We start from the raw sequence: 124,400 nt of genomic DNA on the forward strand, positions 1-124,400 counted from the left end.
TCATTATTGACTACTAGTAGTTAATAATGTCCACATTATTAACCACTTTGAACAATTGCTGAGAAAGCCTACTTTACAAATGGAAAAAAGGTTAATAATCATGTCTTCAGACGCTAGTAGTGAAAAAAAAGTATTACTTATTTTCAAAATGTTTATAGCGATTGTACCATTAAAACTGCTTATGCATATGTCCTAATTTTGCTTATGGGGAGAAATGATAGCGCATAGCGGGATGATATGGTGCTGTATACTTGTGGTAATTCCATTTGCTCATTTCGAACTCCGTTGACTTCAATTAACTGTGATTACCAGACACAAATATTTCTCGACGAAGGGGTTTAATTGTGTTAACTGAGACATTCCTTCGACTCATATAACGAGATACCCATGTGTTCATGAATGGTCCCAAATAATGGATTTGAATTCTTTGCCATGAAAATTGTGCATACTCTGAAGGATGGTACCTTCTATTAATGATAACATTTTCTACTGATAGCTTCAATATCACATTGTTTTGATCACACCATTACATATTCATTACCAGCAATGTATGTAACAATTTTAAAGAAATATTTTGTAGGAATCCGACTAGATTCGTCAACATGTCCGAGATAGTTAATATACTTCTTGAAAAACTCGCATTTATTTTATTTTTTTAAATTTTTGGACTTTATTTTTAAGTCGGCGGGGCTTTTCAACCAAGGGCTGCTCTAACAACCCAACTCACTATACATTTACAAATAAAATATCTCGTAAAATATCTATCCCCGAATCCGGATTCTAACCAGGAACCCTTAGTCCGCACTCGAGCTTCCACGCCACTGTGCCACACAGGCCAGCTATTTAAACGTACTACCAATACACAATGGTACTACTAATCTATTAGCATGCAGTCTATTTCCTCGTAAGTAGAACCTTTTATGTGATGAATATCATCTAAAACACATGTAAAGGTACGGTTTCGCTGGAGCCGTCGACGGCCGCCAATGAAACCACGTTTGTTATATACACCTTCGGGCCTAGATAATTTAAAAATATTTGCAGTTTCTTCTTCACCTTGTCTGACTCACAACAAAATTTATATCCGCCCACTATTAGGAGAATTTTTCGAAAGAAAAAATTTACCCTTATGTGATGGTTTTGTCCGCCTGTTCCTCATCTAATCGAGAACGAAAAGAGGCAGCGATGTCAAACCTTCGCCAATCGATTTCTACGAGTTCAAGGATCAGTGGTATTGAATGTGAGTCGGATCAAAAGGCTGGTTTCCGAATACGAGCGAAGTGGCAAAAAATTCCCCTACTGAAAATTGTATGAGATTCTTCGTATCTTATTAATGGGGTCATCCCGCCTTCATTTTTTATTTCTGGTCCACAAAGTACATTAAAAATAAAAAAACCCGTGTGTCCTCAATTTTTATTTGCGAGTCAAATAAACCCAAAATAAATTATTGAAAAGCTGTGTTTTTAGTCCGAATTTGAAACGCTTCAGACTAAATGCGTCACAAACCTACAACCAATCACGTAGAAGTGAGCTGGCAACCTTACTCGAGGGTCTGACGTTTGTCACATTTGACGTTTTGAGAGGGATGTTTAACTGCATCTAGCACGAAAGTGACAAGTGCCTGTGACGGATGACGCAAGTTATAAATGCCATTCTCCTGCAATATTGCCAAGTCGTTATGTCATCTGAATGGTTCTAGGAGCTGATTGGTCGGGCTTATTACGTCACAGAGCCCGCCACAATCATATCGTTTTGAATAAACCTTTAAAACCGCACATGTTCATTATTTTTTTGCTAATCAGCCTCTATTTTTAAATAAACTTTTATTTCATACTGTCCGGTAGATGTTCGATTACACTATCATTTTGAGTCCGGTAGGTGAGTTATTACAGCATCAGAGCCGGTAAGTGTCGCTAAGCAACACTTACCGGACTGTTATTTGTATACATCAAATTTGACATCTTCACACAATTAATTAAAAACCCCAACATAAATTTGGCTGTAATTCTTTATTTCAAATATTAACATTGATTGTAATGAAACAATTTGTATTGCCCTCAAGACTACGCCTGGGTTATTACTGGATGTCGAGTTAGTAATGTTTGATTCCTTCTGCTGTAGAACTCCAATGACATTTTCGCCGCCTTGTATCAGTTGTATCATACGGGCAATCTTAACTTTTCCTTCTACCGAGCCTTCGATGTATTTTTCTGCCGTCGATGAGCTTTTCCATGCTCCATGACGCTTTAACACCGAAACCCAGGCAAAAAAATCTCAATTCAAAAACTTACTGCGTCCAAAAAGTATGCCAACATGACTTTTTCCTCTACTTGTTTCGCCCCATGTTCGTTCCTCAATTGGCAAAACACTTAGTACTCTTTTTCATACCTTGCGGCCGACTTCTTAGGAACCAACTTTTCGGTTGCTTCATGAGATTTCGACAGGATTGTATCGGGAACAGTGGAACATCCCACAACGTTTATAACGTCAATTTTTCAGTGAAAAAAATTCAATTGTCAACAAACTACAAACTATAGCAACGGCCGTTGCCACAGAAACAAGGTAATGCGATTTTTACAATATGATGAAATTTTGTAATCTTTGAAATGAAATAATGATACAAAACAGACTTACAGTATGAAATAAAATACGTTACGATATACGTCCGGTAGTACTTGTAACAGTACTCGTTTAAGACATTCTTGACTCGGCTCCTGACGTCGCCTCGTCCATAATGTCTAACTCGTACTGTTACAAGTAACCTACCGGACTTATAACGTAAATAACTATTACTGTCCAAAAAAATGTTTTATGGTTTCAGGTACACGCTTATTAAATTAGAACTGCGGAATTCAACTCACTGTAAACCCCCATTTATTTATTAACACGTTTTCTAACTGTCGCCGTGATTACCTACACTAACTTTTTACATTTTAAAAACCTTTTTTACTTGGATTCCTCCGCAATCAAAACTAGCCAAAAAGCAATGCTCGACTCGGCTCCACTGATTTTCACGCTAACAGCCCGATGGAAATTTTCGTGACGCCAAACGTAGCGGATGACCTATACCACGGATAGGGAGACAATATTCAGTCCGGCCCGCGGTTAATACCAATCATCTATATTCCCAAAAAGAAACTGAACAGGATGACTGTGGAACAGCTTGAGACCGTTTTGCGAATTTCTTCCACTAATTGGAGCCAAATTTCGACGCTATAAGTCGAGCTATAAGTAATGAACAGTGAAAATTTCATTTGTCACACTAATCCGGGACATCGAAACAATAATTTTTCTCCAGCTGATTTATTGTTATTTATAATAAATCCTCTTTGGTCCGCTTAAATGCTGTAGTTATTATATGTGGCCCTCTTCCTAACCTATACCCTATGGCCTACAGTGACTGCTTAGTATCCCTCTACGTTTTTTTTTGTTCCTCGCTATTTATGTTGCTCAGCAGAACCACAACGCAAACTGGCGGTTCGTAGTCACCCGCAGGAGACCTTTGATTTTGATTTGACAGCTTCCGTATCACTTTTCCACCAATTCTGAACTTCTACTTTTATCCTACCTGTAGCCTGTACGATACGATACGAGCGGTGCATATGCAAATTTACACATTTATAAACTATTATACAAACGTCGCTATGGCAGTTGCGAACATGGAAGTGGAGAAAAACTGTAAATCTCGCTGTAAATGTTCCATACTTGGGAGTACGGTTTTTATTCTAAGAAAATTCGTATGGAAGGATTTCTGATTACTTCTTTTATTCTTTATTTATGCAATTCTTCATATATTGTACTATACCCTTGGATATTCTAATGTAGCAAGTCAAATTGTGGTCAGTTACTTCATCAAGTTGAAGAGCATATGATTATATCCAAGAGGTACCGGACAGAATAAGTTGCTCTGTTGTGGTATGTGGTTAGTGGTTTTTACTCGGTTTAGAGCGCTTTATAGCACTGAATACTCTACCTACGAGAAGTGACGTCATCTCTAGAAACTCACGTTTTAACAATTGTAAAAATCAATTTGACTAAATGGGCCAATTCCTTATAAGACGATATAAGCTCTGTTATGTAATTATTAACATCAAATCACGCATGAGCACTAAAATTGTGTCGAATAATTAACTCAAAATTGTTTCAGGTGAAGAATTTGGGTACAGAAACTCAAGTGGGACGCAAGAAGCTATAATACACACTCTCGCAAGGTATAGACGCCAATCTACACAATGCAAGTACGTATTTATTGAACGATGTGCAAGAACATATCCGCTATAAGCGTTTTGGTGAACTTTGTTAATTGTGGTCATCGGGTTGTAATAAAATAATGAAAAGACATCCACAACGTACCTACGTAGGGAAAAGTGATTAGAGACCGTTGGGGGAAAATTGGGATATTCGACGATTATTATTATTATTATTGTTTATTAGTTTTGTATTGTTGTCTATCCGTCCGTCCGTTCGTCCGTGTGCGCTATAATTTTCAGAAAGCTGGCTCAACATCAGGCACACAAGTTTCGATAAATAATTCCCTATGACTCTTAGATGTGTAACAATTCAATATAACTCTTCTCTGTGGTCTAGGTCAAAAGTTTTAGATCAAAATGTACCCAAACTTATTCTTTTCGCGTGAATTTGAAGTACAAGCTTTCAAATTCATTAACCGCAGCATATGCACATTTGATAACCGCGTGTGTTTAATTCAAAGATATTAAATTCTTTTTCTGGGGCCACATGTATTTCTATCAAAAACATATCAAAATCATTATTCTTGCACTGAGATCGTTGGGAAAAAGACCAAACGCGTTATCTTAAGGCCCAAGACATGAATATTAGATGCACTTTTGGCGACCACATGTATTTTGATCAAAACAGGTCAAAATGGTTAGTCTTGTACCAAGATCGTTGGGAAATATACCAAGAGCATTATTTCAATGTCCAAGACATGAATTTGTTGCATTTTTGGCCGACCACATGTACTTTGATCAAAGCTTGTCAAAATCGTTATTCTTGCACCAAGATCGTTGGGAAGAAGACTGGGAGCATTATCTCAACGCCCAAAACATGAATTTGACGCATTTTTGTTGACCATATGTATTTTGAGCAAAACATGCGAAAACCGTTATTTAATGCATCAAGATCGTTGCGAAATAGAGCAAGAGCATTATTGCGAAGCCCAAGACATTTGATGTTTCGACAGAATACCACCAATGGATGGTCGGTTCGAGCTTGCTCGCGACGGGGTTCTGCTCGCGGTTCAGTTCAAAACTGAAGTTATGAGGTCATTAAAAGGGGGATATTTTCATTGTCTTAGTCCTAGAACTGGTAGACATTTTTGGAGGTATTTGAGGCACGCTGAAAACTTGTCCAATACTTCTTCAATAATACCCAAACAAACCTTTCAATCAATTCATAAACTAAATGTCTTTATATTGCACCAAACAGGGATATACAGCTAATTATGTCCTCAGGCACTTCAAAATTCAACATTTTAAACAAATAAACTATAACTTCCACAAAAATAAACCCATAAAGAGCGTTTAAGAAAGCGGCAGAGCACCTCGGTGGCTTGTTACATGTGGTATATACCTTAACTGATGTGCAAAGTTTGAACCGAATAAGTTCAAGCGTTTGGCAGAGACAGAGAGACGTGACCCCAAGGGGTCATTGGATTTGACCCATTTTCAATAGGCTTATTACTTGTGGCATATAGGTCAACTGTGGAAAGTTTGAACCAAATCGGTCCACGCGTTTGACAGTTATCGTGTTCACGGGCAGACGGACACCATCGACTCCCCTATAAAGCTTGCATCGCATTGCACACCCGCGCGACTACAAGCAATGGTGACCGTCCATTTATGTATTCTGGATTACGTCTCTACCGCTTCCGCCCACATAGTTACCAGGTAACCTTTCAAATAAAATAACCTTGGTTTTAGCGTATGTGTACATATGTCCATGATCATATGTCTGAAATTGTTTCACCAATCAATGACGCAGGGCCACAGACTCCTGATTTTTAGCGTAGGTACATTCTTTTTTTCAAACTTTGAAGGCGCCTGGCAAAGTGTTAGCCCCGCTACGCTACTCCCCAGTTCCCAGCCAGGTCTGCAATTCTGCGTTTGGGTATTCTTGGAGAAGTATTAGACAAGTTTTCAGCGTGCGTCAAATGCCTACCCAAAAATGTTTACCAGCTCTCCTACTATACCGGGTTGTGCCTAGAGCGACGCAGCATACTTAGGGATTTCAATGGTAATTTCTTTATAGCCAATTACTAACTCCCCTAATTATTTTAGAGCAAAAGTCTAAATACGTTTTTTTAGAGAAAAAGATACTGTATCTGTTCATACTATTAGTTATAATTATCCGTTTTTCAAAACCATAGAAATCCACAAAATAAAAAATCACATTTTTAAAAATCAGTGATGCTTTGGAATCTTTTAACAAACTGCAAGCGCATCGCATCGTTATCCTTGTTTGACATCGAACAATTTTCATATTTAATTCTGTTTCAACTAACCGACGCAATAAAATGCGTCTATGGGGTAATGTTTTTTTAGAGAATGAAATGCTGCATCTGCATCAGATACTATTTGTTTATCATTTTCCGGAACCAGAGTACTAAATCGAAGAAAAAGAAATTGATTTGAGGAAGAATTGTTCTTAAACTTATATTCGGATTATGTCGGGTTTCCTGATGATTTTGACGGACATTTTGAACGTTATTGCACCATTGAATTTATAACTATTATTGCATTTGCAGTATGTGCCTGTTCTTTCAAACTTGCTCACAATTCTGTCTTTGTTGTCCAGCTTGGAATCGGCCGATTGGGGTACCTACTGGCTACTTCACACTAAATAAAGACGTTACTTGGCGGGTTAAAACAACTTTAACATTCCCTTTTTCTCTTTAGTTAAATACGAGGTTAAATACATGATAAACAATTTTATGATTAACTAATTTATAAACAAGTATAAATTTCGAGATAAATTTAATATGCGTCAAAGGTAAATAATGAAACGTTGTCGCTGTTTTTTAGGTAATTCCAAGGCATATCTGATTTATTGTAAAATGTATCTTTTTATTTTGTCCATTTCCACGGTTTTGAAAGACGGAAAATTATGAGTAAGTAATACTATGAAGAGATGCAATATTTTTTTCTCTGTAAAGTAATTAGGGGAGCTAGTAATTGACTGTAAAGAAATTACCATTGAAATCCCTATGCTGCGTCGCGCTAGGCACCACCCTGTATAATAGTTAGATACATTCAATAACTTTTTCTGATATAGTTGTTTGTTTGATTTTGTTGCGTTACATACACGAACTTATCTTAATTTATAAATTCGTGGTTACATATGAAACAGATAGATAGACGACCGGACAAAACGGGGAAATAAGAGCAATTTTTTTCCTTTTCAAAAATTCATTTAAAAATGTTGTTACACAATTTGCTTCTACACATAACTACCACATAACACAAAATTCGCCCGATTTTCTATAACGTGCGGTGGTGCCGCGTGTTGTAATACGAAAAATTGAGAGATTTCTATGACCCAGAAGCTTGTAATTGTTGATGGGAATCTGGAACGTCAAAAATCCACTACTCCCGCGGTGCGCAAATTTTTTCTTCATGCTTGTGTTGTAACTATTTCCTCATACCGAATTTATGGTAGGTACGTTGTGCGATTCCTTTAATACGTGCCCCACCAGATAACCAAGAAAAGACCTTGTTTATAGAGACAGTGAAATTACCTGTAGTTCTGGAGGGTGCGTTTCAGAAGAAAGTGAGTGCGATGGAAAGCCAGACTGCCAAGATGGTTCTGACGAAGGCAACTGTGCAAATTTTCAGTAAGTGATATCAATTTCTATGACAGTAAAATTAATTTGTGGCAAATAGATGCACATCCAATTTATTCAGATGTGCTTATGGCGCTTGTATAAAGAGGAGTGCAATGTGTGATGGAAAGAAGGACTGTATGGATAATTCTGATGAAACGTCGTCATTATGCATTCGTGCTACAACTAAAGCATCAGTCTGTGGGTATGTTGAATTTACTATGATTAAAAAGTAGGTATAGTATAACTATGCAACGTTACCTACTTATTAAGGTGTGTTGAATGGCGTGTTCCATAAACTCATTTTTTAGGAGTGGCCAATTTCAGTGTGACTCAAACGACTGTATAAGTGAAGAAAAGTTGTGTGATGGCAAAGCTGATTGCCCAGACAGTTCTGATGAGACACCGAAAGCATGTTCAGAATTGCCATGTAATCCGCGCATATTTTTCCGGTGTGATTATGGAGCCTGTTTGGCCAAAAGTGTAAAGTGCAACAAGGTTAAGGATTGCTTTGACGGATCCGATGAAAGAAACTGCCCAATAACAGTAGTGACTCCACCAACAATTGTAACTCCAACGCCAATTACAAAGAAGCCAACACCATCGCTTAAACCAACAGAACCACCACCACCGTAAGTATCACAACATCGTACCCTCAACAATGCTCACAAGGCTCAATGGTAGAGCGTTGAGTTATAAATCCGGAGGTCGGGTGTTCGAACCTGGGTTTAGGTGAATTTTTCATCTGTGGCAGAGATGGAAATTACCTTAGACCAGTTTCGAGCATTCTGCCGGCTACTCCGAATTAGGTTTTCCTGCAGTTTTCCTAATTTGTAAGGTAAATACCGGAGTAGTATAGAACAACTTAAGACCTTCTGCAGAGGCACCTCTAAAAAGCATTATGCGGGTCACTGTAATTGGGCGCAAGTCTGTTGAGGACCCAGAACAAGAGAGGGATAAAATAAATAGGTGATTTATCGTTAATTTTGCAGAGGTGCTTGTTTAATCCCTAATCATCCGAACAATGGAGAGTATAGACTTGGTCTAGAAAAGGCAACGCCTGGAGAATATGCCCCAATGTACAAAGCTTTAGTCTTGAAATGTAAAGAACCTCAATATAAGCCCTATCCTCCTACGCTTGGTATAAGAGCAGTTCTACCATATTGCATAGATGGAAAATGGTTTCCAACCCCACCTACTTGTGCACGTATGGTAGTATACAAAATTAAATTCCTATCAACTTGCAATCCTATTTCAGTTGCATGCAGCCCATTACTGTCCACAACAACAACAAAAGTTACATGTAAACATGGTGACAAAATTTTGGATAATTGTGATAATCCTGTCCAGAATACTGTTGCGGTCGCAGAATGTGAATCGTTTCATGAAATGCCAGAAGTCTCTCTTAATCCAGATATTGTTTGCAAAGATGGAAGTTGGGATTATCCTGTTCCACAATGCCTTCCAGGTTAGTGGTTAGTTCCGAAAAGGAGAGCTGATAGAATTTGGGGTTGTGAAGATTGGGGGGGGGGGGGGGAGAGAATAAGAAGTTCGAGCTCCTCGAATTTATGTGAGCACTGGGGAAGATGCAAAGTTGATCATTGATATGCATTTTTCAATTGTCTTGGTACAGCTAAATAACCTTTCGTTGTGTTTTTACTGAATGCACTAGTTATATTCGAAGTACCACAGCTCGACTCATTGGGCGATAACTCAAAATTGATGGAGCGATGGTTTCACAACAAACTTTTGAAAATATTTTTATTTTCTAAAAAATTACCTAATCTTTCTTTTTTATTCTTGTAGTGTGTGGTGACAAACGCGCCAAGGGCGTAGCAAATATAATTGGAGGCACAATTACAAAAAAATCAGATTATCCATGGCATGTGGGTGTATACAACGCTACCAATGATAACATATGTGGAGGTTCAATAATTAGCCGACGAGTAGTGCTCTCAGGTCTTTAATACGAGAAAATTAACCTTTAACATTAACGATTTGTATTCTAGCTGCCCATTGCTTTGCCGATCAACGTGGAAGATTATTTCCTGTTGAAGATTATAAGATAGTTGCAGGCAAGTACTATCGTATCTACGGGGACCCTAGAGATCCAGGAGCTCAAGAATCTGCTGTAAGAAGGTTAAACATTTAACATCTTCAACGTTATAAAAATGCCTTTAGATAGACCACATTTACATTCCTGAAAGATTTAAAGCGACCGAAAACAATTACGAGGCGGATCTTGCCATCATTGTTTTAAAAGAGAAATTAAACGCTTCTAGTGACGTTCAAGCTGTGTGTGTTGATTGGAGGAACCAATTTGAACAGCAGCAACTCGTAGAAAATAATGTAGGAGTGGTAAGTATAAAGTACATATCCATTTATCACTTGAACGTAATAATTCTTGTTTCGATTCTAATAAAGAAAAATGCATCGAATTTTACGATTACCTACGCTCGAAGACGAGATTTGCCGCCGCAAGTCGCTGGGTACAAAAAACGGCGTATTCCTGACGGATCTCTCAACCAGACGATAAAACCGTGCTACTAGAGGGTGAATTCACTTAGCACCACAATTTTAAATTTCCGGCAAAAGAAAGATTGCGCTAACATCCGTAGATGAGTATACAGAACTTCTACTATCTAAAGAAGACAAGCCACTGGATTTAAAGAAATCTTCATAAAAACGTCTATTAAATTGCTCAACAACTAATAGTAGGGGAGCTAGCACGAAATCCACTGAACGAGAATGATCAAAATTTTAACCGATGGAGTTCCATTTTGCCCTATCAGAGTATGCTAAAATCGATCGTCTGCCGCCTCAGGTCATACGACTTAAGGCGCTGCGGGTACTTCTTGCGGTACCAATTCTGAAAGGTTGTTTTTCGAGAAAATAAGTTATACACCAAATGAAAACGTTGATAATAGCTCTTAAAAAAATATTTAAAAAAATCGCGCGCATTTGATAACTCCGTAAAAAAACAATTCTTAGTCGGTTTTTCACGAACTTTCTACGGATATAACTAGGTTACGGTTGGACGAATGAAGCTGATTTTTTTTACAGACTGATGATAGGTACTACTAATGACTTAACGGTGTTTCGTTTTTAAATTTTTTCTCTAATTATAAGATTGTCTTATTATCTTAACATTATAAGATATCTTATAATTAGAGAAAAAACTTAAAAAAGAAACACTGTCATAATCATTGGCTGTACCTATCATTAGTCTGTAAAAAAAATTAGCTTCATTCATCCAACGGTAACCTAGTTATATCCGTAGAAAGTTCGTGAAAAACCGACTAAGAATTGTTCTTTTACGGAGTTATCAAATGTTCGCGATTTTTTTAAATATTTTTTTAAGAGCTATTATCAACGTTTTCATTAGGTGTATAACTTATTTTTTCGAAAAACAACCTTTTAGAATTGGTACCACAAGAAGTACCCGCAGCGCCTTAAGTCGTATGACCTGAGGCGGCAGACGATCGATTTTAGCATACTCTGATAGGGCAAAATGGAACTCCATCGGTTAAAATTTTGATCATTCTCGTTCAGTGGATTTCGTGCTAGCTCCCCTACTATAAGGACGTTGTCTATTGCGCATTCGCAGTACGATTTTTGGGAGGTTCATATTGTTTGCTTTTATTTGAGTTTTTGCCCGCGACTTCGAACGCGCATAAACCTCTGTCTTCATTCTCTTTTCCGCGCAACCTGTAGGTACTCAGATTTCTATGGCACTCAGACACATCTCTTGCATTCGACCTACTAGCTTACATTAAACAATTTAAAAACGTGGTTATACTCGCGACCGACGAAAGCGCATTTTCCCCGCACAGAATCAGTACCTAATAACTGAAGAAGGAAGTGACCAATCCAAATAAGCTATCGTTGTTCTGGTCTCTGGGCTGTACTACACCGTATCCTTTTGGAAAATGCGCTAAAAAGAACAAATTGAAATATTATTTTAGTGAAAATTGTAAAACCGGCTTTGGCATTCTGGCTACATTTTTTGCGAAAAGTTTCTGATTCTCTTAAGTAAATTATCACTCGCTATATGTCGCAATGATGATGTAAATATTGTTAGCATGGCTTTATTTCTTGCTATGAATTAGATTTATTTACTAAAATGAGATGGTGCAGATGGCAAGAAAATCAGGGTTGATTTTTTCTCTATAATTACCATAAGATAATGTATTATTTGATATTTGCTTACCTTATTGTGGTTATTGATCGCAACCGATTATAAAGTAATTTATTGTATTGCAGGTTGTCGGCTGGGGTCAAACAGTCCTTGGTAGTGAGCCATCTCTGGAATTAAAAGAATTGCAAGTACCCTACAAGCCGTACTCGGATTGTTGGGAGCAAGTTCCTCCCGAGTTTAGGAAATTTCTAACTTTCGACAAAATATGTGCCGGTTATTTATCTCAAAGTAAGAACACTTATCTCATTGGTACAAATGCGCCCAAAACTTAACTTTTTTAGAACAATCAATTTGCCAAGGTGACAGCGGAGGTGGATTGACTTTTCAAAGGAATCAAAATCGATTTTATATTAGAGGCATTGTAAGCACATCTCCATCATCAAAAGAAACTGGAACTGTAACCTGTGATCAAAATCAATATGCTACATACACTATGATATCTAAGTACATAGATCTTATAAGAAGAATTGAAAATCAAAATAGATCATGAATTTGCATGCTTCAATTTTGTATTTTTATAATTAAAAAGGGAACCAAGCAAAACATATTCTGTTTCACTTCTAAACTGTTTAAGAATTATACCAATGTTTGTTTAGGTGTACCTACTATATGCAGGGTGTATACTAAGTCGTTACACCCGAAAATGGCTGTTAGAATTAATTAAAACCAAAGAGTATACAACGAATACTCTTTGTTAAAACAAACAACATTTGTAGGTTCCAATTTCGAATGCCCCGGTTTGAAGTTATTGGTTTTCATTTGTTTTTCGAAAAATCGTCATAACTCCATTACTTTAAGCAAAGCTTTAAGGACTATTGAACAAAAAACAATTTTCAAAACTATCTTTCAGCTCACTAAATAAAAAGTTTGTATTTTCAGTTATTTTTATTTATTCAAATAGCAAATAGCGATTTGATCAAAAATTTCAAAAACATTTTTTGATAACCACTCCATCGATTTTTGAATCCTTACACCTACTACAACATTTGTCGTAAAAATTTTTCAAATTTTTTTCAACTTCGATATGTAGTAGATAGTGTAAGGATTTTATAAATGTTTCACTTTCAAACATCGATGAGGTGATTATCAAAAAATGTTTTTTTGATTGATCGCAATTTTGTTATTTGAAAAAATAAAAATACCTAATTGCAAATACAAATGTTTTAGAGATTTGAAAGATAGTTTTGAAAATGTTCTTCGCGCGTTTGACAATTAATAGTTCGCGCGCCGCAAATGTTAGCGGCATCTATATATCCATGACATAACAAGTTCATTGGATTGGAACGTTTATCCAATTTTCAGTTGTTTCAGGGGGCTAGGGATAGAGGATAGGCAACACACAATGATCACTGAAATTTGAAATAAAAGTCGAAACTTTTGAGTAATTTTTTAAGCCCAAATATTAATTCTAACTACTCTAGAGGTCTTATCGGAAATTGATAGAGATATAAAAAGTTATTAAATGTAGCGATTTTTTTTGATAAAATTATTTAAGTCATAATCTTGAATTTACTAAGAACGCGAATACTGGCCTTAGTAAAAAAAAATATTTAAAAGTAAATCCGCACAATTTATTTAGTAACTCATGGATTAAAAACATATATTACGGACTGCTTCAAATTATGAAATGAAGGAAACGTAATTTTTACTCAAAAGTTTATAGAAAGTATAACGACGAAAGAAATGCAGTACCTCTTCCATACAATGACGATAGGCAACTCACATAGCACTTAACCTAGCCAATATCATAGAGTAAGCTTTAGCGCCGACGTCTATTCTAGTTTTGTCACTCAGCTCTTGTAGAAAAATTAGCGAAGAACTTCATAATCCTCGACGACAGCTTGAAGGGACTTAATTCGGACACACCATCTTGTGGGACAGAAGGACTTCAGCGCACTGAGGTTGTGTGTTCCTTCTGTAATTTCATTATAGTCATGTGTGTATATCTGCAAACCTTCGAACCAAGCTTGACGTTTTGGTGACTTTCTTAGGCGCTTTCTTTCGGTGATCCAAACGCGTTTGGATTGTCAAATCACGTTCTTTCGAAGTGTGATCTTATAATCATGATTGCCAAAATCGTGAACAAACTGAACATAAAAGTTTTATGATCACGAATTCCTAACCTATAAATGCAAGGATATTTTTGCTCAAATGTTAGGTTAGTCCATATTTGTAACTGAAGAGGAGCATAATCGCGCAAGTACTTCTACTTAAATTTAAATTATTTTCATAATCCAAACAAAAAATACGTAATTCGAATGCAAATGTGTACTACGTAAACTTAACCATATTTTGATTTAAATTCGCGCGTTCTTTCGTAAAACGTGATCCTACGAATCACGATTTTGAAATCATGATTGCGAAGTAGCCGAAAGAAAGCGCCTCTTATCAACGTTATCGTGGCGACAACATGGTATCTCGTTTTTGATTGGTCGTTGGCTCCGGTCGCCATATTGGAGCAAAATTCCTAACTGTGTGATACTTTTTATCCCGGAAGGAGAAACACGCGACGAGGAACACGAAGTGACAGAATAACACACTGAAATGTCAAACACAATTTAATGATTACATTTTGGATATTGCACCATTGCCCATAATTGTTGAATTTTATTTAATTTTAGTCATAGTTGTATGTACTTATGTAAAGTTTTACATGTGGGTAAAGATTCTATTGCGTATTTATTAAAATTGCTTAACAGGTACTTAATAAGGGGATATTATCAAAGTAGAATTTAATTGAATAAGATAAGCGATGGCACAGGTGTGAAGTTTAGAGATAATAGGAATTGCATTGTAAACAAGTGCTCGCTTTTCGTCGCTAGATGAAAGTTTGTTTTCATTGTTCACTGAAAATTTCTCTTGTGTCGGGTTGTTTCTAGTTCAAGTCAAAATTTATAGGTCTATTTAATTTGAACTACGGATGCCCGAACCTTCAACTTTTGGTTAAGTCAGAGTCTCAGAGCCCAGCTGGACCCTGAGATTAAGATTTTTCTTTAGTTAAAACAAATATAAGTGCATAGGAAGATTTTGTTACAATAATTAAATTTGTGTAAAGTTGAGCTAGCTATAGGTGTACGATATTTCAGTCTTATAATGAATTCATGCCACTGCACACAGCATTAAATTTTCCACGCCCAACGTGAGGCACATTTATTTTTGTGAGTTCAAATAAAAGTGACACAGTTAATATTTCCTGCAATCATCCAGAATGTTCAAATTTTGATTTTGTCTGCGCCGTCTATACTTGGGTATGACTCATCGATGTATATCGTAATAATTAACTTACTGTTCACGCTGTCTCTTACAGTCTGACACATACTGCAGCTTATTAGAAAAGGATGACAATTCGCAACATGAGTCTGCTGTGCAATTCATATTGCCTGTCTAAAACGTACGTCTTGTATTGTACCTATTTGCATTGCATTAATTAATAATTTTTTTGCGCGATCGGTCATTTCTGACTATTTACCATGGGTGTTTCCATGACAGTACGTAGAATTTACCAGTTGCTATGATTACGACGACGCCAAAATTACTTACCGATCTAAAAACAGAACAGCAAAAATACTTACCGACGCCTTTTTAAAAATCAACAGTCTTACATTACATTTAATCTTTAATTATTGTTAGGTACATTAAACGTACAATTTGTGCTGTTGTTTCCTATAGCAAGACGCTCATAAAGTCATAAAGGAAGTGTAAAGCTAGTAAACTACATCAGACACATGCACATTTTTATGAAATTATTAATTTCAATTTTGACAAATAAACTTGTTACCTAGTGATGTACACCATACCACTTCGATCATTTCGATTTATTCTGCTCGTTAATTTCTTAGTGCATATTTATATTGGTTGCATAATTTTAATTTCGATCGCGCAAAAAATGTTATAAGCACGTCGAACGTTAAGGGTTACCGTTCTCAGACAATATGGAGTCGTCGCTTCGCTCCTCCTCCAAACAATTATTGTCTTCGAACGGTAAAATAAAAAATCCCTTACCGTTCTCCATACTTAATATCGTCGGGTTACTGCAAAAACCGTTTAAGTCACAAATATGAAGTTTAGAGAAAAAGTGATATCAAGTTTATAATATGTTGCAAAAATCATACAAGAAATTAAGATTTTATTGAACAAAAGAAGTTATACAATCTAAACTTACCGAATACAATGCAATAATAATGTTCCAAAAAATAAACCAAAATTCTAAGTAATTTCAAAACAGATTGTTAAGATTAATTCAAGTAAAAAGAAAAAAGGATTTATTTGCAAATTGCTTAAGTACAACTTATAACGTTCTTATCAAAACGTGAACTACTATTAAAAAGAAAGCATGCGCAAAACGCAATTGAACGTTTAAACTTTGTCCAGGTCCGTACTCAGTACACGATTTTGTCTCTTCAACACTTCCTCTCAAAATCGGCTGCTCTGAATAGAAAAACAACTCCTAAATTTGACCTATGCTTTTCAAATTTTTCGCGACTTAACGGTTTCGTTAGTACGTCTGCAACTTGATCGCTTCCAGGCACGTGCCGTATTTGAATGGCACCTTCGTTGTATTTTTCCCGGATGAAATGAAAACGCACGTCAATGTGTTTTGACCGTTTGTGAAACTCAGGATTTTTACACAATTTGATGGCACTCGCGTTGTCCACAAATAAAGTGGGAATATGATTTTCCTTGGTGGTTTCACCGATGAGTACGTTGACCCATATTGCTTCTTTAGTGGCCTCGCAGGCTGCTACGTATTCCGCTTCTGTTGTCGAGAGGACGACGCTGCGTTGCTTTTGGCTTTTCCATGTCACGGCGCCGTCACCATAGATGCATACGATCCCGGTTCTCGACCTTCTGGTGGACTCATCGCCGGCATAATCAGCGTCGCTGTATATCCGAAGTAAATCGCCTTCTCCTTTGTTTTTATATAACAAACCCATCTCCATAGTTCCCTTCAGGTAACGCAGAATCCTCTTTACAGCCGTCCAGTGCCCCTCGCACGGATTTTCAACAGCTTCGGCTGCTGTACTTACCGCGTAAGCAATATCTGGCCTACTTCCTGTTGATAAATATAAAAGGGCCCCAATTGCTTCTCGATATGGAATGGATAACGCGCATTTATTACCGAGATCGCTCGTTCCCACAAGCTCCGCGGGTGTCTTTACCGGATTTGCATTTAGCATATTAAATCGTTCCAACACCTTTTTAATATAAGCGCACTGGTTTACAAAAATAGCACCGTCCTCTTTTCGTGTTATTTGCAAACCTAAAAAGCATCCCACATTCTCGTTCACGGTAATCCGAAACTCATTTTCTAATTTAGAAATAAATAAGCAAAGGTCAGTGTAATTCGTCCCTATTACCAAACCATCGTCAACATAAATTACCACGAACATATATTGATTATTTACTTCGCACCAAAACAAACACGGGTCCGCTGCACTTTGGTTAAACGAATGTTTGTTTAAAAAACTGACTAATCGTTTATTCCAACAACGCGGTGCCTGTTTTAGGCCATATAAACTACGATATAGTTTACACACACGTCCGGTTTCGTCATCGTAGCCCTCCGGCTGTTTCATGTAAACCTCTTCCTCTAAATGTCCGTATAAGAAGGCCGTTTTTACATCGAACTGCATCATATGCATACTTTTAAGCGCGGCCGTGCACAATAAAATTCTAACGGTATCGAAACGCGCCACCGGGCTAAATGTTTCTTCATAATCAACCCCGAATCTTTGTGAACACCCCTGTATAATTTTTTGATAAATTCAAAACACAAAATATATGGAAAAAATATAAATATACTTACAATTCAGTCGGTGCTGGGCGACCACTACAATGCACGGGGGGGAATAAGGAGATCAAGGGGTGACAATAAGGAAGGGTTGAATTCGTCCAGCACTATCGAGTTTACAAAAAAAAAAACAAGAAAAAAATGGATTGATTTTCAAACTTGGAAAGTATATTGCTTCAAAACAAACACGATTCGATGCAGCTTTTCGAATGTGGGAAATTTTTCTCTTTTGCCCCCACTCATCACATTCAAATTGCATTAACATTAATAAAGCCACACTTACTCCATCTAGTTTATATATTATATATTATAAAATATAATAATACGGCGTTAACATTCCCCCCGGGATGAAGTACGGTTTCGAACTTCAGGATGACAAAGAGAACACAAAAATTAATTGTTATTTTTCTATCTACCAATATTTAACTAACAAACCTGAACAAAAAATAATTGTTGCTATTTATTTAACAACGTTTAATTAACAAATCAAATTCTAAGAGAAAGATCAACTAAAAGTAATTTTATTAAAAAAAAAACTGACAAAGATTTATTGCGTGGGTAAAGGACATACCTTAATTACTGGCCGGCGGTAAATACCAGTTTTGGTTCGAACATCGAGAACTCTGACCACTTGGTCAGTTCCTGGGTAAGTTTTTTCTATAATGCCTAAAGGCCAAGATAATGGAGGAACATTTGGCTGATTTAATAGGACAACAGTCCCTATTTCAATAGGATTCGTTTCAGTATTCCAGCGATATCGAGTTTGCATTTCAGTAAGGCATTCTAAACGCCACCTCTTCCAAAAGTCTTGTATCATACGATCAAGTAATTGAAATCTGTTTAAGCGATTAATATTATGATTAGTATAATCGACGGTGGGGAAGTGGTTTATCGGGCCCATGGTTAAGAAATGAGCAGGCGTCAAACAGAGTGGATCAGCAGGATCTGAACTTAGCACACAGAGAGGCCGTGAATTTAGTACGCACTCAATTTGTATTAATAAAGTATTAAACTCTTCGTAAGTTAATAATTGGTCGCGTAAGATTTTGTATAGATGACTTTTGACAGATCGCACGCCCGCTTCCCACAACCCTCCCATGTGAGGAGCTCCAGGAGCTATTAGTTTCCATTGTATTCCACGGTTAGCTAATTCATTTCCTATGGATTTGTTATATTCAGGAGAATATATGACTTTATACAATTCATCTAAGGATGTCCTTGCACCAATGAAATTGGTACCGTTGTCGGAGTTAATTTCTGAAACTACTCCTCGCCTACTAATAAATCGCTTGAAGGCTTGCAAAAAGTTTTCCGTGGATAAGCTACTAACTAATTCTAAATGGACCGCTTTAGTCGTCAGACATACAAACAAGCAAATATAGGCTTTGATTGAACGCACTCCTCGTTTCCGATATGGAATAATCGATACAGGGCCCGCGTAATCACAACCAGTCTGGAAAAAGGCTTTAGGGGATTGCATTCGGCTTATTGGTAGGTTTCCCATAACCGGAAATTGTGGTTTGGGTTTCATCCGAAAGCAAATGTTACATTTCTGCACTCTAAATCTTATAACGCTACGTGCTGCGAGTATCCAATACCGTTGCCTAATCAAGGTTAAAACTAAATGTGGTCCTGTATGTAGGTTGGATCTGTGATAGTGATCGATAAGTAAATCTACGAATCGGTCTTTCTTCGGTAATAAAATAGGATGTTTTACATCAAAAGAACAGTCGGCGTTACGAAGCCTACCACCTACTCTAATAATATTTCCATCTAAAAAAGGGGTAAGGTATCTAAAAGATTTGGGTTGAATTCCTTTTTTTAGTAAAGAAAGTTCAACTGAAAAATACTTACATTGAATCAAACGAATAAGTCTCATCTTCGCAGTCATTAAGTCGGAGGCGGAAATGATGACATTGTAGGGTAACCGTCTAAGAAATCTAAGCACATAAACAACACTACGCACTAATTTGATCCATTTGGAACAACGCTCTATTAAGGAAAAAAATGGATTTTCTTCTTTTGCAGGAATCAGTAAGGCGATAGTTTCCTCCGATTCCTTATCTTCAGTGCGCACAATTCGAATTGGCCATTCCAAAAAGTCTAATCTCATCCAATCAGGACCGTTTTTCCAAGAAACGTGGCTGATAAATTGCAAGGGAGTTAGACCTCTAGATAAGCAATCGCTTATATTGTTTTTACCATCAATGTGATACCAAGATAAAGGATCGATTAAGGAGTTAATTTGAGTCACCCGATTTGCAACAAACATGGGCAATTTGGTTGGGCATGTAGCGATCCAGTTGAGAGTAACTGTAGAATCTGAGAAAGCATACACTTTGGCAATGTTCAAACGAGATTGATAACAATTGATTACAAAATGCAGGAGTCTGGCGAGTAAATGAGCCGCACAAAGTTCCAGCCGTGGAATAGTGACTAGTTTTATGGGCGAGACCTTTGTTTTCGCACAAAGAAGGTGAATTTGATTTTTATTAGCAATACTTTGCAAGTACACCACCGCACCATAGGATGTTAGACATGCATCTGCGAATCCTACCAATGCTACGCTCTGATTGTTCGTAACTCCAATATGCCGAGGTACTTCAAATTCTAAAAGATGAGAAAGTTGGGTGTTAATTAGCTGCCATCTTTGTGCTATACTGTTAGGGCATGGTTCGTCCCAATCTAGTTGGAGCACCCAACATTCTTTGATTAAGAGTTTCAAGTTCAAAATCACAGGAGCCAGAAATCCTAAAGGGTCATAGCACCGTGCAACGGTGGAGAGTATAGTGCGTTTGGTGCAAGGTCTATTGGTAATGTCGAAAGAGAATGACAAGAAATCAGTCTTGGGATTCCACTGCAAACCTAAAACTTTAAAGTTGGAGCTGTCAAAATCAATAGGATTAGTAATGCAATCATCTTCAGGGATGTTTTCTATTAGTGTTGGAGAATTTGTTGCCCATTTCACTAACTGAAAACCACCTCTACCAAATAATTCCTTTAATTGCGAATAGGCGGTCATGGCTAAACTCGTGGTTGGAATGCTGGTGACGAGGTCATCAACATACATATCTCTTTTCACTATTTCAGCAGCTATGGGGAAAGTTGACTCTTCATCCTCTGCTAGTTGACGAACAATCCTAAGGGCTAAAAAAGGGGACGCTCTGACACCAAACGATACTGTGTTTAGTTGATAGGTTTCTATTGATTCTTGGCTCGAAAATCTCCAAAGTATTTTTTGATATTTGCGATCGTTCTCGCAAAGGTTAATTTGCCTATACATTTGGCGAATGTCCGCGGAAAGAGCTATTGCAAATAGTCTAAAATTCAACAACATCGTACAAACATCCGCTTGTAGCTTAGGACCGACAAATAAAAGGTCGTTTAAAGAATAAAGAGAGGTAGTTTTGCACGAAGCATCGAAAACAATTCGAACCGGAGTAGTACTAGAATTAGGTTTAAAGATTGCGTGATGAGGAATAAAATAATGCGGTTCCGAGCAAATGTGGTTCGTAACCTTTGACATATGACCTTGGGCTAGGTAGTCTCGAATAATATTTGCATAATGTATTTTAAGATCTCCATCTCTATCTAGTTTTTGTTCTAAGGCCAAAAATCTACGAAGTGCTACCGCATAGGAATCCCCTAACAAAGAACTATTGAGTTGAAAAGGCAAGGCCACGGTATATCTTCCATCACTTCCTCTTTTGTAAGTAGATCGAAAATGGTGTTCACACTTGACGTCCTCCGGACTTACTAAATTTAAAGAGGGCACATCCTCTACTTCCCAAAATCGTTGTACCAGTGTCTCCAACGGAGGTTCCAAAGCGATAAAGAAACTATGTGTGCAAGGAGATATGGTGGGTGCAACTCCCATTAAAACAAATCCAAGCTGAGTTTCTATAGCTAAGGGTGTATTTGGAGGGCCTGAAATCCGCTCTCGGCCCAACAATTGTGCAAATAAACTGGCTCCAATTATTCCATCTACCTTTCGAGGAATATGAAATTCAGTATCAGCTAAGGGAATTGAAACTAAGTAATTAAAACGACTTATATCGACGGAAATTGGAGGCATTTGATTGGTAATTTGATCTACTACTAATACATCTAAACAATATCTTTTATGCGTATTAATTTTGGAAATTATAACTGCGCTCGCACTTCCGTGTACTCTGCTACTAGTCGAACCAATTCCAAGAACTGTAGTGTCACATTTGGCAAGGGGTAATTTCAAGCGACGACTAAAGTCTAAAGAGAGAAAGTTAGCGTGACTTCCACTGTCTAATAAAAAACGAGCTTCATGAGTATTGCCGAACACGTCCAAAACATCGACCTTTGCTGTGGAGAGTAGGACTGTATTATTAGAGCCATTAGTATTTGACGTAATTGTGCAACAATTGATTGAGGAAGAATTCGACTCACCATGAGCGTTATCTGGACTGCTACTACTATTCCTATTTGAAGTTGAAGAGCTGTTATCAATAGGGGTGCCTGAAGTGGAACGGTCTGATTTACTACGAGAGTTAGTTTTGAAATGTAACAAGGTGTGATGCTTAAGATGACAACTTCTACAAGTATAATTACTTTGACAATTCATTATTTTATGAGACCCTAAGCAGTTTAAACATAAACTGTTTGCGCGCACGATTTGGTACCGTTCTTCAGGCGTAATCTCCAAAAACTGCGGGCAAGCGGAAATGTAATGAGTACCTTTACAACATGCACATTTAGCCGGTGTAGGCTTCTGCGCAAGAAACACATGGGTAGATTTTGATTTGCTATTACTGTTACTACTTTGAACGGGATAACCTTTTGAACTACTACTACTACTTGCCAATTTATTTACTACGGTGCTAGTGCGTGCACAAATTTTGGCTTGTTCTTTTATGAAAGTAATGATGTCCTTATAGGAAGGCATATCCGTTTTTCTCCTAGTGTTTTCGAATAGACGTTGAGTCTCGGGATTTAGTTTTTGAAAAGCTAAGTATGCTAAAATGTAGTCGGCTAAATCTGGTATATCTAATTTTCGCAAAGCTGTAACGGCAGGATCGAATTTATCTACGAACGCGTTTAACGTATGAACATTTTCAGTAGGACTTTGTTTAAACATAAACAATTGTTCTAATAAGGAATTAGCTATGGCACGTTTGTCCTCATATTTGTCAACAAGCGCAGCAAGAATGATTCTGTAATTGTCTCCTGTAGGAGCTATTCCAGAACATACCGATAGTGCAGTATCACTTAAACAGCCGAGTAAATAATGCGCCCGATTAACGTCGTTTAATTCAGGGTTGTTGTGAATTAGGCTATTGAAGCATTCAATAAATAAAGGCCACTCTTTTAAATCTCCACTGAATTTTGGGAGTGGAATATCGGGTAGTTTGCGAATTCTGTTAGTCCGCTCTTCACTTCTTGTAGAGGGGGCACTACTAGTAGAACTACTATGAATTTTAATCTTTTGAGCAACATGTTCAATGTAACATACTATTTCCTCAATCGTCTCAATGATTTTAAAACTTGGAACAAAGTGTTCGTCTAATTCGCACTCTAATAAGTTTATATCTTCTATTGTTTCTAACAATTTAACTTTGGTTGCCTCGTAATTAGTGTACCTCATCTTAAAATAACTCAATTTCTCTGGGGTTGAAACATCCCTACTAAAATCATATACCCGTTGAATGTTAGCAAAATATTGTTCTTTTTTTGCCTTTAAAATCTTAAGACGATGTTCCGCTTTTTTGTCCATCGTTCAGAACCGCTAAATATCGCGCTAAATTGACAATAATGGAATATGTGTGGCGGTTTTATCAAAGTTTTGATATCTACAACTTGAATTCTATACTATAAAAGCGCTTATCAACCTGCACCGAAACGTGTTATCTATAACTCTACTATTTATGTACTATAACAAACGTGCAAATCCGGCTTGATTTGGACCAATGTATAATTTTTTGATAAATTCAAAACACAAAATATATGGAAAAAATATAAATATACTTACAATTCAGTCGGTGCTGGGCGACCACTACAATGCACGGGGGGGAATAAGGAGATCAAGGGGTGACAATAAGGAAGGGTTGAATTCGTCCAGCACTATCGAGTTTACAAAAAAAAACAAGAAAAAAATGGATTGATTTTCAAACTTGGAAAGTATATTGCTTCAAAACAAACACGATTCGATGCAGCTTTTCGAATGTGGGAAATTTTTCTCTTTTGCCCCCACTCATCGCATTCAAATTGCATTAACATTAATAAAGCCACACTTACTCCATCTAGTTTATATATTATATATTATAAAATATAATAATACGGCGTTAACAACCCCTTTATAACCAAACGCGCTTTATATCGTTCGAGATCACCTTCCGAATTTGTCTTTACGCGAAACACCCAACGGTTATTTAGAATTTTCTTACCTTGAGGTGGTTCAACGAGTTTCCACGTCTCGTTTTCCTTTAGCGAAGCTATTTCTTCATTCATGGCATTGCGCCACTCTTCGGATTTTTCAGAAGCAATCGCTGCCTGCACCGTTGTTGGTATATCACACGCCGCAAAATAAACATAATCTTCCAAGTACTTGGGTGGCCTGATTATTCTTCTTTGCGACTTTTCAGTTTCTTGCGAAACATCGTCCGTGATGCCCTCGTTGTTATCCGAATCCGAATTTTCCTCAGATTCTTCGGAATTTTTCTGTGTCAAGGTCATTGTTATTTGAGTCTTCTCAGACACAATCTTCTCCTTCCCGAAAATGACATCGCGACTTCGGAGAACTTTGTTACTTTCCGGGATCCACACTCGAAAGCCATCTTTCTCGCCACAGTATCCGACGAAAATGCCTTCCGTACTCTTTTTGTCCCATTTTTTTCTTGTTTGTTTTGGTACGTGCACAAAACATTGTGTCCCAAAAATACGCAGATGTTCAAAATTATGTACACTCACAGTTTGACTGCCTTTCCACAATTCCATTGGTGACTTATCCTTCACTTGCGTCGGTCCGGTCCTGTTCAGTACATACACCGCTGTGTTGACGGCTTCCGCCCACAATTTAATCGGAAAATTTCCTGCATGGATCATCGTTCTCGCACTTTCTACCAAGGTCCTATTTTCACGTTCTGCTGACCCATTCTGTTCGGGTGTGTACGGCATTGTTATTCTGAGTGTGATACCTTTCGACTCTTAAACATTTTCGCACTTCCAAATTGTCAAATTCCTTGCCACCATCACATAGAAATTGTTCAATTTTAACACCAATCGCGGTCGCCTCGTTTACGAATATTTTTAAACACTCGGGTACCTCACTTTTTGCTTTCATAAAGAACACTCGACGAAATTTCGAAAAATCGTCTTTGAAGCAAACAAAATATCTGGCCCCTCCTAACGATTCCTCCTGCATCGGTCCACAAACGTCCGCGTGTATTATTTTTCCTGGAACCGTAGGTCTGTTTTTTCGAGAATGGAAACTGGCGCGACTGTGTTTACCAAACACGCATCCTGCACAAAACTCTTCATGTGCCTCCACCTCGATGCCCTTTTCTTTAAGAAAATGTGTTACATGCGACTTACTTTGATGTGCGAAACGCTCATGCCATAATTGCAACGTTTCCTTTGTTGATGCAACATGCACTTCTGCTGCCGCTTCCGGTTTTCGAACTCGAATATTTAGGGCATACAACCCGTTCGACAATTTCTTGCCTGATAATCGAACACTACCGTCCTTCTTAAAGTAACATCCCCCGTAGTTAGCTTCAAAATGATATCCATTACTTATAGTTTGTCCTATTGAAAGTAAATTTCGTTCGATATCCGGAACTAACCACACGTTATTTAAATGATTCCTGCGCCACTCGCCATTAACAAACATTTCAACGTTTATTTGACCCTGACCATACGCGAAAATTTTCTCGCTGTTCCCGACTTGCACCGTTTTTGGAAGTGAGAACGGTTCAAAGTTTATAAAATAACTTTTATGCCTGGTCATGTGCGCACTAGCTCCTGAATCCGCTAACCACAATTCTGCATTCGCGTCCTTGTTAGATTTTTCCGCACCTACGAAAGCATCACCGTCGGCTCTTGAATCAAACCCGGATGACCTCCTGCCGCGTGATTCGGACGAATTTCCCGCGGAATTTCCGCTCCCTTTCTTGGGGCATTTTTTTGCAAAATGTCCTGCTTGATGACACCGATAACATTTCGGTTCCGACTTGGGATAGTTATTCGCCTGCTTTTTATCACCACCCTTGGCCACGAAAGCGCCCACGTTTTTAGATTTCGCCGGTAAACGCATTTCAATTAAGCGAAGTCTTTCGGTTAATTTATTTAAGGTGCGATCTTCCACTGGGACAGATTCCCACACGCTCTTGAATTCAAAATATTCAGAAGGTAGCGTCGACATGATCCTACTCATTAGCACTAGGTCCGGGAGTTCTGATTTCACCAACCGCCTGAGTTCATCATTCATTTCTTGGAAATCTCTCTGCAGCTTTGCGATATGTGTAGCAATGTCTTCCTCTGGAGTCCTATCGTTGCTGAAAAACTGCTCCATCAGCCGATCTACGCGTTGCCCTGAACTTTGCTCATACACAGACAACAGCTTTTCCCACGTTTGATTAGCAGTTTCACAAGTAGCAACCAAATTTAAATTTGTCTTGTTCATGCTACTTACTAGAATCAGCTGTGCTAAAGCATCATCTTTGTTGAACGTTTTCAAATCCGCTTGATACTTTGAAATAACCGCTTGATCCGCATTCGCTGAAGGTCCCGCTGGTGATGCTCGCGTCCCGATGGCCAGATCCAAAACATCCTGATGTTTTAACAAAAGTTCAACCTGTTTTCGCCATTGACTCCAATTCGAAGCACCCTCCAACTTTTCTATGTGAGCCTTGAAGTTAAAGTCCGACATTTTGTGACGATACCGCGCGCGAAACAAACTACCGATACTTAGCACTGTTTACAACTAAACCTTACAAAGTTACGACTTCTTATTTACTTTTCGCACCTTTTAGCGCATCTGGGCACATAACCTGTTAAGATTAATTCAAGTAAAAAGAAAAAAGGATTTATTTGCAAATTGCTTAAGTACAACTTATAACGTTCTTATCAAAACGTGAACTACTATTAAAAAGAAAGCATGCGCAAAACGCAATTGAACGTTTAAACTTTGTCCAGGTCCGTACTCAGTACACGATTTTGTCTCTTCAACACAGATTTTTGAAAATGGACTTAACCGTTTCTGGCTGCCACAATATAATCTTTTTACACACTAGTTATTTCATCATCTGGTAGTAAGCTGTTACCTTCTATTTCGGATTCGTCCGAATCATCGTAGTCACTACCTGCTACTGCAGGTTCTGGAACAGTATCTTTGACTGTTTTTGCAGTAGGTAAAGATTGGTACCATTTGTGAAATTCGACTGGTATAGTTTCTTGTTTACACAAAGTTAGTAAATTTTGCTTCTTTAAAACACTTATTGGTCTCAGTTTGGTGTAAGCGTTTTTTAACTGTAACGACTTTAGGTTTACGGGACGTCCTTTACCAAAAATATAAATTTCCTTATATTCCGAGATATGATCGTACCTGTATTCCAGTATACCTGCTGGTTTGATTTCTGGTATCTGAAGCATTTTATTTTCAACCAATTTACCTTTTCCCCTTCTGTATTTTTGTTTTTGTTCTTTAGAATAAGTTTGGCTAGTTTGCCAAGGTCTTTAATATCAGAGTATTTCAGTTCGCGTACATTGCAGGGTGCGCTTTTTTTGTTTCGCACCCATTTAGATCTAGCCAACCGAAAGATGTTTAGCCAGTCTTGAATAGTATAAATTGGAATGTATTTTTTTTGAGATTCTATTGCACTGTGCATAGAATCTACTTCCATATATAACTATGGCCGCTCTCTAAAAATTTATGTTCAATTACATTCAGGTGATTATTTTGAACTAGGTACAAGAACAGACTTGAAATATTTTGGTTCCTATTCTGCCCACCGCAGGTGTCAGAAAAAAATGAAATTTCAGTAATACTGGCAGGTAACTGTAAAATGTAATTATAAAGGCATGTGCCGATCTCTGAACTTCCGCGTTTCCCATTTCATTCTGTCCAAGCAAAGCAAAAGGCATCGTTCGGGATTGGTAATTCGTAAATTGTAAGGTTGTAGGTACAAATTTTGCGGCTATAATACATAGGGCTGACTTCACTACAATACAATAATAATAATACAATGAATAATATTATTGTTTGACATAATAACAGCTGTTGTAGTAGTAACGCCACCTACTGGTTTTACCAGCAAAGTTGACAGGAAAAAACGGTTAAGTGCACTTAGCTGGTTTTTGCTGTTCAAATGTGCTAGATTAGGACTTAACTGAAAATCGCACGGCCTGTAACTATTAAACCATGCTAACTTTGACAGCCGGTTCTTGCAGAACAATCTTGGACAAATATTGGACTTAACCAGTCAAATATCTACAATTCACAAAAACTTGGACTTAACCGGTTTTTGCAGTAACCCGACGATATACTAGCTATTGTCTGTCATTTGACATTTCGCGTATACCTGGTTATTCCCTATTTTTACGATAAATACATCAAGAAACGGTTTCTTTAAAAACTTCTGGTCATTTGCGGAACGTTTAATTGGTAATATACAATTGTTGTGAAATTAAAAATGTGTTTTTTATACATGTACTGATATACACTTGCTTAAAATATTCTCATTTTTACATACGCATATAATTATAGGACATTGGGTTAAATAAAATGTCACTACACTGTTTTTTCCTGTTTTAAAGCTTCAAATTCAATACGTATCTGAGATTAACACGAATTGCCGGTATCCCATCTGAAATATAATGTAATAATTAATACCGGTTAGGATATCTTGTTTACTTACGCAAGGCGTAGGTTATGTTACAATCAGCGCGCAGACGTAGGTAATTATAACATTGCTTCTACTTTGATAATTCACCACCACAAGTCAAATTATTACTCTTCATAAATGAAAATAATTGCCTTTACTTATGAAACGGACGCGGCGTATTACGATTCCACATTCACCATTTGACAGATTACAGTGGAGACATCTATCGGTGCGCATTATAACAACACGCCGATTACCCGTCGACTGAATATTAAACCACTTGATTTTAAAAATAAGCCATACCCAAGTACACGTGGTTCAGACTATATACCCTAAAACAATTTGGACCAAAACCACTCACGGTTTTCATATTGTCTTATAATTCAATTACTTACACTAGCAAATAGAGTGTCGTCAGCATCTTCTAACCACCTACAGCACATAAAAAAAACGTTTGATGCGATTGGTTGATTTCTTTATTTTTAGGTAATAAACAAATTGCGAGAACATTTCATTATATGATAAAACATTACAAATTTTATCTACTGACCTCTATTTACAGCATCTATTATGAAAATTAAAAATGGTAAATTTGCTCGTTTAATAAAAAAAATGATAAAGAACGCAATATACAATATAATGAATTAAAATTATTCGTAAAAAAATACTATAGAATCCGAAATACAGTGCATTCCTTTATGTTATGATGAGTTTAAAAACAAACTTCATGTAGAACAAGCAACTTTGCTATTACACATACAGTTATAAAAAAAATAGGGCATAAGTCAACAATAGGATTCTATTTCGCGATACATTATACATTACACGCCAGTTCTAAAATTACAAACTCCACTCACTATGAGGTCATCATATCACTGACTGTTGATGTATTTACATTAGGTCCCTTCAGAGAGTCATTTATGTCTCTTCGGAACATAGAAAGGTTTTGTGTAAACCTAAAAATAAAAATACTATTAACATTCCTCAGAAACATTAAAACAACTGCTAGGTACCTAAGAAAATAGTAGAAATTTTGTGGGAGGATTTTAGAAGTTTAACAAAAACTTAGGTCTTAATTGAATTAATTTATGTACCTACTAATGATTTGGTTTACTGAGCAAAGGCTCTTAATAAAATAATTCCCCTCTAATTAGAAACTTACCTATCCCTATTTTTGGCAAGCAAATTTCTCTCTATTCCATCCATTAAATTTTCAAACCATTGGGCCATAGCTACCTGCTTATCAGGAGGTTGACTACGAATTATATTTTCTCTTAGTTGATTAAAGTAGTCTTCATTCAATAAGATTAGTCCTAAAAGCGGTCGAGACATTGACCATTGGTTTCGACAGTCTTCAAACATAATCACATTTAAAACAGTACTAAGGATTTGTTGCAAAATTTCCGGATGAACTTCGAGTACTTTTAGGAACATATCACTAGACGGAACGATACCAACCCGAGTTTTTTTACCAGGAAATACTAAAATGATCATTGAATATGTGTAAGTCATAGCACCATCCTCACCTTTTTGAGTCAATTGCTTAAATAAATACGTAACTATATGATCCAGTGTGGCACAACATCCTGTACATACCATAGTATCTGAAATGCATTAATTACAGGATCAATTTAAATTTGATATTTTTTAGCTGCAGCACAGAGTTAATCAGTACAATACAACCAGCATAAAGATAAAATTTTGATCAAACGAAAATAAACATGCACAATCGAATAAAACCAAAATAATTTTGGTAGGTACTTTGTATTAATAATGCATGCAGCTAAACTATATTTTAGTGTTTGTACATTCAGAGACATGATCAGCTGCGGACCAAAAAAAAATAAAATAAATACACCTAATCTACACTAGGTGTTACAAAAAAAACCTGAGTCCAAAACAGATTTTAACAAATGGTTGTACTTGAAATATTAAGAACTGACAAAATTTTATATGCTGCGTGTCCCTGAACCGTACAGACCTGTATAATGATTGAGTTGCCCACCTAAGGCAGTCAAACCCTCCGATATAGAGGATAAAATATATAAAAATACACGTGGTTCTAATGTGGACAGAAAACTCATGTGATCCTGAGCCAGACACTCTAAAAGCACGTAGTAGGTCTGCGAAAGCTTTGGATAATCCTACAAAAAAATTATGCAGCCTCCCTATTCATTTTACGTTGTAGATACATACCAGTAAATCTGATTGAGGAATAGAAAGAAGTAACTTAACAAAAATGTTTAAGGCATTATCTAAAGCCTCATCGCCATACAATCTAAATACACCAAAATTCACATAACTTCCACACAGCGCTGCTTTCAACATCGAAAAACATATAGATATTCCTTTTAGTTTCAACGGGTACGTTTGTTCTTTAGACACCTCGACATTCAAAATTCGACTACCTAGAAAGTTATAACGTCAGTACAGAATTATTGTATTTAACAGCATTGAATTATAGCATTTTCAACTTCATCTTTGTGAAATCATTAACTATTGTGTGCCGTTAAAGGATAAATTAATAGATCTGCTGCAAATTTTTAATGCAAAGTTGGCCATTCTAAACAACTTAATTATATTGATTTGAATTTGGCTTGAACAATATAGCTAAGAAATGGGAATTGGTAACTGCAGCTGAAAGTACTATACAAGTATTATGAGATGTTCATTCTAAAATTCTAAATTTTGTACTTACCATAAGTGCAAATGATTTTACTTGCTTCTCGAAACAATAGTATTCCATTTGGTGAAGATACGTCGAACAGTAATCTTTGAGATCTATTTTGAACTAATTCCGCAAAAAGTTTTAATACAGGTGTAGTTACTTGCGGGTCATGGTACCATAATTCTATAGCTCGTAACAGAACAGGTGTGTAACTAGGATATCTATTTACAGATAAGGAATCACAAATTACTCACAAATGACCTCATTAAATAATCGACAATTTTTCATTGTTAAGAGTGGAACAGACTGTGCATGTCGTCTGTAAGCAGAATGTGTCAGACTGTTAGCCTCTACCTGATTATAACTCTCAGATGTAAGATAGCAAAAAAGTTACAACTGCCACTTTCATTATTTCATTTTGTACTCTATTCTTCTAGCTCCACCTAAAACTACTGACTCACATTTTAGGATATACAGTGGAGTCCCGGTAATTCGGGTTGGATTGGACTGAAGGTACCTGGAACTGTGACGAATAATACTGAACTTTAAAAGAAAAATGTGAGGTAAGGGGTTATGCATTAGGAAAACTACAGTATGTATTGTTTAGAAGTAACCTAAAAGCATTAACATTTAACAAATTCAATGTTCAAAATAAAAAGGACTTACACAACTTATTTTTTGAATAAGTCTATAATAGTCTTTTGTCTTTTTTAGCGCGAAAATTGTAGGCAGGTGTAAATTTTGTGTAAGTAGTTAGCTCATGGGAATTTTTCCACGTGTAGTATTTTAAAACTCGTAGGACGGTGACTTTGAAGTTCAATTATTAGCTTGTGCAATGAGACATCCGATTTTGATTGTTTTATGTGGGCGCGTAATGTATTTGTACTTGTATTGCGATAATCTTTTATTAACTAGTAATTGATGATGCATTTGTCGAAAGATAGCACGATTGCTTTTCGAGCCCAAATAAAGGGGGGGAAAACTCTAAAGCCTCTTTAGTATGATGCTAGACCGATTTCAGAACGAACAATGTATGTGAATAAGAATTATTTCCCCTGATTCGGTAGGAAGCGATTTACTAAGTTTCTTGAATGTGATTTTCTCAGACCCCTCTGTTCGAAAATGTTGGATAGTTGAAAGTGAGTCCCACACGGAGTTTCAAATCGTCTTGATTGAGGTCCATAGAATTATCCCTTCTAGATAAGAAGTTATAATCAAATTACGAGTATAAATAAATTTGCGGAGTTTTATTACATATGCTAATTGTGTAAATTGTGTATTGTATTATTCGTTTAATGTTGGTTTAGTTTTAAATGTATACTAGTGTCTCCCACATTATTGAAGAGTAGCATTCATTTTTTAAAACAGGATGTTAGGTGGCGAGGTCCTACAACACACCTTCTGCTCTGCATGCATTGCAGGAGATAGTAATATACAGGGTGTTCTTAAATATGGTGTAAATACGAAAGGGGTTGTTCTTTGGCTTATTTTATGACTAAAAGTTCATAGAATCATCGGTCCGCAAACCCTTCGTTACCAATATACATGGTGTCATATTTCTACCAGCTTCTAATTTATAAACATATGAAAACAAGAGCCAACTGGCAAAACTAATAAAAGCAAGATATTATCTAGATAAAGCCAGGGCCTACTGAACCAGTTTTAAAATTACAATTTCAACATTTCTGTTATTAGTAGCAATAGACATGACTTGTTGTTTTATGAATTGCTACTAATAACAGAAATGTTGAAATTTATTTTTAAATTTGCGGGTATACCGAAAGCTTAATAAAACATGTAAAAACAGTTTTGTATGCACCTTTTAATTCTGAAGAACTCTACAGTTTTTTCTGTAAACAGGAAAGGAGGGCAGGAATTGCATAAAACTAATTTCCCATGTTAAATCCCTATGTTCCTAGTTACCGTGCACCACCCGGTATGTCTACCGCGAGTGAGGCTCTCGCATGTCTCCTGGAAACACACTTTCTCTCTGTGGACTACGTAACTATGGACCGACTAAAAGCAGCTACCCGGGTCAGTATGAAACCAATGGATTGGAAAGCAGCTGCCAGGGTGGCACCCGAGGCATCTCTGAGATGGGTGGGCAAGACATTCAGTCCATTTAAGTATATGCACAGAGAAAGGGCGTGTTCGAGGAAGGGGAGGGAAGACCTGGGAGTGTTTCTAGATATCGAGGGTGCGTTTAAGAACACCATGTTTGATTCAATAACTGATACTGCTGAAGGACCTGGCATTGATGGGGCAATCGTAAGATCGGTTATTACAACATATCCACAGGGCATAGTGTTGTATCCACTGTTGTAGTGCCTGGTCCTAGATATGCTCCTCCACAAGCTGAACGAGGATGGAGCGTATGCACAGGGATACGCGGCCGACCTCGCGATCGTCATAACTGAAAAGGTTTCAAACACTGTGAAAGAGTTGATACAGGGGGCTCTTGAACAGGTGAATCCTGTTAACTCGGAGAAGACAGAGGTTCCATTATGAATACTTTGAGTGAGTGAGCCCACTCTTCAAGGACGTCAACTGGCTCTGACCAGGTCAGAGAAATATTTGGGAGCCATCATAGACTCCCGCCTGATCTGGAATGGGCACATTGAGTGAATAAGCACACAAGGCCATGTAGTATATAGAAGAGCTTTTGGCTGTACATGGGGCTTGAATCCCGACTGGTATATTGGCCCGTATGAATAAAAGTAAGCAAATGCTTATACTTGAAAAATTCAAAGTAACTACTCGTAAGTGCTCCTTCGCACTGGGCGACTTAGCAGCGCTTCTAAGCAGAAGGACAGGACGCAGTGCAGCGCTGCTAAACCATGCTAAACAGACCAGTATGAAGGGGCAGTTACGAGTATTTACTTTGAATTTTGCAAGTATAAGCATTTGCTTACTTTTATTCATACGGGCCGTTGTCTTTACACTGTAGTGGTAAGGCTAATCAAACTGCAAGGTGCACTTTTATGATGGCTTGCCACGCACAGGGCAACCTACAGGACGGGGCTAAAAAGGTAGGTACACAAACTCGCCTGTGTGGGAGTCACTGGAGCCATAAACACTGCGCCAACTTTACCCATGGAACCACTTGTGGGACCAGAGCCTTTATACTTACTTGTGGAGGGAAAAGCTTGGAAAGATTTGATACGGCTAAATGATTGGGATGAGTGAAGGCATCGGAAGCAGCCTTAGATACGGGCGGGTCTGGGAGGAAGCCTTCAGATCTGACCCACTCCTCACAAGAAAGGATGTGATCCGGGCTGTCTTATTAAGACTGAAGACTTATAAGATCACTCTCCCGAACAGGGAACTCAGGTTGCCCATTTCTACCTGAGGGACTCTTGTGGTTTAGACAGATTTCCAATGGAAAGGGGAATGGGCATAGGTATATATGGTTTCTCCTTTGGTCAGCATGGCACCATGTTTCAGGCAGAGATGTTAGCCATCATGACCTGTGCACAGGAGAACCTCTCTTGAGGTTACTGTAATAAGCATACATACCTCAGAGTAAGAAATAAAGATAGAGATGCCTTGATGCTTATCTATGCGTGCCATCATCTCGTTTGTTTACTAACATTGCAGGAGGCTAAGTTGTCACATTTCACGAGATAGTTTTCAAGGGAATAATAATAACATATGCATCTGGAGTAATCTAAATGGATTTTTAGATGCTTATAAGAGTTCAGTAACCCAAACAATTTTAACTTACAATTAAACGGCGTAACAAGAAAAGTTATGGTGATTAGTGCACCACATCGGCAACGCTGTAAATTTGTTTTCCGTTGAGAGGTATTTTGTTTATTTCGTTAAAACGTGATTCCTTAATTTTTAGGCGTTTTTATAGTGCAAGACTTATTCGATTTATGGTGTATTAATTTATGGGGGCGCTTTGAAATGGGGAAAAGCTGTATTATTTGTGGAATTATTGAATTACCTAACATAACCTTTCATCGGTATTTGTTTTGATGTCATAGACGTGCATACGGGAATGTTCGCATTTTAATGTGTTTAGATTTCCTTCTAAGTTCCCACTTTGAAGTATCACCATACCTTATCATAGATCAATAGGGACCTTTCAAACACATACAGCTTTTCATCATAAATATTTAGTGATACGTTATTACGTTTGCACATGTAAACAAAACATAAACTTTGTTGCCCATAAAGATAAATAAACCCTACGCCACTGACTAATGTTTATTTTCGTCCTCACACCGGTGAGATGTTGGTTCAAAACAAACGTTCACGTTGTTATAGCGTACGCGTACTCTATCTTTATTTCTTACTCTGAGATACATACATACATACATAACCTGCAACCTGCACAACATTGGACTTGTAGGACAGCTCACGTGCAGGTTCTGTGGCGAGGCCGATGAAACTACCGAGCATGTGGTCTGTCACTGTGGAGACGCCTTGATCAGAGACATACATCAGCTCCTTGGTGACAGTTATCTGGAACCGGGGAGATAGAAGCAACTTAGGCAACCCTACTCCAAGCACTACACCTCAGATAAATATTACAAATTGCCATGTTGTTCTTTTGATTCATAAGAGTTAAGTCCTAGATAAAACTTGTGTGTTTTGTATATATTTAGCTTTAGGTTCTGACATTGTTACTGTATGGTGGCTATTACCCATATGCACAGATATATCCCGACAACTGATTGATAGTATAAACCCAAATATGTAAGAACTGGGTACTATATTTTTTGAGTTTAACCATTGCTAACACACACAGAAAAAAAGGATACATCCAATCAAATAACATCATATATGATGTTTTGGTATTAAAGGCAAACGCAAGTCCTCGTAAATCTCTTGCGAGGCCTATTAACACTTTTTTAGCGTCGTCAGCAGGAAACACTGCATTTTCAGCTGCGCCCAACATTGTACCAATATTACTAAACGAGCCTAAAAGAATTGATAAACACAAACAGTCAAGTACAATCCCTGCTTTTAAAACCTGTTAAAGGTAACATAAATGTATGAAATCTATCCTCATCTTCACCTAAATCGACCATAAGCAATCTTCCAAGTGATGTATAGAACATAGATCTACATCTCATTTCTGTAACTGCTACGGCATTACCCAAAAATGGAAAATGCTCGCTTGTGTGATTGTTTAACATAAACTGCACTTCTTCTAGCTTGACTAATTTCCTGACGCAGCTGTATCCCACCGACAAATCATTAAGCAATTGTAGCGTCTTACTTATGATTTGTTCACTATGTCCCCAATACTTTAAATTGGTTATTCTGAAAAGTAGCATTTGTAATATGGATTACATTTCTTTCACAAAGTTTTACATTTTTCTAATAAATACACTTAAAACCGTTGCCTCATCATTTAAACCAAGCACCTCAGATAACCGTCGATACACCTTGGAATTCTTCTGAACCTGGTCACCTACGTATATTTTTCGAAACTGCTCAAAAAAACTAAGCATCGCAAGTTCCAACTTCTCACAACCACCCTGAGTAAGTCGAGAATCGGTTAAATTCATTAGCTGAAGGACGCGACACACAAGTTCACCGTCCATCGCGTCATGTTCTTCGAAACTATTAAACGAAACTCTACCACCAATTGCAGACCCAATTATATACACCAACCATGTCAGTCGACCTACGGTTAAACATTAAACGAGTAAATTAGCATTTGAACAGTTACCCTCTTGTATTGTAATTTCAATTTGTTGCGTGGGTGTTGCTAATAATTCCTGATAGGATCTTGCGGATTGATCAAACAACTGAACTAGCAATGCGCACGTTTTCTGATATTCGCAACGGCCAATAACGGATAACTGCTCAAGTTGCTGTTGCACCATGCCTAGATCTTCGATTGGGTCCTCTAGTCCTTCTCGGACCACAACTGCAACAGATTCTAGTCTCGACGTAATATACGCGCTAGTAACCTCAGGTGTGTAGGTTTCCAATAAATGTGGTTCGGTAGCTTTCACATATGGCACGGATGCCACCATTCTTTGCCATAAACTTAATAAATAATGTACACTATTTGGTGCAAATTGCCACATCTGAAATAAATGGAGTTTAAAATCACTAAATGTGTGTTTTCTTAACCTAATACAGTTTACAGAGTTTAATCCCTGTCCGAAGGTTTTCCAAGAAACAGATGAAAGGGTACAATGTTTTCCCGTAGTGTCAATAATTTTGAAATACTAGAAGTTAACCCCAACTTAGTCATTCATGTACTGTTGGTGCAGAAAGTATGTACCCCAGTTTGACCTAATTACAAAATAACTGCTTGACGGAGTTGAATGGGCTTGATACCAAATAAAAGGCTGTTTTAACCTACAGTGGTCGCTATATTTTTTGGGACACAAGTAGTCGCTGCGGACTCATGCTTCACAGAGGTTAAATATGACCCTACAGGTTTAATTGGGAGAGCAGACTTCAGCAAATGCTGTAGTACTGAACTTCGCCCTTCACTTGAATGTTTTGGAATACATCTTTTTCTTTTTTTGAATAATAATTATAATTTTATATATATATAAAAATAATTATTATTATCACTGTACAAAAATTTACAAAAAAAATAGTAAGAAAACGCTTTCTACATTTTTGAAAGTCTATAATAATGTACATACCAAAAATAAATAAATTAACTCTTAATAACAGTTTAAAATAACATAAAAAATGAGTTTATTTTCATTTACCAAGAGGCCCTTTGGATACATTCAACACTTATGGAGCCGACAGTTAGCACTGATTCATAAGGGTATTTATTATCAGAAGGTAACAAGAGCATGACAGCAGTGGGGGTCTAAATAGTCGCGTAATTACAAAAAAATCAATGGTGCGGAGCGAGAGTCCACAAACGACTGCTGTAGAGTTAATCAAGATGAAAACCAAGGATGGACTGGATCACTGAGTCAACTGGGTCATTGCAATCTTCTAAATCGCTAACCCAGTCACCCAGTTTGACTCAGTGACCACCGAGTTTCGAACAGTAATATGCTTCATTTTGTTACACTGACTGTACTTTGGAGATTTTAGAAAAGCCATAATTGCAACTAAATTAATAAAACGCCTAAACTAAATGAGTCTTATTTTCTAAGAATCGCCAAGTCGAATATGCATTTAAATATAATAGAGCAAGATCCCAGGGCCCCCAAACCTTACTTATTTTTTTATAGGCAAAAAATTAGTGCATACAACGTATACATACCCAGTAGCTTAGGCCGACGGCCAATTCTCAGGTACATAGAAATTGTACCCACTGTACCTACAGTCTGAGGAGTGATTCTTACGTATGTTGTGGGGAATATTGTTAACAATAATTAGAAATGAATACTGCCAGATACCTACTATCGGCAGTATCTATTGCCAGACAATATCGAAAGCTTGCTATACGTACGTATAGCTATCTCGCTCACACTAAAGCGCACATATTTGTAACACCTGGGACCTGAGAATTGGCCGTCCACCCAAGCTAACGGGATGTGTACGCTCACTGTACACACTGATACTACTCTATTGTACATATTTTCTGAAAATAAGTAAGGTCTGGGAGCCCTGGGATTTTGGACTATAACATATTAGATAATCATTTATTAAATTAAAATGTTTATTTGACAGACGTGGACTGAAGGAAATGATCGAAATAACCATCTACATGAAAGTCTACACTACATCATTTGATACCACATTTCCTTATACCTAGCATCAAAGGTTTTCAGGTTATTCAAGATTTTTTGAATTTGTGATGTGAGCTCTGTACCTATGACTCGGTTGACTTGATGCTGCATGAGAAAGATTAAAATTTTGATGGCAGTGTGTTTTAAAATACATGGTCAATAATAACTTCAAACCTAAAAAAGTTGATCGTTCAAATACAACCTCCTTTATTTTTTTACATTCTCAAATATTGAAAAAAATTCTACATCGATCAATTCCCTACACCTATCTGTTATGCTTTCAGTTTTATTTTAGATTTTCTAAAATTGTGACTGTTGACTGTGAATTATTGTGCGTATAACTTTTGTTTGAACAGTGATTAAAAAAAATTTGCTGTTGCTAACACAGATCCACCTGCGCATCGACTTTCAGCCCAAAAGAATTTCAGTGGGCCTTTTCGTGGTAGGCATTTTGAAAAATTGTTTGCAAAATAGGAATTTAAATCTGGGTTAACCCCAAATGATCAACACATTGGCCCTGTTCAACTCTACTGAAAACAGCATATGAGATATGTAATGCGATTGGTCCTGTAATGGTTGTTATGGCGACTGTGGACATGCCAAACTTAGGAGGTACCGTATGCAATATGTACACTACAAGTTTGAACGGGTCATGTGACTGTCCATAATCTTTTTTTTTGTAAAATCAGTTTTGTAAATCGTTGTAACAGAAAAAGGAAACGTAAGCAGAGTTATGAAGATGGTACCCAGGTGTTTTGATGGCTTAAGCCATTTTCAGAAGGAGATGCAGGACAAAGCACACAGCGGGCACTGCAAGAAATTATGAAAATTGAAGAGAAAGTCCTGTACGAAAATGGTTTCATTAACTCTTTCAGAAGAGCAAAATGTCATGAGAAAAAAACACTGTCTTGATTGAAAATGACTCCCAATTTCTTGGAAAGTGTCATTGCTGATGACAAAAATTGAGTATTTGAATAAAACCCAGAAACCAAATGTGGAGCATGAAATTGGGCACTTTGTCCAGATATCAAGGTCAAATGGAATTTTTGGCAAGTAAACAAATTTCTTTTGCTCAATGCCCTTACTCCGACTTGAGTCTGAGATTTTTTTCTTTCTGAGATTGCAAACTCAAAAAATGTTAATTTCTCCAATGGAAGACATTCAAAGAGCGGTAACTGATCAGCTGACGATTATTCTAAAATGCGAGTTCCGGCATTGCTATCAGGAGTGGAAAAATCGTCTCCGACGCTGTCGCTTCCCAAAGGAAGCTTTGGAAGTGAAAGATGTTTAAATCACCAGTCTCATTACTTAACAATTTACATACCTCTTATACCTTGTAGACTAGTGGAAAACCCCTGAACCGATTTGGACGAAATTTGGGGTACATATAGAGTGGTATGGAGAATCGAAAACGTCCTATTTTGGATTTGATCCGTAATTACACTAAAAGTACCCCCTTTCAGCTCGTTTCCTTTTATGCCAGACCAACTAATCATTAAACAGTCAATATAGCAAAGTTACATCAAGTTTAGGATCAGCTCTTCGCACTTGCGCTAATGGAGTGTTCGGATGTTTACCTACGAAAATCACGATCGCGCGCATTTAATTGAAAATGCAGGTAAAACAGAGATACAAAGAAATTTATCAAATTGTAGAGAACTAAATTTTCCATAAAAAAACACGAAACACCATATGTCCATAAACCAATTAGGAGTAATAAAAGTTTTAAATGCGTGCATCATTTCCGAGTAGTTCTTCACAATACCTTTCAATACTTATTATTCCTAAACAGCTTGAAATAGACATATGCAATGTCGGAGTCTTTTTTGTAGGAAATTACACAGTATATTATTTGCACAAAAAATGATCATAACACTCCATTGGAGTAAGTACGATAGACTGAGTCTAAACTTGACCTCTCTCTTACATTGCATAGACCATAAACTGCTTGCTCAATGTCTTTTGGATTCCAACTGAACCCTTGTTACGATCGATTTTTGCACCAACAACCTGTCATTATATTGAAAATGAGACTGAAAACCTTATGAATACTTGAAAATCCATTGATATCTTCTAGTTTATTCAGATTTGACACATAGCAAGGAAAACCAGAGACTTTGAACTAGGGAAAATAGTCTTACTATCTAAAAGAATATGAAATAAATACAAACCTGTAAACTTTGAACAGTAAATTTTGCTATTAACTGAATTGCTTCAGGGTAATTATCGACCATAACCAACTCTCCTAATTGGTAATTAGACTTCAATCTTGCTAACAGTCGACAGAATTCGTGATAATTGGCGGCGTCGCTCAACCCCTGCGGATTTTGTAAAATATGTTTCACTCCATTTACCAAGTTGGTAAGGAATTTCGCTCTTTCGGTATTGCTAAACAGTGATCGTCTCACCGATGCGATTTGTACTAAACAAGACAACGCCAATGACGACAATGTACAAGGTAACGAATGATATAAATCGAAAAATAGTTTAAGTGTGGTAAAATCTAAAAAGGCGGGTCTCCAGCTCGTCGGTATTTGTACTGTACATAAGTCGTCCGACGATTCATCTGTTGATGTTCCAATAAAATCGAAAGTTAAGCAATTTTGAGATAGGCGTAGGAGTTGTGTTACCAATCCGTGTTGATTTTCATCGTTAAAATTAAAATTTTTACAATTTTCTCTAGCTGTGCCCAGTAAGGTACAAGATAATCTAAAAATTTCATATAGTTGACTATCTCGAAATGAAGATGCTATCTTCCGTTGCTTAGTTAAAGATCTATTTGCCTCTACTTCAGAAATTTGATTCATTTCACATGTTAGCTGAGATAATAACTGTACACCAATCATACAATGTTCCACTGATCTCTGAAAAAAAAAATACTTTAAAATAGGAAGGAATAGAAAGAAAACAGGTTCATTAATTTTTCGTTTTTGCTGTACAGGGTGGCCCATTTTCGACACTTTTATCAGGCATCTCCATAATTGTTAGTGCTATATTTAGGCGTCATCTGCTTTTTTTTGGATCACACTTAAAATTTTTCATTCAAATTTGAAAATGGACAATTTCAGAATGAATATTTTGTTAGTTAAAAGAGATACAGAGAAGTGTTTATTGGAAAAGATTGTTTCATAATCTGCCGTTTTGAAAATGAGTATAAGGGGTTAGATAAAAAAGTTATCGAAACTAACCCCATTTTTTTTACATATAACACTGCATATTTTATTCCAAAAAGATAGTATAATAAATACTCTTTTCAAACATATAACACTAAAAAAATTCAATATTGGTTCAAAAGCTTTTAGTTAAAAAATTTCAAAATTCAGAAACATTTTTGAAATCCTTGATTTCTTGAATCATTTGAACCTTTTTTAAATTTTTTTAAATCTGTTTTGAATTTTTTTTAATCGTTTGAATCTTTTTTTCATATCATCAAATTTACACATATACCGCTTCATATTAAACGTGAACGAAACTATGTCTGGAGATAATAGCAATAAAAATGCGCATTGTGAATAAATCGCATACTGTGTTAGGTAGGGGTCGAGAGTTTGGATGTCTATGTATAAAAAACAGAGAACTCAACGACTTGATAAGTTTTGGATTGTGTAGCGGACGAAATACAAATAGCCAATGAAACAAAAGAGGTGGCATTCGCAGTTTTGCTTCGAGAGCGAGCACATACAATTTTGATGTATTAAAATTAATTCGCGTAATTGCGAAGATAAATAAAAAAAATGTGTAAACTGTTTGGCAAACCTTCACAGTATAAGGCTTGCACATTACAAACAATTGGAGGACTTTGAGAAATCCTTTATGATTAGTTCAAAACTGCAAAAGTGAATCGAAGAGACCACAAAACCATAACATTTATTTAAAAATATAAAATACTGTCAAAGGATCCCAACGTTCTTGATAAATTTAATCACGATTAGAATCTTATCTGTTAATTACAGAGTAAATTATCTGCAGTACTACAACACTTGTAAATTACATTTAATTAATGTACATAATTAATTCCTGTAATTGAACCCTTGTTACAACACGCTGCTGTGAAAGCCTTCATGACATTTGATGTGTATTTTAAGGTTAAGTTTTTGCAGGTCTACAATCGTATGTTTTTCATATCAAACCAAACAGTTTGTATAATGGATCTTTGATGGGCAACAAAAGCCGATTGGTATGAAATAAAATCAATGCAGACATGCATCAAGTTATAAATCAATCCTGGATTGTACGCTAGCGACTAATATCTCGGATAATACACAATCAAAGATCCATTATATCAACTGTACAATTGTGGACCGGCATCAGGTGTTCTGTGATCGGCTCGGTGATCGGCCTTTCTCCTGGAGAGCAAATCTTCTGATACAGCCATAGCATGTCTTGGCACGAAAATTTCAGATATTGCATCAAAATTTTGAGCCTTAACATTTTTTTTGATAACTACCTTGGATACATGTAACACATGACGTATATGATGGCATGTATATTTTTTGATGCCTTGAGTTATGGATATTGTAGCATGTATTGGCATATGACAACAAAGTTGAAATTGTTCCACAGCATGATGAATGTATTACATTTGCATAGTGACAGTGAGGTGAGTAATTGTTTATCATAACAATGGAAGAAGTATAAGTGGGATTTATGCTTATACTTATATAAAATATTTAAAATACATTCTGCTGTTCACATGCAATTCAATAGCAAGTAAATGGGGACAGTCCAACATACCGAACTTTTATTTTACCCAAAACACTGACACTGACATTTCACAAGTAACATAAACAAACAACTTACCTGTAAGAATTTGCTAATATCATTAACGACGTCTCTAAATACAAATTCGTCTTTGTGAGTATCAAACCAGCCTAGTTTGGTAATCCTCGCAAATAAAGTGACTAACGCCTGTACAACAAAGTTTGGTAACTTGGGCCTTGTTGCTAAATAGTTTAGAACATAATTTCTAATATCCACTCTTTGTTGTAAACTTAATCCCTGCGCACTCCGTGAAACTAACTTTGTTAGGGTGGTCGCAGCGAGGAGCTGGGCATAACAGGAATCTCCGCGATCTAATAGTACTTGACATTTTGTTAAGGCCTCCGGTCCGTCCTGAAAGACCACCAGAGCTTTCTCTGCGTCCGCTCGAATTGTACCATCTTGGGATTCATACAGTTGTTTGCAAAGCAATTCCAACTGACGAATTTCCTGCAAATATTTTCGAGATTTGAGCACAATAAAATGAATGCATACCATTTAAGTAATTATTCAATTAAGAACGTGTCCATACATAATATGATTGCCTTTCACGAAATAGAATTTTGAATGGAAAGATATAAAAACAAAAACAAAAGTAATTTCATGTGGACGTGATTGTTACTTTATGTGGAGGCTATGTGTATGTATTGTGTCAAAAGTTCATGCACATCCCGCAATTATTTTAAATTCTTCACACCCTCGAATTTCGACAATACGGTCGATTTAAAGTCCTTAATACAAACCTGCTCGTCAGCCATTTTCAATATCATTCATTTGTCGAAATTACGTTTTTCTTGGGATAATAAATTTACACCGAGAAGCTACACTATTTAGCATGGTTGAACTGTCGGCGCTACTGTTTTTGCGCTGCTTAAAAGGGATAATTTGTTTCTCGGCTCCTATTGGTTTAAATAAGCGCGATATTCAAACATCAGGGTCAAATGCGTTTACTAAACCATAACCACACATTTGAAGGAAAATGAGCATGTAATCCTTTTTGTTATGCCATCAGCCCATCGGCCATTGAATAATAAGTTCAGATTCTTTATTCAATGGTGTTATACTAACATTGCTAACTAATTTGCTCCTACTTAGAACCGAATGATATAAGATATAACTACGAGGGTTGTCCAGAAAGTAGCAGACGTTTTGAAATAAAAAATGTTAAACTTTAAAAGAAAATCTATTATTATATACATTTGGGGGCTACACTCTTGGGCTATTTATCAACACAAGCGCCATTCAAATTGAGGCACTTATCATAGCGTGGCACAAGTGTTTTGATTCCAACATTTTGACATTACTATTAATTATGGTAAAAAGTATATAATCAATGACATAACGTAGTAAAACAATAAGTTTTTTTTTCTCCTACGGGAGAATATTAAAAAGTATATCGCTTAAGTACTGACGAGTGACGGGATACCTGCACATCAGGCGAGTGGGTTATGCGCAGATTTAAATTTTCCATTATATTTTAATAAACAATAAGGCTTACTCGCATTTATTTACCTTTATTTAAACAACAACAATACTTACCTAATTATCGTGAATGAAATTAAACTGGACACTTTTTCTTACATCGCATCAATAACTCCTCTATACAGTGATATTTATTTAGAAGTAGACTTAGGGATTTATGTACTTTGTTTTTCCCTATGTCTACTTTCAAAAGACAAAATCTTTTCTGAAGGGCGCCTAATTTTATGCATCCAAAATAACTTTTTAAAACAAATAAGCATCTGACTGTCATATTAATTATATAGTTTGAATATTGTTGCTTTGACTTCACAGAAAATAAATTTCTTAAACTTAACCTGTTACCGGTATTATACTAATTGCAATATCAACTTTTTCTTAAGTTGAATACATCGCACACGAACGAAAATAAAAATACGGAAACCAAAGCAACAATATTGAAATTAATTAATGTGATAGCCAGGGCATCGATTCCCGAAGTTAGTCGATATGCTCCGTGATGTTCAAGTTTAGCTGCATTCCCGAATCGTGGACAAACTTTATGCGCTAACCAATCACAGACAAGAATTGAACTGTCATTTGTCAGTTTTGTATTTTGTTTTGTTTTTGCATTATGGATACTGCTATTAATAACCAGAAAATCCTCGAACAATTCCATGTTTTATTTCACAGAAAATATGTGAATTTATAGGTTAGGGCACTGAATAACCTCTATAGCAAAACAGCTGCAAGATCCGTCCTGTAGCTGCAACTGCGCATGACTTTCACGCAACGAGTGGTCTAGACCAGTGCGTTCGATCAACTTTTCGCTCGATGTGGTAGGTTCGAGAATGCAGTCACATTCACGTTCACATCAAGATCAGCCGATGTGAACAAAACACATCTTCGGGAATCGACGCTCTGATCTTTATTTTTTTTAGTTATTTTGGTTGCATAAAATTAGGCGCCCTTGATTTTGTCATTTAAAAGTAGACATAGGAAAAAAGAATACACATAAATCCCTATGTCTACTTCTTAATAAATAGCACTGCTCGCCATAAGTACCAACACCCAATGTACCTTTGATCAATTTTGATGAAATAAGAAACAAGGAAAACATGATACAATCACAACAAATTCGAACAACGCTAATAATGTGTAGATCATTCCATCGATTCTTGCGCATTCAGCTAATGGACTGGGCATACTGAAAATGTGTGGATCGATCATAGCCTGTGATATACATATAGTCCTATACTGTTTACAGATGGTTGAAAAGCATTTAGCCTCCGGCCCATCATAATCCACATGTGTTAGATCCAGCGCAGGGGAATACCATGGAAGTGTTATACTTACACTTAAATACTTTATTAAAACAAACCATGAAAAACATTACATATTTAAAAGACGATGTCAGTCTTCATAACATTTAGAGTGTTGTCACTTTTATATAAAATGATACAAAAGCGCTGTTGCCAACATAACTAATGGCCGTTTGCACCGACAAATTTAAGCGGGCTTAGCTTAAAATCCATGCCCATCATTATCTCAATAATCGTTGCCATGGATTTTAGCTAGACTCTACTTCAATTTGTCGGTGCAAACGGCCATTAGAGAAGCATTATTATTAGTGTTACTTTAATTTGTATAATGTTCAAATTTTCATTGTTTCTTATTTCGAAACAAATGCAACTGACCTGAAAATTTCATCAAAATTGTTCAAAATACACTGGGTGTACAGTTACTTATGGCGGGCAGTATATAAGCTAACTAAGTATATACAGTGTGTCCTAGGTAATAACGCACCATACGGAAACGGAAATGTATTTTTTCGCGAGGGATCCAAGAGGCCTTTGAAATTAGCGTTCAACGTATTAGGTACTTCAATCCCTTTCTAGTATCAGGCTTCAAATATACATATCAAAGGCCTCTAGATGTTTATATATGTTACCGGCAAACTGTGAAATTCGGCATTTTGCAAAATCCCTAGGCATTTTGCGAAATGGCCAATGCAGCAGGCAAAGTGATAAATGAAACTCGAGTTCGCACTTCTCCTGCCTCTCTTTAGGGATTTCGCAAAATGCCTAAACGTTCAGGCAAAGTGAGAATGCACGGATATTTTCCACAGATTGCGCGTACGGGGGTGCCAAACGTAAAACCGTCGCGTTAGTACTTTCCCCCATCTGATATATTCTCCACAGTAAATCCAAACCTTGACTCAACAGAAAACTTATAGATGAAATGCAGTCTAAACGTGAGCGCAATATTTAGCGAGTACTTAAATAAAATCGCAATCGTCGCGTCGTTTACCATCCAATGGCAACGCTGTATGCGCAATCTGTGGGAAATGACGAAGCCTTCGCACTTTGCCTGCATGTTTAGGCAATTCGCGAAATCCCTAAAGAGAGGCAGGCGAAGTGCGAACTGCAGCTCCGTTTCTCACTTGGCCTGTTGCATTCGTCATTTCGCGAAATGCCTAGGCATTTTGCAAAATGCCGGATTTCTCAGTTTGCCGGTAATTAGTCACGTAGAAATAGGAAGGAGAGGGGGGGTGAAAAATTCCGCTGCCTACAGGCGGCAGATACCTAAATACGTCCCTACCAACAGCCAGCGCTCTTGCGTCTGAAACTGTAGCATGTCTCCATTGTCGTTCACTTGATTCTCCAAAGATTGCGTGATCTATCACTCTTCTTCCAATAGATTCTGCTTTCACCTGTTAATATAATATAAATAATACACTTTTCTATTTTTAGTATAGTGATATTCCTGTCGAAGTAGACATAGAGATTTCCTATGTCTTCTTTCAGTCTTCTGAAACACGCCTAATGTTATGCAACCAAAATAACTTCTTGAAACAAAAAGATCTGGCAATCACATTAATTTGAATATTGTTGCCATAATATAACACAATACTATGTTGTTGCTTTGGCTTCACCGAAAATAAACTTAACCTCCTTTAACTGTTATCGGCAGTATACCAATTGGAAATGATCAACTTTTTCTTTAGTTGAATACACACGAACGAAAATTAGAATTAGAAACCTTTTTATCATGTAAAAGTACATAGGAAATTCCTATAAAAAAATCCTTCTGTCTACTTCTACGCTTTGAATATATAGTTCTACATGAATATCACTGTATATAGAGATCTGTTTAATTCCAGATGACAGTTAACCCTAGTTGTAAGCCAAAGGCGACTTTTTATAGAAATTAAACATGATGATGAAAAAGCCTACCCACATGTTTGAAGGCAGAACTTTCCTTTGTACAAAAAACCATACTACCTACAATAGTTTATTTGTATTAATTTATACCTTAATATTCTCATTTTTTGTTTTCTATAAATCTTTCATTAGGATTTTTATATTTAATATTTATTTGCCAACCTTCATAACCTTTGAAATCATTATATTACTTCTTCACTTATCTTTTACATGCAACAGAAAAGTACAGAATGGGCGAAACACGTATTTAGAGAAAGTATATTTACACACAAAAACTATCAATTTTTGCACCAAAAATACAACAAAATGATATACAACTATTACATACTACATTTATACAGAAAAAAAATTTATTTAGAACTTAATGTACAATGGACCTCAAATCTACTTAAGCAATTTAAACTTTGCGTAACTGTAGCACTTAGCATTACAATAAAATAGGTACACGATATTATACAAAAATTTGAAATATAATTAGTATAAATGTATCACAAAAGCTGTTATATTAACGTTTTTTTCAAAAATCTGAAAAATTGAACTACACAAAGCATTTCCTCACCTCCCACTAGTACCTGTGTCCGTAAAATAAATCTAGGTAATTTATGAAAAATCGAATCTGGACAAAGTTGTGTTTCACTTCTCGCTTTTAGAATGTTTGACTGGAAGAATGAATATTTATTTATTATTCCTCTCTTGTTCTGGGTCCTCAACAGGCTTGCACCCAATTACAGCGACCCGCATAATGCTTTTTAGAGGTGCCTCTGAAGATAATGAAACATTTTCCCAAACTCCAGTTAACTTGCTTAAGCAAAATAATCTTCAAATGTCTGTCTGCATCTAATCCTTTAATACTTACTAGGTTTATTAGAAATAAAATCGCCAATTCATTCCGAAGTTACATTAATTATCCAGGACTAATGGTTTTAGATTTTCAATATAACCGTTTTTTTCGATTTCAAATTTGATTGTGCATGGTGCAAATGCAGACACCACTTTTAATGTTCTTCATCTAAACTATACTACACTAAAATTGAAAACAAACGTCAACTGCTATATAATTACTACAAATTCCAATCATCCATTTAAATTGTGAAATGATAACACAGTATCGCAATCGGAAATCCTCATTCAATTGATATTGATGGTTTATTTGTCCAGTAAAATTGATTTTTGCAACATATAAATATTGTACATACAAATTAATGTTTATTATATTTAAAGCTAATTCAAAATGTAAGGCAATACTTGCAGCAACAAAAAAACCATTGTAGCTTTAAAATGTCAACACTTTGTAAAATGGGTTATTATTCTATATTGAAATGAAGTGGATAATACCAAAGCATCGGTATTCCACTGAGTTTGAGTTTCCATTTGGGTTAATTGGAAATAGTCATAGTAAATCTGAGAAGGCAACAATATGTAAAGACATCTCCATTAATCCATAAAAAAGTTGAAAAATGGCATTTACTCTTAGTTTGTGCCGTAAGTCTAATATGCCAATATTGCCACTAAAAATTGATCACAGAAGTTGACTCGGGAGTAAATTATTCTTGTAAAAAATGCCTTGTTTAAAGTATGAGGTATGCCTTGTGCTTTTACTAGTAAAGCATTTACTAACTTTTTTATTAACAAACTTCAATTAATAATCATCTCTACACTCTACATTCAAACTTATTCTTAAAATATAAAAATATTGTTTTATACATAATAAATAAAGTAAATATCAGTAAATAATTTTATCACATATTAACGAAGGAATAATTAAATATTTGTTGCCAACACAACAACAATCAGATTTATTATACTCCTAAACAGAACATAAACAATTGTAAATGACACAAAATTACAAACAAATAAATAAATTATTTGTGTCAAATTAACAAATAGTTATTGAATGGTAATATTCTTCAGTCAAATTTTCTTGTATGCCCCCCCAATTAAATGCAATTAGTGACTCTAATGATAAATTAGATACAAACTAGAACAAAGAAAAATTAATTTCAATTAGAAATTAACGAAGTAAGTATAACATCGGTTAAAACTTTATATAAGTGTAACAGTCTACTAACTAAACCTAATAAGAATTTTTTAGTTTAATTTGTAATATCCTAAAATCAAATTTTTGATACATTTCAGTAAGAGATAAATAATATATTTAGGCATTAATTACAACAGTCCATCCACAGGATGCAAATAGGTTTAAAAACACTACTTTCCTTAAATTAGACGATCGAAGTAATTTTGACAGACAGTTCGGACCACTGACGACATTCAGTGATTTACCACATCACTCAAATGCTGTAAGATGTAAATAACGAATTAGTTCTTTAATGCCCGTTTGCACCGACAAATTTAAGCGGAGCTTAGCTTAAGCGTCCCTTAAAATCCATGGCAACCATTGTCTCAATAATCGTTGCCATGGAGTTTAAGGGACGCTTAAGCTAAGCTCCGCTTAAATTTGTCGGTGCAAACGGGCATAAGTGACAATTTTTATACTACTTTTAACCCTTAAAGAATGAACCTGTATGTTTGAAACTTGTGCATTTGATGAGTTTGAATTATTGTATACAGGGTGTTTGGTAAACATGCGGCAAAAATGAAAGAGGTTATTCCTTGGACTATTCTAATGTTATTTTATCCTTTGATGATTTTTGAAAAAACGCTTCGTTGCGAAGATACATGTGTAATTTCTGCCCTTATTACTTAAACGGTTGTTTGTGAAATCCTCTATCATGGCTCATTATTCGAATGCGTTTTTTCAAAAATCATCAAAGGATAAAATATCATTAGAATAGTCCAAGGAATAACCTCTTTCATTTTTGCCGCATGTTTACCAAACACCCTGTATATCTAATCGGATTAAAATTAAATTAGATATTCAGAAATCCATTCTTTGCTGGGAAGTAGCTGTACAAATGCAAAATAATAAACTCCTTTTTATGGTACATATGTCAAGACAACTGATTGTAAATGAATGAGACACTTACGTGATGGGGAACGTGTTGCCATTTTACTTGGTGTTGAATCTACTGATGAATTTAAAAAATCCCATATAAGAATAGTGTCATCGTGAGAACTGCTAACTATTTGAAACTCGTCAAACTGCAGTCTAAACACTCGTCCAGTGTGTTCCTAAATAAAATATGATAATAAATATGTTTCTACTTTGATTACTATAATAAATCCTCAAATTACTGTAACTTGGATTGTTATTGTTAAATAATAATCTGGTTTATTCCACATAAGTTTGGTTGTATGTTATTAATTACAGTAATTGTAGCTTTGTTTTAGTCGCAACTGTCGTGGAGATGTGTCCTTGGTAGGTACAAAATGAAAAATTGTAATCAGCAAATAAATCGCTAAACGATATAAAATTACAATGCAATTAATTCCATTGCTATTTATAAATTAGTAAACAGAACAGCCAACAATTTCCGCCCTCGTTTTGTCACTTGTTATTTACCACCGTGCATCTTGTTTACAAATGACCTTACCTAAATCACCCTATATAACTCAAGACAAAGATATTGCAGTATAACCTTTGCTCAAGATTAGATTTAAGATTGTACTATGGTGACTGAGTCAGTGATAACGTACAACAGAACTTATACAGGCTAAACCGCAGTATACTAACCACTAAAGTTTTAAGACACAAAGAACTTGCAGGCACCCTAGGATCCAATGCGGCTAGAAGATCCCATACTTTAATTTTCCCATCGTAGGCTCCACTCACTATTCGCTTAGAATCAAATCGAATACATCTAACCAATTCTTCATGACCCTCTAAAACCCGTATGCACGTACCACATTCAATATCCCATAATCTGAAAACATAAGTGACTTTAAACGCACTAAAGTTTAGGCGCCCTCTATGGAGAAGCGATAGGTGTTACCATTATGACAATCGAATCCGTTGACTGAAATCTCAGGAAAAATATCGATTTTTAGCGACATTAGCGTCGCGCTTGGCAAAATTTGGCAACTTGTTTTAAAGGCCCCTCTTAAGGGGGTATTCCACTTAAATTTGACTTCTATCTGACGTATGATGGGTTGCATAATACTTAATTGTAAAGAAATGGTTATGAATAGAGGAAGATTGAGGAATTTACCTGCCCAACCATTGTACAAAGTAAACAAGTAATTACGCTAATTTACCCAGGTCATTAGTCATTGTGAATTTGTGATAAATATGCATATACAATTAAACATCGATAACAAAACGAAAATCATTGTAACAATGGCTAATCTTCAATAATTTCACTTTTCCCAATTTTTCATAAGACGTATATATTTATTTAAACACAAAAATTACTCCATGAATTGTATTGACCCTATCTGGAAAATAACGCATGTAAGCGAATAAGTACCTATAATTAGATATCTTTAAAAAATGCACATCTAAATTCCAAACATTTATTAGGTCCAACTTGAAACCCTAACCTTTTTGACGTTATGTAAGTTTATTTCAAAACCAAAAGCCCCTAATTCTTCGTTTGATGGCTGAAGCCAGTCATGGTAGAAGTTATTGCCTAAATTTACAATTTACAATTATAATCTCGGTATCATTGTGAACGTATGTACGTCTCCTTTATGTACAGGTGCAATTAGGCAATAATTGTACCTATATTATTAGACCAGGGAAATTAGAACGATTTTGACCGAAATGCAGTTTTCAGCAGTGTCCAGAAAAGTCGGAAGAAAAATGTTGTACTGTACTGCTTGAGCCATTTTATAAAAATTCTGTAAGGGGTGCAAAAAATATTCATATACATTCATCATCATCACTATATTCGCAAAATTAGGGGTGTTTTAAAATTTCGTCTAATTCAGGAACAACAGAAAATACATGAGAACTAACGCTTTTTCCGATAAACGCAATAATGCGCCGCTAATGAAGTCAGACCCGCCGTATGATGTGTTGCCTATGGTACATTTATAAATGGTAAATGACTTCACAAAATCCTAAAAGTTTTCGTAAAAAATTTCGAATGAATATTTCGTCTAAAATTTTAATTTATTTGAAAATTTGGTCTATGGCTCTATGGTTTGCTAATGTTTTTTCTGCGTATGCTAGAAGGAGATTTTTGAAATAATTTGTGTTGACACCATTTTACCTATAAAAGTTCGCTTTTTTGGCAGTGCTCTAAAAAATTGTTTTTTCTTAAATATTAAAATTTTGTTCTGTAGCATACTTTTTAAATGTATAAATTACTCGAAAAAAATTAGCCCCCTTTCATCTCATGTTTTACGGAATTGAGACGAAATATAAATGGCCCTATTTTTGCATAAATGTTGTACTACTGGAATACACCCTTAAGTAAAAACATCTACTGCTGCAGTAGTAGGATACATAGCATTCAACAATTACTTACACCTACACAAACTCCTTTTAAAATCACTAAATTTTTCCTTAAAAAAATGGTTCCAATACTTTTTCTTTAACAAAGAGATGATTACACAATCGCTTCATAAACTGTTCTAGAATCCCGGTCTAGTTTGGCATAAATTAAATGTGTACGTATATTGATCTCTAATACATACAAATCCTGAGCCATTATCTTTTAGTTTTCGAATATTAACATACTTTGTGTTTTGATCAGCTTTGACTCTATGTGAACGAGATGTTAAATTTGCATAAACAACACACTTGTTTCTTTTGCCTGCTTGATGTAACACAATAAAATGATACATTACGGATACATAAAGTAAACAATATGCAATTTGCCAATATTCTTATACTAGGAGCGTGATGTAGACACTAAAAAGACTCACTTACCTTATTGTATTGTCGGAACTACCACTAACCACTAATCTATCCCTATATTGCAGACAGGCAATGCCTCTTTTATGTCCATTTAAAGTACGCACAAATTCACAAGTAGAAGTGTTCCACACTTTTATAGTCCGATCTCCGGATGCAGACACAATATATTTTTCATCAAAGTCCACCACATTTACAGCTGCCCGATGCCCCACTAGCACCCTCCTCAACGTGATTTCGCTCTGCGTTGTCATATCCCATACGGCAATCGAACGATCCTATAAAATCAGTTTCTTTAGTACACAAAATTAAATTGCTATGGCCACAGCCAAATTTAACTTTGAGGCTGTGATCTAATAATTTTATTCACCAAATAAATTCCTTAGTTACGCATGTACTAACAATGGTATCCAAGGATTTTATATGCCAAACAGTCATTAGAATAGATATACTCGAGGGTATACTCTTCATTTTAGGAATGTAGCGGTAGAAAGAATAGGGAAGATTTGACCTTCCTGTGATTGGTTAAAACATGAGTTTTACGCTGAAAAATAAAACGAGTGAGCTGGTATTTTTTGTTGCCAACTAAACTGTCGAACTGTCATTAGCTAATAATGTCAAAGATCCAAGTGTGAAATTGTTGGATTTATTTCTGTTCGCAATACTGGATATTTCTACTTTACAATAATTTGGTACCGTTTTATATTTTTCCTGTGTGTGCTTATCTTCAAACACAGCGCCATCTGCTACCTTGTTGTAATGAATGCAGTATAGTGATTAAATTTCACTTTTAGTAAATGTCCCTCGAAATGTCCCATTCTCGTCAAAAACGGAACGTGACACAAATTCTACTCGAGATTCTACTGTGAAGGTAGTTGGAGTCTCTCAAAAATAAATCCAAAAAAATGTTAGATTACAATATTTTTATTGTAATAATTTGACCAGAGACGGTTAGCCAATCAGAAAACGAATATTTTATTTGTAAAACAGTCAATTTCTTATTGTTCATGGATGGATGAAAAAGTCCAAATCACTATTTCTAGCTTTAACTTCTAAGATAATTAGGCATCTATGTAACTTTTGATTATAGGTAACTGAAAACGCATACATAAATTTCAGTTACATTCTTTTTCGATAAAGTTATGTAGACTATTCATTTGTTTAGCTTTAGTATGTAGGTACTTATCTAATTTGATAAGAATTCTTTATAAATTACAAATGTATTCTCATTGTTTAACCAGCTATATCTATCATGTGTGAATCATTTGTTTCCATGAATCCTTTCAGACAATGAATAAGCAAGTATTTTATTGATAGTTAATAATTTATTATCTTTGTGATTGTTTGAAATGGTAATATCTGTCGTAATTTAATTATCATATTTTTTGCTATTTCAATTTCTATTGTATAAGCCCATTTTACTTTAGAACATATGTAAGATTAGTTTTTGTAAAATAGCGAAAAATAAATGATTTTTTTGGTTATATGTGTTTTTGTTTCTTGTTATAACATCACAAAATGTATTCAAGAAAGAACCAAACATCCGCAAAGTATAAAAATTATCTCAGGATGTTCAAAAGTGAGTACCATCATAGACAGCGAACCTAAAATGGTATAAAACAGAAAATCACAACTGTAAATTATGAACATTAAACATTTTAGACACAGTTCATCGAGGGTTTTGAAGGAAGTAGACGCATGGAATTCTTAAAACACTTTCACATTTGATGTTCGGACTCCACCAGCAAAGACGCCCACTTTCGCACACTCCATTCTCGATATATAATTATAATCAAAACAAACAGGAGACTAGAGATGCTGAGTTGATCTTTTAAATTAATAAAATTTAGAGCTAACATTAGGATTCGTCGTCGTGCGCGTTTCATGTTACAGGTAGGAACGTTAAACGCGTCGTTGTCAATTAATTGATTGTGTGTTTAATCGAACCCAAAGTACAACCCGATCGAGTTTGCATGTAATTTTTTTTATTCGTGCCCAAGAATTATATCAGGTGTTAATTAAAATTTGTTTAGTTAATTCTTTGGAATTGTCAGGAGTTGATCTTTTAATTAAATTAATAAAATTTAGAGCCAACATTAGAATTTTTCGTTACAGTGAATCCGGCACTTGTACAGGGTGGCTCAAATTCGTGGCATTGGGATCTACGTAACGGTCAGAGATACAGTGTAGATTAAATGGGAACAAAGTTGCCCCTTTTTGTGACTAAAAAAAAGCATTTGAAATGTTTGAAGAATGATTGAAAATAACTGAGATATTATAGAAAAACTAAAAATGTCAAATTTCGTTTTCATTTTCCTATTAGCAGTTAGCACCTTCTATGGACACTTTTTTTCATAGAATCTGAATCTGTTATCAGAATTTCCATAAAACGCTAGATGTAGAAGCGACAGGCTACTACTTTCTTATTGGATATTGGATTTTTACAGAATGAGGTAAAGGACAAAAAAAGAAATTCATTTGAATGCATCGCCATCATAGCCATATTCGAGGCCATATTAATTCAGCAAAATATAGTTCTCCATGAATGTAAAATATTTTATTTTGAAATTTGTAAATTGTAAATTTATGTATTTAGTATGACGGCATTATTTTGCTTTCTTTTGTCCTTTTTCATACCATGCGCTATGGCGTCCATAAGAAATAAAAAAGTAGTAGTCTGTAGCTTCTACTCCCAGCATGTTATTGAAATTCTATTAACAGATTCAGATTTTCCAAAAAAAAGTGCTCATAGAAGGTGCTAACAGAAATCGTCCATTTTCGACCGTTAAAGTTACGGAAAATGAAAACGATACTTCACTTTTTCAGTTTTTGATGATATTTTCAAACGTTTCAAATGGGTATGTTCAGTCACAAAAAGGGGCAATTTAAATAGATACACTGTATCTCTCACCGGAGATCCCAATGGTGAGCCACAAAATGGAACCACCCTCTACAGGTCCGCCAAATCACTATAACGAAAAATCCTAATGTTAGCTATAAATTTATTAATTTGATTTGATTTTGATTTGATTTAAAAGATCAACTCCTGACAATTCCAAAGAATTAACTAAACAAATTTTAATTAACACCTGATATAAGTCTTAGGCACGAATAAAAAAACTTGACATGAAAACTCTATCTGGGTTGAACTTTGGGTTCGATTAAACACACAGTTAATTAATTGACAAAGACGCGTCTAACGTTCCTACCTGTAACATGAAACGCGCACGACGACGAATCCTAATGTTAGCTCTAAATTTTATTAATTTAAAAGAACAACTCAGCATCTCTAGTCTCCTGTTTGACTTGATTATAATTATATCTCGAGAATAGAGTGTGCGAAAGCAGGCGTTTTTGCTGGTAGAGTCATAATTTACAGTTGTGATTTTCTGTTTTATATCATTTTAGGTTCACTGTCTATGATGGTACTCACTTTTGAACATCCTGAGATAATTTTTATTAGAAGACAGTAAATTATCGTTACGACGAAAAAGTTACTTGAAATTGAACATTTACGTTTCCGTTCGTTTTTAACAACAATGAGGTTATGTTTGTTTACATTAAAGGCCGATTCACATTATCCGTCAGGTCACAATCTGGTCACAGTGCTGTCAATTATTGTAGCGTGTATTTCTTAGGAACAAGTTCTGACCGATAATGTGAATCAGCCACAAAGAATACACGCTGTAATATTTGACCGTACCGTTACCTGACCATGACGTGACTGATAATGTGAATAAGCCTTTGCAGCGTCCTCTCATTCGTTCAGAACCGGAAAAAAGCATAGTGTGACACCACACTTAGCAGGAGCGGTAACAACGCATGGTGTGACACCCACGAACTTATAAATTAAGATGGACTGCTAATGCTGAATTAACAAATGACACCTACATGGGGGCCGCCATGATGTGCACTCACATGGCGCGAAATTCAAATCGACTAATAAACAAGCATTAACCCAACATTAACCTCACGTTTTCTAAATAAATTACTGTGACACATGTCATTTTCCAAGATTGCAATAGTCTCAAAACTTGAGCACTAGGAAAATTCCCCTAGAAAATAACTAAAATGTTCACATCATGGCGGCGCCCATGCTAGGGCCATTTCTACCTCTATGCAACTGTTTGATCAGCAGTCCATCTTAATTTATAAGTTCGTGGTGACACCACACTAAGATAGTGACGCGTATTTAAAGCTTCCTGTACTACACGTTTGCTATAGAAGCTCTTTACGCGATCCGAATACACCGTAAATCATGCTTTGCATACAAGTCATTATCGATACCGCTGGTAAAAAAATTCAGTCGACTTCAACCAGACGCTTCTTCGTGAAGTCACACCAAAAACATTCGATAACCAAACTTTAACAATAAAACTTCGTATCGCAAACGACCACATAAAACCTTTTATAAATCACGCAAAATTCTACCAGATATGGCGTCTTACTTCTAGCACCTCATCTAAATTAAACAATTTAGAAAAGTGATACGATAAAACGAAAATTACGCATCTACACAAATTTCTAAAAAGGAAAAACAAAACAAACACTGAAATACAAATTCAATTGAAACGGCCACACTTTGTGTTTATTCATAAAAACCCATCAGATTTATATTTAAAAAATGGAAATTATTTCACATACAGGGTGACCCAACATGATTGATGGTGTTGAAGTCAAAATAACTTCTACATGACGACTACACAACAATAGAGATGCCGCTTTATTCATCAGAGAAGCTTGAAACTTTTAACTGCAAATAATAGATGAGCGACTTCTTTCAGCCATTTTGTTCCAATATGGCGGAATTACCTGATTCACGAACTTCATCGAGATATTTATGAGTTATCAACCCTTAAAGTTTGGTCGAAATTGATTCATAATTACGAAAGTTAGTGTTTCTTGGAAGTGATATATAAAAACCTATAAACATACTGGTACCATTACAATAGGTAGATAGAAATCTACCTAAAACACAACCTCTACGTACAACTTTAATTGATAGTTGAAAGTTGCATTTGAGAAAAATGCGCAAAGATTGTTTTATTTAACCGAGGTTTTAACATAATCTCCCAAAAATTTGGGTCATAAAAAATCACCCCCAAGTCTTCAGTCCAAAGCAGTTATGGCCTTGATTTATATGTGGACAAACCACAAATACACTAGCTTCTTGGAGAAGTAAATGAACTATGCCTACTTAAAATATTCACCACTGTCTGCAAGCCTTGTACGTCATGAATTCATTCCAGCAAAGTGTTTAAATGTGCAGAGAGCAAAGCAAATGTCAAACATTATGCTGATTAAATGGAAAGGATTTAAAACTGCAGAGTTCAGGCAACCCTAAGCGGCATGTGATGTGAAAAGTGGACTTGAATTAAAATTCTCTTCCAACACTATACTGTTGTTTTGTTATACCAGTGCCTCATGTAAATTTATTCCTATGCTAAATTTGTTTCCATTCTGGCAACAATATTCAAATCCATCAAGAACACTGATACGCATTATACATTATCTGAACTATTTTAATCGCACATGACCTTAGCCTTAACACGTAAAACCTAAATAAAATCATTTCCAAAATTTACTTTCCCTTAATCAAAGGTTGTGGATTTATGAAAGACAAATGATTAATAAAATAAACATACCTTCGAACATGTTACCATCATCCCATTATTAAATCTAAGATGTAGGACGGCTTCACAATGATGTATAAGTGTATTAACCATTTCGCCCGTTAGAACATTCCAAACGCGTACCGTCGAGTCACTAGAACCGCTAATAATCACTTTATCATCGTACTGTAAACACAACACTGAACCCGTGTGTCCCGTCAACACTTTCGTTGACTGTAACGAATTCCTATCCCACACTTTTATAGTATTATCCCTAAGACCAGAAACGATTTTTTGATCGTCATATTGCAGACAATACACGCCTTTACTATTTTCAGATCTACAGTTGATTCGTTGAAGTATATGCCTACCCATCCTCCAATTGTTTTCTATGCTATCAATATCCTGAATTATCTTCGGATAAAGTTGCCGGTAGAATGAATGAGATCGATGATTTTCTCCCGGTTTCGGTTTAAATAGATACTGTATCCTGAAAAAATTTCAGTATTAGTTATTATACGCAGAAGTAAAATAGCATACCATTGCCGTCTTTCGGCTAACCCCCGCCAAAGAGAATCCGTCCTGACTTTACGCTCTATGAGTTTCTTCCAAAGCATTCCTTCCGATATAACTCGTAGCCATTCCTTACAAACTAATTCTGCTGCACAAAGACTCTCCGCATCCAAGTATGACAAAATATTTTCGGCTACATGATCCAGCCCTTTTTCTGAATGAAGAAAGTCGTAAGTCGAAATTGGACAAGACGAAACACGGCGTTATACTTACTTGGTAATAATGATATAAAATCCCTTTGTAACATTGGTTTTAAATAAGAATCTATGTGACCGTGTTGGTAATGACACATTCTTGCCAAAAGATTTTCTACAAATTCCACCTGATCTGTTTCGTTCCATTTTTCAAAATACTTTATACACGCCTCACGTTCGACATTAAATGTAGAAGATGGTTCTTTTTTTCTTGTGGGATCATATAGTATTGTCATTGGATACTGTAACAAATACATATTTAGCATACCTATTTTATATACAGGGTGTCCAATGAGAAACTAATGCAAAATAGATTTTAAACAACTATTGTGATTATTCCACCTAAAACATTTTTAGTTGTTCATGATTTCCGGTTTTACTATAGTCCGCCTCACCTTGAGTTTACAGTGCAAGCTCTTCTGGTCAACAACGATGCCAAATAACATTAGAATATGATTTGTACAAAACGGGCGGCCCAGGATCGATTCCCAGTCGATGCAGAATTTTTTAAATTTTATATATTATTTAGCATTTCTACATTTCGCCAAACTAATGACGAGCGTTGGATATAAGATGTCATACAAGCACACAGGCCCCTCTATTTCTATATAGTTTGTAGGCTATACAGATAAAAATTAATGTCTGTCTGTCTGTATGTCTTGTGCCATCTGATTGCAATGAAACTTTGGGGAATGGTTGGACGTATGGCCGCGAAGGTTTCTGTGTTAATAAACACTTAGTAAAATTCCCACGGGAACGGGGAAAAACGGAATTTTACGTTCTACAGTAGAAACTGCGACAGATATAGACTTAGCATTTAGAACGTGGGCTTCTTTGAAGGCAATGCTCATCTTTTTTAACATCTTTGAAAAAGCAATCAATTTGCTGTACGGTTTAACCGGAAGGGATTCCAAAAATTTCAATATGCCATCGGATAGATCCCGCATACAAAGTTATATTTGACCATTTTTTGAATCTCGCCAAATAAAAAATATTTTGATGGGACCCTATTATCTCGAACACACTGTATAACATACCAGTAATTCATTTATCTTGAGACGATTTAATAACTTGATGGAATCATCTTTTTTGGAAAGTTTCATACAAAGGTTCTACAATTCTAAGGAGGAGAACAGGTGGTAACCTCGAGGATGACTTTGACCTCGACCTTCACGGTGACCTCTTAATTTTGAACAGACAGTTTCTTATTCATCCATCGCTTTTGTGGTAGTACATATGGTAGCTGATACGCATCACACCACACCACAATTAGCAGTAGAATCAACACGGCGCACGGTGGAACGACACTGTGTTAAATGTTGCACATTTAGCAAAAAATAAAATTCATATAGTGATACATTCGCAAATAATTGCTCCGTTTTCAAAAAAAGTGGCTGTGATCATAGTAAAAAAAATGACTCTGGGTCCACATGTGAATGTTGTCAGCGCCTCACTTGAGCTCAGACTTTATTTTTCACATTCTGAGGCACTTTATCTTCATCCCTAAAGTTGTTACACATTAACAATTTTGAGTGTACAGACAGATACTCCTTGTCCATATGTTCCATTTGTGAGTACCCTCTTCCAACACTTAGTTTTAGATATATTCGCATTTGAAGTTTTCACGTTCCGACCCTCCACAAAAATGGTTTATTCCATGGGAAGCGCTTGCAAGAGATTAAAATGAAATTAAAATACCCTGCAGCACGTAAAAAAAAAGAATGAATCTTGAAAATAGTTCAAAATGACAATACAGTTTTTAATTGGTTTCATTTTTAATGGCATCAGAGAACCTGATTGTGTCTAGTTCGATAAAAAAAAGTCATAATTACACTAAAAGAATTGATTTTTCCACACTTTGTAACTGTGGCTCGAACTGTGGTAATCTGAATAGAATGTCACACAAAAATAAGTCTCCGAGATATAAATAAGTAGTCTAACCACTAGTGCTGCCAAGTTGGAAATAATTTAATATTATCTGAAAATTTGAAGTTGATGGCTGGTGCCTCATACAGGTCATACTTGGGTAGCTGACCATTCTCACGAATTATGCAGCAGTGTGAACAATTTTAACATTATTTAATGTTTTATGAAGTCACCAACATCCTACAAATATGTATTTTGTTCTACAATGTGTCCAAAATAAGGATGTCTATCATGGAGATCTCGGAAACCATAGAAGATATGACGATGGTTAAATTAGAGTAAACTTGGGTAATTAAACAGTTATTATCATGCTGTAAAGGAAACCAAAAAATTCCGACTACTTTCGAAGATATGCCAGAAAAACCGAAATTAGCCAATTTCGATTTTATTTTTTTCTGGCGTTATTTGAGCAGATACAGAAAATTAAAAAACACGTTCTCATTGCCACTTTTTGAGCTTTACAAGACAGCGTTAAGAGATTGTCAATAAAACGTTTTGTTTTGGAGAAATCATCAACTTTATTTTTTATATGGCCCATCAAGAAAGTACATACTCTATTAGCAGCATTTTTTAGTACGAATACAATGATGCATAGCAAAAAAAAAACAATAAGTTGGAAACTCTGTTGCTTACAACAGGATGGTGCGCCCCCGCACAACGCCCTAATGGTGCAAGGCAAGAATACCTCTCAAACAAATTCCCTGGAATATTTCTCTGAAATAATGTGATAGATATCATTTGTTTACTTAAGAAGTAGGATTACAGAGAAAAAAATGCCCACTTCAATGGGAAAGATCGAGCGAGGGAAAGATAGTCTATTGCTTTCTAGAAAAAATTGATGGTTATGCTTATGAATCTTGGAACGTCCTTGCCATAGCTATTTGTAGTGATAACCGAGGTGATAACTGCGCTTCTGCTAAATGATACATTGGTAGTAAACAAATTCAATCTACCTACGTCACATTTTCAAAAATCCACGCATTCACGCATAATCAGCATCTTCGTGAAATCACCTTCAATACACGATGCGATTAGTATTGAATAATTTCTTCTTAAGCTACCACAACCAGACTATAAGTTTTGCAGATTTTTCCATTCCCACCATACACCAAGTATTTAAGTTGCCGAGGATGCCACCATAAACAAAAATCTAGTAGCTATCAGGTGATTTCGGTGGCCACGTTACTGGACTGACCGTTCCAATTCATCAATTTGGGAGAGTAACGTTTAGGTTATCTATGAAGGTACAGTGGAAGTGTGGAGGTGTTGATTATTATTACGCTGTCTATGCTGTTATATTGGAAACATAAAATACTTACTTAGAAGATCTACCTATAATTTCATTTTTGGAAAGGGTTTTACTTGAAAGCCTTGTAGCTCATGACAGTGTGCAATGTAGTTACCTTAATAAGAATCAAATGACCCATAATTTCATTTTTTCAAACCAAGAACCCAAAATGTCCCAAATTTTGTGCCATTCCTTAAATATTGTAAAAATATGTTCAATGTGTGCTGATATGCAATTTTACCGTATTACATGGTCGGTTGAAATGTAACATGGATCTTTGTGATTTTTGTGACGACAGTAGACTGTGCATTAAGCCCAGGTTGGACTGGTAAACAGCACACTATACCGGCACCACCCTAAATACATAATTATAAACTTACATAAAACCAAAAAGTAGTTTTATGACTAAAATTTACGTAGTTCAAAATTTCGTATTATAGTGAAGTACCTAAGTACAACCATCAAACCATCACTGCAGTTATTGGATAATGAAAATGTATTGCTCACTGAGAATGAGAATTACAATATCAAATCTGTGCATAAGTGCATATAGTTTTTGCATGATAATTTCGGTTTAATGCTAAAGTACAAGATGTAGGGAAGTTCATGTAACAATGCTTTGTTTAGAAAAGTCACTGACCTACTTAATTGTTCATTTCAACATTTCTTGCAGGTTTCTATTGTGTCATTTTGATCATGAAAATATGGTAATGGTTTAATAAATCATGCTGTCCACATCTCATTCATAGAAAATAAAATCATTGAAACTTAGAATTGGAAATTATGAGTCACATTGAGAGGTAAAATTTTATTGATTTGATATTAATAAATGCGATCCATATTTCATTATAAATATTGAAGGAATCATTCAAGGATAGGAAACAAATGTGATATCCTCACGAGCATATCATCTGTCGAATACTAATAATTAGTGAAAGTTAATTATCGATTAATACTATTACATTTGCCATCATTTTGATTGTACCTACCTACATTTTGGGATTAAAACCGATAGTCATCACTCATTTTTCTTTACTCTCAACTACTAATTACCATATTAATATTAATTATAATTTGTGCTACTTTAAATCTTTTAATTTCAAAGGAATAAAGCACTTAAAGTAGTAGCAGTGTGACCATCCTTTGTTTGAATGGGTCAGAAAGTTTGAACATGTACGTTAGCAATAAATAATCGCAAATTTCTATTGCATTAAACAAATTCGTAGGTTGTTGTACTACAATTTTGACAGTTGACGGAGGTTTACTGTTAGCTTATTGGGACAACTCCAATTTTATGCAGAATAAATTGGCCCGGAAATCTCTGTGTACCATTTTCACATTTTCCAAAACTACTCAAATTTACGCATTACATACGTACCTGAGAATTACTATTTGGATCTCCTATAACTTTATCTGGTTCCACAGTCTCCATGTTTAGCATTGTAAAATTGGCTATTTAAGAACTAATTGGCAGTAGACAGATTAGTAGTATTACACCGTACTCTAATGGCGAACACAATACACTACACGAGATCTTAAAAATCTAAAAAAGGAGATCTAAATTTTGTTACTCATTTGTGAGCAGAATGATCGCGACAGTTTTGATCACGATTTTGACAATTAGCAACCTGTACAGTGTTGCCAATACAATGGGCGAGGGAGTAAGTAAACTTATATGGCATATCTATACAGGGTGCGTCGGCACCACAGTGAAACAATTTGTTTAACTAATCAAGTTGGTAGTTTGACGTTTGTCATTTTGACTTTCATCGTAAAGCGAATTCCTGTTTTTCAAAAATGGACACAGATAATGATAATGGAAAGAAAAATGTTATTGCTGCTCCTTCTGAAATAACGCAAGCGGCAACAAAATTTTCGTAGAAAAAGTATAGTAGGTATAACGCGTTTTATAAACCTCTCTAGGCACTCGTTATAAACTCGTGTCTAACTAAAGTGTCGTTTATAAAACGTGATCCATAATATACTATTATCATTGAATTTATAGATAGTTATAAATAATATAAATTCAATGCTAATATCTGTGAAACATTTAGTTTGCGGACCTATGTTTATTGTTTATTAAGACTTATTGGCTTCTTTCCATGAGTACTATACGTGGATAAAATATCGAACCTTTTTTTTAAACACTGTGGAACAGAATATACATATGTGCTACAAACAAGCACATTTGTTTATGAATAAACAATGCAAGCACTTGTATGTGATTTGTGGCAAGCACGGTGCACGATCCGTATATTTCTGTGGCACGACCGCGAACCGGGACACCATCTATGATCTAGTCAAGGCAGTGGGCATTTATCTTTTTCTGTAGTTCTCTAGGCCACAAAAACTGTTAACCTCAATCTACGTATACAAAACAAACCCAAGGGGACCCACGATCCACGGTATTTTATTTGAAATCCCCCAAAAAATGATTCTTTATATAAGAAACAAATTTGTAAATGAAGTAACACTGAGGCTTATTTTATGGGTTTTATTTATGTAAATTATTCAACTAATTCATTAAGTTATTACTAGGAATTTGTAGCTATTTGGATTACTTGGAACCTTTCTCAAGAGAAATACAACCCGAAGAAGTATGGAAGTACAAATATCCCTTAAAAGAGAGCTATGTATCTTCCAGAAATTTATGGATGATTATTCTTACATTCCCTACCATTCTTATAGTGAAGGAATATTTACAGAATAAAGACAAGATTGAATTGTACTATACTCTTCTAAGTTTATCGTTAAATTATGGACTAGTTGGCTTTTGGACTCAGTTCTTGAAATTAATCGTAGGCCGACCCCGGCCTAATTTTTTTTACAAATGTTTTCCAGACGGGGAAGGAAGTGATTTTAATCATTGTACTGGTTTCCATCGATCTTATCTAGATGGGAGGAAGAGCTTTCCTAGTGGACATTCGTCATTTGCATTTTCTAGCATGTTTTTTATCACATTGTACTTAGCGGGGAAATTGAAAGTATTTATTGAAGGTGGACGAGGAAATACGTGGCGTTTATGTATTTGTTGTTTACCTCTGGTTTTGGCCACCTCAATAGCTGTGAGCCGAACTTGTGACTATCATCATCATTATGAAGGTATAGTTCATTAGATGTGCGATTTAACTGAGCCATTGAATTGCAGATGTTGTCTGCGGCAGCCTCCTAGGCATAGTAATTGCATATGTAAGTTACAGACAGTATTTTCCTAGTATATATTCATCTAGTACGGGTGTACCATATGCAGCACAAAGTTTAGGGATTGAATCATAAAGATTGTGTTTACATTGATACGTTACAATTCATACTTGTTTTCAAATTACTCTGTATGTACCTAATGGTGAATGTGTGTTCTTTTAAGTATGTGTCAGCTCAGATGTAGTATTTATTTTATTCTTTGAAAATGGATCATAATTTAAATATGGCAAAATAGTATTGTGCTAGTATTATATGTAGTACCTAAAGCCTCTGAATACTAGTCGTAATTAATTTTTAAATTAATGTATTTAAGAACTGGTGATAGTAACTGAAGGTTGTCCAAGTGTGCCTATAGTAAGAATGTAGTTGGTTATTTACACATGCATTAATTGCCTCCATACGAGTTTGTAAGCCTTTATGTTGACCATAACTGGAGATGTTTAGATGATGTGCATCAGACATTTTAATTGTATGATACTGTAGGTATAGGCCTAGAGGTTGTAGGTAGTAGAACTTCTGCAAACTAACATTTGAATTCAATTAATTTAAAGACTGATCCGAGGACTGATCGAAGAATTAATCATATCAATTATTGGATTTTTCATCGGCCAAATGGTGATCCCCTGGATGCCGTTCATTGCTATACTTAATTGGTGTGTAACAAAACTTATTCAGTATTTTATTATTACTATTTCCTGTCATGTTTATTTAGTATTATTGGTTTGTTTTATTAAAAATAAACGTTCATCTAAAAGTTTGTAAATAGCTATTTATGTAACAAGTTGTAACTGTCTTTGGTGCACTAGATGTGTATTTGTCCAATGCGCGCACACAAAGACAAAATTTGCAACGTGTTGCGTACAAGGTTTTTTGAATTTCCGTATTCGGCGCCTCGTATGTAAAACTTCCGACTTGTCAGCGAAAACTCACTTCTCGTCCTTGGTAAACAATATACTATCTATTGTAATGCTACCCCAGAAAATTTCACCATACTAAACAATGTCAATGATATTTCTTATAAGGGATAAAGCCAACATGAGAATCTACTACGAACCCTATGTTAGTTATGCTCATTTCGTACCCAAGGGACAAAACAGCTGTAGTGCAGGATTGAGGAAGTCCTTAGAGTGCGATAGAATGCAGAAGGGATTTGAAGGATATTTCATTAGGTATATAGGGTACTATCATTGAATGAAGAGATTTATTATTCAATGGTACTATGAACTGCTCCTCCTAAATAATACTACAAACTAGTAATAAAACGAAATTGTGGCATGTTTATGAGGTTGTGCAGTGCAACCTCCAACTTATTACAAAGAAATGCAACCTTTCCCAAAAGGAAGTGAAATATCTTTGTCATCTGGTATCGGATTATTTAATTATGTTTACCACCCAAATTTTTTCAGTACATATTACCATTGTATTTATAAACGAATAAATACAATGATATTATACCCTATACACAGGCTGTTTCACGCAAACCGTTACCTAAAAGTATTCAGACTCACATTAATAATTGAAATCTGAAAACTTGCATACTAACATAGTTTTTCATGATCCATTGAAAGTAAAAAAATTATCTTGATTGTTTCACTTCTGGTTTTACCGCATGCGGATAGCTTATTTATTTTAAATAGAACATCCTATATTTTATTGTATTTTCGGAATCTACCTCAAGATCTAGTCGTTTGATACACATTTCCCTATACCCAGCATCAAAGATTTTCAAGTTATTCAAGATTTTTGACGTTTGACTGTTTCTCTTTAGCGCCCTGTACCTATGGCTCAGTCGACTTGAATATCAAAAAGCCTTCCACAATCAGTACGTGTTGCTACCATATATGAACGATTTAAATTTTGATCGCTCTTCTACAGGGTGTTTTGAAATTAAATGGTCAAAGTTTGACAACTTCAAACCTTAAAAAGTTGATTTTCTCAAATGAAACCTGCTGTATTATTTTGCACTTTCAAATGTTGAAAAAAATTCCACATCGATCAATTATTACATTCCCTATATCTACCTGGGGAAGACTGACAGAGTACAGGCTCATTCAGTCAGCTGTGGTGTATAGGTATAGTATAGCTTATAGCCTGTATAGTTACATATTAGTTTATTAACACACAAGATATATAATTTAACTTAATAACCTCGTCACTCAACACAAAATTTAAATGTAACAATATCTTTTATTCCACCTTCAATAATATCCCCAGCTTTAACGGGTCCCATTCCTGGTGGCGTTCCAGTTAAAACCACATCATTTGGTTCTAATGTTATATATGCACTTATGTATGAAATTAGTGTAGGTATCGAAAATATAAAGTCCTTTGTATTTCCATTCTGTCGCAATTCTCCATTGACACAACTCCATAATTGAACGTTGTTCGGATCACAAATTTCGTTCTTTCCAATAAATCTACTAACGGGGCATGCAGTATCGAAACCTTTTCCTAATAGCCACGAAAGTCCCTTACTTCTGGCTTCTTTCTGCCATTAACCAAAGTGAAACAAGAGGGGCAGAGCACTTATCAATACAAGACCTACCATTTGACAAGTAGCAGTCATGTCAAGCGCAGCACAATAACCACCTACCATTTCCATTGCATTAGATTCTTTTACAGCTTTGCATCGCTTTCCGATGACAACCCCTAACTCGATTTCTTGGTTGACAGTGAAGCCATGGGGAAGCTATAAAGAATATACAATACATTCATTCCTCTTGATAGTATTATGTAACTAACCTTTATTGCTTGCCCTTCTTCGATATAGGAGGATGTTGGTTTCATAAACAGTATAGGAACTGTGGGTTTTTCTATATTCAAAATTTTGAGCATTGGCCTATGAAGTAAAATTTAAACCCATTTGTAACTTAGGTATGTAAAGAAAACTTACAGATAATTTGTGGTTGTTGCAATCACTTTCTTACTATTCTTTACAAAATGCCGCAATTCTGCGGATGCCATTTTCAAATATGTATTACAAATAAAAATAAAACATAAAAGGGAAATAGATAAGATAGATATACACAATTTTATTTGTGGTGGGATTTTAAATTTTTAACGTCAAAAATCAAAATGCAGTGTTGCAATATTTCAAAGTGGAACATTCAAATACAGGATGTTATCTAATTTTCATTTAAATTCAAGGTCACTTAAATTAATTAAACGTGCAAAAACCAAAAGTATCATAGGTTCCACCTTCTATATACAACCTCCGATACACACATTTTTGAGAGCACCAACTGTTATTATTCATTGTTGTCCTTGTTGGCCGCGGCTTCAAATTTAATGGGTTATGCGTGGTTCCCTGACAAACCTCCTACAAATTCGCAATAGAACAGTTTTGATAGTCGCGGCGGGGAGGAGTAGAAGTAATTGCCAAGAATACCAATTTAGGACAGTGGGAGAACCACACCATACTTTCTCTCACTAGTTCTACTTCCTGAAATCCAAGAATCAGGGCCCCTGCACTCTCTCATGAGATGGAGTGTTTGGAGTCAAGGAGCTATAGCATGGCGAATAACGGCACAGACCATGGGCGCCACTACTAAAGGGCAAAGAGCCCAACTAGGATTTGATAAATATCGCTAATTAAATCAATTTTAGAAAATCAATAAAACCATTATACAGTCACTTTTTCTGTCCCATGCGTGATTTAGCTGCGTAGCCTATTGATTTATTTACTAATTTAAAAATACTTTGCTCCCCCGCCCTGGTGTAGGCCGAATATGATATCGGCAACTGCCGGGAAGACTTGTCGAGTGAGAATCTGAATTTATAGGTATTTCGAAAGAGAATCGAAAGGAGGTGGGTGACCACCAAATGACACAAGAGCTGATTGGAAAAAACGTTCACACACAAACATAATGATGAGTAATGGCTGCACAATATTATTCTATTCGACCTTGAACTATAACATTTTTAGGTACCATAGCCATTGAATTTATAACTATTATAAATTCAATGCCATAGCAACTATAACATTTGAGCGCAAATTTTACAAGCTATCAATATGAATGAAAACTACTCAATAAGTATAAAGAAATTTATTCATGATTTAAATACAATTCAAATACATGTCAGTTCATAAACCATTGAAACACCAGTGCTGTTTTTACTTAGAAATGTAAAAAACATTGTGTGCAATACATTTACGATCTGTGACTAGAATACAGATAACTTTGGTCTTTGAATTATAAGTAATAACAGACCTTTTCCTTATAAATTTCCAAAAATAAATAAACATTCGTTTTCGAATTAAACTAACCTTAAAAAAAGTAAATACAATAATAATACAAAGACGGAATTACTTACACTATCATTTCTTTATAAAGCTGCTATACTAATTTGTTATTACTATAAATAAAAATTGCATTTTAAAACTTAAAAAAAATTAGAATGATATTCTAACAAATAATGTACTGCGCAAAACGTAATTCATGGCACAACTGTTATAGGTTATTTAAAAAATGAGTATTTCGCTTTGAGTTGTATTACACGTCCTCTTAAACCCTAAAAAATTTCAATCAATTATATTATCGACAGTTTTCCATTTGAATATTTTTTTACAGAACACATCCAAAATAACTTGAATCGATTAAATCATGTGTGAGTGTGAAATATATATTTTCTTTAATAAATCTTTAGTCTTTAATGCACAAATGAGACAGGAACTAATTGTAGTTTAAGATGATGCTAAATTTGTATAAACTGCAAACTGCTTCAATTACATTGCATGTACATTTCAAACAAATAAAGTAGCATTAACAAGATGGAAGTACATTCATACTAAACCCTAATCGAGACCATACAAAAAGTAAATATAATTTGTAATTTAATTGTATGTAATGCATTGACATTTAGCATCTACGACAAGATGAACACAAGTTTATCAATGGACAAAACATAGTATCATAAGTTACCCTGTCACTTACTGTATCACAGCAAATTTTATATAAGGATCAACACAGAAACTAAAGTTAACTAAAACTAATTTATAAGTAATTGTTGTGGATAACTTTATCAACGCAGCACTTAATGTCCACTGATCGTCATGCTAAGTGAGTATTTATGATTCTCATTAATTAGATGCCCAATAAACGGTTCTGTAAAAATATTACAAATGGAAAACTAGACACCTGTGCATAAGTATTGCTTAATATTAGGTACCTGAATATTAAAATATAAAACAAAACAGCAAAACTGATGTAATACGATTTGAATGAGTGTTACCAATACATGCAATCCCTCTTTATATTACATATAAAAATAGACGAGTTATAAAATTCCTTAAGAGCTTTTACATGCAGTAGCGTTTCAATCCAATTTTTAAGATAAAGTGCCATGCGTAAAATACATATTAGCAAAATTAGTACAATCGGTTAACAAATGAGCGTCATTACAATACTATTAAAAAAAAGTTACATAATTATTGACTTCCAACACTATGTCCTGTCGCACTTACACTCGTAAAAGAAGAAAATATCAATGGCTAGCTTCAGTACAAAACTGAAAAATATTATCACATCAATATGTCTATATATTAAATGCATTTACTTACAGATTACATAATGAGGCATTTTCGTTGCCTTCGTTTTTGTGGTTCTGGTCTTAGTACTGCACGAACAGCTTCGTCGAATACTTGTTTTAACCCTCGTTGGGTGAGAGCAGAACATTCCATGTATTTAACTGCCCTAACCTTATTCGCCAATTTTTGACCTTGCTCCCTTTTGATTGGGCTTAATCCTTGATCGGCTAAGGAATTTAACGTTTCTCGATCATCCCTTAGATCTATTTTGGTACCTGTTACAAAAAATTCATATGATATGCAATTTGCAATGCATTTTCATTTGCAATACATGTAGTTATTGTTAATGAATTTTTCCTTAAGCATAACTAACTAAAACAACGTGTTTTTTCTTCCATTTAAGAGACTAAATTGTCACTTTTGGTCCCAGAGAGACTAAAAGGCGACGAGGAACAAAAAGTGGTAGTACATACAGGGATGCAAGCAGGGATGTTAAACACAACTTAATAATTAGTAGTTATCTTGTATTAATATATTCTGATAACTTGCGCCATATTTTATACTTATTAATTATTATACTGTTTTCCATATATCTTTTTGAGAAATTTGAGTAATTCCTCATAGCTTCTTCTGTGGAGTTTTAAATGATAATTTCTGTGTAGATGTTTTAAACTTAACTCTTTAAATTAAAGTGACATTTATTATTATACCCTCACAATCTAACATGACAAGGTATATAGATTCTAAAATCAAACAAACATTTGTTGTACACAGCAAATTTTATGACACGCTGACCATTTTTGTTATTCTACAAAAAATTTGAGCAAAAATTGAAGTTGAAATGATTTTGGAATTTTATTCATTATTTTCATGACACTGGGGTACCAAATTTCAAAATACCAGAATGTTTTCTTGTTACCCCGTTTATTCTTCCTTCTGGAAATTTTTTTTTACAAAATCGAAAAGGACATACTCAAAAACTCAACTAACGGCTAAAGGTTTTGTCCATTTTTTTGTCTTGCTGAGAAAAGACTAATGACTATTTGCACCGACAAATTTATGGCAACAATTACTGAGACAATGGTTGCCATGCATTTTAAGCTACGCTTAACCCTTTAAGCTAAGCTCCACTTAAATTTGTCGGTGCACATGGCCATTAGAGACTTTTTTGGTTCCTCCACAAGCAACTTTACAGAATTGTTTGGATTCCTTAAATTAAAATAACTACTTTTTTACTTTTAATTTTGCAATATTGTTCGAATTTAACATTTACAAATGATATTTACTAATTGTTGGTTTTTCATTGCTATTGTGTAATTTATTATTGTATTATTAATGAGTATCTATCTTGTTATTATACTAATTAAAATACTATTGCTATTGTTAAATATTTTATGTATAAAATTGCCTTGGCCGTCAATAAATATTATTATTATTATTAATATTATCTTTTTTGTATGAACTTTTACATTAATTCCTGTAACTTTGATGTTTTTTGACGCAAGTTCAGGTTCCAATAGGAAATGCTATATCAACCGTAAGACCTACAGTTCGAGAGTCATTGTCTGCACAAATGAATGGAGCAGGGCCTCTCGAATCTTTTATAATACCTTGGTTTACCTATTTGTAAGTTTGTTTGATAAAATCTCCCCAAGCAAACAGGAAACCATTGTAGGGTCACTATTATTTTATACATACAAATATAAACAATTTGCCAATGTATATCCCATATGCAAACCGCATTGTTGCACGAACATGTCTGATAATCCTGACCTTGGTGTTAAGAAATGAGATTGGTTAATGCCATTGACACTATCCAATCAAAGTATAAACACACCCACAGCCAATCAAATCCCTTAATACTCGGATCAAAAATAATCCAGACTGGACCCTAATGAAATAATGCCTAAGCTTACCAACTAGTATCATAGGTGCATCGGGACAATGATGTTTCACTTCTGGATACCATTTGGACGTTACATTTTCGAATGAGGAAGGTGATGCTACACTAAAACATATCAGAAAAACGTCCGTCTGAGGGTACGATAAAGGTCGTAGCCTATCATAATCTTCTTGTCCAGCAGTATCCCATAATCCTAAACTAACGGAGATTCCATCAACGACCATTGGAGCAGAATAATTATCGAAACTAAAAATAAAAAACATGAAAGGACTCTACACAATAACAATATGAGTCATCACGAAATTCATTAAACATGGTCATAATTAAATGAAGATTAATTAAATCTTAAGGAATCTCCTTATTTAATAATTTAAAGAGAAACTTACACAGTGGGTACATATTCGCCTGGAAAGCTATCAGTCGTATATGAGATTAACATACATGTTTTGCCAACAGTTCCATCGCCGACCACTACACATTTTATTGGACGCCCGGAAGACATTATAATAATTTATGTCTACAAATAAGACAAAAATGTAAAAATACAAACCTAACCTACAAAATGGGCTTGGTCTCGGAAGGTTTATTTTTAGCAGACTTACCGGCTTTATTTAAAAAAGGTTAACTATGCACTAGACAGTTTATGAAAAAAAGGACATTTAAAGCTTACTATAAACTAAACGATCGACCTAAGTCTTTAGAATAAACTCTTCATAAAGTTTTCTTTTGAAATTGACAAACAAAATTGCGGTATCACAAGAAAGTTTCATGACACTTTCAAAACCCATAGAATAGAACTACTCAATTCGATACATCGACTGTCCAGTACATCGAATTATTTATCATTTCCGAAAAGAAAAACGTATGCAAGATTAAAGAAAAATTTATCAGTTGCTATGGCCTCACATGACTTCTTTAAAAAAAATCTTACCGAGGGCTCTTCATGTGCATAGTTACGCAAGTTCCGCGGTTTGCTGGTGGGAAGGTGAACGCGGCACACATAGATTGATGCGTTTTTTTTAAATCGAACATAGGGAAATTACATTGCATACAAAAGCATACAGTGAGTTTGCGCAGGTGTGTGGTTGGTATCTGTTCTAGTCACAGCAATTTTTCGCGCATTTACACAAAAATAAAAAAATGCGCTGTGTGACCCGTCCGTCCGTCCGTCCATCCATCCGTTGGAACGCTACTATGTAGTTCTTCATCTTAAGAGCTATTGTTCTGCTTTTTTCGCTATTTGGTTCGTTATGGTGTCGACTGTCGAGGCTTGCACCAAGGAAGGAATTTTTTCTGCGTTTAGAGATAAATAAGTTATTGTAAAAAAACCATAAAACCATTTTTATATGTTCCATAATTTTAAAATTTTGCCGTTTATTAACGATCCTAGAGATCGTTTATAATTTTGTATTGCTCTCTGTCGTCTGTCTGTTGGGCTGTCCGTCTGTTCCTTTGTCTGTCTGTCCATCTATCTGTCTGTGTGAACGTAACTAGAAATGCCCGATCGGTTTGACATCTCCGTTAGTTATGAACTGAATTGCATGAAATTCAATATGAGAATATAGCTTTAGCCATATAATACGCAATGCCAAAAGGTGAGTCGAGTTGAATCGATTCAAAATTCACAGTGCCCTTTTCGCATCACGACCATTTATAAATCGAATTGCAAACTTTTTTATTTATAGAAGTATTTATAGTTATTTATGTATTAAGGGCATAATAGTGATGTTTATATTCTCGAGGGCGACAAGTTAAAAAGCTGGAGGGCCTATGGCCCGAGAGCTTTTTAGTCGCCCGAAACTATACGAAATAAGGCCAATCTTGTGATTTAGTAGGTATTGACAATTAATAATTGACATTTCTAATTTTCAATGACTTGCAAATTTGTTTTGTCATTAAGTATAAATGAGTTACTATGGTGATACTTAATGCCCTAGGACATAAAGTGGTACTTTATGCCCGCGTATCACAGATATAAAATGTGCTATTATAGGTTAGTAAGACATAAAAAGAAATTTGATACATATAGGCACTTGGAATAAAGGAAAATCAAACGCCAGTTTCAAAATTTGTTTTACGCATGCGCAGTGCCAACCTTTATTATAACGCTATCTTTCATATTTGTGGCCGGATTTTTACGATTCTAACAGAAGTTGCATCTTACAAATGAGATATGAATGCAAGTGGAAATTCGGTTTTTGTAAATCGTTTACAATTACTTTTTATATTTTGTGAGAGAACGCGCGCGCGTGATGGAAAATTTAGACATTATATATATAGCGATGTCATACATTACTTTTACTATTCTATAGTAATAGATTATAATTGATGGTCCAAAGCCAAAGGTAAGTAGGTACTTATCGTCTTAATAGCCATTCCGATAATTAAATAAGCAATAAACTTTCCAGAATACAGGCATTATAACTAAGGTACTTATTTACTGAGATACGTATGATTGTGATAGTGATATAAATTGACTTTTACAACGCTTTTAGGTACTTACATAAGTACACAATACAATTTCACAACTTTGATGGGTAGCCTGTACCCGGATGTTGATAGTGAGTCATCTTTGATAGTAACCAAGTCAGACATCATTGAAAAGTCTAGGTACACAAGTAGTCAACTATTAGTTTAGAATTTACTTTACATGTTCCTCAAAGATTCGTTCGATCTTCGAGGCTTCTTTACATGAGACCTAATCGAACTCTTTACCTTCGTAACAGTCCTCGAAATCGATTGTTGGAGTTATTGAACAATTTTAATGATAAAATCGATTTATTTAGTGTATCTCTCCCGATTTTCAAATGGAATACTATAATACTTTTAACTGAATGACGTTGCGTGTTATTATCAATATTTAAATTTAATTATTTCGTGTCATCTACTTAGGTACACGTAGTTGTTAGCTACGATTATTTATTATTATAGTATATTATATTGTAAATTGCCCTAGGCGTAAATAAACATTATTATTATTATTAAATGTAAAAATTCTACAACGCTTGCCAATATATTATGTAGGTAAATGAAGTGTTCTTTATATGAACATCACATTGTAAAATTGTATATTCAACTTTAAGAAAAAAATCTAAGAGTGATAAAGAATTAGAAATGTCACAAATAAATCGATTTCTAAAATTCAAAAAAATCTTGAGAACCGAAATCCAAGCACGATGCTTCACATGCTGGTCACCACGTCGGATCTTTGTAGAGGGCGGGTGCCGGTTATAAGCATTACCTGGGTGATTGATTTAAAATAATAAGAGTAACCACTATCCAGGCAGTATCAATATACATATACCCCTACAATTTTATCCAGAAATACTTTCCCAAAGAATAAAGGTGATAGATTTACATGTACCTACTTATGTAGGCAACCCATCAAGCCATATAGGAGAATCTTCCCTTGCCGGTTTCTAAATCAATAGTTCAGTTTGAACTTTCATATAGAAAATTGGATCATAATAATAGTTGATAACTGATAAGTAAATCACTGGAAATGTGTCCACATTAATAAACCATTAGGTCGAAAGTTAGAGGTCGAACAAATTTAGCCCCCTTTTTTTTAAGTACGTAATGGAGCGACGATCGTAGTAAATTACTTAAGTGATGCAAGATAAGGCTGCAATAGTATATTTTTATTTACTTGTTAGAAAACCGACCTCCCGTACATATAAGTTCATTTCATTACTTCATTTTGCCTCGTACGGTTGCGTAGTCTGCTAATCTTCAATCCCGTACTTTTCCACGCCACTTGCAGCTGTGAAAATGCCGTACAAGAAAGTGACCCATGTAATTTTTGATATGGATGGTTTATTATTAGGTAGGTGAATTGTACATTTTTTTACTATCGCAAAATCGTTTATTTGTTGATTTTTTTATCTGGCCACGTTGTCCTTTTTAAACATGAATGTATATTTCTTTCGTGATGTGCGCCACTGCTTAGTAGTAATGTGAAAAATTACAAGGTTCTTAAACACATGTTCAACAATACAGTGTGTCCTTACTGGCTGACTCTAGATATACAGTACACCTAAAGATTTGGTTAAAACTGCCATCTGACGATTAGATACATCAATTGTGAAAAATTCTGCTTTTACCACAACGTTCCAAACTTGCATTTTATATACATTTTTTAAATTAAAAAATACATATTCCGCTTTACTATTAGAAACAGTCCTTGAACTACAATAGGTACTACCATACCATTGTATATAAATGTGTATATACAATGGTATTACACAAATTATCTAATTAGACTTCAGAATTTTTTTGATAGATGCAATCTTGAATAAAACTCATTAGAAGGCAATAAATTAGATTTTTCTATGCAACATAGAGCAAAAAGGTAGTTCGTTTCAATATCCTAACAGTTAGCAACTAGAAAAAAAATTAGAACAAATGGGCGCTTAAAAAATTTAAAAAACCAATCCTTTTACTTACTGATACAAATGTAATTCAGATTAATCCATATCCATGGTATTTTAGAAAGTGTCGATTGTTAATAACTGACATTCCATAAAAGTTAAATGCAATTTGATTAATTTATTGTTTTGTAGAAATGATTCATTGTAAATTTTCCAACCACATTGGAACGCCACTTTCTACAGACTATAACAGTAAAATGAGGCTAACTACGTAAGCAGACTATTTTTTAACACAATTTTCAACCATTTTGGTAAATACATCAATTTGCATAACAATTCGGGATAAGCTCAACTTACCCTCCAAAATCTATATTATGTCGATGGACGCATATCACTTTTTGGGGGTGGGAACTACCCCTTTTTTCCTAAAACTATAAAACTTTACCTATATTAAAACTTAAGAGGTGTGTAAAAATTGGTTCAAATGAGGTATGATTGTTAGATGCTGTGGAACATTATTTCCTCGATTATTTTAGAATATTTTAACCCTTAAAACCCCATTTCAAATATCTCAAAAAAGTAATAATTTATCACAGCGTTTTAACCCTTAAAATTCGCCCCTTATACGAAATATATAATAATAAATATTTATAGCGGTAATGTAGATCACCATGTTTCGATTTGTTTTCAGTTTAAAAAAAATTGCGATGGGTTTTTAAATCATAAATCCTTTATTTTTTATTGATTAAAAGTTCATTAATAATAATAATGCATAGGAAACAGTGCCGACGAAATTACATATTTCTAATCTACAGCTGATGTTATAGGCAAGGTTATAGGTGTATTTTGATGACATCTTGCCAATTTTCAAAATAAGTAACAGGCGTTCTATACGTCATAAAATCGTATGGTTTAATGCCAACTGTCAATAAATGGCAAAACCATGTACGTGCTAACAAAACACAACGCGAATAGGTACATACACTTTATTCCGTATAACTTCCGTTGCACGTCATCATTTTCTGTGACGTAATTACTATGCAATAATGCCAAATCTAGTTTTGAGCGATTTAGGTTATGTGTTATGTCACTTGTCAATAAGACGGTGCATTGTTTGTGTGAACAATCCACACCTTAAATAAAATTAAAATAATTTTTATTATTCATTTCGTTAATTGGAACCACAATATACATCACTTTAATAACTTATGAACTGTACAAATGTAGCATCTCTTTTACAGAGAAAGTACTAAATATAAAATTTTACAGGTTATGTGATGTGATGGATGATATTCAAATTAATCGGAACCATCGGAACTGCTTTCGTGTTCAAAGTTTATAATAATAGTAACAACGTTTTTCTAATTGCTTTTCTCTTTCGTACCACTCGTGTATTACAGTTTCCGTATCCTTAACTGAATTGCGCCACGTTTCGGAAGTTATCGATTGTAGTGATTCTTTTGTCACATGTTTATGCAATTTTCAATGCTTCGTCCATCTCTACCAATGTGTCGATTGTAGTAATTTTTCGCTGTGCCCCAAATATGTTCGATAGGATTAAAAACGCGATGATAGGGTGGTAATCGTAAAACGAAGTAACCGTATTGCTCGGCTAAGTGGTCAATGCCTTATGCGGTACATTTTAGCTGATTTATTCCTAAAAGTATCAACAAGATTTATATAACATCAAATAATTTGCGAACGTACTTACTGTGCAACCTTTTCAACAGTTCGGCTGTAAAATCATTTTCGGAGAACTGCACATTATGATCACCTAACCACACTTTAATGTTGTCTGTTTTCCCGTTATCGAACACAATTACTGACGGGTTATCTAAATTCTTCAGTAATTTCTCTTCAAACCAATGCACAGCGAAAGACGTAGAAAATAATCAAAATCAAATCAAACGAAAACTAAACCAAAAGTAACCTGTCAAATTTACAAATTTAAAAGCGACAACATAGCGAAATGCTACCAATTGTTGCGGCTAAAATAAACTACATGCTTAATGTGTTGCCTAATAAACGAAAGTAAGTTTACGTTGGTACGTCGTTTTCTTCAGGTAATGACGTGCAACGGAAGATATACTGAATAGACCGTATGTAAATTTTGAAACAGATTTTAATTTGTAAAATAGCACAAAAATTCGAAAAGTATGCAACAAGTAGGATGTTGGAACTAACGGTTTTAGTATAATATTCACAATACATACAATAGTGTTTTTATTCAATGCTCTACAATATTCTAGCTAGAGCATTTAATAAAAACACTACATGTTTTCGAGATTTGAGATAAATTTTTGTTATTTAACTTCCTAGCGCGAGTTGGGAAACGGTTTTTCTAAATCTAAATCTAAAAGCGTTATTTTTGGTTTGAGCTAGGAAGCTGTTCAGTCAAGAATTTGTTAAAAACTGTTGAGGGCGTAGGTCCCAAACGAAACTTTTTAGAGCCTTGGTTTATTTACAAACAAATTTGTGTTTGATCTCTACAGCTCAATTTTTTTCATATAGCGGTTAGGTACGTCCTTATTATTATTATTAGCAGAATCTATATATTTACTTTTCATCATCATTTGACGTTTCGCCTGGAACGGCAGATGCTGCCAGTTCTTCTGGCCAAAAAAACGCACTAGTGTACATCGCGTATTTTTGATACGAAATGTAATAATTAACTATCTCCGAAAAATACTGCCTCTATACGGCATGACTGCTGTGCATGGAACCAATGTTTCTGATTTTTCGCAAGGCTGACCAAAATTGCAGTTGTTCTGAGGAAGCAGAGTGATCCCTGCACATTTTGCTCAGTCAATTGATGACCAAGGTTCAAGTTCTGCTAGGTCTTAAACCGTCTCCTCTATTCATGTTCAATGGATATTCTAGTCAATCTTAATTTCTCCATAATTATTCGAGATAAGTATGAACTTTAGGTTTATATATAAAGTCTATGTTATGTACCTATCTGATTTTTGAATGTGTAGGTACCTATATATTTTTAGTTAGCTTAATATTGGCCTTGCTCTACTGAGCATCTAGGTTGTCATTATAACGTAATTAAACAAGCAAGGGATTCGGTATATTCTGCTGTCTCACACAGGAAGACCTTCATAACCTCAAAACTTTTAGTTGGCATTGCTACGTACCAACATGATAAACATTATGATAGTTTTGAGACAATAAATATTAAAAACCAGTGAAATAGGTGATTAACTGTTCCGATGATTTAAAATTTCTGTTTTCTCTGCAACTATGAGTACTTAACATTTTTATTACAGTAATATATGCTAATACAAACAATTTTATGCAATTTTTAATTTAGTCACATCCTTCTTTTAACAATTTTACTGATTGAACAATTTTTTTGTCCTTGTGCCTTCATTTCTTCCATTAATCTGATATTTCCCACGCAATTCTATTAAAATTGAAGATGACATAGTGACTGCTGCGATATACTGTGCTACCAAAACATAATGATCTTCACTATTATTTACTTAATTTTCTGTCTTGAAGATTGCTTGTACATTACATGCAAAACCATTTTGCAGATTCAGAAAAGGTATACGAAGTGATAATAAGCGAAATAGCCCAAAGATACGGAAGAGTATATACCAACGAAGTAAAAATGCAGCTTCTAGGCACTCCCGAACCCGTAACAGCCCAATTAGCTGTTAAAGGGATGGATTTGCCTATCACACCTGAACAGTTTTTGAAGGAATATATAGAAGGCACCAACATTCATTTAGCCCATCCGGATTTATTTGCAGGTGGGTACAAGTACATCCAATAATTGCTTTTGCCTAATTTATCTTACAGGCGCAGAGAAACTAATTCGCCATTTACATAAACATAATGTTCCAATAGCAGTAGCTACGTCATCCTCGTACGATGCCATTGCCGTGAAAACGCAGCATTACAAAGAGCTCTTCAGTCTCTTTCATCATATTTGTTCGGGAAGTTCAGATCCTGAGGTTAAAAGAGGCAAGCCAAATCCTGACGTGTATTTAGTCTGTGCTTCAAGATTCGCTGACAAACCCAATCCTGAGCAAGTGAGTTTTTTCGTTTCTTATTCTTGTTTCGTGTGCTTATTCGTTTATCTAGTGTTTAGTATTTGAAGATGCACCCAATGGTGTAATAGGCTCCGTTCGAGCTGGAATGCAAGTGGTCATGGTGCCTGCAGAGTCAACTAGCGAAGAATTACGTAAACCAGCCACGCTAGTACTAAAATCTTTGACCGAATTTAAACCAGAACTGTTTGGTTTACCGCCCTTTAATGAATAGACATTTATATTCCAACAGTTAGTTCATATTAACATATTAAAGATAATATTTCCACTTATAGACGAACATCATACCTAATAAAAGTTATTTATTTTTTGTTGGTGTCTTCTTTTGTTGGAGTATAATACATGGAATCTAGGAAGCATCGTGTGAAGCCTACTACAATAGAACGATCTGGTACACTTTGTGCGACTCCATATATCGCCATCTGCAAAGGAAAAAGTTAGCAATATAAAAAAAATGTAATTATTTGTGACATAACAAATTGTTAACTAAACTTTGGATCCATTCTATTTATACAGTGTGTTCGAGATGATAGGGTCACCTCAGTACCTCTTATTTAACGAGATTCAACAAAAATGGTCAATATATAGTTGTGTATGCAACATCACCATCTATCCGATGGCATATTGAAATTTCCGGCACCACTTTCGGTTAAACCGGAAATCGACGCAACTTTTGTTTTTCAAATACAATAACTGTGTCTGTTGATGACTTGTGAAATTTGCTGTATGACAACATAAAACATGCATACGGTTGACAAACAAAAAAAGAGAATTTGTTCAATATTTAGAAAACATGAAATCTAGCATGCCGTGGTTGTAAGGATGCGTGGTGTCTACTGCATTACACAGAAAAGAGCTGCATTTTGAAGATTTATTTTTGCTCTCCGTGGTAATGTGCAACGTAAACTTCACTCTGGGAGAAACTTCTTTATTATTTGAGGAATCTGTATACATGTATCGCATGAACTGCAGCTGATAGTTTCCAAAAGTTTTTTTGTGAATTTTCGGTCTTACCGTTTTCGAGTAAATATTTTTACATTATTGTACAACATAAACTTCACTCTGCGGGGAATCTTTTCAATTATTTCTGTCAAGAATTTAGCACATGGCTTTAAAAAGCTTTAGCTTTTAAGAGTCAACCAGAAAAATTAATATTCACCTCGATTAGAAAGTGTTCTAAAGGATCAAATGCCACTTACTACGCATTATGAGGAAACCAAAATCTATAATACAATCAGCCTTCCGCAAGGTTACTTTTTATCTGAATTTACAAACAGTTTGAATCCTTATTTGCGAAAACGCAGTGACCTCAAACTACCAATTTTAAGATTTTTAACGTATCATTACCTTTCCTTCAACTGGAGCCTGCGGTTCCTCCAGTATTTCACCAACAGCATCTCGAACATCATTTAAAAATTGATCAGCAACACCGGGTTGTGTATGGACATGAGTTATACAAATATGTATGCTAAAAATAATAAGGTTTTTAAAATGCATGTGATCGTCCGATAATACTCACCCTGATGGAAATTGTAAGATATTTAAATTCCACCCTAATTTTATCAGACTGGCGGAAAGGCGATAAATATCAAACACGCAAGAACCAATCGCTATTACACTAGTCGCAGGTTGACCAAAGATGTACAATGATTTAATATCCCTTAACCTACATTAGAGGTTACAAATGGCAGTGTTCATGAAATAAGCATACCCTTTTTCTATGTATTTAGTTGTGTGTATAATTTCGCGAGTTGCTCGTATATAACCTTGCTTTCCGAAATTTAACATAGTTGCCCAACACACTGCGATAGTACCACCCGCACGTGACCCATTAACAGTCGGAGAACCGTAAACTCCACCAGGCCATTCAGTCGTTACTGTATACTGGTGATGACGGAATCTGCAAATATGCAGTAATTAGTAAATTGCGTGTCATAGTCCAATCACATGCTACTTTCGATTACTGTAAAGTATAATTGAGGAACCTTTTGGTGTGAAACCATATTTATGAGTATCCGCAGAAATGCTTGTTACACCTGGTAGTCGAAAATCGCATATCGGAACGGGATAACCGGCTTCTGCCATGAACGCCGTCAGGAAACCGCCCAGGCAAGAGTCAACGTGAACAGGAATATTATACCGTAAACCTAACTCAGATATTGCGGAAATGTCATCCATAGTACCGTAGGGAAAGTTGGGTGCTGAACCAACAAGCTGAAACAGATTGGTCCATATTTCAAAGTTGCTAATTTGTGTAAAACTTACCATGATTGTGTTTGAATTGATCGCTCTCTTCATCGCTTTAATATTAACCTGAGTGGTGTGTGGATCAATGGGAACATAACGTATACGTATTTTAAAATAAAGTGACGCTTTATGAAATGCGGAATGAGCTGTGGTAGGGATCACCATCTCTGGTTTTTTAATACCCTTTTCCTCCAGTGCATAGTCGCGATATGCTTTACATGCCATTAAAATTGATTCTGTACCTCCAGTTGTCATCTAAAAACAAAATCATTTTAGATTCTGACCAACGTGTCACTCCTCCAGAATTCCCACTACTATTAAACTATTAGCATCAAACAAAACATAACTGTAATGTATAAAAACATGGCAAAGGAGAAAAATGTTTGCTATCAATTTTTACATCATGCGCATTTTTCGTTTATAAGGAAATAAAGATGTTCTATTGGAGTCCAGTTTAATGTTCCATCTCTCAGTTTCAAATTTTTTGAAACCTATGTGGTATGTAATAGTATTCGTTGATTTATATATTCAACTGAACCTCGCCCTATTTTAACATATCATGCTGTCTCTACTATTAAAAGCACTTTTAATAAAGATAATTATTACCGTCGCCGTTTCTTGTCAGAACTCAGATTTATTATTACGTGAACATTGACTTTGGTTTGTTATGCGTAGTGTATGTTGTAATATTTGTATTTGTTTGTTCAGTAAGTTGTATTTGAATGGTTGTTTGGGTTAGAGGTGGAGATGTTTCAATATGTTGTGTGGTCGTGTTGTGAGCCAGTACTGTTTACATGTATTGATGTATACGAGGAAGAACCCAAAAGTAACGGGAGTGGGGATCAGGTATCAATATTGTTCGATCAGGTATCCGCTAGCGTCACGCCTCTTGAGTCAGTGCGCGTAGTTTGCGTCGCTGTGAGTGCATCGGTTCGCCCGTGAGAATTTTTTTTAGTAAAACGACTTTTTCTATTTCGCAGAAAACGTGATGGCAGATTGTCGAGAGCGGCTGTAAAATTTTGTTTCCTGTTGGGGAAATCGGCTGCGGAAACTATTGTAATGCTTAAGACTGCTTATGGGGATGCTGCCCTAAGTAAAACCAGTGTCTACGAGTAGTTTTCACGTTTTAAAAATGGGGAAATGACAATTGAAGACCAACCTCGTTCAGGACGCCCCACAACGTCAAGAAATGACGAAAACGTCGACAAAATGAATGCTCTTGTCCGTGAAGACCGTCACCGAACCATTGATCAACTCTGTGAGATGTCTAGAATATCATGGAGTTTAATTCAGAGGATTTTATTCGAAAATTTACACATGAGAAGGGTTGCAGCCAAATTTGTCCCTCGCGTCCTCACAGACGAGCAAAGGGAGCGTCGACTTCAGGCATGTTTGGAGCTTCAAAATCAGCTCAAAGAAGCCCCCAATTTCCAAGGTAATTACTAGTGATGAATCGTGATGCTACGGATACGATCCAGAAACAAAGCAGCAATCAAGTCAGTGGAAGACAGCTGGCTCTCCACGTTCCAAAAAAGCTCGCCAAGTGAAATCAAACATCAAGACAATGCTGATTTGTTTCTTCGATTGCAGAGGTATTGTGCACGTGGAGTTCGTTCCCCCGGGGCAAACTGTTAACCAGAAGTTCTACTTGGGAAGTTTTGAAAAGATTGGGGGGAGTATCCAGAAGAAAAGGGCAGATCTTTGGGACACACGCGGCCGGCGCACACCGCCCTCTCCGTAAGGCAGTTTTTGACCAAAAACGGCATGACACCGATTGTCCACCCTCCCTACTCACCGGATCTAGCCCCCTGTGATTTTTTTTGTTCTCCAGACTCAAAAGGGACATAAGAGGAAAGCGTTTTACCACCGTGGAGAAGGTAAAACAAAAATCGCTAGAAGGCTTAAAAAACAGCCCCATAAGTGAATTTAAAAAATGCATTGAACGATGAAAGGATCGTTTGAATAAGTGCGTTGTAGTCAATGGGGAGTACTTTGAAATTCCCGTTTCTTTTGGGTCCCCCCTCGTATGATGTGGGTCATGTGTGTATGTGTGGGTTATCCAGCCACTTTGCGGAGGTGCGCAGAGGGCTTTTGAACAACGGGAAGAGACTGAGGTTGTTCCATTTACGAATAGAAGTGCGGACCTTGAAGCGCTTACTATTCGAGGACGTCAAGGGGGTCTGACCAGGTCAATGAAATATTTGGGAGTCATCATAGATAGGTACCTGACCTGAAAGGGTACATTGAGGGAATAAGCTAAAAGGTCAATGCATGTCTATGGACATGTATGCTTTTGGCTGTACATGGGGCTTGTCTCCTTGACTGGTATAATACTGTAGTGATAATACTGTAAGGTGCACTTGTATGGTGGGCTGCTATGGGCAGGGAACCTACAGGAAGCAGCTGAGCAATGAAAACCACGCCAACTCTGGACATGGAGGTGCTTCTAGGACTAGAGCCTTTAAACTTAGTTGTGGAAGCAGAGACTGGGACGACTTCCATACGGATAAATGAGGCGAGTAGAAGAATCAAGGTAGTTGTGGGCATGGGCGGACCTGGGAGGAAATCCTCAGGTCCGATCCCCTGCTCGCAAGAAGAGATGTGATCCGGACTATCTTACTAAGACTGAAGTATTATTGAATGCTACGTTCACTGAAAACTTCCATCACAGCACAAAACCATGACGGTTGGGTTGCAAGATTGCCCATCATTAGGACACCGTTTCACCTACAAAGAAGACTTAGCTGCAACACCAGCTGAACTAACCTATGATTGTCCTCTCAAACTTCCTGGAAAATTTCTCCATGATACTGCATCTCAGCCACAAGAAGAATTCATTAAACAATTACAAGAACACTTTCGTCGTATTAGACAGACCCCAAATCATTTCACGCGAACGAGCAGCCATTCATTCATAAAACAATTCAACCCATAACTGAGTTAAACCAACATTAACTCGACCACACGAGGGCCCATATCAGGTGATTAAGCGAGGTGGCAAATTTTACAAACCTTCTGTCAACGGAAAACCAGTCAATGCCGAGTTAATGTGACCATTGTTTGACTCAAACCTGCTTACTTTCCAAGGGAAGAAGAACATCTACCATATAACCAACCTTGCATTCTGAATCAGCAGACAGCTACTACACCTGCGCAAGTATGCCATCCACCAACACTCCGCCATAAACTCACTCGAACAGATCAGAGCTTAAAAGTCAGCAATCAAGCAAACCACAACAATCTCTACACAACCACCTGAGCAGGAAGGAAAGTTAGATTTCCTAGTTATTTTTCTACAATATTCAAAAATCTAGGGAGGCTACGTGGTGGTATTGGAGTTGGTAGGACGTATAGTTTTTAGCGCATTATTGCAAATTTATTTGTAAAAAGTAGCTTTTAATCTCACTTTGGCTGGCTGGCTGGTCGGTTGGCTGGCAGCAAATGTGGGCGCGTAGAAGAACTCTTGCAGAAAGGCAACGGGTGTATGTGTATCTACAAGGCCGTGTAATTTGTAAACCTTGGGGACAGGGCTACATGATGTGGGGTTGGCGACATCTGGGCGTCATCCTCGAGCGTAGTATACGAACGTGAAGGTTTTTCAGTTTTTTCCTATCTTCTACCACAGTTTTGGTCCGATTCTTTTCAAATTGGTGTCGTCGGAAAGATGTTGTAAACGCGCACAACTCCTGCGTGGCGGAATTTTGTTTTTGGCCTAGGGGCGAAATTAACGACCCTTTGCAAGGCGCGCGCGCGCGTCTTAGAGAGGTAGTCAACTTCGGGCACCTTTTACCTTCCGTTGCGAATTATGTCACGCGTTTTAACGTTTCGTAAATCGCGAATGGCTGTCTCTCTTTCTCGTGTCGCCAATAGAAGCTCGAGCAATGAGAAGTGCCCCCCAAAAATTAAGTACTATCTTGTGGAAGGTCTTTAGCGAGATCCACCAAAATGTGGGTGTACTATAAGTATGCACCGAAAAAGGAAATGCGGTAGCCTCCGACAAGATCTTTTATTCATGGTTGAGTAAAAAGTGGCTAATAGAATACTGATCTGCCACACAAAAATGCGCTCACATGAGGACTTTGATAATTTTTTAATTTTCTTAGAGTTATCCAGCTACCTTTGGGAGGCGCGCTTATCTTTTAATTGTTTGTGTTCGTTTCAACAGAATGGTGCATCCGCGCACAACGCCTGAGAATTCTTAGAGACTTCCTGGAAATTCCCAGGGACTACCCAGGATTTTCCATATTCATAATACTTATGGGCGAGTTCAAGTCAGATCAGGCACTTAAACTCGAGCTTAAATTTTATAGCCAGCGATTTTTTAATGAAACTGTTTGTTTTAAGCCTTAACTTAACAGTTTGTTTTTGCCAAAGGATTTTGACTTAAAGTGTAATTTGTGTGTGCGCGCAGTCAGAAAAAAAATCACAGATCTAAATCTGGGCGAGATTCCATCGTCGTCTTACCATTTAAAATGTAGAAAGTTTAAGTTTTGTTCTGAGCCTACTTACCATGAAATAAAAAAAATTATCAAAGTCCTTGTGTGAGATCGAAGGGACTTCAGCGCATTTTTGTGTGGCAGATCAGTATTCTATTAGCCACTTTCGACTCAACCATCAATAACAGATCTTGTCGAAGACTACTACATTCACTAACCGTTTCCCACTTTCCGCGTGCACTCGCAATTCGCTTTTAAAGTTAAAATCGTGTCTGGGGCTACCACATTCCCTTTGACGGTAGCCACTTCCGACGTCCCGTTCACCCGCAATTCGCTTCTATTGGCGACACGAGAAAGAGAGACAGCGATTCAAGATTTACGAAACGTTAAACCGCGTGAGTTCGCAACGGAAGGTAAAAGGCGCCCGAAGTTGACTACTTCTAGAAGACGCGCGCGCGCGCCTCGCAAAAGGTCGTTAATTTCGCCCCTAGGACAAAAAACAAAATTTCGCCACGCAGGAGTTGTGCGCGTTTACCACATCTTTCCGACGACACCAATTTGAAAAGAAACGGACCAAAACTGTAGTAGAAGATAGGAAAAAACTTAAAAACCTTCATGTTAGTATACTACCCTCGAGGATGCGCCCAGATGTCGCCAACCCCACATCATGTAGCCAAAGTGAGATTAAAAGCTACTTTTTACAAATAAATTTGCAAAAATGCGCTAAAAAGTGAGTAACTTTTTGAAAAAGCACTATTTAACGTTTCGTTGAAATTTTCATTTCGAAACTGTACTGTTTTCTAAATATGTATGACTGCCTGTAAGAGAATTTAACTAACAATTTACTAGCAAACGTCGCTAATAACATTTTTGTTTTAGCAGTGTAGATTTTTGGAATTAAATTTTTCCCAATCTTACGATCGTTCGCTCGATCGATGGCTTCATATCCATTGATAATGGATAGACCGATTACGATGAAATTTTGCAGGTGGATTCTTTATCAAATTTGTAAATCGGAGTGCGTGAACTGGCAATGAACGCCAAAAACCCTTTTGACAACTCTGTTAGTTATGAAGCGAATTGCATGAAATTTTGTATGTAGGCACTTGGGATAAGAGTAAAACTAATGCCGAAATAAAAAATTTGTTTTGCGCATACGCAATCTGTTTGTTTATTTTTCCAAATATTTAATTGAAATGTTGTCTACATCCTCGTTGCTATTAACAGCGTCAGGCAAAGTACTATAGGCCCCTCCAATAAAAGTAAAACTAATTCTGAATCAAAAAATGTATTTTGCGCATGCACAATCCGCTTTTTTATTTGTTAAGAGATTTAAATGAAATTTTGAATGTAGTCACTTAGAAGAGAAGCAGTTCTAGTGTTCCTAAAAACTCAACGGTAACCAAGATGCGGCATCCATTGAACCTAATGTGACGTTCGATTCTGAAGATCGGCTCCCAGGATTTTTTACAAAACTTAGCCTTGTGTATTTTCTTTAAATTACACTTTAGGTCAAAAGTCTTTGGCAAAAATCATGAACTATTAAGACCTATAATTACATTGAAATCAGCCAAAAGTTACAGATGTGACTTGAAATCCTCCTTATCTAGAAATCCAGAGTGCACACCTGTGAAAAGAATAACTAGCTGTATGCCAAGTGCCAAGATGTTAATAAGTGCGAAAAATCAGGAAAATTAATCTAAGCGATATTATTCCATGATTTGATTTCCAACAAAGAATACAAACCTAATAAAAACATAAACAAATAGATCATAAACCGGCCAGTGTGGCGCAGTTCAGTTAAAGCTGAACTGTGGTGCTAAGGGTCCCTGGTTCGGGTATGAATATTGGTAAATGTATAGTGGGGTGGGTTGGGTTGGTAGAGCAGCCTTGGCTGAAACCCCGCCCACTCCAAAATAAAGGCAAAATAAAATTTAAAAAAACAAACAAACACTGTCGATGTGTATAATAAAAAAACAAACGGCAGAAAATTAGCACAAAATTAGAAGTCAACTTTTTACATTTTTTGGGTGATAACCTGTCGCTTGAGTTTTGAAATGTGGAATGGGTGGGAGCCCACCATCTTAATTGGGCCATAGAAGACCACTCTGAAATTTAATTCATTCAAAACTACCGGTTCATGATTTTCTGGAGTAGATAAATCTAGTGTGTTATCTTCTTGGTCGTTGTTATAATCATAGTCGCCTTCAGTAGCAATATGAAACATCTTAACACAGTTTATGTTTGTCCAACTTTGTGTGGACATGTTGTCAACGTCAATATTTTATTTTATTTTGCCTTTACGTTTAAGTGGGCGGGGTTTCAGCCAAGGCTGCTTTACCAACCCAACCCACTATACAGTAATATCCATGCCCGAACCCGGATTCGAACCAGGGACCCTAGCACCACAGTCCAGCTTCAACTGAACTGCGCCACATAGGCCGTTCTTCGCAAGACTGCTTGAAATCGGGAGATTTTTCGAGAAAGGATTTCTCAAGACTTCCCAACAAAGAATTCCCAAGACTACCCAAAGAATTCCTTAATCTTTTACACCGAATTCCCAGCGAAATCAACCCCTCGAGGTTTTCTTACTTATCATGATTCCTATATTAACATATAACCGAGCATATAACTATAATCTCGATAGAACCACAGTAATATCCGAAACTTGTAACCATGAATAATTAAATTGATTGTATTGTAGCTATGTATATGCATTAAAACTTTCGCAGGAAAATATTAACTTACTGTTCCACAAGTTTCAGCATCTCCATAAAAGATATCAACTCCCATTTTCACAACTTCTGCTTCTATTTTACATAAACCAGGAAATACGTCCGGGTGCAAGGGATTTGTGTATGATGTTTTAGCATATACATCTCTCACTAGCTCTAGCAGTTCAGGATTTGAATAATAAACTGTACCCGACACCTTTCCATTCTTCCAATTAAATCCACCTAGAATTGATGCATAATTGTAGTGTGTATTTAAGTATAACAACCAAAAATGAGTAAGCAAAGTGCCAATCAGCAATAATACTGCAGGTAAAATGGTACATAAAATAACGCATGCATGGTTTTGCTGAAATTCAAACTTTCAGTAGACCATTATGCAAATTTAAAGTTGAGCACTTTCGTTTGTTGAAAGAGAAGCCGTTTCATTGTAAATGTAGAAACTGAGACTTAACTTAATCTTACCAAGGTTTAAATTATTGTCAACAGTCCTAAGAATATCATTCCTAGATAACCCAGCAGTAGGAAGCTGAGTGATATATTTAACCAGATGTTCTCTCTCTCTGACATCTTTCTCCAAAGCATCCTTAACTTCTGCCATTTTTAAATCAATTTCCTTCCGAATCGATGGTATTAATCTAATATATTTAAAGAAGGTTCTTTTTGCTCTCTCTATGACGCCTAAAATGGTATTGTTACTTTCACCAAGTACTTATAATTGGTATTGTTACTTTCATCCTGAAATATAAACTCGTAAATCCATACTGAAAGAAGAACTGTTGATGTAGTTATTGTTACTATTTGCCATGGTTCTTTTGAAGAAAAGTGATTATTAACAACGTTTTTTAGAGCAGTTACCGGTAGGCTGACGAACTCCATTTTACTAAAAGTTACCTACATATAAAACACGTCAGTATCTTATCTTAATCTGGTATTAGAGGTACACTTAACGTGGTTCTAAAATGAGTTTATGCACATATAACATATAACCTAGCAAGTAGCAACAGGTAAATAACCATGAAGTTTGAAATTTGAACCTTAGTCACTGACCTTCCTCACTGCGCATAAATGTTTTGTTTGTTCTCTTTTTACACTTGCTTATACAGGGTGGTGACTTGCGTAACGCATCATAGGGATTTCAATGTAAAATTCGTAACATGCGATTTTGGCTCCCCAAATTATTTTAGAGAAAAAATGTATTAAAGTTTTTTGTAGACAACATTTTTTTACACCATTCAACCGTATTAGTTTTCAATTATTTTCATATAAAGACGGAAAATTGGAAAAATAAAACCCGCATCTTTTTCAATAATCTGCGATGCCATGGAATTTTCTAAAACAAAAAGATATCCAGTTAGCAATTAGAAGCACTTCGAAATGGATTTTATGATCGACTTGATTACTGTCTTGCAGTTAATGGTGACTTATTCGAACATTTATTGTAAATTGTTATATTAGAAAACCGTTTTTAGTAATTTGGTCTTTCTTTATGTTGAATTCGCTGTTCTAAATATAATACTTTTTGATAGAATTTGATTTGTTTTATAGCAGACATTCCATGACATGACGGATATTGGCGTAGTTTTTGTATTATAAAATTCCATGGCATCGCAGATTACTGAAAAAGGTGGGGGTTTTATTTTTCTTTATTTATTCTTTATTATTTATTAATTATGCAAACAATTGAAAACTAATACGATTGACGTAAAAAAATTTTTATACAAAAAACCTGAATACATTTTTGCTCTAAAATAATTTGGAGAGCCAATAATCGCATGTTATGAATTTTACATTGAGATCCCTATGATGCGTTACGCGTACACGCGTGTTTCAACTAAAGTCAGCGCCATGGAATTTTAAAGTCGCTAAAGTGGCATATATATATGATGCTTTTTTATAATTACAAAGTACGATCAGAAACTGAGTATCGGGTTGGGTTGTTGAGACATTATGAGTTTTTGTTAATAGAACAGCCTTTTACATATGCTTTGAAATAAAATGAAATTCCTTTGCTTCATGAAAATTCTAGATAAAAATCTGGAATACATATTACCCTCAAAATAATAATACAGAATAGTATTACATTCGTCATTCAATGTAAATTTGATGAACCCTCAGTTCAGAGAGAAGAAAAAATAAATGAAAACTACAATTAATAGTATATTATTATACGAGCATATAAAGTGTGCGATTATGACACGAGGTGAAGTTTGCAACACGAGCCGAAGGCGAGTGTTGTAATTTTTCCGAGTGTCATAATCGCCTTTATATGCAAGTGAAATACGCTATTTTATCTACGACTATTTAATTAAATAGAAAATGCGGCATCTGAATCAGTTTGAAACGTAGCAACTTCATAGCGGTAGCGCAATGTACGCCTATGGTTTGGTTTGCGTTCGTTCATTCGTTGACGGTATTTAACCTCAAATCTAATTCAATGTATCGCAATGTACCTAAGTGGCGAACTAAATATGCAATTTATCTTAAGTTCCCAGAAGTCATTTAATTCAACACGTAATTACCTACACGTAAGATTATTGCTAATATAAATGGTTGTCATTCATTTTTCATTGTTTTAGATTGTGACATAACCTATGGAAGTAAGGTGGATATTTATGTGATGTAACTATGTACAATTATTCTCTAAATCCGATCCCGATGTATCAATTATGCCTGCAGAAATTGTTACACAGCTGCCAAATGGAATACAATATTTTGTTTCGCATACATAATCTAATTTTTCAAAGACTTCGTTACGCTTCTCCGACCTGCATCCAAGAAGTTTCTTCCTCTTTTAGAAACGAAGTTTAAGCAATGAAAGCATAGTTTTATTGCAAATTTAAGGGCAAGAGGTGTTTTTTATTAGTTAACGTACATATTGTAGCCATCTATTTAAGTAATTTGGTCAATGCCTAGTATGTAAGACCTGTTACGAATTATCAATTCTTAAAATAAATCATGCAAAACTGTGGTTAAGTGCTACGACAATTTGTATCCTTTATTGTCAACGAGTTTACAATATGTTATTGTTTTGTATCGTGGCACAATTTCGACAATACCACATATGTTGTACGAAACATATTTCTCTTCGTAAAAGGCTGAAACTTATAGGTTATACCTAGCATAATCTTCAAATGGGGCTTCCGATAATCCATTATGCTACAAATAATGCCTTGTGAATATAGGTATAGATACTTTAAATACAAACGAAAACCTTATTCATGCTCATGCAGAATATTTGAATCAGCGAAGGTATCTGTCGTTAAGTAACGTTGCCTGAACTTGCCAATGACTTCAGGTATTTTACAAGTTTATTTCATCCCATTTTATAAATATCGCACATATCTCGTCATAGGGGTGGATCAAGTTCCTGTATTAATTGTTTTTCAAATAAACCTACAAAGTTAAGCGTACGTAACCCGAAATCTCTCTTTTCTAACCTAAGAAATGCTTAATTCAAAACAAAACTGACAGGTAGTACATACGAGATGGGCGGTTCTATTTTTAGTACATATGCAATTATGAACTTATACATATGCAATTATGAGAAATATATAGTGACATAAAGTAGTTGTATATAAGGATTTTAGAGGAACCGATAATAATGCATATCATAATTCGCTAAAATATAGTGACGTTATTTGAGCGTTATTTAATAGTCGTAGATAATAGTATTGCATAATAAGTGTGCTAAGAAGCCTATTTCGCACGAGTATTTTGCGACACGAGCGAGCGCAGCGAGCGAGTGTTGTAATAAAATCGAGTGCGTAATAGGCATTAGCACTCGAATTATGTACTATACTTTTTCTACGACTTGAATATAATTGATAAAAGATTGATAGATTACGATTGATTTGGTTCTAAATATTCGAACTTCGAACTAAAAATTAGAACTGTCAAGTGTCAAATGTCATGGTCTATTTAAAAGGAATACAAAATACAACGTAACCTCACTTATATTCCATGAATGCACGCCAGCGAGCAAGAATTTTATAAATACTTTTTACTTAGATTGGAAGTGTATTGCAGGGTTTTGACATCCCTATTCCTTACTGCAATGTGAGTTTCATTTTAGCACCATAGATGCAATAGCCAATAGGATACAAGATACAAGTGTTGAAGTTGAAGATTACTACCTAACTAGCTCAGGTGGTGTTTGTGCTCTTTTTCATTACAGTTTTGAACGATTTCTATTGTTGCAGTTGCCAATGTATTAGGTACCTAACTATCGATAATACTAAGGCCTTCAAAACGCTGCGTCTTTTAACGAGTTTTCCCGGGAAGGAAGCATCGGACTACCCAGTATTCTAAAGTGCATTATTCCGTGTTCCATGCAAGTCGTAATTGGCACCATCCATTAATTCTTCGAGTACTTATTGTAGTTTTCTAAAATACAAAATAGTAGCAACAGAGTTTGCTTAATTAACTAAACGCAGCTTCAAACCATTCTTGAGTAGCCCATTACGATTATGAAAAATAATTGGGCACGGTTAATAAATTACGTACAGGCTCCATTCTCCATTCTCATACAAATGGCAAAGTTTAAACAAATTATGAGTAATTCTGTTCAAAGAAGTTTACAAAATGTGAAACATAACCTACAACAACAATATCTGACGTTACTTCATTCATTAGGCAGGGCTGACAACCTACTAAATTAACATTTCGCGTTTGACCTTTAACCTGTTACGTAATATATATATATTAAGTAACAGTTCTAATTTTCATTATGCAACCGTATGATATAATGAACGATTTAGACGTGCAGTACAGGGTGACATTTTGGGTATGTTTACGACATAGGAGTAGAAAAAGGAAATTTTTTAAACAACTTCTCGTTATTGACAAATCAAACAAGTGGTGAAATTGCAGTATATCACGCTCACGTGGGGCGCTTAACCCTATTTTCGACATGCCGGAAACCAGTTATTAATGGGGTATTTGCTACGAGTAAAAATCGGAACACTTATTCACGACTATCAACAAAAGTCACGCGTTTACTAAGTTTCCAAGCTGTACAAACAAAATTGTTCTATTGTCATAGAAAAGCTTTTTAATTTTCTATTGAAAGCGTCAAAGTTGACTTTGAATATAAAATCTTCAGTTTCTTTTAAGTAGCAACAAGCACACCCTCTTTAAGTAATGGGCGTGTGTGGGAGTAGTTTTAGGGTCTCTATTTTTTAGCGATAAGTGATTCTTGCTTACCATAATTACAACACGTATAGGTTGCTCCCTTTTTTAGACGCCCTTTTATGCATGTTTGCATTTAATTAAACCTATTTTGTAAGCCTGCCTCATCACAGCTCTACAAATGATAACTAGGCCTAGAGCTATAATACCACCAAAGGTTTCCATTTGCCAAAATATGTACATACCTATAAGTTAAAGGTAAAAATCCTATTAAATTTAAATGACATGCTAATATGTAATAAAATATTCTATATTGTTACCGCAAGAGCGGTAGTGTATTTTTTTCTACGTGTCGACTGGCTTTCACGAGGATAAAAATTAGCGCCCTTTATTTATTGAAGACAGTTAATCTAAATTTCTGGAAGAAAGCCAAATTTCTCTTCGTTATCCCCATGAATAAAGGGACTTTTTTACTTGTGTGTTTCTGAATATGAGAGATTATTCACATTCTCGTTGCGTTTTCAGTTCAACTTTCGAATACGAGATGGATTGGTTTTGCTGACTGTTGTTTCGTGTATTGATCAGTCACCAATTCTATACGACAATAGCGGGCACAGCAAGTACGGAGATACGTAGACTTGCCGTTTTAGTTTTGAATTTGCGCAATCAGCTACCGTTTAATCAGAGCAGGGCAATTATTCGAAAGCAGACTACTGCAAACTATAACGGTGCATTTTTATTATACTAAGGGCCAGCTTCATAATCGCGCAAAAGAAGTCAATTTTATGTCCAAATTAAGGCAGCTGTTGTGGAGGAACCCCTCCATTCCGAGTGGAAAATAATATTGAGTTAAACATTATACACATTATCTAATGATATTGATACGGCATCTTGTAATAAATATCATATAGAATTGTTTGTCTTCAACAGCAACATTAATTATTCATTAAAGTCGACTTTAGACAAAGGATGTTACAAAAATAAACTAAAAAAATTGGAAATGAGCGCGACGAAGCCTTCAGTTTGGTCTGGTGGGGCCCTAAATATTCATGAGGCTTGTACAGTTTTTATCTTGCCCGTCGTGCAAAAAAGTGTATAACCATCATATGTGACTCAAATACGATGCTTTTTAACAAATAAACTAAGCTTCGAGTTTCATTTTAAAATACTTGCTATTGACATGTTGTGATTTGCTGTTGTTAATCATTGTTGATTTTTGGTATAAAAATAGAGGTAGAATTGATATTATTGCATGGGTAATATATCGGATGGGGCTCAAATGCTTGTCACTTCATGAAAAATTTCGTGTAAAAGATGAAGATGAAATGGAGTTAGAGAAAAGAAGAAAGTAGAGGAGAGAGTAAAAGAATAGGCGAACCACGGGCGGTTCATACATAGAAAACAAAATGGACGATGAAGAAATATTATCACAGACAAGGAAGAAGTATGCTCAAATAGTTGAAGCTAGAATAGGGTGAGAAGTATGTAATTAAGGATCATAAGCAATTTATAACTAACCCCGGGTCAGAAGTCAGAATTTCTTGAAATTGATATAAATGCACGGTGGATATATATTGACCTAAAAATTCGTGAGTAAATTGTAGGCGTAGAACTCTTGTGGTAATTGCTGTGTCAGCCTTACCAATATAATGCAACGTTGATATAGTGTTTTTCCAATAGTTGCAAAAGGAAAAATTAACTTTTTTTGCGATGACCTTCAGGAAATGTGCTCTTTTCGTGGTACGCACTGGAATAAGGAAGTCGACAGAATACTAGATTTTATGTGTTAAATTTTTTGGAGAACACGACACAACCGTTCTGATCAGAGAGCTGAGACAATGAATTGGGGATGAGAATGATCGCTGCGAAAATGGTTCCAAAAATCTTTTACAAAAACCAATGATATTCTGGTATCGATTTAAAATGCCTCCCATTTTTTGGAATGTGTAATTACTTACTACTACTAACAAAATCCGGAGATTTGCGTATGGATTGGACACTTCGCCCTCACCAAAACAAGACTGAACAAGTTGCAAATTAATTTAATTTTTTGATAGCCACGGAATACCAAATCGGGCCGTGTGGCGCAATGGTTCGAATCCGGGTTCGGGCATGGATATTTGTAAACGCATAGTGGGCTGGGTTGGTAGAACAGCCTTGGCTAAAACACCCACATAAAACTTGTTTTCGAAAAGAGGTCGTACGCGTGAGACCAGACATCAAGAACAGTATTGGATCATGCATCACGGCGAATAAACAAATTCTGCTCGATCTTCAACCTCTTCACCCGTTCTTCCTTTTTCCTAGATTGAAAATTCGTCTGGAAGGTGTTATTTTGGGACATTTGAAAACGGGCAAAGGGCTGTAACCGACCAGCTGAGGATCATTTTGAAATGCGAGGTTCAGTACTACTATGAGTGGAAGTCTCCATTGTTACGACGCTTCCCGATGGAACAATATTGAATTCTCGTGTTCACATGACTGTGATCATATTTTAATTACCAGTTTCATCACTTAATTTGCATACCTCGCATAAACACGTGCTGAGCAACAGTATAAATGTTTATTTCCAACAAACAGTTGGTTAGTCATTTTATCCTTCTTCAAGTTCAGCAATAAATATTATTATTGTAAACTACACGGGGGTGTCGTTTTCCTAGGTTTAACAATGCCGAAGACGAGAGCGAGCCACCTTGTAGTGTAAAACTACCTCTTGTTAACGTAATTTCGGTCTGAATATCGGAAATAGCAGTCGGGACGCCCTCTACGTAGGTAACACAATCTAATTTATTACATAAGACCTGGGAATTTTTTAAATTTCAAATGGACACAGAATGGGAAAAGTTTGTTAAACTTTCATTTTAGTGTTAGTGTCATATTGTAAATAATGTAAATGATAATTATATTTCTTGTATTTAGTTTTTAATAATAATTATAACGTATAAACAAGAGAACATTTCATTGCAATTTTTACGTGGGTTAAAAGTTTAATCTCGTCAGGTGTTAGTAAAAAGCTACCATTGGGCTGGGTCTGGAGACTTGTCGCTGTCAAAATGACTGGCTTCAAAATAAACGCAAAATACCAGGCAACGTAAAGTCCGCAGGATTTTAACCTTATAAGGATTAACAACTCCTGTAACACAGGCGAGTAAAACGACAAAATAAAACCACCTACCACCTTAACAGGTCTGGGGAATAATAATGAAACAAAAGGAAAGCTCTCTGTAAATGAAAACAAATGGAAATAAATTAATAAAAGAATTCTGGGTTGCTAATCTGGGATGTAATAATGCTTGGGTTTGGAGTATGGTTCTGCTTTCTAGTCTGTACGAGGTGTAGGAATTATGTTCCCTGAAGTCTTAACAGTCACATTTTTATAGGGACAAGGATAAGCACAGAACAGGTGGCAGTAGGGAATGCAATACCGGGATCGCGGGATCCCGAAATACCGGGATCCCGCAGGATTTTTGCGGGATTAATCCCGCACATAAATGGAGCGGGATCCCGAGGGATTTGCGGGACTGAGGAATTTGTCGACCAAGGGAACGACTCTGCTTTGTTAATTAAACGCATAACGGAGAAATTATTTTTAAAATAATTGTTAAATTTTTTTCGTTAAAAATGTATTATGATTTTTGAGGCACTTTAGAAGTTCGCCATTTTGTGCTTTACAGGTGAGGTTTTTTTGAGTTCTAAGTTAGGCTGAAGGTACTTTTTTGTTGAATATTGTGATAATTAGCGATTTATTTTAATACAGAAGTTAACTGCACAAAATTGCTTATTTGCCAATTTATTTAAAATTTTGCGGGATCCCGCAAATACCGAGATCCCGCGGGATTAACATCTAAGGATCCCGCAAATACCGGGATTGAGATTTTGCTGCGGGATTGCATTCCCTAGGTGGAAGATTGAGACCGGACGGGGACGACAACAAGCGACATCTAACGGAGGAATTTTACAACACATAAGACAGGATGTTTACAAAGAAAATTTTGACATTACCAATTGTATATTTTCTTACAATAGGAAGAACGTAGAATAAATGTGGTTGTCTTGGGGTTGTCTCGGGTTATTTGGAAACAGAGCGTAAAGTCTGTGGCGCTAATTTGCCCCGAAAGTTTAGGCGGATATGCGACTTTAAAAGAAGAAAAACACACTAACGTAGTAGTCTTCATGTTAACAAAGTAATGCGGAAACCAGTTATGACGTTGTGCAAGAGGTTTTTACGCATGTAATTTCGAGTTTAAAAAGTTATGAGAAGTAATTGTAATACAAGAGAAGTCTTATCAACCGAGCAGAGCATTTTGTCCTTGAAGCCAATGTCAGATTTGGTGTTAAAGTCACTGTTTTAGCGAACTTCGTATACCTATTCCTTGTCCTGACAAATTTATTGAATTATTACTAACAGAACTGTGAGTAATTTTTGAGATTTCCTAATTTGTTTATCGAATTATCGATCGACCGTTTTACAAACATGGTGTTTTGTATACAAAGGGTACCTACTGTTAACCGTAATTTTTTCTTATAGGATTCTTTGTATTTGATGAAACTTTTTATGATGTGTGTTGTAATGTCTTGATTGGTGAAACTTTTTATTATGTGTGTTGTAATGTCTTGTAATTTCTGTTTAAAGTTTATAAGAGTTTTAAGTCAATGTTACAGATTTATTGTTGTGTCGGAACCCAGTCGTGTCCTGAGAAAATTTTAGAAGAAAAGGAAACGTCATTTGAGCTAGCTATGTAGGTGTCTGTTGGGGATATAGTGACCGTATACTATTGCACACAACAATGTATACATTTAGGTAGATATTTTGATGTGTCTCTGTATCCCCCCGGATGGTTTAGTTTCACAATCGGGCCCGATCGAATTATAGGATTTTGACATTTTAAATGGACCACATAAAAGAATTAGAGAATTTAGACAACTTAAATAGCATCTGCATCTTTTCACAAATCAGTTACAATTTCATTTAGAGTTCTATATTTCGAGCACAGTATCCATAAATTTCCATGAAGGAAGAAAAAATGTTGATGGTAAATTGGTACGCGACGTGTATAGAACTAGATTTTCTGAAACAACGATACCGTGGTTTAGCACCACCAACCACCTTGTGGAAATTAGTGCATCGTCAATTTACATCACAGCGATGAATGTATTTCTTATAACAACGATTTTTACCCGCTAGTACCTGAGTTTCCGATACTAAATCGCACCCTGTATATAAAACTACCCCATCCTGAAAAAGTGATGTTTCACACGTGTGGGAGGGAACCTTCGATATTGATTGAGTGGTGGAGGGTGGCGTTGTTTTATCCTGCCCGAGCCGTTGTATAAAATAAATACGTTTATTATTGATTATATAAATTTAACTAATAATATAAAATGCACAAAATTTTGGCAATGCGGTTCCGACCAAAACATCATGCCGCACATCAAAATCAATTGAAATGCAGTGCAGGTACATAATCCAATTACAATACCTACACTTTAACCGAAAATCCAATTTTCCCGCACTAAAAATTTCGCAGAAAATAATTATTTCAAATTGAGTATGGAGGTGAATTTACAGTGTCTATATCAAGTTCTGCTCCAGCGAATCACGTTACTAACTACCCAATTAATTATAATTGCTCGAATCGAAAACTTTAATTGAAAGTTAATTATTCAGACTCGATGCTTTGAAATATAGATGTCAACGTAATGTCTGGAACGCTGTATCTACTTCAGTTTGGAATTATTGAAACACCCTGCATTTCGACTTTAAAGTTGGTAGCACATTTTGCGTCTCCCATTCGATTTAGTTTTCAGCTTTAGAATTTAATCAAAATTCTTATAGAATTGTTTGTCACACCGTGCTTCGCTATTCTATTGAAATTCTGTCCCATTTTCGATATATAAGTTTGTATGTTAGGTTGTGACAAGAGCACTTGTTGCATATGGGCTTTCCGCTGAACACATCAAAAGCCTCATATGTAGTAAAGCCTTTCACATCACACGAGTATAAGCTGTACAGGAATGGAAACGAAATCACTTTACGTAACGCCCTTACCGTTGTTCATATCGGCGTTTTGAACAAACTCATAAAAGTAAACGTAATTTCGAATGAAAGCGATTATCTACATTTAATTGTCGCAAATCACACTATGGCGTAAATTATATGCATTGAGAAAACATCCGGTAAGGCAGTTAGCTTAGATGGAAATAAGGAAATGTAATTATGAAACACTATACCAACAGCTCATGTCTGGGCGCAAGTACCTGACTTGCAAACAAGGGTGGAAATTCGATATCCTTTCCTAAAGTACTTGTATCGATATGAAATAAGAACTTGAAACTTTTTTAGGAAAGGTGGTTAACATTACAGAAGGTGAATTTCATGGGTTACTTAGTACGCATTAGTCAACGACTTTAAACTTTTAAATGAATTATTATATTTACCTGCGCAATACAATTATTTGCCTCAATTAGTAACCAGATTTTGGGATAAAACTCAAAATTATTTTACTATAACATATTTCATTGGTTATTTCACTTTACTTCTACTTAGGTGATTCTATTTAGATCTGTCACTATAGTTACTGAATAAAGGTAAGTAAGTTTTATGAAAATGGGAGAAAGCACTGAAAATCCTTCCAACAAATATGCATTAGCAGTTGAAGCTGCTTCCACTTTGTTGCCCTCTAAATCGAATCGCTAGGAAAGTACGAGACGACTTATAATATTTTCATGGAGAACTACAAGAAAATGTGTGAAATATAGGTGAAGACGTTATGCTTTCTTTTTTCATGGAAAGTATAGGTGAGCTAGTTTATAAGCCCTTTACAAAACTCACCTTATCTTTGTTGTATGTATAATTAGCGATTATGTCAATTAAATGACGATCAAAATTCCGTAATCATTTCAAAACTTACCAACGCAAAAGTGATAGTAATAACCGTATAATCAAGATTTTTTTGTTGGAGGGCTGCACCATCAGATAAGTACAAACTATTAGATAAAAGTTGTGTTTTTATCGTATCTAGCGAGGAATAGATCTAGGAATAGATCAAAAACGGAATTCATTGAATCGCAGATTAAATTACCTGATCAAATCTAACAAAGTTTTGGGACTGATACCACAGTTGTAAGTTACCATTCTCGTATGAAAAAACCACCCTTTTCTGATTAATTCATAGCAAATGTTAAGTACCTGTTAAAAACCGAATATTCGGCTAGAAGAAAGGGTCCCTTGTGCGAATGCAGGCTCTGGCACGAAAATTTTGTTAGTGAATGCTGCTTAGTACTGCAGGCACCTTTTCCAATCATGTGTCAATCGACCAAACGTTCATTTTAAAATTATTGAAGGGAAGGCGACCCTGCTTAGGGAGTTAACGCAAGGAGTGTATATTTGTAAGTAAAAGATGTCCCCCTTCCAACCAAACATGACGTGTTTTTGTTTTTTTTTCCAAAAACTTCCTTTACGAGTTATGTTTCGTTTTCGTTCGGCCACCCTGTATATAGCGGATTTGGAGACATTATTTGGGAGACTTTCCACTGGTCCCGACTAGTCTCGAGAATATACTTTTTAACCTTATTATATGTTGAACGTTTAGCTATTCAAGATATCAAACAGTTAAGTATCTTTTAAAAAAGAATAGAAGAATTCATATTACCAAACGTACCTCTAGTGTCTCGAAACATCCCGTATCAAAAACAATGTTTTTAAATCTGTGAAGGATGAATCTTCCTTACAATTAGCTGAACTTCCTTGCTGGAATTGCAGTAAAATAGGTCTTGTCTATTCTAATTGTGAGAGCCCTCGAAAATTCTTTTGTTACGGTTGTGGTCAACCTAATATTACCAAAATTAAGTGTAGTTCTTGTAAAAAAAAACTAGTAAATGCCGACAATCAGTCTGGGTTCTGTCGAAAGCGTTACAGTAAACCCGAGATTTTCTTATAGTAGCTCCATTAAATAATTATGCTGTTGTCACTATTGCCGACGGGTCACCTCACTCTATTCAAGGAATAGTTGAGATTTCCCTAATATTTGATAACTAGAAGGTTTTGTTTTAATGTTATTTTATGCCTGCTGTCACTCATGCCATTATTTTTGGTGTAAAATTCTGTCAGCACTTTAAGATTAAAATCGATTATTGTAATACAGCGCCGAGTAATCTTTCTCCGGTTAATGAAACTTAAATCGGCGCCATCCAGGATTACATCCAACTGTCTTCAGTGCAACTTCAGTTTTATATAGCATTAGTTAACTGGGATGTGAAACCATCCCAAAAAGGGAACATTGTCCACGTTATTCGCGTATGCCCAAAATTGTAGGCTTGCCGCCAGGAACATGGCAATTGTAAGTTTTTTGCACGAGCAGCATTTTAACATTTTTCCTTAACTGTCGTAAAAACTTGTTCTTTCGTTTTAACTAATTTCCAGACTATTAATAGACTAATAATTTAATATTTATCACAACACATACAAAACTGAAAGCCATTAGGCAGTGGAAATCTCAAAATAATAAGGTATTCAATAACTAAAATCAATTACTATACGCTTTTATTTACCACGCCGCCCATTAACTACCCCTGTAAATGGAAAACCAAAGCAATTATATAAACGAGAATAGATCCACTATCTTAATGAAATTCGAATCCAATTATTATTATGTAGTAGCGTTTCTTCCTTCTTATAAAATGATGTTCAAAAATAATGCCTTTTCAGAGCAGTAAAATTAACCCCTGTTTCCTATTCCTATTGAATAGAAAACTCCTGTCCGATTCGTCCTCCATGAAAAGGCGTGGTTTTTTAAACAATAATTGAAGGCGGTTGTAATTCTATTTCTGGTCTCAATTAATATACACCCGTCGAAAGTACGTCTAAAATGATTTTGGGTCGGTATACGAGGATCAAGTACCATATTAAGCAGTACTCTCGTCGACTTTTAAGGAAACCCCGAAGAAGCTCCATATATATTAGAACGCAACCTAGAACGCAACTTTTCAGATTAATGACAACTTTACGGAAAATTTTAAACGTTTCCTGAACCTCCCTTATGATTGGAAACGATCGTTCAAGAACCTCAACGACTAATACCAATTTTTCACCCCAATAAATCTAAATTCTCTTTATATTAATTTGCGATCTCTCCCCTATGACAGAGAGACTTTATCTATCTATTTATTCAAATCTGAATGATCCCACCTGATTACCTAGTGAAATTTTCTACGCCCACAATGTCAAATTATTTTCAAAATGGCGACGTCTAAAGTTTCTATTATTATTAAATTATTATATTATTAAATTATTACATTATTATATTATTATAGTCTATTATTATTTATTATTCTTATGAACAATCACAGAAAGGTTATTTGGTCTTCCCACTCAATTCAAAATCTGCAAAGTTCGACATTGACTTTACCTCATGATCATATATTTGCTTAAAAATCGAGAGGTACAAACCTAGGTCTAGGCAGTTCAGCTTAAGAACAAAGACGATAGCAAACCTCCACGCTGTCTAGGTTTGTGCCTCTGGAATTATCATCAACTTCTACTCTGCCTCCGGAATTATCATTTTTAACAACACAGGCGCAGAGTAGATGCGAGTCGGGGTTTGCAATGGTTCCTTCTTAAGTTGAACTCTGCCTGCGTTTTTAAAAACCGTAATTGCAGAGACACAACTTTAAGGCACAATATAGGGATGCTATGGTGATTTTTCTTAAGCTGAACTTCTACTCTACCTGCCTTTGGCCCGCTCGGTAATGCTTCTGAAATCATTTTTAAGCATATCTAGTCTACCTGTGTGCTCGGAATTTTAACAACTCATTAAAAATGAGAAATCTAGAGTCATTGTAGAGCGAGCCGAAGGCGAGTTCGGCACGAACCTAGGCAGAGTAGAAGTTCAGCTTAAGAAAATTCACCATATCAAACCTCTACCCTGCCTAGGTTTGTGCCGGAATTTGTGTTTGTGTTGGAATTACAATTTTTTAACAACACAGACAGATTAAATTTGTTTTAAACATGAAAAATCGAGAGGCATTGCTGAGCGAGGCAAGGATAAGTTCAGCACAAACCTAGGCAGAGTAGAAGTTCAGCCTAAGTAGAGTCACAATATCAAACTTCTACTCTGCTTTGTGCCTCTGGCATTATCATTTTTAGCAATAAAAGAGATGCTCAAAAATGAGTGGTAATTGATCTTCTCGAATGTCCTGCTCTGTTTTTTTGGTAACACTTATCAGTGCCTTCTTAATCTGATTAAGGAAACCCAGGAGAGTAACAGATTTCCTTTTGAGTGTGCAGCAAATTGCGTTGAACGATTTAAGTTTGTATCAAACTGGTTGTTCAGCGATGGATTGATTGAGCGGCACATTATGAGGCTTTTTCTCACTGATGAGCTCCGCAAGCCCCTCAAGAAGGCGAACACAAAATGACAACTCGACAATATCATATTTACCACCATCCGATATTTTTTTATTCAAACATCTAAAAAGTTTCGGTATTTAGCCCTAGACGATGACCTCACAGGCGCAATGCGTCATTTTTTGAAGCCCAAACAATCTATTTGCCCCTAAACTTGTTAACTACAAGGCCACAGTAGGTACATAATAGGTACACTCCTCGTCTCTCTACAAGCGTTCTTCTACGAGCCCGCATTTACTGTCATCCAGTTAGCCCGCCAAAGTGAAATTAAAAGCTACCCTTTTATCCTATTTTATCATATCAGTAGTTGTGTTAAGTTTGGAGTGTATGTCATCACATCGTGTCTTCCGAAGGTTAATAAATTGACCGAAATTAATCTTAATCAAAATCTATCATTTTCTCATACATACCGTTTTCAAAAATTCACAGTTGCAAAAGACTATTAACAACGTAACATTTTTACAGTGGGTTACACCACAACCTTCATCAATCAAAAAATAATGCCCACTCAATCAACAGCAACGGACCGAAAGAAATGTCACCAAGAACGGTTTAAGAGGGAGAGAATGATAAAAGGCACTTCAATCTAAATTACGCAATTTTTCTCATATATCAAAGTTCTAAAATGCCACGATTTATTTTCGAGATATATTACCATGACTTGACAAGCAAGATCAATAACATAAATTTATAAGACAAATATTGGCAATTTTGCGAACAACTAAATTTATAAAAGTTTCCGGTAATATTTTTGTCCACCCACACACGCTCCCCCAAATATAGGGATTAATCAGCGGGTTTAACAATGTTTCCAATCAGGCGAGAGTGTGGTATGAATATGAACGAAATCTTGCAGGTTTCTGAAAAGGTACGTTTTAACAAAAAAAAGTTTCTTCCTCTTTATTAAATTCGGTGTCAAGGAAGTTGTGAAAAAGTAAACCTAAAACTTTTCGAATTTTATTGCAAAGGTGATAAGACGTCAGGGTATTCTCAGTAATAAATGAAAAAGTTACGTATGCAAGGGAACACCTTCAGGTCTGAGAAAAATGTTGTTACCTACGTGATATCTGAAGTAGTACGACGAGGGATTTATACACTTGTAAAGGTTATAAAATGAGAAGAAAACAGAGATGTGCTTTGATATAAAGGAAACGTTTCAGAAGGCCGAATTTTCTCATACATTACAAATACAGCTTTGTCAAAGCGACAAAGAAATAGTGGAGTGCCAGTTTCGACGTACTTTTGTATTGTCAAAAGTTTTAGAGTAGGTAATTACGGGGCAGGAATTTTGAATTAAATATAGGGTAAATGTGTGTTTGCTTAAGTCTCTAATCAATCACTCCTTTTAACACTGTATATACAACGTTATGCGTGTCTTTATACATCATCTTGACGTTAATTAGATCGTATCTAGAAAATATATGAAAAATGCCTTCGTCGGGTAGATAATTAAAGTGTAGGTGTCTAGAAATTTGTTGGTTGCGATATAACCTTATTTTCTTAAAAAAAAGTATATTAAATTATTATTAATTTAAGACTATAAAACTAAAGAATTTTGCGTTATATGCATCCAAAGTCTCTGGTACATTTTATTTTACAATGCGAATTACACTCATAATCAGCCACTCTTTCAGATTAGTAAACTTTAAAATTGTTCTTTTGACAAAGCTTGGGTTCGTGCTTTTCATTTTAGGTTGTAAAGGTCTACAAAAGAATTGCAAAACTTCTGGAAGTTCCAAAAAAACCCTATAAATTGTAATACCTAATTTCGGAAAAATTTCCAATATTCAAAATTCCCTAAGCATTCTAGAAACATTTCCATCTTACAAAGTTTCTTACAAATATTTCCAACATTTCTTTAACCTTTCCAAATTTTCTACATATTTTAAAATATGCCTGAAAATATTGTTTATACATTTGCCAATCATTTATCTCAAAATCGTTGACACATTGCTAATATTTCCGACACATATCCAACTTTGTACAGTTAAACGTAAAATAGCATCACAATCCCAGGCACTTACTAGAGGAGTTCCACAAGGATCTATATTAGGGCCGCTGCTTTACACAGTTTATACCTCCCAGTTTCATAAGGTAATTCGTTTTTGCAAAAGTCACTTTTTTGCTGATGACACGCAACTACTGCGACTTCTTTTTCTTCTAATCAAATGGCGGATGTAAATACATTTATTAATGAAGATCTGGAAAGTTTGCTTTCAATATCAAATGATCACAGCCTTCAAATAAACCCTAAAAAATCAATGGCCATTGTATTTGGTTCCGAGCGCAATAGGACTAACGCTATGACTAATTTGCAGATAATATTGGGTGGCGCTAGGTTAACTTTTACCGATAAAGTAAACAGTTTGGGTATCATTATAGATTCACGAGTTACGTAACCCATATGCTGCAAAAGAGTAACAGTGCTCTCAAGCTAATTTACTCACATCGTCACATTCTTGGACAAAACCTCAAGAAAATTTTATGTGATTCACTAGTACTATCGCATCTTAATTACGGTGATGTATTATATACTCCTTGCTTAACCGTGTTTGACATTAAAAGAGTGCAGAAGGTTCAAAACTCCTGCTTACGTTTGATGTTTGGTGTGCGACGGGGAAGACATATATCCCATAAACGAAGAATAGTTCAATGGTTGACAATGTTTGACAGAAGAGTTCTACATATGACACGCTTTTATTATAAAATGTGTGCTTTTTCTTAGTTTTAAGTTAATTTAATACTTCTTTTAAAGTATATAGATAAATCTTTTAAATTATCTGGGGTATGCCACACCCCTGGGTGGCTTTCATTCCCTGCAAAATTAAAGGTGTCTACCGAAGTATTTATTTTTGAAAGGGTTACTGGGAAAAGAATTTTTTTGATGTTGTCGAAACCTTTTATATAATCATATATGACATCATATCGTATCTAGTCCTTCTAATAGGCAAAACTCTAGGTAATAGATCATAAACATAGTGTTGTATAACTAGCTTGTATATTCCCTGTACTTATTGTAATACCAAATGAAATTCATTTTATTGTTTTGTTTCATTGAAGGACATGGTTGAATGGAAGAACATGCATTATTGTTTCTTCCATGCCTGAACTACGCCTTTGGACAATTTTTAATTTTTTTGTTGTGTTTTTTTTTGTTGTGAGGTATGGATGTCTAATAAAAATATTTATTATTATTATTATAGTTTCCAAATTTTTGAAATGGCATGTTTCTACCGTCATCCATTTTTATTGGATTGGTGTCGGTTGCCTTAGTTACCATGGATACAAATAAAACAACACAGGCTTTCCATTCGCACCCCTGAAGAAAAAAACAAAATACAAAAAAGGTACTCACCACAAGTTTTTCTTGAAGAAATTTCTGAAACAAAATGCAAATTAGAACATTGTTACAGACAACACGATAAGGGTTAAACATCTCTGAAGAAATGTGTGAAGAATAATGATGAAGATTACCATTTTTTTAGCGATTGTGGGGAAAGCAGAGGTTTGCAAGAATTGGAACCACTATTATACACCACACACCCGCGCGAACGTTTACATTATCACTAACTGAACACAGTGGTAATTACCTGCATCGGTAAAACCTCGTGACGTTCTTATCTACATTCCAGTTTGCGATAAATCACTTGCTTCTAAATTCTTATTGTAAATTCAATTTTAATGAAATTGAATATAATACAAATTGAGATTAATGATTTGGTTTTAAAGTTTTGGGTAAAATAGATAAATGTTTTCGTGAGCTGTAAATTCGTCAAGGAAAACGCCGTTGGTAAAAATTAAAAAAACCGACTGCAGGTGCTTTTTATGCCCACGGAAAAGTCGTCAACAAACTATTCAGCTCTAGGTGCATATGATTACATTTTCGCAAATAAACAAACAAAAGGTAATCTCAAAAAATGGTCAAAATCGTTTCCAGGAGACTACAAAGGATAAAGGAAGGTGTAATACAAATTGGCAAAGAGTGTATAGGTTGGATAACAACAAAAATGATGGAGATGGAGGAAAGGAGAAAAGCTAAACATTTAAGCACAGACGAAGATTGTACAGAAAACTTAACAATGAGCTAAGAAATGAAACAAATAAGGCAAGAACGGCATGGTTTAAAAAGGAATGTAAGGAAATGAACGAACTGGAGAAATTAGGTAGATATGGAGAAAAAAGATGGAACTATGACAGTGATAGAAATAGATGGTACAATATATCAAGTAAAGAACAAACCAACACAGCTGACAGTAGAGATCTTAAAATCTACGAATGTGGGCTGTGATGGTCAGAGGAATTTCTTTGTTCAGAAATGGCGGCTCTACCTAAAAAGCAAGGTACAACCTATTACTAGTCGTAACACACAACAAAGATGTTATTGAAAATATTGAATAGATGGCTTAACCAAGTTATGGAGGAGAATATAGGAGAAGAAAAGTGTGCTTTCAGAAGAGGAATGGACAGCAAAGACGCAATAGGAGTGGCGAGAACGATCGGCAAAAGACCTTCTGTGTAGCTTTTGGTGACATTCTTAAGGCACCCAATTGGATAAAATGGGAGAAACTGTTGGAAATACTGAAGAGGAAAGGTGTCAATGGGAGAGAAAGACGACTACTACGGAGCTTATATATGAAACAAAAAGCAAAAATCAGGGGTTGGTCCGAACAAAGTACTAAAAGTTGCGAAAGTGGCGGTGCAGGAGGATATAACAGTAATGGTAGACGCGGTGAGAAAGTGGAAAGGTATAATTTAGGTACAGAGATAGCACAAGGTTGAAAAAGCTAAAGAGAAATTAAAACCAGGATAGCGATGGCAAAACAAGAGAATTTCACGCAGTAAGATTATTGGTAAAAGATCAGGAAAGGTTGGAAGGTTTTGAAATGTGGATGTGGAGAAGAATGGACTTATACGATAAGTAATGTATACGTATTAAGTAGAATTGGAGATGAAAGATGTATGTTGAAGATCATAATGCGAAGGAAAATGAACTGTATTGGAAAGAAGTGATTACTGAACGGAGTAACCGAGGGAACTGTTCAGGGAGAAAGGAAAAGAGAAAGAAGAAGGACGACCTGAAGAAGGGAGAAGGAGGATATGAAGGAGTAAAGAGAAGAGCAGAGGATAGAGAGTTGTGGAGAAAAGCTATCAGAAAACCAATGAGAATGAACGTAAATTTAGAAATTCGTTGTAATTTTTTTTAATAATAAGGGTGGAATAAAAAAGGTACATGATACGGAATTTGCGATAATTGCTATACAAATTTTTTTTTAATAATTGCAGGGAATGGATACTGAAAGAGTGAATATTTCAAGTAGTCCGCAGAATGTAATAAATGAATCATTAGCGATAATTGTGCTTTGAATCAAGAGAATGAAACAAATTTTAATCATTAGTATAAGTTGTACTACCTTTAAAATATGCTGTTCATCAACATCGCTAGGCGTAATTTAGAAATAATTCTTCAGTAAAAACTATAAATGGTTACCATCTCATCTGTAATATTTTAATTAACGGCTCAGGCAGTTTCTCTTCTTTGAAGCTATATCTGGATATTTATTTCTGAAAATAAGTACTTTAATCGTTTCAATTCGCGTTTAATCCACGTTTCGCTAAGATGTGAAAGAAAAGAAGAGAAACATTCGATTGTAACAAAGGACAGCCGAAATCTTTATTTTTCAATTTTCTAGTTCATTATATTATAATAACATTTTAACGACTCCACCCTTACCTCTGCAACAAACTCGTTAACTCGCTTTACGTCATTAATACCTTCCTAAAATTGAAGGCTTACGACGACAATAATTAACACCCTAAGGTAGTAAGGTAGTACCAAATTAAACTTTATTAGCCCTATAATACTGCATAAATCAGTTATTACTTTCTTTTATTATTGATGTATTATTTTCCCGCTATTACGGTCTAGGTTTTCAACGATAAATAAATGGTCACGAATTGCTACAAACAGAAGATGGCATACTTAGTTTTATACGACACGATATTAACCACACTTAATGATCATAATCAAGCATCGAACATGCCTAAATAAATGCAGGCGATGCACGTAGGTTTATTTTCTAGCTAAATTATGGGGAAGCCAATATTCAAAAGCTGCAGTAGGTAGAAACTAGAAAGTGTAAACGATATTGCGTTAGATACATGTCAATAGCTTTATGGAGCGAGTACGCTTTGTTAAAAAAGCACATTTTCTATTAACGAAGACTTTGATTGATGAAAAGAAAAAGTCAATCGATTTTTACACGAACTTAACGTTGAAGGTGAGATTATTTTGATGAATTATACTCTCGTTGCGCTAATGCAGATGCAACAAATGGAATTGCTCTTGCGTGGGTAATCTTTTACCTAAGCCACAAGACATAGTTGAGCTGAGGTCTCTCCGCACAGAGTTTTAAAATTTTTAAAGTTTGCTGCATAGAACCAAAAAAATATAATTTTCCACACGCATGAATATATTCGGCCTACACAGGAAAGATAAATAGCTGTTTAAAAATGACCACAGCAAATTCTGTAAGGGCATATATCTCTAACCGCACTTTAATCTACAAAATTTAGTGCGGAAACTGTAAAATTAACCGCTTACGCCCTAAGGTCTTTGTTCACTGTTCTATTTATTATCTCGTTCCGTTTTTGCCGATTGTTGCAAAAATGAATAATACCCTTTAAATTGGAAGGGATAAAAATTTGTAATTATTCTCAAGTCCCAAATACGAGTATTTTCTAATTAGATATTGGCGTTACCTTTCTGTAGTCTGAAATATTTCACGTTTATTTTATTATTATTATTTTTAGAAATTGTGTTCACAACAAATAATGTTATTTTTGTTTATGGTTGTTCCTAAATATGATGTACATGCGAAACTTATTAGGTACTAAAAGTTCATAAAACAAGGTCCGCAATACCGATCAACCTTTAATTTATAAACATATACATACACCATTTCAAATGCCAACTGTCAAAACTAATAAAAACAAGACGTTATTCCATTAAAGCTATGGCCTACTGGGCCATTTTAAAAATGTTTCTTTTATTTATCCAACTCCTGAAAATTGATTTTTATTTCTTGCTCGATAACAGTTGCAGATACGAAAAATTATAACAGACCAAAAAGTTTCTAAACAAATTTTTTTACGGTACAACTACTGAGAAAATCCTGAAAGTATAACATCTTTCCTACAAAGAGTATGAAGACTGTGTTTATATCAACCTTTAGTCATAAAATAAGCCAATGAATTGGTCCATTTCGTATGTACATCATTTTAATTTCCAAAACAAAAATTTGTCATAAATCAGTTGGGTGAGAGTTAAATTTTTTTGCATTTTTTTACTACCGAATTATGCAGAATTAGAAAAGTTTAAGTTGTAAAAGAGTCAAGATTCTCAAAACATTTCTCCAAACGAATATTGCTCATGATAACTTCAAGCTTTAAAATCATTAGTTGTCACCTCATTATCTTGGTCTGGTTTTGAATTGCTCTCTGGAAATTGGCCTTCTTTCGATAATTTTGCAACTCGGCTAATTGGCAATAAAGCTATGAGAAAATGGCGGTTCAGCAAAATTGAGAGTCAGCCACATCCCCAAAGGCCATTTAGTAATGGAACTAAGAAATGAAAACTTTAGCAATAAGACTAACAACAACGAACTTGCACGAGAAATGTACAGATGGCGTAACAGGTAGTAAATGGAATATAAATGTAAGACTGAAGAAACGTTACCTAATTCGATGTTGCGTTGAGCTCCATAGGTTTGACCGGGTTAAATCTCTGGAACATAGATCATATTAGTTGGTAAAACGAAATTTGAAAATTGAAATTTGAAAATCAGCGGTCACTATGAATTAATTTTTGAGTTGATGATGTGAAGAGATAAGAATGATTTGCATTTGACCCAGCAACATCTTCTAAAGGTGGATTTGAATTACCTACTTCACATAAATCATGTAAATCAGGGTGTAATCCATCCCCAGTGATTTTTCAAAGCTTAAAAGGTAAAAGTGCATCTAAATAGACAAGATTGCATGCTTTAGTCTACCTAGATATCAAAAATGTATGCTAATCGCTTTTTACGTGTATAAATTTGACCGTTAAAACGAGCTTAAGCACATCAATACTCATGATGGCTTTAGGTCATCACAAAATTTTCCATATCAATCGACAAATGAATGAAACAAAAATCAAGAACGCAAATGTACCTATAATTTAATCTGTTTTTATTGTTAAAATTAGTATAAAACAAATTGTAGCGCCCCAAAAATATGTTGAAACGGATGCAAGTAACGAACTATAAAGAATCCGTAAAGATTGGATGTACGCCTATAGAAATACTTATTGACTTTTCATCGAACGCCAAAGATTGCGGTTCATTTACTGTATAATTCTAACCAATACATCAAGTGAGGAGAAACGTACCTACGTTATCATATCAAATCCTCTAGGTCTAGAGAGAACTTTCTATCAAAATTACCCACGTTAATGTCAATGGCTTTCTCTTTCCATAACTTATTTAAGAAATTGATACAGATTGACTCTGATTGTATACTACCTTATTAATTATTTAATTTTACTTCGTAACATAAATTTAATTTTCTTCTAAGAACAATTTTATTTTCGCTTGTACGCTTAATTATTTAATTTCACTTGGTAACATAAATTTAAGTTTCTACAAAGAAAAATTTCATTTTCCCTTGTACCATAATTTATTAGATTCTCTGCGATTATATTGTGGAACACCATGTAGGTGTGCGATTAATTGTAGGTACCTGAAAGAATCCTCTTTCATGTAATTAGATCAGGAACACTTTCAAGCAATGAGGCAATTATAATTGTTTTACACAACCTTCATAAACTTTAGTACCATACACCTACAGAGAAATTTCTGCAAACTACGTTACAGCCATTTAGTGGAGAAGTTGTTTGTTTTGATGCTTTGTAGGAAGCCGTAGTGCTTTCTTGTGTAAAGGCGAAATCCTCTTTCCGTAATACCGTTGAAGATTATTTTTAAGGTGTATAAGACTTTTTGTAAATGTCCCGTTGTATAAACGTTTAATTTAGCCATATGGTTTCGATATTCCTTTTATTAAAGTTTCCTTTGTTCTTTGTACAGATTTCAAATTGTCTTACTCATTTGCAATCTTTTATAAAAAGCCGCTGTGTACACCCGAATACAAACAAAAAGTTACTGCCGGAACGGTAAAGGAGGCCGGAGAAATAATTTAAACACGTCTTACAAAGGAGATCTCATTAACAATTTGTTGGAGCTCTGAATTAAATAAGTGTTAAAAGGTATTGAAAGCTAAATAATAAACTATAAAGGGGGGAATGAAATTTTACGGGCGTGTTATGAAAATTCAGATTAATGGGAACATGCAAATCGTTCATAAAACAAAAACTATGTGCTCACAAAGCTTTTATATACTGTATGTAAATCGAGGTTATTCTTTATATCAATGTGGAAATGGTAAATGGACATAACTACGTACACGTTTTTCCCATTTTCGATACTGGTACCGAAGTATGTCATTTGTAATACGACTTAGCACTCGGATAGAGTACGCTTATATCTAATATCAATAACACCCTACCGTGATTTTCAAGCGTGGCAAATAATCCAGTGAATAGAGGGAGGTTACCTTACAAACGGCAGTTCTAAATGTTTGATATGTTGTCCAAGATGGTTAGTAAGGGGTTAAAATGCAAAATGCACCATTGCTCCCCCTCCGCGCCCGTGTTTTCCTGCTTTGCAGTTCCTGCCCACCATTCACTCTTACATGTTTTAAAATTCATAAGCATTCATAAGAAGTTATAATTAACACGTTTTATTTAACCCCCTTGTGAATACGATACTGTTGCAAAAAAATAAGAATATTGTGTAAACAACGTTATGTAAACGTTACTTCGGTCTAAACACCAAAAATAATGGGACACCCTGTATATGAGAATTTATTAAGTAAATCTGTGGGATTATTTACGACGTAAGCACAGATTTGGTTCGTTTTATTTGAATTTGTTATCTCGGTGTCTATTTTTCCTTTTAGAATTGTATGTAATTGCGTATTATTTTCTTGTTTCAATTTTGTGGCTTTTGCAATTTATTCAATTGAGATAAGGTGCTTGAAGTAAGACACATGGAGAAGTGGGGAGGCGTTTGATGCGTTCCGTAGTCGATTGACGACGTTTAAAAGAAGGACTTTATTTTATGGTGGATGTGGTGTTTCCTTAAATGCTGGAGACAACGAGAAAACGAAGCTGCTGCTGCTTTCCGTGACTGTTCAAAAGCGTGCACATCTGTTTACGCTAAATTATTTTTATTTTAAATTATTAAAAACATAAAATTAACAAAACCCGGAGAAAGCTTAATTTTACTTACAGTATTTTATTAATTAATAATAACCACCCCCATATCATCCTAGACCTAAACATCAACGTCTCAAACCGACATTGTTTACACAGCAATATATAAAATTCTGTGCAGAAGCAAGTTAACCAAAGTTGTGTGAGAAGTTTAACGCGTGTTATGCGATTACGGAAAAAGGCTTGTCGAGTTGAAAAACGAACCAGTGTAGTACAGCGAGACTTTTTGTAAAGGTTCTCTTCTTATTAAAAGTTAAAAGTCTCTACCATCCGATCAGCCACCGAAAATGTGTCATCATTTTCATCAAACCAGTTTTGTTAGTCATCTAATTCTGTGTGGCCATATTATTTGGATTATTAAAGCAAAAGTGTAACTGGAAGTAAGTTTAATGTTCCTTATTTTATTTTTCGACAGCTTGCGTGCGGGGTAAACTGTCCAAATGCGCTTTGCAAGCCGTTCTTTCTTTTAGGGACTTTGTTTAAATTTTGTTTCATTGTTTTTTTGGAATAAATTTTTGTTATTGTCCCTGAATTAATTGTGTTTATTCGAATCCAAAGTGCGACCCAGAAAGTTTTCTTGTAACATTTTTTTTCTATTCGTCCCAAGATTTATTTCAGGTGTTCCTTGAAATTTTTGGAATTTCTCAAAATTGAGAAATTTTAATCAATATTAAAATTTCTCTCATACAAATATCGGATGTGTACGAGGAGAGATTATGAAATTCTACGTTTCAATTTTGATTTTTTTGAACTATCTGGAAAGGTGTTTTGTGGGTGTTTTTTGCATTTAGAGAAGGTGATTTGGTTGTAATAAAGAATTTAAGAATCGAGGATGGTCCTAAGCAACTAAGAGCTGGCTCCCCGGCCCCGTGGGGAATCGAACCCCGGTCTCCCGCGTGAAAGGCGGAGATACTAACCACTGTACTGTCAAGGATTATTTATTTGGTACCCGAAACGTGAGGTAAATGAGGGAAATGCAAAATTTAGGTCAAATTTGCTAATTTAATTTCAAATTACGGAAGCTTTTGTGTTACAGTTAATTTAGCTTTCGTAGCCAGACAGGATTTCTTACATGATTAATAAAATTACAGGGATTCAAAATTTGATTGTTTTTTAATTCTTTTTTTAGAGAAACTAATTCGTGCCGGCGCGGCGCGGCGGTTGGGTTTTGAATTGAGACACAGGCTAAGATTCCTTTCACTTTTACATAATTATTTAGGCAATTTATCAAAAAAATGTGACATATTTTTTTAATTTCAAAGGCTGATCTCCTAAACAAGTTACAGCTGGGAATAGTCGAAGCTACATAATGTCCACTGATGCCAAAAAGAAGGAGTTCAGGTGCCACCAACAGGTCGTCATTTCGAACATTTATTGCTAGATTTGCTAACTCCTTTGTTCGTGTATCATGTTCACTTTAGTAGTAAATCTAGCCTACATTTTCAATAAACATCAATGTTAACCATATTTTTTTGAAATCGCATGCTTGGTTTCGGGAAAGAATTTTTTTACAAATTAGCGTTTCGACTTTTTTTTCACTGAATCTTATGTAATTTACGGATTTTTTTGTATCCGTGGAAATGTTGTAGTTTCGGCTATCCAGAGCTATAATTTGTTTAGGGGGGCACCTTTTGAAACTTGGCAATTGGGGAAGATCAATTAAAAATTTTATTTTTCCGATTAGACACCTAAAAAAATTATGTGACAGTGGAAGAGGTCTTAGCCCGTGCTTCAATTAAAAACCACCGCCGCGCCGGCGCAGTTTAGTTTCTCTCAAAAAAATAATTCGAAAAACGTTCGAAATCGTTGAATAAAAAAATAAGTACCTACTCTTCAAGTACTTTCCTATTCTTCAATAAAATATGGTGGGTTCCGTTCCAAAAAACGCCACTGGAATAAATTGGCGACGTTATAGTGCACAAATTTGCTCCTACACTTTTTTTTGATATGTTTTATGTCGAACTCAATCTTTCTGAGCTTTGAGTCGGAAAACCATCTTAATAAGAAGCGGGCAGTTTCCGAAATTTTATTTTATTGTCCTATTTAAAAGGTATCTGTTAATCCGTTTGTGTGTTAACCATTACTTTTATTTGCCGTTTACCATAAATTGCCACGGACGGACAATAGAAGAAACAAATGAAATTCACACTAAAAACTTCTGGCGATGGTGCAAGGATCTGCTTCGGCTCGCTCGTCGGATAGGTCGAGGGTAAATCTAGAAGTTAATAAATAGGGCGCCAGAAGCTTAACTAATCTCCGCCAGCAAATCTGAGTTGATCCTGCCCTCGCTTCACAAGCAGGATGTAGAGTCGTGATCAGCCAGTAAGCTAAGAAAGGGGACAATATAACACGCAAGAAAACAAAAGATAAGGAGGAGGAAAGCAGAAGCATATATTTGAAAATCAATAACCGCACGTAATGGTAAGAATTAAATAAATTCAACAATATCAAATGAAAAAAACTGACAAAATATTTGAGGGAAATAAAAAAAAAGGTAACCAACCGTTCACAAGTCCGTATGAAACGTAGTAATAATTTTTTAAATAAGTGAGTAGGTGTAGAGTGGTAATTGAATAGTTCAGTTGACTTGAAGCAAGAGGGTAATTTGGGGAAAGGCCTTTCTGTATCAATAAACCCCCGTTCATATGTACCTTACCTTGGGTATTCTACAATTCAAGCAACTTACCTTGTGTCCGGTTTCACAAAAACAAAATACAATTAAAAAAAAATGCAAGTTAATTAACATGTGAACTAATAAAAAAAGATAAAAAAACTACTTTCGTGAGCTGTGCTCAACCACCGATTTATCAGTGGCTCTACTACACTTCTAACTTTCTGTCAAATTCGGTACGTAACCGCAAAAAAAAATTATAATTAAATCATAATAAAGTTTTAGTGCACAAAATTTAAATAACACAACAACAACAAGTAACTTAGGATTTACAGAGAGGGAATTAGGAAGTTCTCGATACACGGGGAAGGAGAAAAAAAAAATTGGAAGGAATTAAGGAAGCAAGGATAAGGAAAGTAAGTAGGTGTAGGGGGTCAAACCATCTTCACTAATGTAGGTCAACAAATAATAGTGTACAGCACACACAACGCTGACCTTTGGGCTCCTTTAATGTACCCCTAAGTGGCTCTGGTGGTGCGGGAACTGAAGTTGGTGTAGGCGTCCAAAGACAGGTCGATATCACGGCTGAACACGGCGACACAAACGAAGAACATAAATCGGGCAGCGACAACACGTAGAAAACAAGTTTGAAGTAAAATCGGAACAGATACGGCTCCCAAGTTTCACATATACGAAGAAGCTAAAAGATTATATTGCTATAGACACGGGACTAAAAGGTAAGCACGAACCTCTAAGTTGGTAGGCGAGCTGAAGATTAAGCGATTTTAGGTCCGCATAAAGCGATATGGAATACTACCCAATTGAGGCAACCAAAAAAAACCTCCGACTAAATACGGGTAGCTATTCTATTTGTCTGGCCCAAATTCTTGAATATTCCTTCGTATGAAGATTGGTAATAGCTCAGGAAATTGGTAAATCACTCTCAGATTACAAAATGTGCACTTGCCAAAAAATGTCCGCAGGAAACAGGAAAATCACCGAAAAGAATGTTATCAGAAGGAAATTAGCTTATCAAGAAAAGAATACAAGAAAGAAAGTTCGAAAACGGAAAAGCACTAACAGAAAATTAGAGAGCAACCCACAACACATAGAAGTCAAGGTGTATAGTATTACTAAGAGGAACGAATTAGATAAGAAAAGTGTATTAAATTAGATACGAAAATGAACCGTTACAACTCCCCCCTTCCAAGAAGAAAGCGAAGCGTACAAAAGAGAAGAAAAGATAAAGAAGAGATAGAGAAGAAAACACGAATCGCAAACAAACTGAAATCCAAAACCCACCCCAATATTGCTTAAAAAGCTAAACAACCCACCCCAAAGAGAAAGAAACTAGGAAAGATAGAGAGTGAAGGGCTAGATGTAATAGCGAAATTTACGCCTGAAAGGAAACAAAAGAAGTGGACGTAAATTTCCAAGGTCAACCTGCCCTAACGAGCCCAACCAACCACCCTAACTTAAAGTCATTAACCAGAAAAGCGATCATGACCATACTCAACTAACCATTCTCGAAAGTACACGGTTTCAGGTCTTGAACATGCCAAATACCTTTGTTTACACCGTCATCATTCTGCAACTCATATGTGCAGTAACCAGTTTTACGTTTGATGAGAAAAGGTCCAAGAAATTTTGGGGCAAGTTTAGCAGTAAATCCTGCTGAGGCGTCGGAGTGCGCTTTATTTTTTCGCCAAACCTTCTGCCCAATTTGATAATCTACATATCTACGTCGGAGATTATAGTGACTTTTGTTTTTCTCATGGGCAACTTTCAATCGGTCATATATGTTAAGGTACATTTGCTTGAATCCTTCCTGTCTATCATCTAGGGGAGGGTCAGTGTTCGGAACACGTTCAACGAAACATTTCCCATACAGAATATGTTCTCTGCCAAAATTAATAAAGTAAGGGGTGTATCCCGTAATTTCATGACGAGAGGTGTTGATGGCGTTAGTGATAGCTGAAAGATTCTGACACCATTTTTTATGGTTGGTTTTAATGTAACACGATAGCATAGTTTTAATTACTCGATTCGTTCTTTCAGCTGGATTAGCTCGAGGATAGTACAAGGCAGTATAGTGGATCTTGGTTTGGTATTTTGTAGCTAAAGCTTGAAATTGAGAAGATTTCATCTGGGATCCATTATCGCAGATAATAAATTGAGGTGTTCCATAGACATGAAATATTCCTTCCTCCATGCATTTAACAAGAGATGCAGCAGTTGCTGTACGTAGTGGAAAAGTAACCACATATTTGCTAAAGAAATCTACTACAACTAATATGTACAAATATCCTCTAGAAGATCTTGGGAGGGGCCCTATAAAATCTAGGCTTATCATTTGCCAAGGAAGATTAATGTCGGGACGGTTTCCCATTAAACCAGGAGGACTCTTCTGCTCTGGTTTTTGTTCTGCACAAGTGCGACAGTGCTGTACATATTTAATTACATCGGCCCTCATTTTAGGCCAATAGTACCGTTGTGCGACTTTCCAAACAGTTTTGTAGATTCCAGTGTGGCCAGATGTAGGTTCGTCGTGACAGCGGACGATAACATTCTTACGATCCGATTTCGGGACAACAATTTTCCAATGATCGGAGGGTGTGGCTAATTGTGGATGGGCGAGTTTCACGAACTTATAGAGAACATCCTTTTCAATCCTCCAATTAGGAAATTTATCAGGTGTGTTGATCACCTGATGTTTCATCTTGTTATACCACTGGTCCGTACTAGTAGGGGTCGTGATCAAGTCACAGTGTGGTGATACAGAACGGCTTAACAAATCCGGAACCACATGATCTTGGCCTTTCCGATGGATTAACTCAAAATTGTATGGTTGTAGCCTTAAAGACCATCGGGCTAAACGCCCTTGTGGATCCTTCAGTCGATGGAGCCATAGCAACGAATGGTGATCGGTAATAACCTGGAAATGTACTCCCTCTAAGTAATGTCTCAATTTTTCTATGGCCCAAATTACAGCAAGGCATTCTCGCTCTGTTGTGCTGTAGTTCCTTTCCTGGCGTGTAAGTGTTCTTGACAGATATTGTATCACACGTTCTTCACCGTCAAACGTCTGCGTGAGAACAGCGCCTAGACCGTAGGCCGAAGCATCTGTTTGTAAGCAAAATGGGCGATTGAAATCAGGACATGTAAGTAATGGAGCAGTAATTAAGTACTCCTTAATTTTTTGGAAAGACTTCTCACATTCCGGTGTCCAAAGAAATTTTACATTTTTCTTTGCCAGATTACTAATTGGAGCTATAATGGTGGAGAAATTCAGAATGAAGCGACGATACCATGCTGCAGTGCCTATAAAGCGTCTAACCTCTGTCACATTCTTTGGAGCAGGGATGTCCAAGATGGCCTTTACCTTTTCGGGATCAGTCCTCAAGCCATTACGATCAACAATATAACCGAGATATTTTAGTTGTGGCAAACAGAACTTGCATTTATCAAGGCTGACAGAAAGTCCTGCCATCAGTAAACGATTGAGGACGGTATCTAGTAAGCGAAGATGTTCGTTGAATTCTCGGGAAATGATTATTATATCATCGAGATATACCAGTACCGACGGTTGCA

The 124,400-nt window shown here is 35.7% G+C and overlaps 8 protein-coding genes and 4 long non-coding RNA genes across 25 annotated transcripts; 6 read left to right on the forward strand and 6 right to left on the reverse strand.

Annotated features, from left to right (window-relative positions):
* Window positions 1–4,147: 4,147 nt before the first annotated feature.
* Window positions 4,148–12,583, forward strand: LOC116166542 (modular serine protease-like; the record flags this gene model as incomplete). 2 transcript variants are annotated; one of them, XM_031481526.1, is given in 11 exon segments in its annotated part: window positions 4,148–4,238; window positions 7,742–7,852; window positions 7,902–8,045; window positions 8,152–8,472; window positions 8,833–9,047; window positions 9,099–9,308; window positions 9,647–9,799; window positions 9,850–9,971; window positions 10,022–10,198; window positions 12,104–12,266; window positions 12,320–12,583. In XM_031481526.1, coding segments are annotated over 11 exon segments (1,916 nt in total), but the record flags the coding sequence as incomplete, so codon positions are not given.
* Window positions 12,584–29,467: 16,884 nt separating this feature from the next.
* LOC116166540 (exportin-7) lies at window positions 29,468–44,679 on the reverse strand. Of its 5 annotated transcripts, none has more exons than XM_031481525.1 (13): window positions 44,525–44,679; window positions 43,824–44,231; window positions 41,195–41,887; window positions 37,037–37,400; window positions 36,676–36,991; window positions 36,332–36,624; window positions 36,120–36,279; window positions 31,381–31,571; window positions 30,879–31,090; window positions 30,688–30,826; window positions 30,209–30,286; window positions 29,845–30,163; window positions 29,468–29,638 (listed from the first exon to the last, which is right to left on the reverse strand). In XM_031481525.1, exons 1-13 carry the CDS (start codon window positions 44,549–44,551, stop codon window positions 29,539–29,541), a joined length of 3,300 nt encoding a protein of 1,099 aa, XP_031337385.1. In that variant the 5' UTR covers window positions 44,552–44,679; the 3' UTR covers window positions 29,468–29,538. The 5 variants fall into 5 exon arrangements, with proteins under 5 accessions (XP_031337385.1, XP_031337384.1, XP_031337382.1 ...); XM_031481524.1 differs by having other exon boundaries at window positions 30,664–30,826; XM_031481522.1 differs by having other exon boundaries at window positions 29,845–30,286.
* Window positions 44,680–48,707: 4,028 nt separating this feature from the next.
* On the reverse strand, window positions 48,708–65,452 carry LOC116166544 (beta-TrCP). Its single transcript, XM_031481532.1, has 8 exons — window positions 65,196–65,452; window positions 60,623–60,845; window positions 60,377–60,563; window positions 59,870–60,326; window positions 54,240–54,502; window positions 52,098–52,287; window positions 51,451–51,595; window positions 48,708–50,761 (listed from the first exon to the last, which is right to left on the reverse strand). The coding sequence occupies exons 1-8, from the start codon at window positions 65,256–65,258 to the stop codon at window positions 50,751–50,753; spliced, it is 1,539 nt and encodes a 512-aa protein (XP_031337392.1). The 5' UTR covers window positions 65,259–65,452; the 3' UTR covers window positions 48,708–50,750.
* A 692-nt stretch (window positions 65,453–66,144) lies between these two features.
* On the forward strand, window positions 66,145–67,775 carry LOC116166564 (phospholipid phosphatase 4). Its single transcript, XM_031481565.1, has 4 exons — window positions 66,145–66,319; window positions 66,366–66,919; window positions 66,966–67,006; window positions 67,570–67,775. The coding sequence occupies exons 1-4, from the start codon at window positions 66,249–66,251 to the stop codon at window positions 67,666–67,668; spliced, it is 765 nt and encodes a 254-aa protein (XP_031337425.1). The 5' UTR covers window positions 66,145–66,248; the 3' UTR covers window positions 67,669–67,775.
* Window positions 67,776–69,114: 1,339 nt separating this feature from the next.
* On the reverse strand, window positions 69,115–70,244 carry LOC116166567 (acylpyruvase FAHD1, mitochondrial-like). Its single transcript, XM_031481570.1, has 4 exons — window positions 69,912–70,244; window positions 69,761–69,857; window positions 69,564–69,707; window positions 69,115–69,506 (listed from the first exon to the last, which is right to left on the reverse strand). The coding sequence occupies exons 1-4, from the start codon at window positions 69,980–69,982 to the stop codon at window positions 69,171–69,173; spliced, it is 648 nt and encodes a 215-aa protein (XP_031337430.1). The 5' UTR covers window positions 69,983–70,244; the 3' UTR covers window positions 69,115–69,170.
* Window positions 70,245–71,049: 805 nt separating this feature from the next.
* LOC116166568 (ras-related C3 botulinum toxin substrate 1-like) lies at window positions 71,050–75,462 on the reverse strand. 3 transcript variants are annotated; one of them, XM_031481573.1, is made up of 6 exons: window positions 75,051–75,239; window positions 74,835–74,965; window positions 74,462–74,694; window positions 72,579–72,820; window positions 72,483–72,526; window positions 71,050–71,530 (listed from the first exon to the last, which is right to left on the reverse strand). In XM_031481573.1, the coding sequence occupies exons 2-4, from the start codon at window positions 74,948–74,950 to the stop codon at window positions 72,582–72,584; spliced, it is 588 nt and encodes a 195-aa protein (XP_031337433.1). In that variant the 5' UTR covers window positions 74,951–74,965; window positions 75,051–75,239; the 3' UTR covers window positions 71,050–71,530; window positions 72,483–72,526; window positions 72,579–72,581. The 3 variants fall into 3 exon arrangements, with proteins under 3 accessions (XP_031337433.1, XP_031337432.1, XP_031337431.1); XM_031481572.1 differs by lacking the exons at window positions 71,050–71,530; window positions 75,051–75,239 and adding an exon at window positions 75,380–75,462 and having other exon boundaries at window positions 72,442–72,526; XM_031481571.1 differs by lacking the exon at window positions 71,050–71,530 and having other exon boundaries at window positions 72,442–72,526; window positions 75,051–75,238.
* A 1,504-nt stretch (window positions 75,463–76,966) lies between these two features.
* LOC116166565 (probable pseudouridine-5'-phosphatase) lies at window positions 76,967–83,189 on the forward strand. Of its 2 annotated transcripts, none has more exons than XM_031481568.1 (4): window positions 76,967–77,009; window positions 82,361–82,579; window positions 82,629–82,861; window positions 82,914–83,189. In XM_031481568.1, exons 1-4 carry the CDS (start codon window positions 76,982–76,984, stop codon window positions 83,091–83,093), a joined length of 660 nt encoding a protein of 219 aa, XP_031337428.1. In that variant the 5' UTR covers window positions 76,967–76,981; the 3' UTR covers window positions 83,094–83,189. The 2 variants fall into 2 exon arrangements, with proteins under 2 accessions (XP_031337428.1, XP_031337427.1); XM_031481567.1 differs by lacking the exon at window positions 76,967–77,009 and adding an exon at window positions 78,087–78,274.
* On the reverse strand, window positions 83,067–93,368 carry LOC116166543 (sphingosine-1-phosphate lyase). Of its 3 annotated transcripts, none has more exons than XM_031481530.1 (10): window positions 93,246–93,368; window positions 93,026–93,188; window positions 92,760–92,975; window positions 92,311–92,519; window positions 85,145–85,381; window positions 84,834–85,093; window positions 84,591–84,779; window positions 84,399–84,545; window positions 84,227–84,347; window positions 83,067–83,301 (listed from the first exon to the last, which is right to left on the reverse strand). In XM_031481530.1, the coding sequence occupies exons 2-10, from the start codon at window positions 93,171–93,173 to the stop codon at window positions 83,182–83,184; spliced, it is 1,647 nt and encodes a 548-aa protein (XP_031337390.1). In that variant the 5' UTR covers window positions 93,174–93,188; window positions 93,246–93,368; the 3' UTR covers window positions 83,067–83,181. The 3 variants fall into 3 exon arrangements, with proteins under 3 accessions (XP_031337390.1, XP_031337391.1, XP_031337389.1); XM_031481531.1 differs by having other exon boundaries at window positions 93,239–93,349; XM_031481529.1 differs by having other exon boundaries at window positions 93,026–93,362.
* Window positions 93,369–94,453: 1,085 nt separating this feature from the next.
* On the forward strand, window positions 94,454–95,265 carry LOC116166575. The gene is made up of 2 exons (XR_004144343.1): window positions 94,454–94,822; window positions 94,874–95,265. It is a non-coding gene; the product is annotated as an uncharacterized LOC116166575 (long non-coding RNA).
* On the reverse strand, window positions 94,868–96,072 carry LOC116166572. The gene is made up of 2 exons (XR_004144340.1): window positions 95,509–96,072; window positions 94,868–95,453 (listed from the first exon to the last, which is right to left on the reverse strand). It is a non-coding gene; the product is annotated as an uncharacterized LOC116166572 (long non-coding RNA).
* Window positions 96,073–120,374: 24,302 nt separating this feature from the next.
* Window positions 120,375–120,659, forward strand: LOC116166580. Its single transcript, XR_004144348.1, has 2 exons — window positions 120,375–120,407; window positions 120,462–120,659. It is a non-coding gene; the product is annotated as an uncharacterized LOC116166580 (long non-coding RNA).
* A 295-nt stretch (window positions 120,660–120,954) lies between these two features.
* On the forward strand, window positions 120,955–121,641 carry LOC116166571. 4 transcript variants are annotated; one of them, XR_004144336.1, is made up of 3 exons: window positions 120,955–121,045; window positions 121,095–121,546; window positions 121,599–121,641. It is a non-coding gene; the product is annotated as an uncharacterized LOC116166571 (long non-coding RNA). The 4 variants fall into 4 exon arrangements; XR_004144337.1 differs by having other exon boundaries at window positions 121,028–121,225; window positions 121,267–121,546; XR_004144338.1 differs by having other exon boundaries at window positions 121,029–121,225; window positions 121,282–121,546.
* The last annotated feature ends 2,759 nt before the right edge of the window (window positions 121,642–124,400 follow it).

This window comes from Photinus pyralis, unplaced genomic scaffold, assembly GCF_008802855.1.
Source record: "Photinus pyralis isolate 1611_PpyrPB1 unplaced genomic scaffold, Ppyr1.3 Ppyr1.4_LG3b, whole genome shotgun sequence".
NCBI lineage: Eukaryota > Metazoa > Arthropoda > Insecta > Coleoptera > Lampyridae > Photinus > Photinus pyralis.

Bases quoted from the DNA above. Each gene is read 5' to 3' on its own strand.
- LOC116166567 (XM_031481570.1), bottom strand. From the start codon at position 69,982: ATGGCATCCGCAGAATTGCGGCATTTTGTAAAGAATAGTAAGAAAGTG. The intron at 69,858-69,911 runs GTAAGTTTTCTT...TTTACTTCATAG, and splicing joins GCAACAACCACAAATTATCT to GCCAATGCTCAAAATTTTGA. The intron at 69,507-69,563 runs GTAGGTCTTGTA...GGTTAATGGCAG, and splicing joins TGACTGCTACTTGTCAAATG to AAAGAAGCCAGAAGTAAGGG.
- LOC116166568 (XM_031481573.1), bottom strand. From the start codon at position 74,950: ATGTCTTCCGGGCGTCCAATAAAATGTGTAGTGGTCGGCGATGGAACT. The intron at 74,695-74,834 runs GTAAGTTTCTCT...TTTTATTTTTAG, and splicing joins GGCGAATATGTACCCACTGT to TTTCGATAATTATTCTGCTC. The intron at 72,821-74,461 runs GTAAGCTTAGGC...TTTTTGTAACAG, and splicing joins TGCACCTATGATACTAGTTG to GTACCAAAATAGATCTAAGG.
- LOC116166540 (XM_031481519.1), bottom strand. From the start codon at position 44,551: ATGATATTGAAAATGGCTGACGAGCAG. The intron at 31,091-31,380 runs GTAAGTACAAAA...ATAACTTTCTAG, and splicing joins TAAAATCATTTGCACTTATG to GTAGTCGAATTTTGAATGTC. The intron at 29,639-29,844 runs GTAAGTTTCTAA...TTTTATTTTTAG, and splicing joins CTTGCCAAAAATAGGGATAG to GTTTACACAAAACCTTTCTA.
- LOC116166564 (XM_031481565.1), top strand. From the start codon at position 66,249: ATGATTCTTTATATAAGAAACAAATTTGTAAATGAAGTAACACTGAGG. The intron at 66,320-66,365 runs GTAAATTATTCA...AGGAATTTGTAG, and splicing joins ATTTTATGGGTTTTATTTAT to CTATTTGGATTACTTGGAAC. The intron at 67,007-67,569 runs GTAAGTTACAGA...ATTAATTTAAAG, and splicing joins TAGGCATAGTAATTGCATAT to ACTGATCCGAGGACTGATCG.
- LOC116166565 (XM_031481567.1), top strand. From the start codon at position 78,220: ATGCCGTACAAGAAAGTGACCCATGTAATTTTTGATATGGATGGTTTA. The intron at 82,580-82,628 runs GTGGGTACAAGT...TTTATCTTACAG, and splicing joins CCATCCGGATTTATTTGCAG to GCGCAGAGAAACTAATTCGC. The intron at 82,862-82,913 runs GTGAGTTTTTTC...TCGTTTATCTAG, and splicing joins ACAAACCCAATCCTGAGCAA to TGTTTAGTATTTGAAGATGC.
- LOC116166544 (XM_031481532.1), bottom strand. From the start codon at position 65,258: ATGCTAAACATGGAGACTGTGGAACCAGATAAAGTTATAGGAGATCCA. The intron at 60,327-60,376 runs GTATGCTATTTT...AAATTTTTTCAG, and splicing joins TTAGCCGAAAGACGGCAATG to GATACAGTATCTATTTAAAC. The intron at 51,596-52,097 runs GTTAGTATACTG...TATTTTATTTAG, and splicing joins TGTGTCTTAAAACTTTAGTG to GAACACACTGGACGAGTGTT.
- LOC116166543 (XM_031481530.1), bottom strand. From the start codon at position 93,173: ATGGAGTTCGTCAGCCTACCGGTAACTGCTCTAAAAAACGTTGTTAAT. The intron at 85,382-92,310 runs GTAAGTTAATAT...TTTTGTTTTTAG, and splicing joins ATGCTGAAACTTGTGGAACA to ATGACAACTGGAGGTACAGA. The intron at 84,348-84,398 runs GTGAGTATTATC...TATTATTTTTAG, and splicing joins ATCTTACAATTTCCATCAGG to CATACATATTTGTATAACTC.